Source organism: Pristiophorus japonicus, chromosome 25 (genome assembly GCF_044704955.1).
Source record: "Pristiophorus japonicus isolate sPriJap1 chromosome 25, sPriJap1.hap1, whole genome shotgun sequence".
NCBI classification, from domain to species: Eukaryota; Metazoa; Chordata; class Chondrichthyes; family Pristiophoridae; genus Pristiophorus; species Pristiophorus japonicus.
Window position 1 is genome coordinate 29,256,878 of NC_092001.1, and position 143,467 is coordinate 29,400,344.

Below are 143,467 nucleotides of genomic sequence, written 5' to 3' on the forward strand. Positions count from 1 at the left end.
GGTGCCTTAGCCTTTATCAATCGGTGCCTTGGCCTTTATCAGCCAGTGCCTTGGCCTTTATCAACAGGTGCATTGGCCTTTATCAACCGGTGCCTTGGCCTTTATCAACTGGTGCCTTGGCCTTTATCAACCAGTGCCTTGGCTTTTATCAACCGGTGCCTTGGCCTTTATCAATCGGTGTCTTGGTCTTTATTAACCGGTGCCTTCGCCTTTATCAACTGGTGCCTTGGCCTTTATCAACCGGTGCCTTGGCATTTATCAACCGGTGCCTTGGCATTTATCAACCGGTGCCTTGGCCTTTATCAACCAGTGCCTTGGCCTTTATCAACCGGTGCCTTGGCCTTCATCAATCGGTGCCTTGGCCTTTATCAACAGGTGCCTTGGCCATTATCAACCAGTCCCTTGGCCTTTATCAACCAGTGCCTTGGCCTTTATCAACCGGTGCCTTGGCCTTTATCAACTGGTGCCTTGGCCTTTATCAAACGGTGCCTTGGCCTTTATCAACCGGTGCCTTGGCCTTTATCAACTGGTGCCTTGGCCTTTATCAACCGGTGCCATGGCCTTTATCAACTGGTGCCTTGGCCTTTTTGCAACCAATGCCTTGGCCTTTATCAATCGGTGCCTTGGCCATTATCAACCGGTGCCTTGGCATTTATCAATCGGTGCCTTGGCCTTTATCAATCGATGCCTTGGCCTTTATCAACCGGTGCCTTGGCCTTTATCAACCGTTGCCTTGGCCTTTATCAACCGGTGCCTTGGCCTTTATCAACCGGTGCCTTGGCCTTTATCAACCGGTGCCTTGGCCTTTATCAACTGGTGCCTTGGCCTTTATCAACCGGTGCCTTGGCATTTAACAACCAGTGCCTTGGCCTTTATCAACCAGTGCCTTGGCCTTTATCAATCGGTGCCTTGGCATTTATCAACCGGTGCCTTGGCCTTTATCAATCGGTGCCTTGGCCTTTATCAACCGGTGCCTTGGCCTTTATCAACCGGTGCCTTGGCCTTTATCAACCAGTGCCTTGGCCTTTATCAACCGGTGCCTTGGCCTTTTTCAATCGGTGCCTTGGCCTTTATCAACCGGTGCCTTGGCCTTTATCAACCAGTGCCTTGGCATTTATCAACTGGTGCCTTGGCCTTTATCAATCGGTGCCTCAGCCTTTATCAACCGGTGCCTTGGCCTTTATCAACCGGTGCCTTGGAATTTATCAACCAGTGCATTGGCCTTTATCACCCGGTGCCTTGGCCTTTATCAATCGGTGCCTTGGCCTTTATCAACCGGTGCCTTGGCCTTTATCAATCGGTGCCTTGGCCTTCATCAACCGGTGCCTTGGCATTTATCAATCGGTGCCTTGGCCTTTCTCAACCTGTCCCTTGGCCTTTATCAACCGGTGCCTTGGCATTTATCAATCGGTGCTTTGGCCGTTATCAATCGGTGCCTTGGCCTTTATCAATCTGTGCCTTGGCCTTTATCAACCGGTGCCTTGGCCTTTATCAATCGGTGCCTTTGCCATTATCAATCGGTACATTGGCCTTTATCAACGGGTGCCTTGGAATTTAACAACCGGTGCCTTGGCCTTTATCAACCGGTTCTTGGCATTTATCAACCGGTGCCCTGGCCTTTATCAACCGGTGCCTTGGCCTTTATCAACCGGGGCCTTGGCCTTTATCAACCAGTGCCTTGGCCTTTATCAACCGGTGCCTTGGCCTTTATCAACTGGTCCCTTGGCATTTATAAATCGGTGCCTTAGCCTTTATCGTTCGGTGCCTTGGCCTTTATCAACCAGTGCCTTGGCCTTTATCAACAGGTGCCTTGGCCTTTATCAACGAGTGTCTTGGCCTTTATCAACTGGTGCCTTGGCCTTTATCAACTGGTGCCTTGGCCTTTATCAATCGGTGCCTTGGCCTTTATCAATCAGTGCCTTTGCCTTTATCATCTGGTGGCTTGGCCTTTATGAACCGGTGCCTTGGCCTTTATCAACAAGTGCATTGGCCTTTATCAACTGGTGCCTTTGTCTTTATCAACCGGTGCCGATGACTTTATGAACCAGTGCCTTGGCATTTATCAACTGGTGCCTTGGCCTTTATCAATCGATGCCTTGGCATTTATCAACCAGCGCCTTGGCCTTTATCAACTGGTGGCTTGGCCTTTATCAATCGGTGCCTTGGCCTTTATCAACTGGTGCCTTGGCCTTTATCAATCGGTGCCTTGGCATTTATCAACCAGCGCCTTGGCCTTTATCAACTGGTGGCTTGGCCTTTATCAACCGGTGCCTTGGCCTTTATCAACCAGTGCCTTGGCCTTTATCAACCGGTGCCTTGGCCTTTATCAACTGGTGCCTTGGCATTTATAAATCGGTGCCTTCGCCTTTATCGTTCGGTGCCTTGGCCTTTATCAACCAGTGCCTTGGCCTTTATCAACAGGTGCCTTGGCCTTTATCAACGAGTGCCTTGGCCTTTATCAACTGGTGCCTTGGCCTTTATCAACCAGTCCCTTGGCCTTTATCAACCAGTGCTTTGGCCTTTATCAACCAGTGCTTTGGCCTTTATCAACCGGTGCCTTGGCCTTTATCAACCAGTGCCTTGGCCTTTATCAACCGGTGCCTTGGCCTTCATCAATCGGTGCCTTGGCCTTTATCAACAGGTGCCTTGGCCATTATCAACCAGTCCCTTGGCCTTTATCAACCAGTGCCTTGGCCTTTATCAACCGGTGCCTTGGCCTTTATCAACTGGTGCCTTGGCCTTTATCAAACGGTGCCTTGGCCTTTATCAACCGGTGCCTTGGCCTTTATCAACTGGTGCCTTGGCCTTTATCAACCGGTGCCATGGCCTTTATCAACTGGTGCCTTGGCCTTTTTGCAACCAATGCCTTGGCCTTTATCAATCGGTGCCTTGGCCATTATCAACCGGTGCCTTGGCATTTATCAATCGGTGCCTTGGCCTTTATCAATCGATGCCTTGGCCTTTATCAACCGGTGCCTTGGCCTTTATCAACCGTTGCCTTGGCCTTTATCAACCGGTGCCTTGGCCTTTATCAACCGGTGCCTTGGCCTTTATCAACCGGTGCCTTGGCCTTTATCAACTGGTGCCTTGGCCTTTATCAACCGGTGCCTTGGCATTTAACAACCAGTGCCTTGGCCTTTATCAACCAGTGCCTTGGCCTTTATCAATCGGTGCCTTGGCATTTATCAACCGGTGCCTTGGCCTTTATCAATCGGTGCCTTGGCCTTTATCAACCGGTGCCTTGGCCTTTATCAACCGGTGCCTTGGCCTTTATCAACCAGTGCCTTGGCCTTTATCAACCGGTGCCTTGGCCTTTTTCAATCGGTGCCTTGGCCTTTATCAACCGGTGCCTTGGCCTTTATCAACCAGTGCCTTGGCATTTATCAACTGGTGCCTTGGCCTTTATCAATCGGTGCCTCAGCCTTTATCAACCGGTGCCTTGGCCTTTATCAACCGGTGCCTTGGAATTTATCAACCAGTGCATTGGCCTTTATCAACCGGTGCCTTGGCCTTTATCAATCGGTGCCTTGGCCTTTATCAACCGGTGCCTTGGCCTTTATCAATCGGTGCCTTGGCCTTCATCAACCGGTGCCTTGGCATTTATCAATCGGTGCCTTGGCCTTTCTCAACCTGTCCCTTGGCCTTTATCAACCGGTGCCTTGGCCTTTATCAACCGGTGCCTTGGCATTTATCAATCGGTGCTTTGGCCGTTATCAATCGGTGCCTTGGCCTTTATCAATCTGTGCCTTGGCCTTTATCAACCGGTGCCTTGGCCTTTATCAATCGGTGCCTTTGCCATTATCAATCGGTACATTGGCCTTTATCAACGGGTGCCTTGGAATTTAACAACCGGTGCCTTGGCCTTTATCAACCGGTTCTTGGCATTTATCAACCGGTGCCCTGGCCTTTATCAACCGGTGCCTTGGCCTTTATCAACCGGGGCCTTGGCCTTTATCAACCAGTGCCTTGGCCTTTATCAACCGGTGCCTTGGCCTTTATCAACTGGTCCCTTGGCATTTATAAATCGGTGCCTTAGCCTTTATCGTTCGGTGCCTTGGCCTTTATCAACCAGTGCCTTGGCCTTTATCAACAGGTGCCTTGGCCTTTATCAACGAGTGTCTTGGCCTTTATCAACTGGTGCCTTGGCCTTTATCAACTGGTGCCTTGGCCTTTATCAATCGGTGCCTTGGCCTTTATCAATCAGTGCCTTTGCCTTTATCATCTGGTGGCTTGGCCTTTATGAACCGGTGCCTTGGCCTTTATCAACAAGTGCATTGGCCTTTATCAACTGGTGCCTTTGTCTTTATCAACCGGTGCCGATGACTTTATGAACCAGTGCCTTGGCATTTATCAACTGGTGCCTTGGCCTTTATCAATCGATGCCTTGGCATTTATCAACCAGCGCCTTGGCCTTTATCAACTGGTGGCTTGGCCTTTATCAATCGGTGCCTTGGCCTTTATCAACTGGTGCCTTGGCCTTTATCAATCGGTGCCTTGGCATTTATCAACCAGCGCCTTGGCCTTTATCAACTGGTGGCTTGGCCTTTATCAACCGGTGCCTTGGCCTTTATCAACCAGTGCCTTGGCCTTTATCAACCGGTGCCTTGGCCTTTATCAACTGGTGCCTTGGCATTTATAAATCGGTGCCTTCGCCTTTATCGTTCGGTGCCCTGGCCTTTATCAACCAGTGCCTTGGCCTTTATCAACAGGTGCCTTGGCCTTTATCAACGAGTGCCTTGGCCTTTATCAACTGGTGCCTTGGCCTTTATCAACCAGTCCCTTGGCCTTTATCAACCAGTGCTTTGGCCTTTATCAACCAGTGCTTTGGCCTTTATCAACCGGTGCCTTGGCCTTTATCCACCAGTGCCTTGGCCTTTATCAACCGGTGCCTTGGCCTTTATCAATCGGTGCCTTGGCCTTTATCAACCAGTCCCTTGGCCTTTATCAATCGGTGCCTTGGCGTTTATAAATCGGTGCCTTGGCCTTTATCAACAGGTGCCTTGGTCTTTATATACCAGTTCCTTGACTTTTATCAATCGGTGCCTTAGCCTTTATCAATCGGTGCCTTGGCCTTTATCATCAAGTGCCTTGGCCTTTATCATCAGGTGCCTTGGCCTTTATCAACTGGTGCATTGGCCTTTATAAATCGATGCCTTGGCCATTATCAACCAGTGCCTTGGCCTTTATCAACCGGTGCCTTGGTCTTTATCAACCAGTGCCTTGGCATTTATCAACTGGTGCCTTGGCCTTTATCATCCGGTGCCTTGGCCTTTATCAACCAGTGCCTTGGCCTTTATCAATCGGTGCCTTGGCCATTATCAACCGGTGCCTTGGCATTTATCAATCGGTGCCTTGGCCTTTATCAATCGATGCCTTGGCCTTTATCAACCGGTGCCTTGGCCTTTATCAACCGTTGCCTTGGCCTTTATCAACCGGTGCCTTGGCCTTTATCAACCGGTGCCTTGGCCTTTATCAACCGGTGCCTTGGCCTTTATCAACTGGTGCCTTGGCCTTTATCAACCGGTGCCTTGGCATTTAACAACCAGTGCCTTGGCCTTTATCAACCGGTGCCTTGGCCTTTATCAATCGGTGCCTTGGCATTTATCAACCGGTGCCTTGGCCTTTATCAATCGGTGCCTTGGCCTTTATCAACCGGTGCCTTGGCCTTTATCAATCGGTGCCTTGGCCTTCATCAACCGGTGCCTTGGCATTTATCAATCGGTGCCTTGGCATTTCTCAACCTGTCCCTTGGCCTTTATCAACCGGTGCCTTGGCCTTTATCAACCGGTGCCTTGGCATTTATCAATCGGTGCTTTGGCCGTTATCAATCGGTGCCTTGGCCTTTATCAATCTGTGCCTTGGCCTTTATCAACCGGTGCCTTGGCCTTTATCAATCGGTGCCTTTGCCTTTATCAATCGGTACATTGGCCTTTATCAACGGGTGCCTTGGAATTTAACAACCGGTGCCTTGGCCTTTATCAACCGGTTCTTGGCATTTATCAACCGGTGCCCTGGCCTTTATCAACCGGTGCCTTGGCCTTTATCAACCGGGGCCTTGGCCTTTATCAACCAGTGCCTTGGCCTTTATCAACCGGTGCCTTGGCCTTTATCAACTGGTCCCTTGGCATTTATAAATCGGTGCCTTAGCCTTTATCGTTCGGTGCCTTGGCCTTTATCAACCAGTGCCTTGGCCTTTATCAACAGGTGCCTTGGCCTTTATCAACGAGTGTCTTGGCCTTTATCAACTGGTGCCTTGGCCTTTATCAACTGGTGCCTTGGCCTTTATCAATCGGTGCCTTGGCCTTTATCAATCAGTGCCTTTGCCTTTATCATCTGGTGGCTTGGCCTTTATGAACCGGTGCCTTGGCCTTTATCAACAAGTGCATTGGCCTTTATCAACTGGTGCCTTTGTCTTTATCAACCGGTGCCGATGACTTTATGAACCAGTGCCTTGGCCTTTATCAACTGGTGCCTTGGCCTTTATCAATCGGTGCCTTAGCCTTTATCAATCGGTGCCTTGGCCTTTATCAGCCAGTGCCTTGGCCTTTATCAACAGGTGCCTTGGTCTTTATCAACCAGTGCCTTGGCCTTTATCAATCGGTGCCTTAGCCTTTATCAATCGGTGCCTTGGCCTTTATCATCAAGTGCCTTGGCCTTTATCAACAGGCCTTGGCCTTTATCAACTGGTGCATTGGGCTTTATCAATCGGTGCCTTGGCCATTATCAACCAGTGCCTTGGCGTTTATCAATTGGTGGCTTGGCCTTTATCAACCGGTGCCTTGGTCTTTATCAACCAGTGCCTTGGCCTTTATCAACTGGTGCCTTGGCATTTATCAACCGGTGCCTTGGCTTTTATCAACTGGTGTATTGGCCTTTATCAACCAGTGCCTTGGCCTTTATCAACCGGTGCCTTGGCCTTTATCAACTGGTGCCTTGGCCTTTATCAATCGGTGCCTTAGCTTTTATCAATCGGTGCCTTGGCCTTTATCAACCAGTGCCTTGGCCTTTATCAACAGGTGCCTTGGCCTTTATCAACCGGTGCCTTGGCCTTTATCAACTGGTGCCTTGGCCTTTATCAACCAGTGCCTTGGCCTTTATCAACCGGTGCATTGGGCTTTATCAATCGGTGCCTTGGCCATTATCAACCAGTGCCTTGGCGTTTATCAACTGGTGGCTTGGCCTTTATCAACCGGTGCCTTGGTCTTTATCAACCAGTGCCTTGGCCTTTATCAACTGGTGCCTTGGCATTTATCAACCGGTGCCTTGGCCTTTATCAACTGGTGTCTTGGCCTTTATCAACCAGTGCTTTGGCCTTTATCATCCGGTGCCTTGGCCTTTATCAACTGGTGCCTTGGCCTTTATCAATCGGTGACTTAGCCTTTATCAATCGGTGCCTTGGCCTTTATCAACCAGTGCCTTGGCCTTTATCAACAGGTGCCTTGGCCTTTATCAACCGGTGCCTTGGCCTTCATCAACTGGTGCCTAGGCCTTTATCAACCAGTGCCTTGGCCTTTATCAACCGGTGCCTTGGCCTTTATCAATCGGTGCCTTGGCCTTTATTAACCGGTGCCTTGGCCTTTATCAACTGGTGCCTTGGCCTTTATCATCCGGTGCCTTGGCCTTTATCAACCAGTGCCTTGGTATTTAACAACCAGTGCTTTGGCCTTTATCAACCGGTATCTTGGCCTTTATCAATCGGTGCCTTGGCCTTTATTAACCGGTGCCTTGGCCTTTATCAACCGGTGCCTTGGCCTTTATCAATCGGTGCCTTGGCCTTTATCAACCAGTCCCTTGGCCTTCATCAATCGGTGCCTTGGCCTTTATCAATCGGTGCCTTGGCCTTTATCAACTGGTGCCTTGGTCTTTATCAATCGGTGCCGTCGCCTTTATCAATCGGTGCCTTGGTCTTTATCAAGCAGTACCTTGGCCATTATCAACCGGTGCCTTGGCCTTTATTAATCGGTGCCTTGGTCTTTATCAAGCAGTACCTTGGCCATTATCAATCGGTGCCTTGGCATTTATCAATCGGTGCCTTGGCCTTTATCAACTTGTGCCTTGGTCTTTATCAATCGGTGCCTTGGCCTTTATCAACTTGTGCCTTGGTCTTTATCAATCGGTGCCTTGGCCTTTATCAACCAGTGCCTTGGCCTTTATCAACAGGTGCCTTGGCCTTTATCAACCGGTGCCTTGGCCTTTATCAATTGGTGCCTTGGCCTTTATCAAGCAGTACCTTGGCCATTATCAACCGGTGCCTTGGCCTTTATTAATCGGTGCCTTGGTCTTTATCAAGCAGTACCTTGGCCATTATCAATCGGTGCCTTGGCATTTATCAATCGGTGCCTTGGCCTTTATCAACTTGTGCCTTGGTCTTTATCAATCGGTGCCTTGGCCTTTATCAACTTGTGCCTTGGTCTTTATCAATCGGTGCCTTGGCCTTTATCAACCAGTGCCTTGGCCTTTATCAACAGGTGCCTTGGCCTTTATCAACCGGTGCCTTGGCCTTTATCAATTGGTGCCTTGGCCTTTATCAACCGGTGCCTTGGCCTTTATCAACTGGTTCCTTGGCCTTTATCAATCGGTGCCTTAGCCTTTATCAACCAGTGCCTTGGCCTTTATCAACAGGTGCCTTGGCCTTTATCAACCGGTGCCTTGGCCTTTATCAACTGGTGCCTTGGCCTTTATCAACCAGTGCCTTGGCCTTTATCAACCGGTGCCTTGGCCTTTATCAATCGGTGCCTTGGCCTTTATCAATCGGTGCCTTGGCCTTTATCAACTGGTGTCTTGGCCTTTATCAACCGGTGCCTTGGCCTTTATCAACCAGTGCCTTGGCCTTTATCAACCGGTGCCTTGGCCTTTATCAACTGGTGCCTTGGCCTTTATCAATCGGTGCCTTAGCCTTTATCAATCGGTGCCTTGGCCTTTATCAACCAGTGCCTTGGCCTTTATCAATCGGTGCCTTGACCTTTATCAACTGGTGCCTTGGCCTTTATCAATCGGTGCCTTAGCCTTTATCAACCAGTGCCTTGGCCTTTATCAACCGGTGCCTTGGCCTTTATCAACTGGTGCCTTGGCCTTTATCAATCGGTGCCTTAGCCTTTATCAATCGGTGCCTTGGCCTTTATCAACCAGTGCCTTGGCCTTTATCAACAGTTTCCATGGCCTTTATCAACCGGTGCCTTGGCCTTTATCAACTGGTGCCTTGGCCTTTATCAACCAGTGCCTTGGCCTTTATCAACCGGTGCCTTGGCCTTTATCAATCGGTGCCTTGGCCTTTATTAACCGGTGCCTTGGCCTTTATCAACTGGTGCCTTGGCCTTTATCAACCGGTGCCTTGGCCTTTATCAACCAGTGCCTTGGTCTTTATCAACCGGTGCCTTGGCCTTTATCAACTGGTGCCTTGGGCTTTATCAATCGGTGCCTTAGCCTTTATCAATCGGTGCCTTGGCCTTTATCAACCAGTGCCTTGGCCTTTATCAACAGGTGCCTTGGCCTTTATCAACCGGTGCCTTGGCCTTTATCAACTGGTGCCTTGGCCTTTATCAACCAGTGCCTTGGCTTTTATCAACCGGTGCCTTGGCCTTTATCAATCGGTGCCTTGGTCTTTATTAACCGGTGCCTTGGCCTTTATCAACTGGTGCCTTGGCCTTTATCAACCGGTGCCTTGGCATTTAACAACCAGTGCCTTGGCCTTTATCAACTAGTGCCTTGGCCTTTATCAACCGGTGCCTTGGCCTTTATCAACCGGTGCCTAGGCCTTTATCAACCGGTTCTTGGCCTTTATCAAACGGTGCCCTGGCCTTTATCAACCGGTGCCTTGGCCTTTATCAACTGGTGCCTTGGCCTTTATCAACCGGTGCCTTGGTATTTAACAACCAGTGCCTTGGCCTTTATCAACCGGTATCTTGGCCTTTATCAATCGGTGCCTTGGTCTTTATTAACCGGTGCCTTGGCCTTTATCAACCGGTGCCTTGGCCTTTATCAATCGGTGCCTTGGCCTTTATCAACCAGTCCCTTGGCCTTTATCAATCGGTGCCTTGGCCTTTATCAATCGGTTCCTTGGCCTTTATCAACTGGTGCCTTGGTCTTTATCAATCGGTGCCTTGGCCTTTATCAACTGGTGCCTTGGCCTTTATCAACCAGTCCCTTGGCCTTTATCAATCGGTGCCTTGACCTTTAACAACTGGTGCCTTGGTCTTTATCAACCAGTGCCTTGGCCTTTATCAATCGGTGCCGTCGCCTTTATCAATCGGTGCCTTGGTCTTTATCAAGCAGTACCTTGGCCATTATCAATCGGTGCCTTGGCATTTATCAATCGGTGCCTTGGCCTTTATCAACTTGTGCCTTGGTCTTTATCAATCGGTGCCTTGGCCTTTATCAACCGGTGCCTTGGCCTTTATCAACCGGTGCCTTGGCCTTCATCAATCGGTGCCTTGGCCTTTGTCAATCGGTGCCTTGGCCTTTATCAACCGGTGCCTTGGCCTTCATCAAACGGTGCTTTGACCTTTAACAACTGGTGCCTTGGTCTTTATCAACCAGTGCCTTGGCCTTTATCAATCGTTGCCTTAGCCTTTAGCAATCGGTGCCTTGGTCTTTATCAACCAGTAACTTGGCCATTATCAATAGGTGCCATGGCATTTATCAACCGGTGCCTTGGCCTTCATCATCTGGTGCCTTGGCCTTTATCAACCTGTCCCTTGGTCTTTATCAATCGGTGCCTTAGCCTTTATCAACTGGTGCCTTGGCCTTTATCAACCAGTGCCTTGGCCTTTATCAATCGGTGCCGTAGCCTTTATCAATCGGTGCCTTGGCCTTTATCAACTGGTGGCTTGGCCTTTATCAACCGGTTCCTTGGCCTTTATCAACCAGTGCCTTGGCCTTTATCAACCGGTGCCTTGGCCTTTATCAACTGGTGCCTTGGCATTTATATATCGGTGCCTTAGCCTTTATCGTTCGGTGCCTTGGCCTTTATCAACCAGTGCCTTGGCCTTTATCAACAGGTGCCTTGGCCTTTATCAACGAGTGCCTTGGCCTTTATCAACTGGTGCCTTGGCCTTTATCAACCAGTCCCTTGGCCTTTATCAACTAGTGCTTTGGCCTTTATCATCCAGTGCTTTGGCCTTTATAAACCGGTGCCTTGGCCTTTATCCACCAGTGCCTTGGCCTTTATCAACCGGTGCCTTGGCCTTTATCATTCGGTGCCTTGACCTTTATCAATCGGTGCCTAGGGCTTTATCAATCGGTGCCTTGGCCTTTATCAATCGGTGCCTTGGCCTTTATCAACCAGTCCCTTGGCCTTTATCAATCGGTGCCTTGGCCTTTATCAATCGGTGCCTTGTCCTTTATCAACTTGTGCCTTGGCCTTTATCAACCAGTCCCTTGGCATTTATCAATCGGTGCCTTGGCCTTTATCAACAGGTGCCTTGGTCTTTATCAACCAGTGCCATGGCCTTTATCAATCGGTGCCTTAGCCTTTATCAATCGGTGCCTTGGCCTTTATCATCAAGTGCCTTGGCCTTTATCAACAGGCCTTGGCCTTTATCAACTGGTGCATTGGGCTTTATCAATCGGTGCCTTGGCCATTATCAACCAGTGCCTTGGCGTTTATCAACTGGTGGCTTGGACTTTATCAACCGGTGCCTTGGTCTTTATCAACCAGTGCCTTGGCCTTTATCAACTGGTGCCTTGGCATTTATCAACCGGTGCCTTGGCCTTTATCAACCAGTGCCTTGGCTTTGATCAACTGCTGCCTTGGCCTTTATCAATCGGTGCCTTGCCGTTTATCATCCAGTGCCTTGGCCTTTATCAACTGGTGTCTTGGCCTTTATCAACCGGTGCCTTGGCCTTTATCAACCAGTGCCTTGGCCTTTATCAACCGGTGCCTTGGCCTTTATCAACTGGTGCCTTGGCCTTTATCAATCGGTGCCTTAGCCTTTATCAATCGGTGCCTTGGCCTTTATCAACCAGTGCCTTGGCCTTTATCAAAAGGTGCCTTGGCCTTTATCAACCGGTGCCTTGGCCTTTATCAACTGGTGCCTTGGCCTTTATCAACCAGTGCCTTGGCCTTTATCAATCGGTGCCTTGGCCTTTATCAATCGGTGCCTTGGCCTTTATTAACCGGTGCCTTGGCCTTTATCAACTGGTGCCTTGGCCTTTATCAACCGGTGCCTTGGCCTTTATCAACCAGTGCCTTGGCCTTTATCAACCGGTGCCTTGGCCTTTATCAACTGGTGCCTTGGCCTTTATCAATCGGTGCCTTAGCCTTTATCAATCGGTGCCTTGGCCTTTATCAGCCAGTGCCTTGGCCTTTATCAACAGGTGCCTTGGCCTTTATCAACCGGTGCCTTGGCCTTTATCAACTGGTGCCTTGGCCTTTATCAACCAGTGCCTTGGCTTTTATCAACCGGTGCCTTGGCCTTTATCAATCGGTGCCTTGGTCTTTATTAACCGGTGCCTTCGCCTTTATCAACTGGTGCCTTGGCCTTTATCAACCGGTGCCTTGGCATTTATCAACCGGTGCCATGGCATTTATCAACCGGTGCCTTGGCCTTTATCAACCAGTGCCTTGGCCTTTATCAACCGGTGCCTTGGCCTTCATCAATCGGTGCCTTGGCCTTTATCAACAGGTGCCTTGGCCATTATCAACCAGTCCCTTGGCCTTTATCAACCAGTGCCTTGGCCTTTATCAACCGGTGCCTTGGCCTTTATCAACTGGTGCCTTGGCCTTTATCAAACGGTGCCTTGGCCTTTATCAACCGGTGCCTTGGCCTTTATCAACTGGTGTCTTGGCCTTTATCAACCGGTGCCATGGCCTTTATCAACTGGTGCCTTGGCCTTTTTGCAACCAGTGCCTTGGCCTTTATCAATCGGTGCCTTGGCCATTATCAACCGGTGCCTTGGCATTTATCAATCGGTGCCTTGGCCTTTATCAATCGATGCCTTGGCCTTTATCAACCGGTGCCTTGGCCTTTATCAACCGTTGCCTTGGCCTTTATCAACCGGTGCCTTGGCCTTTATCAACCGGTGCCTTGGCCTTTATCAACCGGTGCCTTGGCCTTTATCAACTGGTGCCTTGGCTTTATCAACCGGTGCCTTGGCATTTAACAACCAGTGCCTTGGCCTTTATCAACCGGTGCCTTGGCCTTTATCAATCGGTGCCTTGGCATTTATCAACCGGTGCCTTGGCCTTTATCAATCGGTGCCTTGGCCTTTATCAACCGGTGCCTTGGCCTTTATCAACCGGTGCCTTGGCCTTTATCAACCAGTGCCTTGGCCTTTATCAACCGGTGCCTTGGCCTTTTTCAATCGGTGCCTTGGCCTTTATCAACCGGTGCCTTGGCCTTTATCAACCAGTGCCTTGGCATTTATCAACTGGTGCCTTGGCCTTTATCAATCGGTGCCTCAGCCTTTATCAACTGGTGCCTTGGCCTTTATCAACCGGTGCCTTGGAATTTATCAACCAGTGCATTGGCCTTTATCAACCGGTGCCTTGGCCTTTATCAATCGGTGCCTTGGCCTTTATCAACCGGTGCCTTGGCCTTTATCAATCGGTGCCTTGGCCTTCATCAACCGGTGCCTTGGCATTTATCAATCGGTGCCTTGGCCTTTCTCAACCTGTCCCTTGGCCTTTATCAACCGGTGCCTTGGCCTTTATCAACCGGTGCCTTGGCATTTATCAATCGGTGCTTTGGCCGTTATCAATCGGTGCCTTGGCCTTTATCAATCTGTGCCTTGGCCTTTATCAACCGGTGCCTTGGCCTTTATCAATCGGTGCCTTTGCCATTATCAATCGGTACATTGGCCTTTATCAACGGGTGCCTTGGAATTTAACAACCGGTGCCTTGGCCTTTATCAACCGGTTCTTGGCATTTATCAACCGGTGCCCTGGCCTTTATCAACCGGTGCCTTGGCCTTTATCAACCGGGGCCTTGGCCTTTATCAACCAGTGCCTTGGCCTTTATCAACCGGTGCCTTGGCCTTTATCAACTGGTCCCTTGGCATTTATAAATCGGTGCCTTAGCCTTTATCGTTCGGTGCCTTGGCCTTTATCAACCAGTGCCTTGGCCTTTATCAACAGGTGCCTTGGCCTTTATCAACGAGTGTCTTGGCCTTTATCAACTGGTGCCTTGGCCTTTATCAACTGGTGCCTTGGCCTTTATCAATCGGTGCCTTGGCCTTTATCAATCAGTGCCTTTGCCTTTATCATCTGGTGGCTTGGCCTTTATGAACCGGTGCCTTGGCCTTTATCAACAAGTGCATTGGCCTTTATCAACTGGTGCCTTTGTCTTTATCAACCGGTGCCGATGACTTTATGAACCAGTGCCTTGGCATTTATCAACTGGTGCCTTGGCCTTTATCAATCGATGCCTTGGCATTTATCAACCAGCGCCTTGGCCTTTATCAACTGGTGGCTTGGCCTTTATCAATCGGTGCCTTGGCCTTTATCAACTGGTGCCTTGGCCTTTATCAATCGGTGCCTTGGCATTTATCAACCAGCGCCTTGGCCTTTATCAACTGGTGGCTTGGCCTTTATCAACCGGTGCCTTGGCCTTTATCAACCAGTGCCTTGGCCTTTATCAACCGGTGCCTTGGCCTTTATCAACTGGTGCCTTGGCATTTATAAATCGGTGCTTTCGCCTTTATCGTTCGGTGCCATGGCCTTTAATAACCAGTGCCTTGGCCTTTATCAACAGGTGCCTTGGCCTTTATCAACGAGTGCCTTGGCCTTTATCAACTGGTGCCTTGGCCTTTATCAACCAGTCCCTTGGCCTTTATCAACCAGTGCTTTGGCCTTTATCAACCAGTGCTTTGGCCTTTATCAACCGGTGCCTTGGCCTTTATCCACCAGTGCCTTGGCCTTTATCAACCGGTGCCTTGGCCTTTATCAATCGGTGCCTTGACCTTTATCAATCGGTGCCTAGGGCTTTATCAATCGGTGCCTAGGGCTTTATCAATCGGTGCCTTGGCCTTTATCAATCGGTGCCTTGGCCTTTATCAACCAGTCCCTTGGCCTTTATCAATCGGTGCCTTGGCGTTTATAAATCGGTGCCTTGGCCTTTATCAACAGGTGCCTTGGTCTTTATATACCAGTTCCTTGGCTTTTATCAATCGGTGCCTTAGCCTTTATCAACCGGTGCCTTGGCCTTTATCAACTGGTGCCTTGGCCTTTATCAACCAGTGCCTTGGCTTTTATCAACCGGTGCCTTGGCCTTTATCAATCGGTGCCTTGGTCTTTATTAACCGGTGCCTTCGCCTTTATCAACTGGTGCCTTGGCCTTTATCAACCGGTGCCTTGGCATTTATCAACCGGTGCCATGGCATTTATCAACCGGTGCCTTGGCCTTTATCAACCAGTGCCTTGGCCTTTATCAACCGGTGCCTTGGCCTTCATCAATCGGTGCCTTGGCCTTTATCAACAGGTGCCTTGGCCATTATCAACCAGTCCCTTGGCCTTTATCAACCAGTGCCTTGGCCTTTATCAACCGGTGCCTTGGCCTTTATCAACTGGTGCCTTGGCCTTTATCAAACGGTGCCTTGGCCTTTATCAACCGGTGCCTTGGCCTTTATCAACTGGTGTCTTGGCCTTTATCAACCGGTGCCATGGCCTTTATCAACTGGTGCCTTGGCCTTTTTGCAACCAGTGCCTTGGCCTTTATCAATCGGTGCCTTGGCCATTATCAACCGGTGCCTTGGCATTTATCAATCGGTGCCTTGGCCTTTATCAATCGATGCCTTGGCCTTTATCAACCGGTGCCTTGGCCTTTATCAACCGTTGCCTTGGCCTTTATCAACCGGTGCCTTGGCCTTTATCAACCGGTGCCTTGGCCTTTATCAACCGGTGCCTTGGCCTTTATCAACTGGTGCCTTGGCTTTATCAACCGGTGCCTTGGCATTTAACAACCAGTGCCTTGGCCTTTATCAACCGGTGCCTTGGCCTTTATCAATCGGTGCCTTGGCATTTATCAACCGGTGCCTTGGCCTTTATCAATCGGTGCCTTGGCCTTTATCAACCGGTGCCTTGGCCTTTATCAACCGGTGCCTTGGCCTTTATCAACCAGTGCCTTGGCCTTTATCAACCGGTGCCTTGGCCTTTTTCAATCGGTGCCTTGGCCTTTATCAACCGGTGCCTTGGCCTTTATCAACCAGTGCCTTGGCATTTATCAACTGGTGCCTTGGCCTTTATCAATCGGTGCCTCAGCCTTTATCAACTGGTGCCTTGGCCTTTATCAACCGGTGCCTTGGAATTTATCAACCAGTGCATTGGCCTTTATCAACCGGTGCCTTGGCCTTTATCAATCGGTGCCTTGGCCTTTATCAACCAGTGCCTTGGCCTTTATCAACCGGTGCCTTGGCCTTTATCAATCGGTGCCTTTGCCATTATCAATCGGTACATTGGCCTTTATCAACGGGTGCCTTGGAATTTAGCAACCGGTGCCTTGGCCTTTATCAACCGGTTCTTGGCATTTATCAACCGGTGCCCTGGCCTTTATCAACCGGTGCCTTGGCCTTTATCAACCGGGGCCTTGGCCTTTATCAACCAGTGCCTTGGCCTTTATCAACCGGTGCCTTGGCCTTTATCAACTGGTCCCTTGGCATTTATAAATCGGTGCCTTAGCCTTTATCGTTCGGTGCCTTGGCCTTTATCAACCAGTGCCTTGGCCTTTATCAACAGGTGCCTTGGCCTTTATCAACGAGTGTCTTGGCCTTTATCAACTGGTGCCTTGGCCTTTATCAACTGGTGCCTTGGCCTTTATCAATCGGTGCCTTGGCCTTTATCAATCAGTGCCTTTGCCTTTATCATCTGGTGGCTTGGCCTTTATGAACCGGTGCCTTGGCCTTTATCAACAAGTGCATTGGCCTTTATCAACTGGTGCCTTTGTCTTTATCAACCGGTGCCGATGACTTTATGAACCAGTGCCTTGGCATTTATCAACTGGTGCCTTGGCCTTTATCAATCGATGCCTTGGCATTTATCAACCAGCGCCTTGGCCTTTATCAACTGGTGGCTTGGCCTTTATCAATCGGTGCCTTGGCCTTTATCAACTGGTGCCTTGGCCTTTATCAATCGGTGCCTTGGCATTTATCAACCAGCGCCTTGGCCTTTATCAACTGGTGGCTTGGCCTTTATCAACCGGTGCCTTGGCCTTTATCAACCAGTGCCTTGGCCTTTATCAACCGGTGCCTTGGCCTTTATCAACTGGTGCCTTGGCATTTATAAATCGGTGCTTTCGCCTTTATCGTTCGGTGCCATGGCCTTTAATAACCAGTGCCTTGGCCTTTATCAACAGGTGCCTTGGCCTTTATCAACGAGTGCCTTGGCCTTTATCAACTGGTGCCTTGGCCTTTATCAACCAGTCCCTTGGCCTTTATCAACCAGTGCTTTGGCCTTTATCAACCAGTGCTTTGGCCTTTATCAACCGGTGCCTTGGCCTTTATCCACCAGTGCCTTGGCCTTTATCAACCGGTGCCTTGGCCTTTATCAATCGGTGCCTTGACCTTTATCAATCGGTGCCTAGGGCTTTATCAATCGGTGCCTAGGGCTTTATCAATCGGTGCCTTGGCCTTTATCAATCGGTGCCTTGGCCTTTATCAACCAGTCCCTTGGCCTTTATCAATCGGTGCCTTGGCGTTTATAAATCGGTGCCTTGGCCTTTATCAACAGGTGCCTTGGTCTTTATATACCAGTTCCTTGGCTTTTATCAATCGGTGCCTTAGCCTTTATCAATCGGTGCCTTGGCCTTTATCATCAAGTGCCTTGGCCTTTATCAACAGGTGCCTTGGCCTTTATCAACTGGTGCATTGGCCTTTATAAATCGATGCCTTGGCCATTATCAACCAGTGCCTTGGCCTTTATCAACCGGTGCCTTGGTCTTTATCAACCAGTGCCTTGGCATTTATCAACTGGTGCCTTGGCCTTTATCAACCGGTGCCTTGGCCTTTATCAACCAGTGCCTTGGCCTTTATCAATCGGTGCCTTGGCCATTATCAACCGGTGCCTTGGCATTTATCAATCGGTGCCTTGGCCTTTATCAATCGATGCCTTGGCCTTTATCAACCGGTGCCTTGGCCTTTATCAACCGTTGCCTTGGCCTTTATCAACCGGTGCCTTGGCCTTTATCAACCGGTGCCTTGGTCTTTATCAACCGGTGCCTTGGCCTTTATCAACTGGTGCCTTGGCCTTTATCAACCGGTGCCTTGGCATTTAACAACCAGTGCCTTGGCCTTTATCAACCGGTGCCTTGGCCTTTATCAATCGGTGCCTTGGCATTTATCAACCGGTGCCTTGGCCTTTATCAATCGGTGCCTTGGCCTTTATCAACCGGTGCCTTGGCCTTTATCAACCGGTGCCTTGGCCTTTATCAACCAGTGCCTTGGCCTTTATCAACCGGTGCCTTGGCCTTTTTCAATCGGTGCCTTGGCCTTTATCAACCGGTGCCTTGGCCTTTATCAACCAGTGCCTTGGCATTTATCAACTGGTGCCTTGGCCTTTATCAATCGGTGCCTTAGCCTTTATCAACCGGTGCCTTGGCCTTTATCAACCGGTGCCTTGGAATTTATCAACCAGTGCATTGGCCTTTATCAACCGGTGCCTTGGCCTTTATCAATCGGTGCCTTGGCCTTTATCAACCGGTGCCTTGGCCTTTATCAATCGGTGCCTTGGCCTTCATCAACCGGTGCCTTGGCATTTATCAATCGGTGCCTTGGCCTTTCTCAACCAGTCCCTTGGCCTTTATCAACCGGTGCCTTGGCCTTTATCAACCGGTGCCTTGGCATTTATCAATCGGTGCTTTGGCCGTTATCAATCGGTGCCTTGGCCTTTATCAATCTGTGCCTTGGCCTTTATCAACCGGTGCCTTGGCCTTTATCAATCGGTGCCTTTGCCTTTATCAATCGGTACATTGGCCTTTATCAAAGGGTGCCTTGGAATTTAACAACCGGTGCCTTGGCCTTTATCAACCGGTTCTTGGCATTTATCAACCGGTGCCCTGGCCTTTATCAACCGGTGCCTTGGCCTTTATCAACCGGGGCCTTGGCCTTTATCAACCAGTGCCTTGGCCTTTATCAACCGGTGCCTTGGCCTTTATCAACTGGTCCCTTGGCATTTATAAATCGGTGCCTTAGCCTTTATCGTTCGGTGCCTTGGCCTTTATCAACCAGTGCCTTGGCCTTTATCAACAGGTGCATTGGCCTTTATCAACGAGTGTCTTGGCCTTTATCAACTGGTGCCTTGGCCTTTATCAACTGGTGCCTTGGCCTTTATCAATCGGTGCCTTGGCCTTTATCAATCAGTGCCTTTGCCTTTATCATCTGGTGGCTTGGCCTTTATGAACCGGTGCCTTGGCCTTTATCAACAAGTGCATTGGCCTTTATCAACTGGTGCCTTTGTCTTTATCAACCGGTGCCGATGACTTTATGAACCAGTGCCTTGGCCTTTATCAACTGGTGCCTTGGCCTTTATCAATCGATGCCTTGGCATTTATCAACCAGCGCCTTGGCCTTTATCAACTGGTGGCTTGGCCTTTATCAATCGGTGCCTTGGCCTTTATCAACTGGTGCCTTGGCCATTATCAATCGGTGCCTTGGCATTTATCAACCAGCGCCTTGGCCTTTATCAACTGGTGGCTTGGCCTTTATCAACCGGTGCCTTGGCCTTTATCAACCAGTGCCTTGGCCTTTATCAACCGGTGCCTTGGCCTTTATCAACTGGTGCCTTGGCATTTATAAATCGGTGCCTTCGCCTTTATCGTTCGGTGCCTTGGCCTTTATCAACCAGTGCCTTGGCCTTTATCAACAGGTGCCTTGGCCTTTATCAACGAGTGCCTTGGCCTTTATCAACTGGTGCCTTGGCCTTTATCAACCAGTCCCTTGGCCTTTATCAACCAGTGCTTTGGCCTTTATCAACCAGTGCTTTGGCCTTTATCAACCGGTGCCTTGGCCTTTATCCACCAGTGCCTTGGCCTTTATCAACCGGTGCCTTGGCCTTTATCAATCGGTGCCTTGACCTTTATCAATCGGTGCCTAGGGCTTTATCAATCGGTGCCTAGGGCTTTATCAATCGGTGCCTTGGCCTTTATCAATCGGTGCCTTGGCCTTTATCAACCAGTCCCTTGGCCTTTATCAATCGGTGCCTTGGCGTTTATAAATCGGTGCCTTGGCCTTTATCAACAGGTGCCTTGGTCTTTATATACCAGTTCCTTGGCTTTTATCAATCGGTGCCTTAGCCTTTATCAATCGGTGCCTTGGCCTTTATCATCAAGTGCCTTGGCCTTTATCAACAGGTGCCTTGGCCTTTATCAACTGGTGCATTGGCCTTTATAAATCGATGCCTTGGCCATTATCAACCAGTGCCTTGGCCTTTATCAACCGGTGCCTTGGTCTTTATCAACCAGTGCCTTGGCATTTATCAACTGGTGCCTTGGCCTTTATCAACCGGTGCCTTGGCCTTTATCAACCAGTGCCTTGGCCTTGATCAACTGGTGCCTTGACCTTTATCAATCGGTGCCTTGGCGTTTATCATCCAGTGCCTTGGGCTTTATAAACTGGTGGCTTGGCCTTTATCAACCGGTGCCTTGGCCTTTATCAACCAGTGCCTTGGCCTTTATCAACCGGTGCCTTGGCCTTTATCAACTGGTGCCTTGGTCTTTATCAATCGGTGCCTTAGTCTTTATCAATCGGTGCCTTGGCCTTTATCAACCAGTGCCTTGGCCTTTATCAACAGGTGCCTTGGCCTTTATCAACCGGTGCCTTGGCCTTTATCAATCGGTGCCTTGGCCTTTATCAACCAGTGCCTTGGCCTTTATCAACCGGTGCCTTGGACTTTATCAATCGGTGCCTTGGCCTTTATTAACCGGTGCCTTGGCCTTTATCAACTGGTGCCTTGGCCTTTATCAACCGGTGCCTTGGCATTTAACAACCAGTGCCTTGGCCTTTATCAACCGATGCCTTGGCCTTTATCAATCGGTGCCTTGGCCTTTATCAACCGGTGCCTTGGCCTTTATCAAACGGTGCCTTGGCCTTTATCAACCAGTGGCTTGGCCTTTATCAACCAGTGCCTTGGCCTTCATCAATCGGTGCCTTTGCCTTTATCAACAGGTGCCTTGGCCATTATCAACCAGTCCCTTGGCCTTTATCAACCAGTGCCTTGGCCTTTATCAACCGGTGCCTTGGCCTTTATCAACTGGTGCCTTGGCCTTTATCAAACGGTGCCTTGGCCTTTATCAACTGGTGCCTTGCCCTTTATCAACTGGTGCCTTGGCCTTTATCAATCAGTGCCTTGGCCTTTATCAACCGGTGCCTTGGCCTTTATCAACTGGTGCCTTGGCCTTTATCAAACGGTGCCTTGGCCTTTATCAACTGGTGCCTTGCCCTTTATCAACTGGTGCCTTGGCCTTTATCAATCGGTGCCTTAGCCTTTATCAATCGGTGCCTTGGCCTTTATCAACCAGTGCCTTGGCCTTTATCAACAGGTGCCTTGGCCTTTATCAACTGGTGCCTTGGAATTTATCAACTGGTGCCTTGGCCTTTATCAACCTGTGCCTTGGCCTTTATCAAACGGTGCCTTGGCCTTTATCAATCGGTGCCTAGGCCTTTATCAACCGGTGCCTTGGCATTTATCAACCGGTGCCTTGGCCTTTATCAATCGGTGCCTTGGCTATTATCAACCGGTGCCTTGGCCTTTATCAATCGGTGCCTTGGGCTTTATCAATCGATGCCTTGGCCTTTATCAACCGGTGCCTTGGCCTTTATCAACCGGTGCCTTGGCCTTTATCAACCGGTGCCTTGGCCTTTATCAACCGGTGCCTTGGACTTTATCAACCGGTGCCTTGGCCTTTATCAACTGGTGCCTTGGCCTTTATCAACCGGTGCCTTGGCATTTAACAACCAGTGCCTTGGCCTTTATCAACCGGTGCCTTAGCCTTTATCAATCGGTGCCTTGGCCTTTATCAATCGGTGCCTTGGTCTTCATCAACCAGTGCCTTGGCCATTATCAATCGGTGCCTTGGCATTTATCAATCGGTGCCTTGGCCTTTATCAACTTGTGCCTTGGTCTTTATCAATCAGTGCCTTGGCCTTTATCAACCGGTGCCTTGGCCTTTATGAATCGGTGCCTTGGCCTTTATGAACCAGTGCCTTGGCCTTTATCAACCGGTGCCTTGGCCTTTATCAACCAGTGCCTTGGCCTTTATCAACCGGTGCCTTGGCCTTTATCAATCGGTGCCTTGGCCTTTATCAACCGGTGCCTTGGCCTTTATCAACCAGTGCCTTGGCCTTTATCAACCGGTGCCTTGGCCTTTATCAATCGGTGCCTTGGCCTTTATCAACCGGTGCCTTGGCCTTTATCAACCGGTGCCTTGGCCTTTATCAACCAGTGCCTTGGCCTTTATCAACCGGTGCCTTGGCCTTTATCAATCGGTGCCTTGGCCTTCATCAACCGGTGCCTTGGCCTTTATCAATCGGTGCCTTGGCCTTTATCAACCAGTGCCTTGGCCTTTATCAACCGGTGCCTTGGCCTTTATCAACCGGTGCCTTGGCCTTTATCAACCAGTGCCTTGGCCTTTATCAACAGGTGCCTTGGCATTTATCAATCGGTGCCTTGGCCTTTATCAACCGGTGCCTTAGCCTTTATCAATCGGTGCCTTGGCCTTTATCAACCGGTGCCTTGGCCTTTATCAATCGGTGCCTTGGCCTTCATCAACCGGTGCATTGGCATTTATCAATCGGTGCCTTGGCCTTTATCCACCTGTCCCTTGGCCTTTATCAACCGGTGCCTTGGCCTTTATCAACCGGTGCCTTGGCCTTTATCAATCGGTGCTTTGGCCGTTATCAATCGGTGCCTTGGCCTTTATCAATCGGTGCCTTGGCCTTTATCAACCGGTGCCTTGGCCTTTATCAATCGGTGCCTTGGCCTTTATCAATCGGTAACTTGGCCTTTATCAACCGGTCCCTTGGCCTTTATCAACCGGTGCCTTGGCCTTTATCAACCGGTTCTTGTCCTTTATCAACCGGTTCCCTGGCCTTTATCAACCGGTGCCTTGGCCTTTATCAACCGGTGCCTTGGCCTTTATCAACCAGTGCCTTGGCCTTTATCAACCAGTGCCTTGGCCTTTATCAACCGGTGCCTTGGCCTTTATCAATCGGTGCCTTGGCCTTTATAAACTGGTGCCTTGGACTTTATCAATCGGTGCCTTGGCCTTTATCAACCGGTGCCTTGGCCTTTATCAATCGGTGCCTTGGCCTTTATCAACTGGTGCCTTGGCATTTATAAATCGGTGCCTTAGCCTTTATCGTTCGGTGCCTTGGCCTTTATCAACCAGTGCCTTGACCTTTATCAATCGGTGCCTTGGCGTTTATCATCCAGTGCCTTGGGCTTTATAAACTGGTGGCTTGGCCTTTATCAACCGGTGCCTTGGCCTTTATCAACCAGTGCCTTGGCCTTTATCAACCGGTGCCTTGGCCTTTATCAACTGGTGCCTTGGTCTTTATCAATCGGTGCCTTAGTCTTTATCAATCGGTGCCTTGGCCTTTATCAACCAGTGCCTTGGCCTTTATCAACAGGTGCCTTGGCCTTTATCAACCGGTGCCTTGGCCTTTATCAATCGGTGCCTTGGCCTTTATCAACCAGTGCCTTGGCCTTTATCAACCGGTGCCTTGGAATTTATCAATCGGTGCCTTGGCCTTTATTAACTGGTGCCTTGGCCTTTATCAACTGGTGCCTTGGCCTTTATCAACCGGTGCCTTGGCATTTAACAACCAGTGCCTTGGCCTTTATCAACCGATGCCTTGGCCTTTATCAATCGGTGCCTTGGCCTTTATCAACCGGTGCCTTGGCCTTTATCAACCGGTGCCTTGGCCTTTATCAACCAGTGGCTTGGCCTTTATCAACCAGTGCCTTGGCCTTCATCAATCGGTGCCTTTGCCTTTATCAACAGGTGCCTTGGCCATTATCAACCAGTCCCTTGGCCTTTATCAACCAGTGCCTTGGCCTTTATCAACCGGTGCCTTGGCCTTTATCAACTGGTGCCTTGGCCTTTATCAAACGGTGCCTTGGCCTTTATCAACTGGTGCCTTGCCCTTTATCAACTGGTGCCTTGGCCTTTATCAATCAGTGCCTTGGCCTTTATCAACCGGTGCCTTGGCCTTTATCAACTGGTGCCTTGGCCTTTATCAAACGGTGCCTTGGCCTTTATCAACTGGTGCCTTGCCCTTTATCAACTGGTGCCTTGGCCTTTATCAATCGGTGCCTTAGCCTTTATCAATCGGTGCCTTGGCCTTTATCAACCAGTGCCTTGGCCTTTATCAACAGGTGCCTTGGCCTTTATCAACTGGTGCCTTGGAATTTATCAACTGGTGCCTTGGCCTTTATCAACCTGTGCCTTGGCCTTTATCAAACGGTGCCTTGGCCTTTATCAATCGGTGCCTAGGCCTTTATCAACCGGTGCCTTGGCATTTATCAACCGGTGCCTTGGCCTTTATCAATCGGTGCCTTGGCTATTATCAACCGGTGCCTTGGCCTTTATCAATCGGTGCCTTGGGCTTTATCAATCGATGCCTTGGCCTTTATCAACCGGTGTCTTGGCCTTTATCAACCGGTGCCTTGGCCTTTATCAACCGGTGCCTTGGCCTTTATCAACCGGTGCCTTGGACTTTATCAACCGGTGCCTTGGCCTTTATCAACTGGTGCCTTGGCCTTTATCAACCGGTGCCTTGGCATTTAACAACCAGTGCCTTGGCCTTTATCAACCGGTGCCTTAGCCTTTATCAATCGGTGCCTTGGCCTTTATCAATCGGTGCCTTGGTCTTCATCAACCAGTGCCTTGGCCATTATCAATCGGTGCCTTGGCATTTATCAATCGGTGCCTTGGCCTTTATCAACTTGTGCCTTGGTCTTTATCAATCAGTGCCTTGGCCTTTATCAACCGGTGCCTTGGCCTTTATCAACCGGTGCCTTGGCCTTTATCAACCGGTGCCTTGGCCTTTATCAACCAGTGCCTTGGCCTTTATCAACCGGTGCCTTGGCCTTTATCAATCGGTGCCTTGGCCTTTATCAACCGGTGCCTTGGCCTTTATCAACCGGTGCCTTGGCCTTTATCAACCAGTGCCTTGGCCTTTATCAACCGGTGCCTTGGCCTTTATCAATCGGTGCCTTGGCCTTCATCAACCGGTGCCTTGGCCTTTATCAATCGGTGCCTTGGCCTTTATCAACCAGTGCCTTGGCCTTTATCAACCGGTGCCTTGGCCTTTATCAACCGGTGCCTTGGCCTTTATCAACCAGTGCCTTGGCCTTTATCAACAGGTGCCTTGGCATTTATCAATCGGTGCCTTGGCCTTTATCAACCGGTGCCTTAGCCTTTATCAATCGGTGCCTTGGCCTTTATCAACCGGTGCCTTGGCCTTTATCAATCGGTGCCTTGGCCTTCATCAACCGGTGCATTGGCATTTATCAATCGGTGCCTTGGCCTTTATCCACCTGTCCCTTGGCCTTTATCAACCGGTGCCTTGGCCTTTATCAACCGGTGCCTTGGCCTTTATCAATCGGTGCTTTGGCCGTTATCAATCGGTGCCTTGGCCTTTATCAATCGGTGCCTTGGCCTTTATCAACCGGTGCCTTGGCCTTTATCAATCGGTGCCTTGGCCTTTATCAATCGGTAACTTGGCCTTTATCAACCGGTCCCTTGGCCTTTATCAACCGGTGCCTTGGCCTTTATCAACCGGTTCTTGTCCTTTATCAACCGGTGCCCTGGCCTTTATCAACCGGTGCCTTGGCCTTTATCAACCGGTGCCTTGGCCTTTATCAACCAGTGCCTTGGCCTTTATCAACCAGTTCCTTGGCCTTTATCAACCGGTGCCTTGGCCTTTATCAATCGGTGCCTTGGCCTTTATAAACTGGTGCCTTGGCCTTTATCAATCGGTGCCTTGGCCTTTATCAACCGGTGCCTTGGCCTTTATCAATCGGTCCCTTGGCCTTTATCAACCGGTGCCTTGGCCTTTATCAACTGGTGCCTTGGCATTTATAAATCGGTGCCTTAGCCTTTATCGTTCGGTGCCTTGGCCTTTATCAACCAGTGCCTTGGCCTTTATCAACAGGTGCCTTGGCCTTTATCAACGAGTGCCTTGGCCTTTATCAACTGGTGCCTTGGCCTTTATCAATCGGTGCCTTGGCCTTTATCAATCAGTGCCTTTGCCTTTATCATCTGGTGGCTTGGCCTTTATGAACCGGTGCCTTGGCCTTTATCAACAAGTGCATTGGCCTTTATCAACTGGTGCCTTTGTCTTTATCAACCGGTGCCTTGGACTTTATCAACCAGTGCCTTGGCCTTTATCAACTGGTGCCTTGGCCTTTATCAATCGGTGCCTTGGCATTTATCAACCAGCGCCTTGGCCTTTATCAACTGGTGGCTTGGCCTTTATCAACCGGTGCCTTGGCCTTTATCAACTGGTGCCTTGGCCTTTATCAATCGGTGCCTTGGCATTTATCAACCAGCGCCTTGGCCTTTATCAACTGGTGCCTTGGCCTTTATCAATCGGTGCCTTGGCATTTATCAACCAGCGCCTTGGCCTTTATCAACTGGTGGCTTGGCCTTTATCAACCGGTGCCTTGGCCTTTATCAACCAGTGCCTTGGCCTTTATCAACCGGTGCCTTGGCCTTTATCAACTGGTGCCTTTGCATTTATAAATCGGTGCCTTAGCCTTTGTCGTTCGGTGCCTTGGCCTTTATCAACCAGTGCCTTGGCCTTTATCAACAGGTGCCTTGGCCTTTATCAACGAGTGCCTTGGCATTTATCAACAGGTGCCTTGGCCTTTATCAACCAGTCCCTTGGCCTTTATCAACCAGTGCTTTGGCCTTTATCAACCAGTGCTTTGGCCTTTATCAACCGGTGCCTTTGCCTTTATCCACCAGTGCCTTGGCATTTATCAACCGGTGCCTTGGCCTTTATCAATCGGTGCCTTGACCTTTATCAATCGGTGCCTAGGGCTTTATCAATCGGTGCCTTGGCCTATATCAACCGGTGCCTTGGCCTTTATCAACTGGTGCCTTGGCCTTTATCAACCGGTGCCTTGGCATTTAACAACCAGTGCCTTGGCCTTTATCAACCGGTGCCTTAGCCTTTATCAATCGGTGCCTTGGCCTTTATCAATCGGTGCCTTGGTCTTCATCAACCAGTGCCTTGGCCATTATCAATCGGTGCCTTGGCATTTATCAATCGGTGCCTTGGCCTTTATCAACTTGTGCCTTGGTCTTTATCAATCAGTGCCTTGGCCTTTATCAACCGGTGCCTTGGCCTTTATGAATCGGTGCCTTGGCCTTTATGAACCAGTGCCTTGGCCTTTATCAACCGGTGCCTTGGCCTTTATCAACCAGTGCCTTGGCCTTTATCAACCGGTGCCTTGGCCTTTTTCAATCGGTGCCTTGGCCTTTATCAACCGGTGCCTTGGCCTTTATCAAGCAGTGCCTTGGCCTTTATCAACCGGTGCCTTGGCCTTTATCAATCGGTGCCTTGGCCTTTATCAACCGGTGCCTTGGCCTTTATCAACCGGTGCCTTGGCCTTTATCAACCAGTGCCTTGGCCTTTATCAACCGGTGCCTTGGCCTTTATCAATCGGTGCCTTGGCCTTCATCAACGAGTGCCTTGGCCTTTATCAACTGGTGCCTTGGCCTTTATCAATCGGTGCCTTGGCCTTTATCAATCAGTGCCTTTGCCTTTATCATCTGGTGGCTTGGCCTTTATGAACCGGTGCCTTGGCCTTTATCAACCAGTGCCTTGGCCTTTATCAACCAGTGCCTTGGCCTTTATCAACCGGTGCCTTGGCCTTTATCAATCGGTGCCTTGGCCTTTATCAACCGGTGCCTTGGCCTTTATCAACCGGTGCCTTGGCCTTTAACAACCAGTGCCTTGGCCTTTATCAACAGGTGCCTTGGCCTTTATCAACGAGTGCCTTGGCCTTTATCAACTGGTGCCTTGGCCTTTATCAATCGGTGCCTTGGCCTTTATCAATCAGTGCCTTTGCCTTTATCATCTGGTGGCTTGGCCTTTATGAACCGGTGCCTTGGCCTTTATCAACAAGTGCATTGGCCTTTATCAACTGGTGCCTTTGTCTTTATCAACCGGTGCCTTGGACTTTATCAACCAGTGCCTTGGCCTTTATCAACTGGTGCCTTGGCCTTTATCAATCGGTGCCTTGGCATTTATCAACCAGCGCATTGGCTTTTATCAACTGGTGGCTTGGCCTTTATCAACCGGTGCCTTGGCCTTTATCAACCAGTGCCTTGGCCTTTATCAACCGGTGCCTTGGCCTTTATCAACTGGTGCCTTTGCATTTATAAATCGGTGCCTTAGCCTTTGTCGTTCGGTGCCTTGGCCTTTATCAACCAGTGCCTTGGCCTTTATCAACAGGTGCCTTGGCCTTTATCAACGAGTGCCTTGGCATTTATCAACTGGTGCCTTGGCCTTTATCAACCAGTCCCTTGGCCTTTATCAACCAGTGCTTTGGCCTTTATCAACCAGTGCTTTGGCCTTTATCAACCGGTGCCTTTGCCTTTATCCACCAGTGCCTTGGCATTTATCAACCGGTGCCTTGGCCTTTATCAATCGGTGCCTTGACCTTTATCAATCGGTGCCTAGGGCTTTATCAATCGGTGCCTTGGCCTTTATCAATCGGTGCCTTGGCCTTTATCAACCAGTCCCTTGGCCTTTATCAATCGGTGCCTTGGCCTTTATCAATCGGTGCCTTGGCCTTTATCAACTTGTGCCATGGCCTTTATCAACCAGTCCCTTGGCATTTATCAATCGGTGCCTTGGCCTTTATCAATCGGTGCCTTGGTGTTTATAAATCCGTGCCTTGGCCTTTATCAACAGGTGCCTTGGTCTTTATATACCAGTTCCTTGGCTTTTATCAATCGGTGCCTTAGCCTTTATCAATCGGTGCCTTGGCCTTTATCATCAAGTGCCTTGGCCTTTATCAACAGGTGCCTTGGCCTTTATCAACTGGTGCATTGGCCTTTATAAATCGATGCCTTGGCCATTATCAACCAGTGCCTTGGCCTTTATCAACCGGTGCCTTGGTCTTTATCAACCAGTGCCTTGGCATTTATCAACTGGTGCCTTGGCCTTTATCAACCGGTGCCTTGGCCTTTATCAACCAGTGCCTTGGCCTTGATCAACTGGTGCCTTGACCTTTATCAATCGGTGCCTTGGCGTTTATCATCCAGTGCCTTGGGCTTTATAAACTGGTGGCTTGGCCTTTATCAACCGGTGCCTTGGCCTTTATCAACCAGTGCCTTGGCCTTTATCAACCGGTGCCTTGGCCTTTATCAACTGGTGCCTTGGTCTTTATCAATCGGTGCCTTAGTCTTTATCAATCGGTGCCTTGGCCTTTATCAACCAGTGCCTTGGCCTTTATCAACAGGTGCCTTGGCCTTTATCAACCGGTGCCTTGGCCTTTATCAACAGGTGCCTTGGCCTTTATCAACCAGTGCCTTGGCCTTTATCAACCGGTGCCTTGGACTTTATCAATCGGTGCCTTGGCCTTTATTAACCGGTGCCTTGGCATTTATCAACTGGTGCCTTGGCCTTTATCAACCGGTGCCTTGGCATTTAACAACCAGTGCCTTGGCCTTTATCAACCGATGCCTTGGCCTTTATCAATCGGTGCCTTGGCCTTTATCAACCGGTGCCTTGGCCTTTATCAACCGGTGCCTTGGCCTTTATCAACCAGTGGCTTGGCCTTTATCAACCAGTGCCTTGGCCTTCATCAATCGGTGCCTTTGCCTTTATCAACAGGTGCCTTGGCCATTATCAACCAGTCCCTTGGCCTTTATCAACCAGTGCCTTGGCCTTTATCAACCGGTGCCTTGGCATTTATCAACTGGTGCCTTGGCCTTTATCAAACGGTGCCTTGGCCTTTATCAACTGGTGCCTTGCTCTTTATCAACTGGTGCCTTGGCCTTTATCAATCAGTGCCTTGGCCTTTATCAACCGGTGCCTTGGCCTTTATCAACTGGTGCCTTGGCCTTTATCAAACGGTGCCTTGGCCTTTATCAACTGGTGCCTTGCCCTTTATCAACTGGTGCCTTGGCCTTAATCAATCGGTGCCTTAGCCTTTATCAATCGGTGCCTTGGCCTTTATCAACCAGTGCCTTGGCCTTTATCAACAGGTGCATTGGCCTTTATCAACTGGTGCCTTGGAATTTATCAACTGGTGCCTTGGCCTTTATCAACCTGTGCCTTGGCCTTTATCAAACGGTGCCTTGGCCTTTATCAATCGGTGCCTAGGCCTTTATCAACCGGTGCCTTGGCATTTATCAACCGGTGCCTTGGCCTTTATCAATCGGTGCCTTGGCTATTATCAACCGGTGCCTTGGCCTTTATCAATCGGTGCCTTGGGCTTTATCAATCGATGCCTTGGCCTTTATCAACCGGTGCCTTGGCCTTTATCAACCGGTGCCTTGGCCTTTATCAACCGGTGCCTTGGCCTTTATCAACCGGTGCCTTGGACTTTATCAACCGGTGCCTTGGCCTTTATCAACTGGTGCCTTGGCCTTTATCAACCAGTGCCTTGGCCTTTATCAATCGGTGCCTTGGCCTTTATCAATCGGTGCCTTGGTCTTCATCAACCAGTGCCTTGGCCATTATCAATCGGTGCCTTGGCATTTATCAATCGGTGCCTTGGCCTTTATCAACTTGTGCCTTGGTCTTCATCAATCAGTGCCTTGGCCTTTATCAACCGGTGCCTTGGCCTTTATGAATCGGTGCCTTGGCCTTTATGAACCAGTGCCTTGGCCTTTATCAACCGGTGCCTTGGCCTTTATCAACCAGTGCCTTGGCCTTTATCAACCGGTGCCTTGGCCTTTATCAATCGGTGCCTTGGCCTTTATCAACCGGTGCCTTGGCCTTTATCAACCAGTGCCTTGGCCTTTATCAACCGGTGCCTTGGCCTTTATCAATCGGTGCCTTGGCCTTTATCAACCGGTGCCTTGGCCTTTATCAACCGGTGCCTTGGCCTTTATCAACCAGTGCCTTGGCCTTTATCAACCGGTGCCTTGGCCTTTATCAATCGGTGCCTTGGCCTTCATCAACCGGTGCCTTGGCCTTTATCAATCGGTGCCTTGGCCTTTATCAACCAGTGCCTTGGCCTTTATCAACCGGTGCCTTGGCCTTTATCAACCGGTGCCTTGGCCTTTATCAACCAGTGCCTTGGCCGTTATCAACAGGTGCCTTGGCATTTATCAATCGGTGCCTTGGCCTTTATCAACCGGTGCCTTAGCCTTTATCAATCGGTGCCTTGGCCTTTATCCACCGGTGCCTTGGCCTTTATCAATCGGTGCCTTGGCCTTCATCAACCGGTGCATTGGCATTTATCAATCGGTGCCTTGGCCTTTATCCACCTGTCCCTTGGCCTTTATCAACCGGTGCCTTGGCCTGTATCAACCGGTGCCTTGGCCTTTATCAATCGGTGCTTTGGCCGTTATCAATCGGTGCCTTGGCCTTTATCAATCGGTGCCTTGGCCTTTATCAACCGGTGCCTTGGCCTTTATCAATCGGTGCCTTGGCCTTTATCAATCGGTAACTTGGCCTTTATCAACCGGTCCCTTGGCCTTTATCAACCGGTGCCTTGGCCTTTATCAACTGGTGCCTTGGCATTTATAAATCGGTGCCTTAGCCTTTATCGTTCGGTGCCTTGGCCTTTATCAACCAGTGCCTTGGCCTTTATCAACAGGTGCCTTGGCCTTTATCAACGAGTGCCTTGGCCTTTATCAACTGGTGCCTTGGCCTTTATCAATCGGTGCCTTGGCCTTTATCAATCAGTGCCTTTGCCTTTATCATCTGGTGGCTTGGCCTTTATGAACCGGTGCCTTGGCCTTTATCAACAAGTGCATTGGCCTTTATCAACTGGTGCCTTTGTCTTTATCAACCGGTGCCTTGGACTTTATCAACCAGTGCCTTGGCCTTTATCAACTGGTGCCTTGGCCTTTATCAATCGGTGCCTTGGCATTTATCAACCAGCGCCTTGGCCTTTATCAACTGGTGGCTTGGCCTTTATCAACCGGTGCCTTGGCCTTTATCAACCAGTGCCTTGGCCTTTATCAACCGGTGCCTTGGCCTTTATCAACTGGTGCCTTTGCATTTATAAATCGGTGCCTTAGCCTTTGTCGTTCGGTGCCTTGGCCTTTATCAACCAGTGCCTTGGCCTTTATCAACAGGTGCCTTGGCCTTTATCAACGAGTGCCTTGGCATTTATCAACTGGTGCCTTGGCCTTTATCAACCAGTCCCTTGGCCTTTATCAACCAGTGCTTTGGCCTTTATCAACCAGTGCTTTGGCCTTTATCAACCGGTGCCTTTGCCTTTATCCACCAGTGCCTTGGCATTTATCAACCGGTGCCTTGGCCTTTATCAATCGGTGCCTTGACCTTTATCAATCGGTGCCTAGGGCTTTATCAATCGGTGCCTTGGCCTTTATCAATCGGTGCCTTGGCCTTTATCAACCAGTCCCTTGGCCTTTATCAATCGGTGCCTTGGCCTTTATCAATCGGTGCCTTGGCCTTTATCAACTTGTGCCATGGCCTTTATCAACCAGTCCCTTGGCATTTATCAATCGGTGCCTTGGCCTTTATCAACAGGTGCCTTGGTCTTTATATACCAGTTCCTTGGCTTTTATCAATCGGTGCCTTAGCCTTTATCAATCGGTGCCTTAGCCTTTATCATCAAGTGCCTTGGCCTTTATCAAAAGGTGCCTTGGCCTTTATCAACTGGTGCATTGGCCTTTATCAATCGGTGCCTTGGCCATTATCAACCAGTGCCTTGGCCTTTATCAACCGGTGCCTTGGTCTTTATCAACCAGTGCCTTGGCATTTATCAACTGGTGCCTTGGCCTTTATCAACCGGTGCCTTGGCCTTTATCAACCAGTGCCTTGGCCTTGATCAACTGGTGCCTTGGCATTTATCAATCGGTGCCTTGGCGTTTATCATCCAGTGGCTTGGCCTTTATCAACTGGTGGCTTGGCCTTTATCAACCGGTGCCTTGGCCTTTATCAACCAGTGCCTTGGCCTTTATCAACCGGTGCCTTGGCCATTATCAACTGGTGCCTTGGCCTTTATCAATCGGTGCCATGGACTTTATCAATCGGTGCCTTGGCCTTTATCAACCTGTGCCATGGCCTTTATCAACAGGTGCCTTGGCCTTTATCAACTGGTGCCTTGGCCTTTATCAATCGGTGCCATGGACTTTATCAACCGGTGCCTTGGCCTTTATCAACCAGTGCCTTGGCCTTTATCAACTGGTGCCTTGGCCTTTATCAACCAGTGCCTTGGCCTTTATCAACCGGTGTCTTGGCCTTTATCAATCGGTGCCTTGGCCTTTATTAACCAGTGCCTTGGCCTTTATCAACTGGTGCCTTGGCCTTTATCAACCGGTGCCTTGGCATTTAACAACCAGTGCCTTGGCCTTTATCAACCGATGCCTTGGCCTTTATCAATCGGTGCCTTGGCCTTTATCAACCGGTGCCTTGGCCTTTATCAACCGGTGCCTTGGCCTTCATCAATCGGTGCCTTTGCCTTTATCAACAGGTGCCTTGGCCATTATCAACCAGTCCCTTGGCCTATATCAACCACTGCCTTGGCCTTTATCAACCGGTGCCTTGGCCTTTATCAACTGGTGCCTTGGCCTTTATCAAACGGTGCCTTGGCCTTTATCAACCGGTGCCTTGGCTTTTATCAACTGGTGCCTTGGCCTTTATCAACCGGTGCCATGGCCTTTATCAACTGGTGCCTTGGCCTTTTTGCAACCAGTGCCTTGGCCTTTATCAATCTGTGCCTTAGCGTTTATCAATCGGTGGCTTGGCCTTTATCAACCAGTGCTTTGGCCTTTACCAACTGGTGCCTCGGCCTTTATCAACTGGTTCCTTGGCCTTTATCAATCGGTGCCTTGGCCTTTATCAATCAGTGCCTTTGCCTTTATCAACTGGTGGATTGGCTTTTATCAGCTGGTGCCTTGGCATTTATAAATCGGTGCCTTCGCCTTTATCGTTCGGTGCCTTGGCCTTTATCAATCAGTGCCTTTGCCTTTATCATCTGGTGGCTTGGCCTTTATGAACTGGTGCCTTGGCCTTTATCAACAAGTGCATTGGCCTTTATCAACTGGTGCCTTTGTCTTTATCAACCGGTGCCTTGGACTTTATCAACCAGTGCCTTGGCCTTTATCAACTGGTGCCTTGGCCTTTATCAATCGAAGTCTTGGCATTTATCAACCAGCGCCTTGGCCTTTATCAACTGGTGGCTTGGCCTTTATCAATCGGTGCCTTAGCCTTTATTATCCAGTGCCTTGGCCTTTATCAACTGGTGCCTTTGTCTTTATCAACCGGTGCCTTGGACTTTATCAACCAGTGCCTTGGCCTTGATCAACAAGTGCATTGGCCTTTATCAACTGGTGCCTTTGTCTTTATCAACCGGTGCCTTGGACTTTATCAACCAGTGCCTTGGCCTTTATCAACTGGTGCCTTGGCCTTTATCAATCGAAGTCTTGGCATTTATCAACCAGCGCCTTGGCCTTTATCAACTGGTGGCTTGGCCTTTATCAATCGGTGCCTTAGCCTTTATTATCCAGTGCCTTGGCCTTTATCAACTGGTGCCTTTGTCTTTATCAACCGGTGCCTTGGACTTTATCAACCAGTGCCTTGGCCTTTATCAACTGGTGCCTTGGCCTTTATCAATCGGTGCCTTGGCATTTATCAACCAGCGCCTTGGCCTTTATCAACTGGTGGCTTGGCCTTTATCAACCGGTGCCTTGGCCTTTATCAACCAGTGCCTTGGCCTTTATCAACAGGTGCCTTGGCCTTTATCAACGAGTGCCTTGGCCTTTATCAACTGGTGCCTTGGCCTTTATCAACTGGTCCCTTGGCATTTATAAATCGGTGCCTTAGCCTTTATCGTTCGGTGCCTTGGCCTTTATCAACCAGTGCCTTGGCCTTTATCAACAGGTGCCTTGGCCTTTATCAACGAGTGTCTTGGCCTTTATCAACTGGTGCCTTGGCCTTTATCAACTGGTGCCTTGGCCTTTATCAATCGGTGCCTTGGCCTTTATCAATCAGTGCCTTTGCCTTTATCATCTGGTGGCTTGGCCTTTATGAACCGGTGCCTTGGCCTTTATCAACAAGTGCATTGGCCTTTATCAACTGGTGCCTTTGTCTTTATCAACCGGTGCCTTGGACTTTATGAACCAGTGCCTTGGCCTTTATCAACTGGTGCCTTGGCCTTTATCAATCGATGCCTTGGCATTTATCAACCAGCGCCTTGGCCTTTATCAACTGGTGGCTTGGCCTTTATCAATCGGTGCCTTGGCCTTTATCATCCAGTGCCTTGGCCTTTATCAACTGGTGCCTTTGTCTTTATCAACCTGTGCCTTGGACTTTATCAACCAGTGCCTTGGCCTTTATCAACTGGTGCCTTGGCCTTTATCAATCGGTGCCTTGGCATTTATCAACCAGCGCCTTGGCCTTTATCAACTGGTGGCTTGGCCTTTATCAACCGGTGCCTTGGCCTTTATCAACCAGTGCCTTGGCCTTTATCAACCGGTGCCTTGGCCTTTATCAACTGGTGCCTTGGCATTTATAAATCGGTGCCTTCGCCTTTATCGTTCGGTGCCTTGGCCTTTATCAACCAGTACCTTGGCCTTTATCAACAGGTGCCTTGGCCTTTATCAACCGGTGCCTTGGCCTTTATCAACCGGTGCCTTGGCCTTTATCAATCGGTGCCTTGGCCTTTATTAACCGGTGCCTTGGCTTTTATCAACTGGTGCCTTGGCCTTTATCAACCGGTGCCTTGGCCTTTATCAACCAGTGCCTTGGTATTTAACAACCAGTGCCTTGGCCTTTATCAACCGGTATCTTGGCCTTTATCAATCGGTGCCTTGGCCTTTATTAACCGGTGCCTTGGCCTTTATCAACCGGTGCCTTGGCCTTTATCAATCGGTGCCTTGGCCTTTATCAACCAGTCCCTTGGCCTTTATCAATCGGTGCCTTGGCCTTTATCAATCGGTGCCTTGGCCTTTATCAACTGGTGCCTTGGTCTTTATCAATCGGTGCCTTGGCCTTTATCAACTGGTGCCTTGGCCTTTATCAACCAGTCCCTTGGCCTTTATCAATCGGTGCCTTGACCTTTAACAACTGGTGCCTTCGTCTTTATCAACCAGTGCCTTGGCCTTTATCAATCGGTGCCGTCGCGTTTATCAATCGGTGCCTTGGTCTTTATCAAGCAGTACCTTGGCCATTATCAATCGGTGCCTTGGCATTTATCAATCGCTGCCTTGGCCTTTATCAACTTGTGCCTTGGTCCTTATCAATCGGTGCCTTGGCCTTTATCAACTTGTGCCTTGGTCTTTATCAATCGGTGCCTTGGCCTTTATCAACCAGTGCCTTGGCCTTTATCAACAGGTGCCTTGGCCTTTATCAACCGGTGCCTTGGCCTTTATCAACTGGTGCCTTGGCCTTTATCAACCGGTGCCTTGGCCTTTATCAACTGGTTCCTTGGCCTTTATCAATCGGTGCCTTAGCCTTTATCAATCGGTGCCTTGGCCTTTATCAACCAGTGCCTTGGCCTTTATCAACAGGTGCCTTGGCCTTTATCAACCGGTGCCTTGGCCTTTATCAACTGGTGCCTTGGCCTTTATCAACCAGTGCCTTGGCCTTTATCAACCGGTGCCTTGGCCTTTATCAATCGGTGCCTTGGCCTTTATTAACCGGTGCCTTGGCCTTTATCAACTGGTGTCTTGGCCTTTATCAACCGGTGCCTTGGCCTTTATCAACCAGTGCCTTGGCCTTTATCAACCGGTGCCTTGGCCTTTATCAACTGGTGCCTTGGCCTTTATCAATCGGTGCCTTAGCCTTTATCAATCGGTGCCTTGGCCTTTATCAACCAGTGCCTTGGCCTTTATCAATCGGTGCCTTGATCTTTATCAACTGGTGCCTTGGCCTTTATCAATCGGTGCCTTAGCCTTTATCAACCAGTGCCTTGGCCTTTATCAACCGGTGCCTTGGCCTTTATCAACTGGTGCCTTGGCCTTTATCAATCGGTGCATTAGCCTTTATCAATCGGTGCCTTGGCCTTTATCAACCAGTGCCTTGGCCTTTATCAACAGGTGCCATGGCCTTTATCAACCGGTGCCTTGGCCTTTATCAACTGGTGCCTTGGCCTTTATCAACCAGTGCCTTGGCCTTTATCAACCGGTGCCTTGGCCTTTATCAACCAGTGCCTTGGCCTTTATCAACCAGTGCCTTGGCCTTTATCAACCGGTGCCTTGGCCTTTATCAATCGGTGCCTTGGCCTTTATAAACTGGTGCCTTGGACTTTATCAATCGGTGCCTTGGCCTTTATCAACCGGTGCCTTGGCCTTTATCAATCGGTGCCTTGGCCTTTATCAACTGGTGCCTTGGCATTTATAAATCGGTGCCTTAGCCTTTATCGTTCGGTGCCTTGGCCTTTATCAACCAGTGCCTTGACCTTTATCAATCGGTGCCTTGGCGTTTATCATCCAGTGCCTTGGGCATTATAAACTGGTGGCTTGGCCTTTATCAACCGGTGCCTTGGCCTTTATCAACCAGTGCCTTGGCCTTTATCAACCGGTGCCTTGGCCTTTATCAACTGGTGCCTTGGTCTTTATCAATCGGTGCCTTAGTCTTTATCAATCGGTGCCTTGGCCTTTATCAACCAGTGCCTTGGCCTTTATCAACAGGTGCCTTGGCCTTTATCAACCGGTGCCTTGGCCTTTATCAATCGGTGCCTTGGCCTTTATCAACCAGTGCCTTGGCCTTTATCAACCGGTGCCTTGGAATTTATCAATCGGTGCCTTGGCCTTTATTAACCGGTGCCTTGGCCTTTATCAACTGGTGCCTTGGCCTTTATCAACCGGTGCCTTGGCATTTAACAACCAGTGCCTTGGCCTTTATCAACCGATGCCTTGGCCTTTATCAATCGGTGCCTTGGCCTTTATCAACCGGTGCCTTGGCCTTTATCAACCGGTGCCTTGGCCTTTATCAACCAGTGGCTTGGCCTTTATCAACCAGTGCCTTGGCCTTCATCAATCGGTGCCTTTGCCTTTATCAACAGGTGCCTTGGCCATTATCAACCAGTCCCTTGGCCTTTATCAACCAGTGCCTTGGCCTTTATCAACCGGTGCCTTGGCCTTTATCAACTGGTGCCTTGGCCTTTATCAAACGGTGCCTTGGCCTTTATCAACTGGTGCCTTGCCCTTTATCAACTGGTGCCTTGGCCTTTATCAATCAGTGCCTTGGCCTTTATCAACCGGTGCCTTGGCCTTTATCAACTGGTGCCTTGGCCTTTATCAAACGGTGCCTTGGCCTTTATCAACTGGTGCCTTGCCCTTTATCAACTGGTGCCTTGGCCTTTATCAATCGGTGCCTTAGCCTTTATCAATCGGTGCCTTGGCCTTTATCAACCAGTGCCTTGGCCTTTATCAACAGGTGCCTTGGCCTTTATCAACTGGTGCCTTGGAATTTATCAACTGGTGCCTTGGCCTTTATCAACCTGTGCCTTGGCCTTTATCAAACGGTGCCTTGGCCTTTATCAATCGGTGCCTAGGCCTTTATCAACCGGTGCCTTGGCATTTATCAACCGGTGCCTTGGCCTTTATCAATCGGTGCCTTGGCTATTATCAACCGGTGCCTTGGCCTTTATCAATCGGTGCCTTGGGCTTTATCAATCGATGCCTTGGCCTTTATCAACCGGTGCCTTGGCCTTTATCAACCGGTGCCTTGGCCTTTATCAACCGGTGCCTTGGCCTTTATCAACCGGTGCCTTGGACTTTATCAACCGGTGCCTTGGCCTTTATCAACTGGTGCCTTGGCCTTTATCAACCGGTGCCTTGGCATTTAACAACCAGTGCCTTGGCCTTTATCAACCGGTGCCTTAGCCTTTATCAATCGGTGCCTTGGCCTTTATCAATCGGTGCCTTGGTCTTCATCAACCAGTGCCTTGGCCATTATCAATCGGTGCCTTGGCATTTATCAATCGGTGCCTTGGCCTTTATCAACTTGTGCCTTGGTCTTTATCAATCAGTGCCTTGGCCTTTATCAACCGGTGCCTTGGCCTTTATGAATCGGTGCCTTGGCCTTTATGAACCAGTGCCTTGGCCTTTATCAACCGGTGCCTTGGCCTTTATCAACCAGTGCCTTGGCCTTTATCAACCGGTGCCTTGGCCTTTATCAATCGGTGCCTTGGCCTTTATCAACCGGTGCCTTGGCCTTTATCAACCAGTGCCTTGGCCTTTATCAACCGGTGCCTTGGCCTTTATCAATCGGTGCCTTGGCCTTTATCAACCGGTGCCTTGGCCTTTATCAACCGGTGCCTTGGCCTTTATCAACCAGTGCCTTGGCCTTTATCAACCGGTGCCTTGGCCTTTATCAATCGGTGCCTTGGCCTTCATCAACCGGTGCCTTGGCCTTTATCAATCGGTGCCTTGGCCTTTATCAACCAGTGCCTTGGCCTTTATCAACCGGTGCCTTGGCCTTTATCAACCGGTGCCTTGGCCTTTATCAACCAGTGCCTTGGCCTTTATCAACAGGTGCCTTGGCATTTATCAATCGGTGCCTTGGCCTTTATCAACCGGTGCCTTAGCCTTTATCAATCGGTGCCTTGGCCTTTATCAACCGGTGCCTTGGCCTTTATCAATCGGTGCCTTGGCCTTCATCAACCGGTGCATTGGCATTTATCAATCGGTGCCTTGGCCTTTATCCACCTGTCCCTTGGCCTTTATCAACCGGTGCCTTGGCCTTTATCAACCGGTGCCTTGGCCTTTATCAATCGGTGCTTTGGCCGTTATCAATCGGTGCCTTGGCCTTTATCAATCGGTGCCTTGGCCTTTATCAACCGGTGCCTTGGCCTTTATCAATCGGTGCCTTGGCCTTTATCAATCGGTAACTTGGCCTTTATCAACCGGTCCCTTGGCCTTTATCAACCGGTGCCTTGGCCTTTATCAACCGGTTCTTGTCCTTTATCAACCGGTGCCCTGGCCTTTATCAACCGGTGCCTTGGCCTTTATCAACCGGTGCCTTGGCCTTTATCAACCAGTGCCTTGGCCTTTATCAACCAGTGCCTTGGCCTTTATCAACCGGTGCCTTGGCCTTTATCAATCGGTGCCTTGGCCTTTATAAACTGGTGCCTTGGCCTTTATCAATCGGTGCCTTGGCCTTTATCAACCGGTGCCTTGGCCTTTATCAATCGGTCCCTTGGCCTTTATCAACCGGTGCCTTGGCCTTTATCAACTGGTGCCTTGGCATTTATAAATCGGTGCCTTAGCCTTTATCGTTCGGTGCCTTGGCCTTTATCAACCAGTGCCTTGGCCTTTATCAACAGGTGCCTTGGCCTTTATCAACGAGTGCCTTGGCCTTTATCAACTGGTGCCTTGGCCTTTATCAATCGGTGCCTTGGCCTTTATCAATCAGTGCCTTTGCCTTTATCATCTGGTGGCTTGGCCTTTATGAACCGGTGCCTTGGCCTTTATCAACAAGTGCATTGGCCTTTATCAACTGGTGCCTTTGTCTTTATCAACCGGTGCCTTGGACTTTATCAACCAGTGCCTTGGCCTTTATCAACTGGTGCCTTGGCCTTTATCAATCGGTGCCTTGGCATTTATCAACCAGCGCCTTGGCCTTTATCAACTGGTGGCTTGGCCTTTATCAACCGGTGCCTTGGCCTTTATCAACTGGTGCCTTGGCCTTTATCAATCGGTGCCTTGACATTTATCAACCAGCGCCTTGGCCTTTATCAACTGGTGCCTTGGCCTTTATCAATCGGTGCCTTGGCATTTATCAACCAGCGCCTTGGCCTTTATCAACTGGTGGCTTGGCCTTTATCAACCGGTGCCTTGGCCTTTATCAACCAGTGCCTTGGCCTTTATCAACCGGTGCCTTGGCCTTTATCAACTGGTGCCTTTGCATTTATAAATCGGTGCCTTAGCCTTTGTCGTTCGGTGCCTTGGCCTTTATCAACCAGTGCCTTGGCCTTTATCAACAGGTGCCTTGGCCTTTATCAACGAGTGCCTTGGCATTTATCAACAGGTGCCTTGGCCTTTATCAACCAGTCCCTTGGCCTTTATCAACCAGTGCTTTGGCCTTTATCAACCAGTGCTTTGGCCTTTATCAACCGGTGCCTTTGCCTTTATCCACCAGTGCCTTGGCATTTATCAACCGGTGCCTTGGCCTTTATTAATCGGTGCCTTGACCTTTATCAATCGGTGCCTAGGGCTTTATCAATCGGTGCCTTGGCCTTTATCAACCGGTGCCTTGGCCTTTATCAACTGGTGCCTTGGCCTTTATCAACCGGTGCCTTGGCATTTAACAACCAGTGCCTTGGCCTTTATCAACCGGTGCCTTAGCCTTTATCAATCGGTGCCTTGGCCTTTATCAATCGGTGCCTTGGTCTTCATCAACCAGTGCCTTGGCCATTATCAATCGGTGCCTTGGCATTTATCAATCGGTGCCTTGGCCTTTATCAACTTGTGCCTTGGTCTTTATCAATCAGTGCCTTGGCCTTTATCAACCGGTGCCTTGGCCTTTATGAATCGGTGCCTTGGCCTTTATGAACCAGTGCCTTGGCCTTTATCAACCGGTGCCTTGGCCTTTATCAACCAGTGCCTTGGCCTTTATCAACCGGTGCCTTGGCCTTTTTCAATCGGTGCCTTGGCCTTTATCAACCGGTGCCTTGGCCTTTATCAACCAGTGCCTTGGCCTTTATCAACCGGTGCCTTGGCCTTTATCAATCGGTGCCTTGGCCTTTATCAACCGGTGCCTTGGCCTTTATCAACCGGTGCCTTGGCCTTTATCAACCAGTGCCTTGGCCTTTATCAACCGGTGCCTTGGCCTTTATCAATCGGTGCCTTGGCCTTCATCAACGAGTGCCTTGGCCTTTATCAACTGGTGCCTTGGCCTTTATCAATCGGTGCCTTGGCCTTTATCAATCAGTGCCTTTGCCTTTATCATCTGGTGGCTTGGCATTTATGAACCGGTGCCTTGGCCTTTATCAACCAGTGCCTTGGCCTTTATCAACCAGTGCCTTGGCCTTTATCAACCGGTGCCTTGGCCTTTATCAATCGGTGCCTTGGCCTTTATCAACCGGTGCCTTGGCCTTTATCAACCGGTGCCTTGGCCTTTATCAACCAGTGCCTTGGCCTTTATCAACAGGTGCCTTGGCCTTTATCAACGAGTGCCTTGGCCTTTATCAACTGGTGCCTTGGCCTTTATCAATCGGTGCCTTGGCCTTTATCAATCAGTGCCTTTGCCTTTATCATCTGGTGGCTTGGCCTTTATGAACCGGTGCCTTGGCCTTTATCAACAAGTGCATTGGCCTTTATCAACTGGTGCCTTTGTCTTTATCAACCGGTGCCTTGGACTTTATCAACCAGTGCCTTGGCCTTTATCAACTGGTGCCTTGGCCTTTATCAATCGGTGCCTTGGCATTTATCAACCAGCGCCTTGGCTTTTATCAACTGGTGGCTTGGCCTTTATCAACCGGTGCCTTGGCCTTTATCAACCAGTGCCTTGGCCTTTATCAACCGGTGCCTTGGCCTTTATCAACTGGTGCCTTTGCATTTATAAATCGGTGCCTTAGCCTTTGTCGTTCGGTGCCTTGGCCTTTATCAACCAGTGCCTTGGCCTTTATCAACAGGTGCCTTGGCCTTTATCAACGAGTGCCTTGGCATTTATCAACTGGTGCCTTGGCCTTTATCAACCAGTCCCTTGGCCTTTATTAACCAGTGCTTTGGCCTTTATCAACCAGTGCTTTGGCCTTTATCAACCGGTGCCTTTGCCTTTATCCACCAGTGCCTTGGCATTTATCAACCGGTGCCTTGGCCTTTATCAATCGGTGCCTTGACCTTTATCAATCGGTGCCTAGGGCTTTATCAATCGGTGCCTTGGCCTTTATCAATCGGTGCCTTGGCCTTTATCAACCAGTCCCTTGGCCTTTATCAATCGGTGCCTTGGCCTTTATCAATCGGTGCCTTGGCCTTTATCAACTTGTGCCATGGCCTTTATCAACCAGTCCCTTGGCATTTATCAATCGGTGCCTTGGCCTTTATCAATCGGTGCCTTGGTGTTTATAAATCCGTGCCTTGGCCTTTATCAACAGGTGCCTTGGTCTTTATATACCAGTTCCTTGGCTTTTATCAATCGGTGCCTTAGCCTTTATCAATCGGTGCCTTGGCCTTTATCATCAAGTGCCTTGGCCTTTATCAACAGGTGCCTTGGCCTTTATCAACTGGTGCATTGGCCTTTATAAATCGATGCCTTGGCCATTATCAACCAGTGCCTTGGCCTTTATCAACCGGTGCCTTGGTCTTTATCAACCAGTGCCTTGGCATTTATCAACTGGTGCCTTGGCCTTTATCAACCGGTGCCTTGGCCTTTATCAACCAGTGCCTTGGCCTTGATCAACTGGTGCCTTGACCTTTATCAATCGGTGCCTTGGCGTTTATCATCCAGTGCCTTGGGCTTTATAAACTGGTGGCTTGGCCTTTATCAACCGGTGCCTTGGCCTTTATCAACCAGTGCCTTGGCCTTTATCAACCGGTGCCTTGGCCTTTATCAACTGGTGCCTTGGTCTTTATCAATCGGTGCCTTAGTCTTTATCAATCGGTGCCTTGGCCTTTATCAACCAGTGCCTTGGCCTTTATCAACAGGTGCCTTGGCCTTTATCAACCGGTGCCTTGGCCTTTATCAACAGGTGCCTTGGCCTTTATCAACCAGTGCCTTGGCCTTTATCAACCGGTGCCTTGGACTTTATCAATCGGTGCCTTGGCCTTTATTAACCGGTGCCTTGGCCTTTATCAACTGGTGCCTTGGCCTTTATCAACCGGTGCCTTGGCATTTAACAACCAGTGCCTTGGCCTTTATCAACCGATGCCTTGGCCTTTATCAATCGGTGCCTTGGCCTTTATCAACCGGTGCCTTGGCCTTTATCAACCGGTGCCTTGGCCTTTATCAACCAGTGGCTTGGCCTTTATCAACCAGTGCCTTGGCCTTCATCAATCGGTGCCTTTGCCTTTATCAACAGGTGCCTTGGCCATTATCAACCAGTCCCTTGGCCTTTATCAACCAGTGCCTTGGCCTTTATCAACCGGTGCCTTGGCATTTATCAACTGGTGCCTTGGCCTTTATCAAACGGTGCCTTGGCCTTTATCAACTGGTGCCTTGCTCTTTATCAACTGGTGCCTTGGCCTTTATCAATCAGTGCCTTGGCCTTTATCAACCGGTGCCTTGGCCTTTATCAACTGGTGCCTTGGCCTTTATCAAACGGTGCCTTGGCCTTTATCAACTGGTGCCTTGCCCTTTATCAACTGGTGCCTTGGCCTTTATCAATCGGTGCCTTAGCCTTTATCAATCGGTGCCTTGGCCTTTATCAACCAGTGCCTTGGCCTTTATCAACAGGTGCATTGGCCTTTATCAACTGGTGCCTTGGAATTTATCAACTGGTGCCTTGGCCTTTATCAACCTGTGCCTTGGCCTTTATCAAACGGTGCCTTGGCCTTTATCAATCGGTGCCTAGGCCTTTATCAACCGGTGCCTTGGCATTTATCAACCGGTGCCTTGGCCTTTATCAATCGGTGCCTTGGCTATTATCAACCGGTGCCTTGGCCTTTATCAATCGGTGCCTTGGGCTTTATCAATCGATGCCTTGGCCTTTATCAACCGGTGCCTTGGCCTTTATCAACCGGTGCCTTGGCCTTTATCAACCGGTGCCTTGGCCTTTATCAACCGGTGCCTTGGACTTTATCAACCGGTGCCTTGGCCTTTATCAACTGGTGCCTTGGCCTTTATCAACCAGTGCCTTGGCCTTTATCAATCGGTGCCTTGGCCTTTATCAATCGGTGCCTTGGTCTTCATCAACCAGTGCCTTGGCCATTATCAATCGGTGCCTTGGCATTTATCAATCGGTGCCTTGGCCTTTATCAACTTGTGCCTTGGTCTTCATCAATCAGTGCCTTGGCCTTTATCAACCGGTGCCTTGGCCTTTATGAATCGGTGCCTTGGCCTTTATGAACCAGTGCCTTGGCCTTTATCAACCGGTGCCTTGGCCTTTATCAACCAGTGCCTTGGCCTTTATCAACCGGTGCCTTGGCCTTTATCAATCGGTGCCTTGGCCTTTATCAACCGGTGCCTTGGCCTTTATCAACCAGTGCCTTGGCCTTTATCAACCGGTGCCTTGGCCTTTATCAATCGGTGCCTTGGCCTTTATCAACCGGTGCCTTGGCCTTTATCAACCGGTGCCTTGGCCTTTATCAACCAGTGCCTTGGCCTTTATCAACCGGTGCCTTGGCCTTTATCAATCGGTGCCTTGGCCTTCATCAACCGGTGCCTTGGCCTTTATCAATCGGTGCCTTGGCCTTTATCAACCAGTGCCTTGGCCTTTATCAACCGGTGCCTTGGCCTTTATCAACCGGTGCCTTGGCCTTTATCAACCAGTGCCTTGGCCGTTATCAACAGGTGCCTTGGCATTTATCAATCGGTGCCTTGGCCTTTATCAACCGGTGCCTTAGCCTTTATCAATCGGTGCCTTGGCCTTTATCCACCGGTGCCTTGGCCTTTATCAATCGGTGCCTTGGCCTTCATCAACCGGTGCATTGGCATTTATCAATCGGTGCCTTGGCCTTTATCCACCTGTCCCTTGGCCTTTATCAACCGGTGCCTTGGCCTGTATCAACCGGTGCCTTGGCCTTTATCAATCGGTGCTTTGGCCGTTATCAATCGGTGCCTTGGCCTTTATCAATCGGTGCCTTGGCCTTTATCAACCGGTGCCTTGGCCTTTATCAATCGGTGCCTTGGCCTTTATCAATCGGTAACTTGGCCTTTATCAACCGGTCCCTTGGCCTTTATCAACCGGTGCCTTGGCCTTTATCAACTGGTGCCTTGGCATTTATAAATCGGTGCCTTAGCCTTTATCGTTCGGTGCCTTGGCCTTTATCAACCAGTGCCTTGGCCTTTATCAACAGGTGCCTTGGCCTTTATCAACGAGTGCCTTGGCCTTTATCAACTGGTGCCTTGGCCTTTATCAATCGGTGCCTTGGCCTTTATCAATCAGTGCCTTTGCCTTTATCATCTGGTGGCTTGGCCTTTATGAACCGGTGCCTTGGCCTTTATCAACAAGTGCATTGGCCTTTATCAACTGGTGCCTTTGTCTTTATCAACCGGTGCCTTGGACTTTATCAACCAGTGCCTTGGCCTTTATCAACTGGTGCCTTGGCCTTTATCAATCGGTGCCTTGGCATTTATCAACCAGCGCCTTGGCCTTTATCAACTGGTGGCTTGGCCTTTATCAACCGGTGCCTTGGCCTTTATCAACCAGTGCCTTGGCCTTTATCAACCGGTGCCTTGGCCTTTATCAACTGGTGCCTTTGCATTTATAAATCGGTGCCTTAGCCTTTGTCGTTCGGTGCCTTGGCCTTTATCAACCAGTGCCTTGGCCTTTATCAACAGGTGCCTTGGCCTTTATCAACGAGTGCCTTGGCATTTATCAACTGGTGCCTTGGCCTTTATCAACCAGTCCCTTGGCCTTTATCAACCAGTGCTTTGGCCTTTATCAACCAGTGCTTTGGCCTTTATCAACCGGTGCCTTTGCCTTTATCCACCAGTGCCTTGGCATTTATCAACCGGTGCCTTGGCCTTTATCAATCGGTGCCTTGACCTTTATCAATCGGTGCCTAGGGCTTTATCAATCGGTGCCTTGGCCTTTATCAATCGGTGCCTTGGCCTTTATCAACCAGTCCCTTGGCCTTTATCAATCGGTGCCTTGGCCTTTATCAATCGGTGCCTTGGCCTTTATCAACTTGTGCCATGGCCTTTATCAACCAGTCCCTTGGCATTTATCAATCGGTGCCTTGGCCTTTATCAACAGGTGCCTTGGTCTTTATATACCAGTTCCTTGGCTTTTATCAATCGGTGCCTTAGCCTTTATCAATCGGTGCCTTAGCCTTTATCATCAAGTGCCTTGGCCTTTATCAACAGGTGCCTTGGCCTTTATCAACTGGTGCATTGGCCTTTATCAATCGGTGCCTTGGCCATTATCAACCAGTGCCTTGGCCTTTATCAACCGGTGCCTTGGTCTTTATCAACCAGTGCCTTGGCATTTATCAACTGGTGCCTTGGCCTTTATCAACCGGTGCCTTGGCCTTTATCAACCAGTGCCTTGGCCTTGATCAACTGGTGCCTTGGCATTTATCAATCGGTGCCTTGGCGTTTATCATCCAGTGGCTTGGCCTTTATCAACTGGTGGCTTGGCCTTTATCAACCGGTGCCTTGGCCTTTATCAACCAGTGCCTTGGCCTTTATCAACCGGTGCCTTGGCCATTATCAACTGGTGCCTTGGCCTTTATCAATCGGTGCCATGGACTTTATCAATCGGTGCCTTGGCCTTTATTAACCTGTGCCATGGCCTTTATCAACAGGTGCCTTGGCCTTTATCAACTGGTGCCTTGGCCTTTATCAATCGGTGCCATGGACTTTATCAACCGGTGCCTTGGCCTTTATCAACCAGTGCCTTGGCCTTTATCAACTGGTGCCTTGGCCTTTATCAACCAGTGCCTTGGCCTTTATCAACCGGTGTCTTGGCCTTTATCAATCGGTGCCTTGGCCTTTATTAACCAGTGCCTTGGCCTTTATCAACTGGTGCCTTGGCCTTTATCAACCGGTGCCTTGGCATTTAACAACCAGTGCCTTGGCCTTTATCAACCGATGCCTTGGCCTTTATCAATCGGTGCCTTGGCCTTTATCAACCGGTGCCTTGGCCTTTATCAACCGGTGCCTTGGCCTTCATCAATCGGTGCCTTTGCCTTTATCAACAGGTGCCTTGGCCATTATCAACCAGTCCCTTGGCCTATATCAACCACTGCCTTGGCCTTTATCAACCGGTGCCTTGGCCTTTATCAACTGGTGCCTTGGCCTTTATCAAACGGTGCCTTGGCCTTTATCAACCGGTGCCTTGGCTTTTATCAACTGGTGCCTTGGCCTTTATCAACCGGTGCCATGGCCTTTATCAACTGGTGCCTTGGCCTTTTTGCAACCAGTGCCTTGGCCTTTATCAATCTGTGCCTTAGCGTTTATCAATCGGTGGCTTGGCCTTTATCAACCAGTGCTTTGGCCTTTACCAACTGGTGCCTCGGCCTTTATCAACTGGTTCCTTGGCCTTTATCAATCGGTGCCTTGGCCTTTATCAATCAGTGCCTTTGCCTTTATCAACTGGTGGATTGGCTTTTATCAGCTGGTGCCTTGGCATTTATAAATCGGTGCCTTCGCCTTTATCGTTCGGTGCCTTGGCCTTTATCAATCAGTGCCTTTGCCTTTATCATCTGGTGGCTTGGCCTTTATGAACTGGTGCCTTGGCCTTTATCAACAAGTGCATTGGCCTTTATCAACTGGTGCCTTTGTCTTTATCAACCGGTGCCTTGGACTTTATCAACCAGTGCCTTGGCCTTTATCAACTGGTGCCTTGGCCTTTATCAATCGAAGTCTTGGCATTTATCAACCAGCGCCTTGGCCTTTATCAACTGGTGGCTTGGCCTTTATCAATCGGTGCCTTAGCCTTTATTATCCAGTGCCTTGGCCTTTATCAACTGGTGCCTTTGTCTTTATCAACCGGTGCCTTGGACTTTATCAACCAGTGCCTTGGCCTTGATCAACAAGTGCATTGGCCTTTATCAACTGGTGCCTTTGTCTTTATCAACCGGTGCCTTGGACTTTATCAACCAGTGCCTTGGCCTTTATCAACTGGTGCCTTGGCCTTTATCAATCGAAGTCTTGGCATTTATCAACCAGCGCCTTGGCCTTTATCAACTGGTGGCTTGGCCTTTATCAATCGGTGCCTTAGCCTTTATTATCCAGTGCCTTGGCCTTTATCAACTGGTGCCTTTGTCTTTATCAACCGGTGCCTTGGACTTTATCAACCAGTGCCTTGGCCTTTATCAACTGGTGCCTTGGCCTTTATCAATCGGTGCCTTGGCATTTATCAACCAGCGCCTTGGCCTTTATCAACTGGTGGCTTGGCCTTTATCAACCGGTGCCTTGGCCTTTATCAACCAGTGCCTTGGCCTTTATCAACAGGTGCCTTGGCCTTTATCAACGAGTGCCTTGGCCTTTATCAACTGGTGCCTTGGCCTTTATCAACTGGTCCCTTGGCATTTATAAATCGGTGCCTTAGCCTTTATCGTTCGGTGCCTTGGCCTTTATCAACCAGTGCCTTGGCCTTTATCAACAGGTGCCTTGGCCTTTATCAACGAGTGTCTTGGCCTTTATCAACTGGTGCCTTGGCCTTTATCAACTGGTGCCTTGGCCTTTATCAATCGGTGCCTTGGCCTTTATCAATCAGTGCCTTTGCCTTTATCATCTGGTGGCTTGGCCTTTATGAACCGGTGCCTTGGCCTTTATCAACAAGTGCATTGGCCTTTATCAACTGGTGCCTTTGTCTTTATCAACCGGTGCCTTGGACTTTATGAACCAGTGCCTTGGCCTTTATCAACTGGTGCCTTAGCCTTTATCAATCGATGCCTTGGCATTTATCAACCAGCGCCTTGGCCTTTATCAACTGGTGGCTTGGCCTTTATCAATCGGTGCCTTGGCCTTTATCATCCAGTGCCTTGGCCTTTATCAACTGGTGCCTTTGTCTTTATCAACCTGTGCCTTGGACTTTATCAACCAGTGCCTTGGCCTTTATCAACTGGTGCCTTGGCCTTTATCAATCGGTGCCTTGGCATTTATCAACCAGCGCCTTGGCCTTTATCAACTGGTGGCTTGGCCTTTATCAACCGGTGCCTTGGCCTTTATCAACCAGTGCCTTGGCCTTTATCAACCGGTGCCTTGGCCTTTATCAACTGGTGCCTTGGCATTTATAAATCGGTGCCTTCGCCTTTATCGTTCGGTGCCTTGGCCTTTATCAACCAGTACCTTGGCCTTTATCAACAGGTGCCTTGGCCTTTATCAACCGGTGCCTTGGCCTTGATCAACCGGTGCCTTGGCCTTTATCAATCGGTGCCTTGGCCTTTATTAACCGGTGCCTTGGCTTTTATCAACTGGTGCCTTGGCCTTTATCAACCGGTGCCTTGGCCTTTATCAACCAGTGCCTTGGTATTTAACAACCAGTGCCTTGGCCTTTATCAACCGGTATCTTGGCCTTTATCAATCGGTGCCTTGGCCTTTATTAACCGGTGCCTTGGCCTTTATCAACCGGTGCCTTGGCCTTTATCAATCGGTGCCTTGGCCTTTATCAACCAGTCCCTTGGCCTTTATCAATCGGTGCCTTGGCCTTTATCAATCGGTGCCTTGGCCTTTATCAACTGGTGCCTTGGTCTTTATCAATCGGTGCCTTGGCCTTTATCAACTGGTGCCTTGGCCTTTATCAACCAGTCCCTTGGCCTTTATCAATCGGTGCCTTGACCTTTAACAACCGATGCCTTCGTCTTTATCAACCAGTGCCTTGGCCTTTATCAATCGGTGCCGTCGCGTTTATCAATCGGTGCCTTGGTCTTTATCAAGCAGTACCTTGGCCATTATCAATCGGTGCCTTGGCATTTATCAATCGCTGCCTTGGCCTTTATCAACTTGTGCCTTGGTCTTTATCAATCGGTGCCTTGGCCTTTATCAACTTGTGCCTTGGTCTTTATCAATCGGTGCTTTGGCCTTTATCAACCAGTGCCTTGGCCTTTATCAACAGGTGCCTTGGCCTTTATCAACCGGTGCCTTGGCCTTTATCAACTGGTGCCTTGGCCTTTATCAACCGGTGCCTTGGCCTTTATCAACTGGTTCCTTGGCCTTTATCAATCGGTGCCTTAGCCTTTATCAATCGGTGCCTTGGCCTTTATCAACCAGTGCCTTGGCCTTTATCAACAGGTGCCTTGGCCTTTATCAACCGGTGCCTTGGCCTTTATCAACTGGTGCCTTGGCCTTTATCAACCAGTGCCTTGGCCTTTATCAACCGGTGCCTTGGCCTTTATCAATCGGTGCCTTGGCCTTTATTAACCGGTGCCTTGGCCTTTATCAACTGGTGTCTTGGCCTTTATCAACCGGTGCCTTGGCCTTTATCAACCAGTGCCTTGGCCTTTATCAACCGGTGCCTTGGCCTTTATCAACTGGTGCCTTGGCCTTTATCAATCGGTGCCTTAGCCTTTATCAATCGGTGCCTTGGCCTTTATCAACCAGTGCCTTGGCCTTTATCAATCGGTGCCTTGATCTTTATCAACTGGTGCCTTGGCCTTTATCAATCGGTGCCTTAGCCTTTATCAACCAGTGCCTTGGCCTTTATCAACCGGTGCCTTGGCCTTTATCAACTGGTGCCTTGGCCTTTATCAATCGGTGCATTAGCCTTTATCAATCGGTGCCTTGGCCTTTATCAACCAGTGCCTTGGCCTTTATCAACAGGTGCCATGGCCTTTATCAACCGGTGCCTTGGCCTTTATCAACTGGTGCCTTGGCCTTTATCAACCAGTGCCTTGGCCTTTATCAACCGGTGCCTTGGCCTTTATCAATCGGTGCCTTGGCCTTTATTAACCGGTGCCTTGGCCTTTATCAACTGGTGCCTTGGCCTTTATCAACCGGTGCCTTGGCCTTTATCAACCAGTGCCTTGGTCTTTATCAACCGGTGCCTTGGCCTTTATCAACTGGTGCCTTGGCCTTTATCAATCGGTGCCTTAGCCTTTATCAATCAGTGCCTTGGCCTTTATCAACCAGTGCCTTGGCCTTTATCAACAGGTGCCTTGGCCTTTATTAACCGGTGCCTTGGCCTTTATCAACTGGTGCCTTGGCCTTTATCAACCGGTGCCTTGGCATTTAACAACCAGTGCCTTGGCATTTATCAACTAGTGCCTTGGCCTTTATCAACCGGTGCCTTGGCCTTTATCAACCGGTGCCTTGGCCTTTATCAACCGGTTCTTGGCCTTTATCAAACGGTGCCCTGGCCTTTATGAACCGGTGCCTTGGCCTTTATCAACTGGTGCCTTGGCCTTTATCAACCGGTGCCTTGGTATTTAACAACCAGTGCCTTGGCCTTTATCAACCGGTATCTTGGCCTTTATCAATCGGTGCCTTGGCCTTTATTAACCGGTGCCTTGGCCTTTATCAACCGGTGCCTTGGCCTTTATCAATCGGTGCCTTGGCCTTTATCAACTGGTGCCTTGGTCTTTATCAATCGGTGCCTTGGCCTTTATCAACTGGTGCCTTGGCCTTTATCAACCAGTCCCTTGGCCTTTATCAATCGGTGCCTTGACCTTTAACAACTGGTGCCTTGGTCTTTATCAACCAGTGCCTTGGCCTTTATCAATCGGTGCAGTCGCCTTTATCAATCGGTGCCTTGGTCTTTATCAAGCAGTACCTTGGCCATTATCAATCGGTGCCTTGGCATTTATCAATCGGTGCCTTGGCATTTATCAACTTGTGCCTTGGCCTTTATCAACTGGTGCCTTTGTCTTTATCAACCTGTGCCTTGGACTTTATCAACCAGTGCCTTGGCCTTTATCAACTGGTGCCTTGGCCTTTATCAATCGGTGCCTTGGCATTTATCAACCAGCGCCTTGGCCTTTATCAACTGGTGGCTTGGCCTTTATCAACCGGTGCCTTGGCCTTTATCAACCAGTGCCTTGGCCTTTATCAACCGGTGCCTTGGCCTTTATCAACTGGTGCCTTGGCATTTATAAATCGGTGCCTTCGCCTTTATCGTTCGGTGCCTTGGCCTTTATCAACCAGTACCTTGGCCTTTATCAACAGGTGCCTTGGCCTTTATCAACCGGTGCCTTGGCCTTTATCAACCGGTGCCTTGGCCTTTATCAATCGGTGCCTTGGCCTTTATTAACCGGTGCCTTGGCTTTTATCAACTGGTGCCTTGGCCTTTATCAACCGGTGCCTTGGCCTTTATCAACCAGTGCCTTGGTATTTAACAACCAGTGCCTTGGCCTTTATCAACCGGTATCTTGGCCTTTATCAATCGGTGCCTTGGCCTTTATTAACCGGTGCCTTGGCCTTTATCAACCGGTGCCTTGGCCTTTATCAATCGGTGCCTTGGCCTTTATCAACCAGTCCCTTGGCCTTTATCAATCGGTGCCTTGGCCTTTATCAATCGGTGCCTTGGCCTTTATCAACTGGTGCCTTGGTCTTTATCAATCGGTGCCTTGGCCTTTATCAACTGGTGCCTTGGCCTTTATCAACCAGTCCCTTGGCCTTTATCAATCGGTGCCTTGACCTTTAACAACTGGTGCCTTCGTCTTTATCAACCAGTGCCTTGGCCTTTATCAATCGGTGCCGTCGCGTTTATCAATCGGTGCCTTGGTCTTTATCAAGCAGTACCTTGGCCATTATCAATCGGTGCCTTGGCATTTATCAATCGCTGCCTTGGCCTTTATCAACTTGTGCCTTGGTCTTTATCAATCGGTGCCTTGGCCTTTATCAACTTGTGCCTTGGTCTTTATCAATCGGTGCTTTGGCCTTTATCAACCAGTGCCTTGGCCTTTATCAACAGGTGCCTTGGCCTTTATCAACCGGTGCCTTGGCCTTTATCAACTGGTGCCTTGGCCTTTATCAACCGGTGCCTTGGCCTTTATCAACTGGTTCCTTGGCCTTTATCAATCGGTGCCTTAGCCTTTATCAATCGGTGCCTTGGCCTTTATCAACCAGTGCCTTGGCCTTTATCAACAGGTGCCTTGGCCTTTATCAACCGGTGCCTTGGCCTTTATCAACTGGTGCCTTGGCCTTTATCAACCAGTGCCTTGGCCTTTATCAACCGGTGCCTTGGCCTTTATCAATCGGTGCCTTGGCCTTTATTAACCGGTGCCTTGGCCTTTATCAACTGGTGTCTTGGCCTTTATCAACCGGTGCCTTGGCCTTTATCAACCAGTGCCTTGGCCTTTATCAACCGGTGCCTTGGCCTTTATCAACTGGTGCCTTGGCCTTTATCAATCGGTGCCTTAGCCTTTATCAATCGGTGCCTTGGCCTTTATCAACCAGTGCCTTGGCCTTTATCAATCGGTGCCTTGATCTTTATCAACTGGTGCCTTGGCCTTTATCAATCGGTGCCTTAGCCTTTATCAACCAGTGCCTTGGCCTTTATCAACCGGTGCCTTGGCCTTTATCAACTGGTGCCTTGGCCTTTATCAATCGGTGCATTAGCCTTTATCAATCGGTGCCTTGGCCTTTATCAACCAGTGCCTTGGCCTTTATCAACAGGTGCCATGGCCTTTATCAACCGGTGCCTTGGCCTTTATCAACTGGTGCCTTGGCCTTTATCAACCAGTGCCTTGGCCTTTATCAACCGGTGCCTTGGCCTTTATCAATCGGTGCCTTGGCCTTTATTAACCGGTGCCTTGGCCTTTATCAACTGGTGCCTTGGCCTTTATCAACCGGTGCCTTGGCCTTTATCAACCAGTGCCTTGGTCTTTATCAACCGGTGCCTTGGCCTTTATCAACTGGTGCCTTGGCCTTTATCAATCGGTGCCTTAGCCTTTATCAATCAGTGCCTTGGCCTTTATCAACCAGTGCCTTGGCCTTTATCAACAGGTGCCTTGGCCTTTATTAACCGGTGCCTTGGCCTTTATCAACTGGTGCCTTGGCCTTTATCAACCGGTGCCTTGGCATTTAACAACCAGTGCCTTGGCATTTATCAACTAGTGCCTTGGCCTTTATCAACCGGTGCCTTGGCCTTTATCAACCGGTGCCTTGGCCTTTATCAACCGGTTCTTGGCCTTTATCAAACGGTGCCCTGGCCTTTATGAACCGGTGCCTTGGCCTTTATCAACTGGTGCCTTGGCCTTTATCAACCGGTGCCTTGGTATTTAACAACCAGTGCCTTGGCCTTTATCAACCGGTATCTTGGCCTTTATCAATCGGTGCCTTGGCCTTTATTAACCGGTGCCTTGGCCTTTATCAACCGGTGCCTTGGCCTTTATCAATCGGTGCCTTGGCCTTTATCAACTGGTGCCTTGGTCTTTATCAATCGGTGCCTTGGCCTTTATCAACTGGTGCCTTGGCCTTTATCAACCAGTCCCTTGGCCTTTATCAATCGGTGCCTTGACCTTTAACAACTGGTGCCTTGGTCTTTATCAACCAGTGCCTTGGCCTTTATCAATCGGTGCAGTCGCCTTTATCAATCGGTGCCTTGGTCTTTATCAAGCAGTACCTTGGCCATTATCAATCGGTGCCTTGGCATTTATCAATCGGTGCCTTGGCATTTATCAACTTGTGCCTTGGCCTTTATCAACCGGTGCCTTGGCCTTCATCAATCGGTGCCTTGGCCTTTGTCAATCGGTGCCTTGGCCTTTATCAACCGGTGCCTTGGCCTTCATCAAACGGTGCCTTGGCCTTTATCAATCGGTGCCTTGGCCTTTATCAATCGGTGCCTTGGCCTTTATCAACTGGTGCCTTGGCCTTTATCAACCTGTCCCTTGGCCTTTATCAATCGGTGCCTTAGCCTTTATCAACTGGTGCCTTGGCCTTTATCAAACGGTGCCCTGGCCTTTATCAACCGGTGCCTTGCCCTTTATCAACCGGTGCCTTGGCCTTTATCAACCGGTGCCTTGTCCTTTATCAACTGGTGCCTTGGCCTTTATCAACCGGTGCCTTGGCCTTTATCAATCGGTGCCTTGGCCTTTATTACCCGGTGCCTTGGCCTTTATCAACCGGTGCCTTGGCCTTTATCAATCGGTGCCTTGGCCTTTATCAACCAGTCCCTTGGCCTTTATCAATTGGTGCCTTGGCCTTTATCAATCAGTGCCTTGGCCTTTATCAACTGGTGCCTTGGCCTTTATCAATCGGTGCCTTGGCCTTTATCAACTGGTGCCTTGGCCTTTATCAACCAGTCCCTTGGCCTTTATCAAGCGGTGCTTTGACCTTTAACAACTGGTGCCTTGGTCTTTATCAACCAGTGCCTTGGCCTTTATCAATCGTTGCCTTAGCCTTTAGCAATCGGTGCCTTGGTCTTTATCAACCAGTACCTTGGCCATTATCAATCGGTGCCATGGCATTTATCAACCGGTGCCTTGGCCTTCATCATCTGGTGCCTTGGCCTTTATCAACCTGTCTCTTGGCCTTTATCAATCGGTGCCTTAGCCTTTATCAACTGGTGCCTTGGCCTTTATCAACCAGTGCCTTGGCCTTTATCAATCGGTGCCGTAGCCTTTATCAATCGGTGCCTTGGCCTTTATCAACTGGTGGCTTGGCCTTTATCAACCGGTTCCTTGGCCTTTATCAACCAGTGCCTTGGCCTTTATCAACCGGTGCCTTGGCCTTTATCAACTGGTGCCTTGGCATTTATAAATCGGTGCCTTAGCCTTTATCGTTCGGTGCCTTGGCCTTTATCAACCAGTGCCTTGGCCTTTATCAACAGGTGCCTTGGCCTTTATCAACGAGTGCCTTGGCCTTTATCAACTGGTGCCTTGGCCTTTCTCAACCAGTCCCTTGGCCTTTATCAACTAGTGCTTTGGCCTTTATCATCCAGTGCTTTGGCCTTTATAAACCGGTGCCTTGGCCTTTATCCACCAGTGCCTTGGCCTTTATCAACCGGTGCCTTGGCCTTTATCAATCGGTGCCTTGACCTTTATCAATCGGTGCCTAGGGCTTTATCAATCGGTGCCTTGGCCTTTATCAATCGGTGCCTTGGCCTTTATCAACCAGTCCCTTGGCCTTTATCAATCGGTGCCTTGGCCTTTATCAATCGGTGCCTTGTCCTTTATCAACTTGTGCCTTGGCCTTTATCAACCAGTCCCTTGGCATTTATCAATCGGTGCCTTGGCCTTTATCAACAGGTGCCTTGGTCTTTATCAACCAGTGCCATGGCCTTTATCAATCGGTGCCTTAGCCTTTATCAATCGGTGCCTTGGCCTTTATCATCAAGTGCCTTGGCCTTTATCAACAGGCCTTGGCCTTTATCAACTGGTGCATTGGGCTTTATCAATCGGTGCCTTGGCCATTATCAACCAGTGCCTTGGCGTTTATCAACTGGTGGCTTGGACTTTATCAACCGGTGCCTTGGTCTTTATCAACCAGTGCCTTGGCCTTTATCAACTGGTGCCTTGGCATTTATCAACCGGTGCCTTGGCCTTTATCAACCAGTGCCTTGGCTTTGATCAACTGGTGCCTTGGCCTTTATCAATCGGTGCCTTGCCGTTTATCATCCAGTGCCTTGGCCTTTATCAACTGGTGTCTTGGCCTTTATCAACCGGTGCCTTGGCCTTTATCAACCAGTGCCTTGGCCTTTATCAACCGGTGCCTTGGCCTTTATCAACTGGTGCCTTGGCCTTTATCAATCGGTGCCTTAGCCTTTATCAATCGGTGCCTTGGCCTTTATCAACCAGTGCCTTGGCCTTTATCAAAGGGTGCCTTGGCCTTTATCAACCGGTGCCTTGGCCTTTATCAACTGGTGCCTTGGCCTTTATCAACCAGTGCCTTGGCCTTTATCAAAGGGTGCCTTGGCCTTTATCAATCGGTGCCTTGGCCTTTATCAATCGGTGCCTTGGCCTTTATTAACCGGTGCCTTGGCCTTTATCAACTGGTGCCTTGGCCTTTATCAACTGGTGCCTTGGCCTTTATCAACCAGTGCCTTGGCTTTTATCAACCGGTGCCTTGGCCTTTATCAATCGGTGCCTTGGTCTTTATTAACCGGTGCCTTGGCCTTTATCAACTGGTGCCTTGGCCTTTATCAACCGGTGCCTTGGCCTTCATCAATCGGTGCCTTGGCCTTTGTCAATCGGTGCCTTGGCCTTTATCAACCGGTGCCTTGGCCTTCATCAAACGGTGCCTTGGCCTTTATCAATCGGTGCCTTGGCCTTTATCAATCGGTGCCTTGGCCTTTATCAACTGGTGCCTTGGCCTTTATCAACCTGTCCCTTGGCCTTTATCAATCGGTGCCTTAGCCTTTATCAACTGGTGCCTTGGCCTTTATCAAACGGTGCCCTGGCCTTTATCAACCGGTGCCTTGCCCTTTATCAACCGGTGCCTTGGCCTTTATCAACCGGTGCCTTGTCCTTTATCAACTGGTACCTTGGCCTTTATCAACCGGTGCCTTGGCCTTTATCAATCGGTGCCTTGGCCTTTATTACCCGGTGCCTTGGCCTTTATCAACCGGTGCCTTGGCCTTTATCAATCGGTGCCTTGGCCTTTATCAACCAGTCCCTTGGCCTTTATCAATTGGTGCCTTGGCCTTTATCAATCGGTGCCTTGGCCTTTATCAACTGGTGCCTTGGCCTTTATCAATCGGTGCCTTGGCCTTTATCAACTGGTGCCTTGGCCTTTATCAACCAGTCCCTTGGCCTTTATCAAGCGGTGCTTTGACCTTTAACAACTGGTGCCTTGGTCCTTATCAACCAGTGCCTTGGCCTTTATCAATCGTTGCCTTAGCCTTTAGCAATCGGTGCCTTGGTCTTTATCAACCAGTACCTTGGCCATTATCAATCGGTGCCATGGCATTTATCAACCGGTGCCTTGGCCTTCATCATCTGGTGCCTTGGCCTTTATCAACCTGTCTCTTGGCCTTTATCAATCGGTGCCTTAGCCTTTATCAACTGGTGCCTTGGCCTTTATCAACCAGTGCCTTGGCCTTTATCAATCGGTGCCGTAGCCTTTATCAATCGGTGCCTTGGCCTTTATCAACTGGTGGCTTGGCCTTTATCAACCGGTTCCTTGGCCTTTATCAACCAGTGCCTTGGCCTTTATCAACCGGTGCCTTGGCCTTTATCAACTGGTGCCTTGGCATTTATAAATCGGTGCCTTAGCCTTTATCGTTCGGTGCCTTGGCCTTTATCAACCAGTGCCTTGGCCTTTATCAACAGGTGCCTTGGCCTTTATCAACGAGTGCCTTGGCCTTTATCAACTGGTGCCTTGGCCTTTCTCAACCAGTCCCTTGGCCTTTATCAACTAGTGCTTTGGCCTTTATCATCCAGTGCTTTGGCCTTTATAAACCGGTGCCTTGGCCTTTATCCACCAGTGCCTTGGCCTTTATCAACCGGTGCCTTGGCCTTTATCAATCGGTGCCTTGACCTTTATCAATCGGTGCCTAGGGCTTTATCAATCGGTGCCTTGGCCTTTATCAATCGGTGCCTTGGCCTTTATCAACCAGTCCCTTGGCCTTTATCAATCGGTGCCTTGGCCTTTATCAATCGGTGCCTTGTCCTTTATCAACTTGTGCCTTGGCCTTTATCAACCAGTCCCTTGGCATTTATCAATCGGTGCCTTGGCCTTTATCAACAGGTGCCTTGGTCTTTATCAACCAGTGCCATGGCCTTTATCAATCGGTGCCTTAGCCTTTATCAATCGGTGCCTTGGCCTTTATCATCAAGTGCCTTGGCCTTTATCAACAGGCCTTGGCCTTTATCAACTGGTGCATTGGGCTTTATCAATCGGTGCCTTGGCCATTATCAACCAGTGCCTTGGCGTTTATCAACTGGTGGCTTGGACTTTATCAACCGGTGCCTTGGTCTTTATCAACCAGTGCCTTGGCCTTTATCAACTGGTGCCTTGGCATTTATCAACCGGTGCCTTGGCCTTTATCAACCAGTGCCTTGGCTTTGATCAACTGGTGCCTTGGCCTTTATCAATCGGTGCCTTGCCGTTTATCATCCAGTGCCTTGGCCTTTATCAACTGGTGTCTTGGCCTTTATCAACCGGTGCCTTGGCCTTTATCAACCAGTGCCTTGGCCTTTATCAACCGGTGCCTTGGCCTTTATCAACTGGTGCCTTGGCCTTTATCAATCGGTGCCTTAGCCTTTATCAATCGGTGCCTTGGCCTTTATCAACCAGTGCCTTGGCCTTTATCAAAAGGTGCCTTGGCCTTTATCAACCGGTGCCTTGGCCTTTATCAACTGGTGCCTTGGCCTTTATCAACCAGTGCCTTGGCCTTTATCAATCGGTGCCTTGGCCTTTATCAATCGGTGCCTTGGCCTTTATTAACCGGTGCCTTGGCCTTAATCAACTGGTGCCTTGGCCTTTATCAACCGGTGCCTTGGCCTTTATCAACCAGTGCCTTGGCCTTTATCAACCGGTGCCTTGGCCTTTATCAACTGGTGCCTTGGCCTTTATCAATCGGTGCCTTAGCCTTTATCAATCGGTGCCTTGGCCTTTATCAGCCAGTGCCTTGGCCTTTATCAACAGGTGCCTTGGCCTTTATCAACCGGTGCCTTGGCCTTTATCAACTGGTGCCTTGGCCTTTATCAACCAGTGCCTTGGCTTTTATCAACCGGTGCCTTGGCCTTTATCAATCGGTGCCTTGGTCTTTATTAACCGGTGCCTTGGCCTTTATCAACTGGTGCCTTGGACTTTATCAACCGGTGCCTTGGCATTTAACAACCAGTGCCTTGGCCTTAATCAACCGATGCCTTGGCCTTTATCAACCGGTGCCTTGGCCTTTATCAACCGGTGCCTTGGCATTTATCAACCGGTGCCTTGGCCTTTATCAACCAGTGCCTTGGCCTTTATCAACCGGTGCCTTGGCCTTCATCAATCGGTGCCTTGGCCTTTATCAATCGATGCCTTGGCCTTTATCAACCGGTGCCTTGGCCTTTATCAACCGGTGCCTTGGCCTTCATCAACCGGTGCCTTGGCATTTATCAATCGGTGCCTTGGCCTTTCTCAACCTGTCCCTTGGCCTTTATCAACCGGTGCCTTAGCCTTTATCAACCGGTGCCTTGGCCTTTATCAATCGGTGCTTTGGCCGTTATCAATCGGTGCCTTGGCCTTTATCAATCGGTGCCTTGGCCTTTATCAACCGGTGCCTTGGCCTTTATCAATCGGTGCCTTTGCCTTTATCAATCGGTACGTTGGCCTTTATCAACGGGTGCCTTGGCCTTTAACAACCGGTGCCTTGGCCTTTATCAACCGGTTCTTGGCATTTATCAACCAGTGCCTTGGCCTTTACCAACCAGCGCCTTGGCATTTATCAACTGGTGGCTTGGCCTTTATCAACCGGTGTTTGGCCTTTATCAACCAGTGCCTTGGCCTTTATCAACCGGTGCCTTGGCCTTTATCAACTGGTCCCTTGGCATTTATAAATCGGTGCCTTAGCCTTTATCGTTCGGTGCCTTGGCCTTTATCAACCAGTGCCTTGGCCTTTATCAACAGGTGCCTTGGCCTTTATCAACGAGTGTCTTGGCCTTTATCAACTGGTGCCTTGGCCTTTATCAACTGGTGCCTTGGCCTTTATCAATCGGTGCCTTGGCCTTTATCAATCAGTGCCTTTGCCTTTATCATCTGGTGGCTTGGCCTTTATCAATCGGTGCCTTGGCCTTTATCAACCAGTCCCTTGGCCTTTATCAATCGGTGCCTTGGCCTTTATCAATCGGTGCCTTGGCCTTTATCAACTGGTGCCTTGGTCTTTATCAATCGGTGCCTTGGCCTTTATCAACTGGTGCCTTGGCTTTTTTCAACCAGTCCCTTGGCCTTTATCAATCGGTGCCTTGACCTTTAACAACTGGTGCCTTGGTCTTTATCAACCAGTGCCTTGGCCTTTATCAATCGTTGCCGTCGCCTTTATCAATCGGTGCCTTGGTCTTTATCAAGCAGTATCTTGGCCATTATCAATCGGTGCCTTGGCATTTATCAATCGCTGCCTTGGCCTTTATCAACTTGTGCCTTGGTCTTTATCAATCGGTGCCTTGGCCTTTATCAACTTGTGCCTTGGTCTTTATCAATCGGTGCCTTGGCCTTTATCAACCAGTGCCTTGGCCTTTATCAACAGGTGCCTTGGCCTTTATCAACCGGTGCCTTGGCCTTTATCAACTGGTGCCTTGGCCTTTATCAACCAGTGCCTTGGCCTTTATCAACCGGTGCCTTGGCCTTTATCAATCGGTGCCTTGGCCTTTATTAACCGGTGTCTTGGCCTTTATCAACTGGTGTCTTGGCCTTTATCAACCGGTGCCTTGGCCTTTATCAACCAGTGCCTTGGCCTTTATCAACCGGTGCCTTGGCCTTTATCAACTGGTGCCTTGGCCTTTATCAATCGGTGCCTTAGCCTTTATCAATCGGTGCCTTGGCCTTTATCAACCAGTGCCTTGGCCTTTATCAATCGGTGCCTTGACCTTTATCAACTGGTGCCTTGGCCTTTATCAATCGGTGCCTTAGCCTTTATCAATCGGTGCCTTGGCCTTTATCAACCAGTGCCTTGGACTTTATCAACAGGTGCCATGGCCTTTATCAACCGGTGCCTTGGCCTTTATCAACTGGTGCCTTGGCCTTTATCAACCAGTGCCTTGGCCTTTATCAACCGGTGCCTTGGCCTTTATCAATCGGTGCCTTGGCCTTTATTAACCGGTGCCTTGGCCTTTATCAACTGGTGCCTTGGCCTTTATCAACCGGTGCCTTGGCCTTTATCAACCAGTGCGTTGGTCTTTATCAACCGGTGCCTTGGCCTTTATCAACTGGTGCCTTGGCCTTTATCAATCGGTGCCTTAGCCTTTATCAATCGGTGCCTTGGCCTTTATCAACCAGTGCCTTGGCCTTTATCAACAGGTGCCTTGGCCTTTATCAACTGGTGCCTTGGCCTTTATCAACCAGTGCCTTGGCTTTTATCAACCGGTGCCTTGGCATTTATCAATCGGTGCCTTGGTCTTTATTAACCGGTGCCTTGGCCTTTATCAACTGGTGCCTTGGCCTTTATCAATCGGTGCCTTGGTCTTTATTAACCGATGCCTTGGCCTTTATCAACTGGTGCCTTGGCCTTTATCAACCAGTGCCTTGGCTTTTATCAACCGGTGCCTTGGTCTTTATTAACCGGTGCCTTGGCCTTTATCAACTGGTGCCTTGGCTTTTATCAACCGGTGCCTTGGCATTTAGCAATCGGTGCCTTGGTCTTTATTAACCGGTGCCTTGGCCTTTATCAACTGGTGCCTTGGCCTTTATCAACCAGTGCCTTGGCTTTTATCAACCGGTGCCTTGGCATTTATCAATCGGTGCCTTGGTCTTTATTAACCGGTGCCTTGGCCTTTATCAACCAGTGCCTTGGCTTTTATCAACCGGTGCCTTGGCCTTTATCAATCGGTGCCTTGGTCTTTATTAACCGGTGCCTTGGCCTTTATCAACTGGTGCCTTGGCCTTTATCAACCGGTGCCTTGGCATTTAACAACCAGTGCCTTGGCATTTATCAACTAGTGCCTTGGCCTTTATCAACCGGTGCCTTGGCCTTTATCAACCGGTGCCTTGGCCTTTATCAACCGATTCTTGGCCTTTATCAAACGGTGCCATGGCCTTTATCAACCGGTGCCTTGGCCTTTATCAACTGGTGCCTTGGCCTTTATCAACCGGTGCCTTGGTATTTAACAACCAGTGCCTTGGCCTTTATCAACCGGTATCTTGGCCTTTATCAATCGGTGCCTTGGCCTTTATTAACCGGTGCCTTGGCCTTTATCATCCGGTGCCTTGGCCTTTATCAATCGGTGCCTTGGCCTTTATCAACCAGTCCCTTGGCCTTTATCAATCGGTGCCTTGGCCTTTATCAATCGGTGCCTTGGCCTTTATCAACTGGTGCCTTGGTCTTTATCAATCGGTGCCTTGACCTTTATCAACTGGTGCCTTGGCCTTTATCAACCAGTCCCTTGGCCTTTATCAATCGGTGCCTTGACCTTTAACAACTGGTGCCGTGGTCTTTATCAACCAGTGCCTTGGCCTTTATCAATCGGTGCAGTCGCCTTTATCAATCGGTGCCTTGGTCTTTATCAAGCAGTACCTTGGCCATTATCAATCGGTGCCTTGGCATTTATCAATCGGTGCCTTGGCCTTTATCAACTTGTGCCTTGGTCTTTATCAATCGGTGCCTTGGCCTTTATCAACCGGTGCCTTGGCCTTTATCAACCGGTGCCTTGGCCTTCATCAATCGGTGCCTTGGCCTTTGTCAATCGGTGCCTTGGCCTTTATCAACCGGTGCCTTGGCCTTCATCAAACGGTGCCTTGGCCTTTATAAATCGGTGCCTTGGCCTTTATCAATCGGTGCCTTGGCCTTTATCAACTGGTGCCTTGGCCTTTATCAACCTGTCCCTTGGCCTTTATTAATCGGTGCCTTAGCCTTTATCAACTGGTGCCATGGCCTTTATCAAACGGTGCCCTGGCCTTTATCAACCGGTGCCTTGCCCTTTATCAACCGGTGCCTTGGCCTTTATCAACCGGTGCCTTGTCCTTTATCAACTGGTGCCTTGGCCTTTATCAACCGGTGCCTTGGCCTTTATCAATCGGTACCTTGGCCTTTATTACCCCGTGCCTTGGCCTTTATCAACCGGTGCCTTGGCCTTTATCAATCGGTGCCTTGGCCTTTATCAACCAGTCCCTTGGCCTTTATCAATTGGTGCCTTGGCCTTTATCAATCGGTGCCTTGGCCTTTATCAACTGGTGCCTTGGCCTTTATCAATCGGTGCCTTGGCCTTTATCAACTGGTGCCTTGGCCTTTATCAACCAGTCCCTTGGCCTTTATCAAGCGGTGCTTTGACCTTTAACAACTGGTGCCTTGGTCTTTATCAACCAGTGCCTTGGCCTTTATCAATCGTTGCCTTAGCCTTTAGCAATCGGTGCCTTGGTCTTTATCAACCAGTACCTTGGCCATTATCAATCGGTGCCATGGCATTTATCAACCGGTGCCTTGGCCTTCATCATCTGGTGCCTTGGCCTTTATCAACCTGTCCCTTGGCCTTTATCAATCGGTGCCTTAGCCTTTATCAACTGGTGCCTTGGCCTTTATCAACCAGTGCCTTGGCCTTTCATCAATCGGTGCCGTAGCCTTTATCAATCGGTGCCTTGGCCTTTATCAACTGGTGGCTTGGCCTTTATCAACCGGTTCCTTGGCCTTTATCAACCAGTGCCTTGGCCTTTATCAACCGGTGCCTTGGCCTTTATCAACTGGTGCCTTGGCATTTATAAATCGGTGCCTTAGCCTTTATCGTTCGGTGCCTTGGCCTTTATCAACCAGTGCCTTGGCCTTTATCAACAGGTGCCTTGGCCTTTATCAACGAGTGCCTTGGCCTTTATCAACTGGTGCCTTGGCCTTTCTCAACCAGTCCCTTGGCCTTTATCAACTAGTGCTTTGGCCTTTATCATCCAGTGCTTTGGCCTTTATCAACCGGTGCCTTGGCCTTTATCCACCAGTGCCTTGGCCTTTATCAACCGGTGCCTTGGCCTTTATCAATCGGTGCCTTGACCTTTATCAATCGGTGCCTAGGGCTTTATCAATCGGTGCCTTGGCCTTTATCAATCGGTGCCTTGGCCTTTATCAACCAGTCCCTTGGCCTTTATCAATCGGTGCCTTGGCCTTTATCAATCGGTGCCTTGTCCTTTATCAACTTGTGCCTTGGCCTTTATCAACCAGTCCCTTGGCATTTATCAATCGGTGCCTTGGCCTTTATCAACAGGTGCCTTGGTCTTTATCAACCAGTGCCATGGCCTTTATCAATCAGTGCCTTAGCCTTTATCAATCGGTGCCTTGGCCTTTATCATCAAGTGCCTTGGCCTTTATCAACAGGCCTTGGCCTTTATCAACTGGTGCATTGGGCTTTATCAATCGGTGCCTTGGCCATTATCAACCAGTGCCTTGGCGTTTATCAACTGGTGGCTTGGACTTTATCAACCGGTGCCTTGGTCTTTATCAACCAGTGCCTTGGCCTTTATCAACTGGTGCCTTGGCATTTATCAACCGGTGCCTTGGCCTTTACCAACCAGTGCCTTGGCTTTGATCAACTGGTGCCTTGGCCTTTATCAATCGGTGCCTTGCCGTTTATCATCCAGTGCCTTGGCCTTTATCAACTGGTGTCTTGGCCTTTATCAACCGGTGCCTTGGCCTTTATCAACCAGTGCCTTGGCCTTTATCAACCGGTGCCTTGGCCTTTATCAACTGGTGCCTTGGCCTTTATCAATCGGTGCCTTAGCCTTTATCAATCGGTGCCTTGGCCTTTATCAACCAGTGCCTTGGCCTTTATCAAAAGGTGCCTTGGCCTTTATCAACCGGTGCCTTGGCCTTTATCAACTGGTGCCTTGGCCTTTATCAACCAGTGCCTTGGCCTTTATCAATCGGTGCCTTGGCCTTTATCAATCGGTGCCTTGGCCTTTATTAACCGGTGCTTTGGCCTTTATCAACTGGTGCCTTGGCCTTTATCAACCGGTGCCTTGGCCTTTATCAACCAGTGCCTTGGCCTTTATCAACCGGTGCCTTGGCCTTTATCAACTGGTGCCTTGGCCTTTATCAATCGGTGCCTTAGCCTTTATCAATCGGTGCCTTGGCCTTTATCAGCCAGTGCCTTGGCCTTTATCAACAGGTGCCTTGGCCTTTATCAACCGGTGCCTTGGCCTTTATCAACTGGTGCCTTGGCCTTTATCAACCAGTGCCTTGGCTTTTATCAACCGGTGCCTTGGCCTTTATCAATCGGTGTCTTGGTCTTTATTAACCGGTGCCTTGGCCTTTATCAACTGGTGCCTTGGCCTTTATCAACCGGAGCCTTGGCATTTAACAACCAGTGCCTTGGCCTTTATCAACCGATGCCTTGGCCTTTATCAACCGGTGCCTTGGCATTTATCAACCGGTGCCTTGGCCTTTATCAACCAGTGCCTTGGCCTTTATCAACCGGTGCCTTGGCCTTCATCAATCGGTGCCTTGGCCTTTATCAACAGGTGCCTTGGCCATTATCAACCAGTCCCTTGGCCTTTATCAACCAGTGCCTTGGCCTTTATCAACCGGTGCCTTGGCCTTTATCAACTGGTGCCTTGGCCTTTATCAAACGGTGCCTTGGCCTTTATCAACCGGTGCCTTGGCCTTTATCAACTGGTGCCTTGGCCTTTATCAACCGGTGCCATGGCCTTTATCAACTGGTGCCTTGGCCTTTTTGCAACCAGTGCCTTGGCCTTTATCAATCGGTGCCTTAGCCATTATCAACCGGTGCCTTGGCATTTATCAATCGGTGCCTTGGCCTTTATCAATCGATGCCTTGGCCTTTATCAACCGGTGCCTTGGCATTTAACAACCAGTGCCTTGGCCTTTATCAACCGGTGCCTTGGCCTTTATCAACTGGTGCCTTGGCCTTTATCAACCGGTGCCTTGGCATTTAACAACCAGTGCCTTGGCCTTTATCAACCGGTGCCTTGGCCTTTATCAATCGGTGCCTTGGCATTTATCAACCGGTGCCTTGGCCTTTATCAATCGGTGCCTTGGCCTTTATCAACCGGTGCCTTGGCCTTTATCAACCGGTGCCTTGGCCTTTATCAACCAGTGCCTTGGCCTTTATCAACCGGTGCCTTGGCCTTTTTCAATCGGTGCCTTGGCCTTTATCAACCGGTGCCTTGGCCTTTATCAACCAGTGCCTTGGCATTTATCAACTGGTGCCTTGGCCTTTATCAACCGGTGCCTTGGCCTTTATCAATCGGTGCCTTAGCCTTTATCAACCGGTGCCTTGGCCTTTATCAACCGGTGCCTTGGAATTTATCAACCAGTGCATTGGCCTTTATCAACCGGTGCCTTGGCCTTTATCAATCGGTGCCTTGGCCTTTATCAACCGGTGCCTTGGCCTTTATCAATCGGTGCCTTGGCCTTCATCAACCGGTGCCTTGGCATTTATCAATCGGTGCCTTGGCCTTTCTCAACCTGTCCCTTGGCCTTTATCAACCGGTGCCTTGGCCTTTATCAACCGGTGCCTTGGCCTTTATCAATCGGTGCTTTGGCCGTTATCAATCGGTGCCTTGGCCTTTATCAATCGGTGCCTTGGCCTTTATCAACCGGTGCCTTGGCCTTTATCAATCGGTGCCTTTGACTTTATCAATCGGTACGTTGGCCTTTATCAACGGGTGCCTTGGCCTTTAACAACCGGTGCCTTGGCCTTTATCAACCGGTTCTTGGCATTTATCAACCGGTGCCCTGGCCTTTATCAACCGGTGCCTTGGCCTTTATCAACCGGGGCCTTGGCCTTTATCAACCAGTGCCTTGGCCTTTATCAACCAGCGCCTTGGCATTTATCAACTGGTGGCTTGGCCTTTATCAACTGGTGTTTGGCCTTTATCAACCAGTGCCTTGGCCTTTATCAACCGGTGCCTTGGCCTTTATCAACTGGTCCCTTGGCATTTATAAATCGGTGCCTTAGCCTTTATCGTTCGGTGCCTTGGCCTTTATCAACCAGTGCCTTGGCCTTTATCAACAGGTGCCTTGGCCTTTATCAACGAGTGTCTTGGCCTTTATCAACTGGTGCCTTGGCCTTTATCAACTGGTGCCTTGGCCTTTATCAATCGGTGCCTTGGCCTTTATCAATCAGTGCCTTTGCCTTTATCATCTGGTGGCTTGGCCTTTATGAACCGGTGCCTTGGCCTTTATCAACAAGTGCATTGGCCTTTATCAACTGGTGCCTTTGTCTTTATCAACCAGTGCCGATGACTTTATGAACCAGTGCCTTGGCCTTTATCAACTGGTGCCTTGGCCTTTATCAATCGATGCCTTGGCATTTATCAACCAGCGCCTTGGCATTTATCAACTGGTGCCTTTGTCTTTATCAACCTGTGCCTTGGACTTTATCAACCAGTGCCTTGGCCTTTATCAACTGGTGCCTTGGCCTTTATCAATCGGTGCCTTGGCATTTATCAACCAGCGCCTTGGCCTTTTCAACTGGTGGCTTGGCCTTTATCAACCAGTGCCTTGGCCTTTATCAACCGGTGCCTTGGCCTTTATCAACTGGTGCCTTGGCATTATAAATCGGTGCCTTCGCCTTTATCGTTCGGTGCCTTGGCCTTTATCAACCAGTGCCTTGGCCTTTATCAACAGGTGCCTTGGCCTTTATCAACGAGTGCCTTGGCCTTTATCAACTGGTGCCTTGGCCTTTATCAACCAGTCCCTTGGCCTTTATCAACCAGTGCTTTGGCCTTTATCAACCAGTGCTTTGGCCTTTATCAACCGGTGCCTTGGCCTTTATCCACCAGTGCCTTGGCCTTTATCAACCGGTGCCTTTGCCTTTATCAATCGGTGCCTTGACCTTTATCAATCGGTGCCTAGGGCTTTATCAATCGCTGCCTGGGGCTTTATCAATCGGTGCCTTGGCCTTTATCAATCGGTGCCTTGGCCTTTATCAACCAGTCCCTTGGCCTTTATCAATCGGTGCCTTGGCGTTTATAAATCGGTGCCTTGGCCTTTATCAACTTGTGCCCTGGCCTTTATCAACCAGTCCCTTGGCATTTATCAATCGGTGCCTTGGCCTTTATCAACAGGTGCCTTGGTCTTTATATACCAGTTCCTTGGCTTTTATCAATCGGTGCCTTAGCCTTTATCAATCGGTGCCTTGGCCTTTATCATCAAGTGCCTTGGCCTTTATCAACAGGTGCCTTGGCCTTTATCAACTGGTGCATTGGCCTTTATAAATCGATGCCTTGGTCATTATCAACCAGTGCCTTGGCCTTTATCAACCGGTGCCTTGGTCTTTATCAACCAGTGCCTTGGCATTTATCAACTGGTGCCTTGGCCTTTATCAACCGGTGCCTTGGCCTTTATCAACCAGTGCCTTGGCCTTGATCAACTGGTGCCTTGACCTTTATCAATCGGTGCCTTGGCGTTTATCATCCAGTGCCTTGGGCTTTATAAACTGGTGGCTTGGCCTTTATCAACCGGTGCCTTGGCCTTTATCAACCAGTGCCTTGGCCTTTATCAACCGGTGCCTTGGCCTTTATCAACTGGTGCCTTGGTCTTTATCAATCGGTGCCTTAGTCTTTATCAATCGGTGCCTTGGCCTTTATCAACCGGTGCCTTGGCCTTTATCAATCGGTGCCTTGGCCTTTATCAACCGGTGCCTTGGCCTTTATCAATCGGTGCCTTGGCCTTTATCAACCGGTGCCTTGGCCTTTATCAACCGGTGCCTTGGCCTTTATCAACCAGTGGCTTGTCCTTTATCAACCAGTGCCTTGGCCTTCATCAATCGGTGCCTTGGCCTTTATCAACAGGTGCCTTGGCCATTATCAACCAGTCCCTTGGCCTTTATCAACCAGTGCCTTGGCCTTTATCAACCGGTGCCTTGGCCTTTATCAACTGGTGCCTTGGCCTTTATCAAACGGTGCCTTGGCCTTTATCAACTGGTGCCTTGCCCTTTATCAACTGGTGCCTTGGCCTTTATCAATCAGTGCCTTGGACTTTATCAACCGGTGCCTTGGCCTTTATCAACTGGTGCCTTGGCCTTTATCAAACGGTGCCTTGGCCTTTATCAACTGGTGCCTTGCCCTTTATCAACTGGTGCCTTGGCCTTTATCAATCGGTGCCTTAGCCTTTATCAATCGGTGCCTTGGCCTTTATCAACCAGTGCCTTGGCCTTTATCAACAGGTGCCTTGGCCTTTATCAACCAGTGCCTTGGACTTTATCAACAGGTGCCTTGGCCTTTATCAACTGGTGCCTTGGAATTTATCAACTGGTGCCTTGGCCTTTATCAACCTGTGCCTTGGCCTTTATCAAACGGTGCCTTGGCCTTTATCAATCGGTGCCTAGGCCTTTATCAACCGGTGCCTTGACATTTATCAACTGGTGCCTTGGCCTTTATCAACCTGTGCCTTGGCCTTTATCAAACGGTGCCTTGGCCTTTATCAATCGGTGCCTAGGCCTTTATCAACCGGTGCCTTGGCATTTATCAACCGGTGCCTTGGCCTTTATCAATCGGTGCCTTGGCTATTATCAACCGGTGCCTTGGCCTTTATCAATCGGTGCCTTGGGCTTTATCAATCGATGCCTTGGCCTTTATCAACCGGTGCCTTGGCCTTTATCAACCGGTGCCTTGGCCTTTATCAACCGGTGCCTTGGCCTTTATCAACCGGTGCCTTGGACTTTATCAACCGGTGCCTTGGCCTTTATCAACTGGTGCCTTGGCCTTTATCAACCGGTGCCTTGGCATTTAACAACCAGTGCCTTGGCCTTTATCAACCGGTGCCTTGGCCTTTATCAATCGGTGCCTTGGCCTTTATCAATCGGTGCCTTGGTCTTCATCAACCAGTGCCTTGGCCATTATCAATCGGTGCCTTGGCATTTATCAATCGGTGCCTTGGCCTTTATCAACTTGTGCCTTGGTCTTTATCAATCAGTGCCTTGGCCTTTATCAACCGGTGCCTTGGCCTTTATGAATCGGTGCCTTGGCCTTTATGAACCAGTGCCTTGGCCTTTATCAACCGGTGCCTTGGCCTTTATCAACCAGTGCCTTGGCCTTTATCAACCGGTGCCTTGGCCTTTATCAATCGGTGCCTTGGCCTTTATCAACCGGTGCCTTGGCCTTTATCAACCAGTGCCTTGGCCTTTATCAACCGGTGCCTTGGCCTTTATCAATCGGTGCCTTGGCCTTTATCAACCGGTGCCTTGGCCTTTATCAACCGGTGCCTTGGCCTTTATCAACCAGTGCCTTGGCCTTTATCAACCGGTGCCTTGGCCTTTATCAATCGGTGCCTTGGCCTTTATCAACCGGTGCCTTGGCCTTTATCAATCGGTGCCTTGACCTTCATCAACCGGTGCCTTGGCATTTATCAATCGGTGCCTTGGCCTTTATCCACCTGTCCCTTGGCCTTTATCAACCGGTGCCTTGGCCTTTATCAACCGGTGCCTTGGCCTTTATCAATCGGTGCTTTGGCCGTTATCAATCGGTGCCTTGGCCTTTATCAATCGGTGCCTTGGCCTTTATCAACCGGTGCCTTGGCCTTTATCAATCGGTGCCTTGGCCTTTATCAATCGGTAACTTGGCCTTTATCAACCGGTCCCTTGGCCTTTATCAACCGGTGCCTTGGCCTTTATCAACCGGTTCTTGTCCTTTATCAACCGGTGCCCTGGCCTTTATCAACCGGTGCCTTGGCCTTTATCAACCGGTGCCTTGGCCTTTATCAACCGGTGCCTTGGCCTTTATCAACCAGTGCCTTGGCCTTTATCAACCGGTGCCTTGGCCTTTATCAACTGGTGCCTTACATTTATAAATCGGTGCCTTAGCCTTTATCGTTCGGTGCCTTGGCCTTTATCAACCAGTGCCTTGGCCTTTATCAACTGGTGCCTTGGCCTTTATCAATCGGTGCCTTGGCCTTTATCAATCAGTGCCTTTGCCTTTATCATCTGGTGGCTTGGCCTTTATGAACCGGTGCCTTGGCCTTTATCAACAAGTGCATTGGCCTTTATCAACTGGTGCCTTTGTCTTTATCAACCGGTGCCTTGGACTTTATCAACCAGTGCCTTGGCCTTTATCAACTGGTGCCTTGGCCTTTATCAATCGGTGCCTTGGCATTTATCAACCAGCGCCTTGGCCTTTATCAACTGGTGGCTTGGCCTTTATCAACCGGTGCCTTGGCCTTCATCAACCAGTGCCTTGGCCTTTATCAACCGGTGCCTTGGCCTTTATCAACTGGTGCCTTTGCATTTATAAATCGGTGCCTTAGCCTTTGTCGTTCGGTGCCTTGGCCTTTATCAACTAGTGCCTTGGCCTTTATCAACAGGTGCCTTGGCCTTTATCAACGAGTGCCTTGGCATTTATCAACTGGTGCCTTGGCCTTTATCAACCAGTCCCTTGGCCTTTATCAACCAGTGCTTTGGCCTTTATCAACCAGTGCTTTGGCCTTTATCAACCGGTGCCTTTGCCTTTATCCACCAGTGCCTTGGCCTTTATCAACCGGTGCCTTGGCCTTTATCAATCGGTGCCTTGACCTTTATCAATCGGTGCCTAGGGCTTTATCAATCGGTGCCTTGGCCTTTATCAATCGGTGCCTTGGCCTTTATCAACCAGTCCCTTGGCCTTTATCAATCGGTGCCTTGGCCTTTATCAATCGGTGCCTTGGCCTTTATCAACTTGTGCCATGGCCTTTATCAACCAGTCCCTTGGCATTTATCAATCGGTGCCTTGGCCTTTATCAACAGGTGCCTTGGTCTTTATATACCAGTTCCTTGGCTTTTATCAATCGGTGCCTTTACTTTTATCAATCGGTGCCTCAGCCTTTATCATCAAGTGCCTTGGCCTTTATCAACAGGTGCCTTGGCCTTTATCAACTGGTGCATTGGCCTTTATCTATCGGTGCCTTGGCCATTATCAACCAGTGCCTTGGCCTTTATCAACCGGTGCCTTGGTCTTTATCAACCAGTGCCTTGGCATTTATCAACAGGTGCCTTGGCCTTTATCAACCGGTGCCTTGGCCTTTATCAACCAGTGCCTTGGCATTGATCAACTGGTGCCTTGGCATTTATCAATCGGTGCCTTGGCGTTTATCATCCAGTGGCTTGGCCTTTATCAACTGGTGGCTTGGCCTTTATCAACCGGTGCCTTGGCCTTTATCAACCAGTGCCTTGGCCTTTATCAACCGGTGCCTTGGCCTTTATCAACTGGTGCCTTGGCCTTTATCAATCGGTGCCATGGACTTTATCAATCGGTGCCTTGGCCTTTATCAACCTGTGCCTTGGCCTTTATCAACAGGTGCCTTGGCCTTTATCAACCGGTGCCTTGGCCTTTATCAACTGGTGCCTTGGCCTTTATCAACCAGTGCCTTGGCCTTTATCAACCGGTGCCTTGGCCTTTATCAATCGGTGCCTTGGCCTTTATTATCCAGTGCCTTGGCCTTTATCAACTGGTGCCTTGGCCTTTATCAACCGGTGCCTTGGCATTTAACAACCAGTGCCTTGGCCTTTATCAACCGATGCCTTGGCCTTTATCAATCGGTGCCTTAGCCTTTATCAACCGGTGCCTTGGCCTTTATCAACCGGTGCCTTGGCCTTTATCAACAAGTGCCTTGGCCTTTATCAACCGGTGCCTTGGCCTGCATCAATCGGTGCCTTTGCCTTTATCAACAGGTGCCTTGGCCATTATCAACCAATCCCTTGGCCTATATCAACCAGTGCCTTGGCCTTTATCAACCGGTGCCTTGGCCTTTATCAACCGGTGCCTTGGCCTTTATCAAACGGTGCCTTGGCCTTTATCAACCGGTGCCTTGGCTTTTATCAACTGGTGCCTTGGCCTTTATCAACCGGTGCCATGGCCTTTATCAACTGGTGCCTTGGCCTTTTTGCCACCAGTGACTTGGCCTTTATCAATCGGTGCCTTGGCCTTTATCAATCAGTGCCTTTGCCTTTATCAACTGGTGGATTGGCTTTTATCAACTGGTGCCTTGGCATTTATAAATCGGTGCCTTAGCCTTTATCGTTCGGTGCCTTGGCCTTTATCAACCAGTGCCTTGGCCTTTATCAACAGGTGCCTTGGCCTTTATCAACGAGTGCCTTGGCCTTTATCAACTGGTGCCTTGGCCTTTATCAACTGGTGCCTTGGCCTTTATCAATCGGTGCCTTGGCCTTTATCAATCAGTGCCTTTGCCTTTATCATCTGGTGGCTTGGCCTTTATGAACTGGTGCCTTGGCCTTTATCAACAAGTGCATTGGCCTTTATCAACTGGTGCCTTTGTCTTTATCAACCGGTGCCTTGGACTTTATCAACCAGTGCCTTGGCCTTTATCAACTGGTGCCTTGGCCTTTATCAATCGGTGTCTTGGCATTTATCAACCAGCGCCTTGGCCTTTATCAACTGGTGGCTTGGCCTTTAGCAATCGGTGCCTTAGCCTTTATTATCCAGTGCCTTGGCCTTTATCAACTGGTGCCTTTGTCTTTATCAACCGGTGCCTTGGACTTTATCAACCAGTGCCTTGGCCTTTATCAACTGGTGCCTTGGCCTTTATCAATCGGTGCCTTGGCATTTATCAACCAGCGCCTTGGCCTTTATCAACTGGTGGCTTGGCATTTATCAACCGGTGCCTTGGCCTTTATCAAACAGTGCCTTGGCCTTGATCAACCGGTGCCTTGGCCTTTATCAACTGGTGCCTTGACATTTATCAACTGGTGCCTTGGCCTTTATCAAACGGTGCCTTGGCCTTTATCAACTGGTGCCTTGCCCTTTATCAACTGGTGCCTTGGCCTTTATCAATCGGTGCCTTAGCCTTTATCAATCGGTGCCTTGGCCTTTATCAACCAGTGCCTTGGCCTTTATCAACAGGTGCCTTGGCCTTTATCAACCAGTGCCTTGGACTTTATCAACAGGTGCCTTGGCCTTTATCAACCTGTGCCTTGGCCTTTATCAAACGGTGCCTTGGCCTTTATCAATCGGTGCCTAGGCCTTTATCAACCGGTGCCTTGGCATTTATCAACTGGTGCCTTGGCCTTTATCAACCTGTGCCTTGGCCTTTATCAAACGGTGCCTTGGCCTTTATCAATCGGTGCCTAGGCCTTTATCAACCGGTGCCTTGGCATTTATCAACCGGTGCCTTGGCCTTTATCAATCGGTGCCTTGGCTATTATCAACCGGTGCCTTGGCCTTTATCAATCGGTGCCTTGGGCTTTATCAATCGATGCCTTGGCCTTTATCAACCGGTGCCTTGGCCTTTATCAACCGGTGCCTTGGCCTTTATCAACCGGTGCCTTGGCCTTTATCAACCGGTGCCTTGGACTTTATCAACCGGTGCCTTGGCCTTTATCAACTGGTGCCTTGGCCTTTATCAACCGGTGCCTTGGCATTTAACAACCAGTGCCTTGGCCTTTATCAACCGGTGCCTTGGCCTTTATCAATCGGTGCCTTGGCCTTTATCAATCGGTGCCTTGGTCTTCATCAACCAGTGCCTTGGCCATTATCAATCGGTGCCTTGGCATTTATCAATCGGTGCCTTGGCCTTTATCAACTTGTGCCTTGGTCTTTATCAATCAGTGCCTTGGCCTTTATCAACCGGTGCCTTGGCCTTTATGAATCGGTGCCTTGGCCTTTATGAACCAGTGCCTTGGCCTTTATCAACCGGTGCCTTGGCCTTTATCAACCAGTGCCTTGGCCTTTATCAACCGGTGCCTTGGCCTTTATCAATCGGTGCCTTGGCCTTTATCAACCGGTGCCTTGGCCTTTATCAACCAGTGCCTTGGCCTTTATCAACCGGTGCCTTGGCCTTTATCAATCGGTGCCTTGGCCTTTATCAACCGGTACCTTGGCCTTTATCAACCGGTGCCTTGGCCTTTATCAACCAGTGCCTTGGCCTTTATCAACCGGTGCCTTGGCCTTTATCAATCGGTGCCTTGGCCTTTATCAACCGGTGCCTTGGCCTTTATCAATCGGTGCCTTGACCTTCATCAACCGGTGCCTTGGCATTTATCAATCGGTGCCTTGGCCTTTATCCACCTGTCCCTTGGCCTTTATCAACCGGTGCCTTGGCCTTTATCAACCGGTGCCTTGGCCTTTATCAATCGGTGCTTTGGCCGTTATCAATCGGTGCCTTGGCCTTTATCAATCGGTGCCTTGGCCTTTATCAACCGGTGCCTTGGCCTTTATCAATCGGTGCCTTGGCCTTTATCAATCGGTAACTTGGCCTTTATCAACCGGTCCCTTGGCATTTATCAACCGGTGCCTTGGCCTTTATCAACCGGTTCTTGTCCTTTATCAACCGGTGCCCTGGCCTTTATCAACCGGTGCCTTGGCCTTTATCAACCGGTGCCTTGGCCTTTATCAACCGGTGCCTTGGCCTTTATCAACCAGTGCCTTGGCCTTTATCAACCGGTGCCTTGGCCTTTATCAACTGGTGCCTTACATTTATAAATCGGTGCCTTAGCCTTTATCGTTCGGTGCCTTGGCCTTTATCAACCAGTGCCTTGGCCTTTATCAACAGGTGCCTTGGCCTTTATCAACTGGTGCCTTACATTTATAAATCGGTGCCTTAGCCTTTATCGTTCGGTGCCTTGGCCTTTATCAACGAGTGCCTTGGCCTTTATCAACTGGTGCCTTGGCCTTTATCAATCGGTGCCTTGGCCTTTATCAATCAGTGCCTTTGCCTTTATCATCTGGTGGCTTGGCCTTTATGAACCGGTGCCTTGGCCTTTATCAACAAGTGCATTGGCCTTTATCAACTGGTGCCTTTGTCTTTATCAACCGGTGCCTTGGACTTTATCAACCAGTGCCTTGGCCTTTATCAACTGGTGCCTTGGCCTTTATCAATCGGTGCCTTGGCATTTATCAACCAGCGCCTTGGCCTTTATCAACTGGTGGCTTGGCCTTTATCAACCGGTGCCTTGGCCTTTATCAACCAGTGCCTTGGCCTTTATCAACCGGTGCCTTGGCCTTTATCAACTGGTGCCTTTGCATTTATAAATCGGTGCCTTAGCCTTTGTCGTTCGGTGCCTTGGCCTTTATCAACCAGTGCCTTGGCCTTTATCAACAGGTGCCTTGGCCTTTATCAACGAGTGCCTTGGCATTTATCAACTGGTGCCTTGGCCTTTATCAACCAGTCCCTTGGCCTTTATCAACCAGTGCTTTGGCCTTTATCAACCAGTGCTTTGGCCTTTATCAACCGGTGCCTTTGCCTTTATCCACCAGTGCCTTGGCCTTTATCAACCGGTGCCTTGGCCTTTATCAATCGGTGCCTTGACCTTTATCAATCGGTGCCTAGGGCTTTATCAATCGGTGCCTTGGCCTTTATCAATCGGTGCCTTGGCCTTTATCAACCAGTCCCTTGGCCTTTATCAATCGGTGCCTTGGCCTTTATCAATCGGTGCCTTGGCCTTTATCAACTTGTGCCATGGCCTTTATCAACCAGTCCCTTGGCATTTATCAATCGGTGCCTTGGCCTTTATCAACAGGTGCCTTGGTCTTTATATACCAGTTCCTTGGCTTTTATCAATCGGTGCCTTAGCTTTTATCAATCGGTGCCTCAGCCTTTATCATCAAGTGCCTTGGCCTTTATCAACAGGTGCCTTGGCCTTTATCAACTGGTGCATTGGCATTTATCTATCGGTGCCTTGGCCATTATCAACCAGTGCCTTGGCCTTTATCAACCGGTGCCTTGGTCTTTATCAACCAGTGCCTTGGCATTTATCAACCGGTGCCTTGGCCTTTATCAACCAGTGCCTTGGCATTGATCAACTGGTGCCTTGGCATTTATCAATCGGTGCCTTGGCGTTTATCATCCAGTGGCTTGGCCTTTATCAACTGGTGGCTTGGCCTTTATCAACCGGTGCCTTGGCCTTTATCAACCAGTGCCTTGGCCTTTATCAACCGGTGCCTTGGCCTTTATCAACTGGTGCCTTGGCCTTTATCAATCGGTGCCATGGACTTTATCAATCGGTGCCTTGGCCTTTATCAACCTGTGCCTTGGCCTTTATCAACAGGTGCCTTGGCCTTTATCAACCGGTGCCTTGGCCTTTATCAACTGGTGCCTTGGCCGTTATCAACCAGTGCCTTGGCCTTTATCAACCGGTGCCTTGGCCTTTATCAATCGGTGCCTTGGCCTTTATTATCCAGTGCCTTGGCCTTTATCAACTGGTGCCTTGGCCTTTATCAACCGGTGCCTTGGCATTTAACAACCAGTGCCTTGGCCTTTATCAACCGATGCCTTGGCCTTTATCAATCGGTGCCTTAGCCTTTATCAACCGGTGCCTTGGCCTCTATCAACCGGTGCCTTGGCCTTTATCAACAAGTGCCTTGGCCTTTATCAACCGGTGCCTTGGCCTGCATCAATCGGTGCCTTTGCCTTTATCAACTGGTGGCTTGGCCTTTATCAACCGGTGCCTTGGCCTTTATCAACCAGTGCCTTGGCCTTTATCAACCGGTGCCTTGGCCTTTATCAATCGGTGCCTTGGCCTTTATTATCCAGTGCCTTGGCCTTTATCAACTGGTGCCTTGGCCTTTATCAACCGGTGCCTTGGCATTTAACAACCAGTGCCTTGGCCTTTATCAACCGATGCCTTGGCCTTTATCAATCGGTGCCTTAGCCTTTATCAACCGGTGCCTTGGCCTTTATCAACCGGTGCCTTGGCCTTTATCAACAAGTGCCTTGGCCTTTATCAACCGGTGCCTTGGCCTGCATCAATCGGTGCCTTTGCCTTTATCAACTGGTGGCTTGGCCTTTATCAACCGGTGCCTTGGCCTTTATCAACCAGTGCCTTGGCCTTTATCAACCGGTGCCTTGGCCTTTATCAACCAGTGCCTTGACATTTATCAACTGGTGCCTTGGCCTTTATCAAACGGTGCCTTGGCCTTTATCAACTGGTGCCTTGCCCTTTATCAACTGGTGCCTTGGCCTTTATCAATCGGTGCCTTAGCCTTTATCAATCGGTGCCTTGGCCTTTATCAACCAGTGCCTTGGCCTTTATCAACAGGTGCCTTGGCCTTTATCAACCAGTGCCTTGGACTTTATCAACAGGTGCCTTGGCCTTTATCAACTGGTGCCTTGGAATTTATCAACTGGTGCCTTGGCCTTTATCAACCTGTGCCTTGGCCTTTATCAAACGGTGCCTTGGCCTTTATCAATCGGTGCCTAGGCCTTTATCAACCGGTGCCTTGGCATTTATCAACTGGTACCTTGGCCTTTATCAACCTGTGCCTTGGCCTTTATCAAACGGTGCCTTGGCCTTTATCAATCGGTGCCTAGGCCTTTATCAACCGGTGCCTTGGCATTTATCAACCGGTGCCTTGGCCTTTATCAATCGGTGCCTTGGCTATTATCAACCGGTGCCTTGGCCTTTATCAATCGGTGCCTTGGGCTTTATCAATCGATGCCTTGGCCTTTATCAACCGGTGCCTTGGCCTTTTTCAACCGGTGCCTTGGCATTTATCAACTGGTGCCTTGGCCTTTATCAACCTGTGCCTTGGCCTTTATCAAACGGTGCCTTGGCCTTTATCAATCGGTGCCTAGGCCTTTATCAAGCGGTGCCTTGGCATTTATCAACCGGTGCCTTGGCCTTTATCAATCGGTGCCTTGGCTATTATCAACCGGTGCCTTGGCCTTTATCAATCGGTGCCTTGGGCTTTATCAATCGATGCCTTGGCCTTTATCAACCGGTGCCTTGGCCTTTATCAACCGGTGCCTTGGCCTTTATCAACCGGTGCCTTGGCCTTTATCAACCGGTGCCTTGGACTTTATCAACCGGTGCCTTGGCCTTTATCAACTGGTGCCTTGGCCTTTATCAACCGGTGCCTTGGCATTTGACAACCAGTGCCTTGGCCTTTATCAACCGGTGCCTTGGCCTTTATCAATCGGTGCCTTGGCCTTTATCAATCGGTGCCTTGGTCTTCATCAACCAGTGCCTTGGCCATTATCAATCGGTGCCTTGGCATTTATCAATCGGTGCCTTGGCCTTTATCAACTTGTGCCTTGGTCTTTATCAATCAGTGCCTTGGCCTTTATCAACCGGTGCCTTGGCCTTTATGAATCGGTGCCTTGGCCTTTATGAACCAGTGCCTTGGCCTTTATCAACCGGTGCCTTGGCCTTTATCAACCAGTGCCTTGGCCTTTATCAACCGGTGCCTTGGCCTTTATCAATCGGTGCCTTGGCCTTTATCAACCGGTGCCTTGGCCTTTATCAACCAGTGCCTTGGCCTTTATCAACCGGTGCCTTGGCCTTTATCAATCGGTGCCTTGGCCTTTATCAACCGGTGCCTTGGCCTTTATCAACCGGTGCCTTGGCCTTTATCAACCAGTGCCTTGGCCTTTATCAACCGGTGCCTTGGCCTTTATCAATCGGTGCCTTGGCCTTTATCAACCGGTGCCTTGGCCTTTATCAATCGGTGCCTTGACCTTCATCAACCGGTGCCTTGGCATTTATCAATCGGTGCCTTGGCCTTTATCCACCTGTCCCTTGGCCTTTATCAACCGGTGCCTTGGCCTTTATCAACCGGTGCCTTGGCCTTTATCAATCGGTGCTTTGGCCGTTATCAATCGGTGCCTTGGCCTTTATCAATCGGTGCCTTGGCCTTTATCAACCGGTGCCTTGGCCTTTATCAATCGGTGCCTTGGCCTTTATCAATCGGTAACTTGGCCTTTATCAACCGGTCCCTTGGCCTTTATCAACCGGTGCCTTGGCCTTTATCAACCGGTTCTTGTCCTTTATCAACCGGTGCCCTGGCCTTTATCAACCGGTGCCTTGGCCTTTATCAACCGGTGCCTTGGCCTTTATCAACCGGTGCCTTGGCCTTTATCAACCAGTGCCTTGGCCTTTATCAACCGGTGCCTTGGCCTTTATCAACTGGTGCCTTACATTTATAAATCGGTGCCTTAGCCTTTATCGTTCGGTGCCTTGGCCTTTATCAACCAGTGCCTTGGCCTTTATCAACAGGTGCCTTGGCCTTTATCAACGAGTGCCTTGGCCTTTATCAACTGGTGCCTTGGCCTTTATCAATCGGTGCCTTGGCCTTTATCAATCAGTGCCTTTGCCTTTATCATCTGGTGGCTTGGCCTTTATGAACCGGTGCCTTGGCCTTTATCAACAAGTGCATTGGCCTTTATCAACTGGTGCCTTTGTCTTTATCAACCGGTGCCTTGGACTTTATCAACCAGTGCCTTGGCCTTTATCAACTGGTGCCTTGGCCTTTATCAATCGGTGCCTTGGCATTTATCAACCAGCGCCTTGGCCTTTATCAACTGGTGGCTTGGCCTTTATCAACCGGTGCCTTGGCCTTTATCAACCAGTGCCTTGGCCTTTATCAACCGGTGCCTTGGCCTTTATCAACTGGTGCCTTTGCATTTATAAATCGGTGCCTTAGCCTTTGTCGTTCGGTGCCTTGGCCTTTATCAACCAGTGCCTTGGCCTTTATCAACAGGTGCCTTGGCCTTTATCAACGAGTGCCTTGGCATTTATCAACTGGTGCCTTGGCCTTTATCAACCAGTCCCTTGGCCTTTATCAACCAGTGCTTTGGCCTTTATCAACCAGTGCTTTGGCCTTTATCAACCGGTGCCTTTGCCTTTATCCACCAGTGCCTTGGCCTTTATCAACCGGTGCCTTGGCCTTTATCAATCGGTGCCTTGACCTTTATCAATCGGTGCCTAGGGCTTTATCAATCGGTGCCTTGGCCTTTATCAATCGGTGCCTTGGCCTTTATCAACCAGTCCCTTGGCCTTTATCAATCGGTGCCTTGGCCTTTATCAATCGGTGCCTTGGCCTTTATCAACTTGTGCCATGGCCTTTATCAACCAGTCCCTTGGCATTTATCAATCGGTGCCTTGGCCTTTATCAACAGGTGCCTTGGTCTTTTTTTACCAGTTCCTTGGCTTTTATCAATCGGTGCCTTAGCTTTTATCAATCGGTGCCTCAGCCTTTATCATCAAGTGCCTTGGCCTTTATCAACAGGTGCCTTGGCCTTTATCAACTGGTGCATTGGCATTTATCTATCGGTGCCTTGGCCATTATCAACCAGTGCCTTGGCCTTTATCAACCGGTGCCTTGGTCTTTATCAACCAGTGCCTTGGCATTTATCAACTGGTGCCTTGGCCTTTATCAACCGGTGCCTTGGCCTTTATCAACCAGTGCCTTGGCATTGATCAACTGGTGCCTTGGCATTTATCAATCGGTGCCTTGGCGTTTATCATCCAGTGGCTTGGCCTTTATCAACTGGTGGCTTGGCCTTTATCAACCGGTGCCTTGGCCTTTATCAACCAGTGCCTTGGCCTTTATCAACCGGTGCCTTGGCCTTTATCAACTGGTGCCTTGGCCTTTATCAATCGGTGCCATGGACTTTATCAATCGGTGCCTTGGCCTTTATCAACCTGTGCCTTGGCCTTTATCAACAGGTGCCTTGGCCTTTATCAACCGGTGCCTTGGCCTTTATCAACTGGTGCCTTGGCCTTTATCAACCAGTGCCTTGGCCTTTATCAACCGGTGCCTTGGCCTTTATCAATCGGTGCCTTGGCCTTTATTATCCAGTGCCTTGGCCTTTATCAACTGGTTCCTTGGCCTTTATCAACCGGTGCCTTGGCATTTAACAACCAGTGCCTTGGCCTTTATCAACCGATGCCTTGGCCTTTATCAATCGGTGCCTTAGCCTTTATCAACCGGTGCCTTGGCCTTTATCAACCGGTGCCTTGGCCTTTATCAACAAGTGCCTTGGCCTTTATCAACCGGTGCCTTGGCCTGCATCAATCGGTGCCTTTGCCTTTATCAACAGGTGCCTTGGCCATTATCAACCAATCCCTTGGCCTATATCAACCAGTGCCTTGGCCTTTATCAACCGGTGCCTTGGCCTTTATCAACCGGTGCCTTGGCCTTTATCAAACGGTGCCTTGGCCTTTATCAACCGGTGCCTTGGCTTTTATCAACTGGTGCCTTGGCCTTTATCAACCGGTGCCATGGCCTTTATCAACTGGTGCCTTGGCCTTTTTGCAACCAGTGCCTTGGCCTTTATCAATCGGTGCCTTGGCCTTTATCAATCAGTGCCTTTGCCTTTATCAACTGGTGGATTGGCTTTTATCAACTGGTGCCTTGGCATTTATAAATCGGTGCCTTAGCCTTTATTGTTCGGTGCCTTGGACTTTATCAACCAGTGCCTTGGCCTTTATCAACAGGTGCCTTGGCCTTTATCAACGAGTGCCTTGGCCTTTATCAACTGGTGCCTTGGCCTTTATCAACTGGTGCCTTGGCCTTTATCAATCGGTGCCTTGGCCTTTATCAATCAGTGCCTTTGCCTTTATCATCTGGTGGCTTGGCCTTTATGAACTGGTGCCTTGGCCTTTATCAACAAGTGCATTGGCCTTTATCAACTGGTGCCTTTGTCTTTATCAACCGGTGCCTTGGACTTTATCAACCAGTGCCTTGGCCTTTATCAACTGGTGCCTTGGCCTTTATCAATCGGTGTCTTGGCATTTATCAACCAGCGCCTTGGGCTTTATCAACTGGTGGCTTGGCCTTTAGCAATCGGTGCCTTAGCCTTTATTATCCAGTGCCTTGGCCTTTATCAACTGGTGCCTTTGTCTTTATCAACCGGTGCCTTGGACTTTATCAACCAGTGCCTTGGCCTTTATCAACTGGTGCCTTGGCCTTTATCAATCGGTGCCTTGGCATTTATCAACCAGCGCCTTGGCCTTTATCAACTGGTGGCTTGGCCTTTATCAACCGGTGCCTTGGCCTTTATCAACCAGTGCCTTGGCCTTTATCAACCGGTGCCTTGGCCTTTATCAACTGGTGCCTTGACATTTATAAATCGGTGCCTTCGCCTTTATCGTTCGGTTCCTTGGCCTTTATCAACCAGTGCCTTGGCCTTTATCAACAGGTGCCATGGCCTTTATCAACGAGTGCCTTGGCCTTTATCAACTGGTGCCTTGGCCTTTATCAACTGGTCACTTGGCATTTATAAATCGGTGCCTTAGCCTTTATCGTTCGGTGCCTTGGCCTTTATCAACCAGTGCCTTGGCCTTTATCAACAGGTGCCTTGGCCTTTATCAACGAGTGTCTTGGCCTTTATCAACTGGTGCCTTGGCAATTATCAACTGGTGCCTTGGCCTTTATCAATCGGTGCCTTGGCCTTTATCAATCAGTGCCTTTGCCTTTATCATCTGGTGGCTTGGCCTTTATGAACCGGTGCCTTGGCCTTTATCAACAAGTGCATTGGCCTTTATCAACTGGTGCCTTTGTCTTTATCAACCGGTGCCTTGGACTTTATGAACCAGTTCCTTGGCCTTTATCAACTGGTGCCTTGGCCTTTATCAATCGATGCCTTGGCATTTATCAACCAGCGCCTTGGCCTTTATCAACTGGTGGCTTGGCCTTTATCAATCGGTGCCTTGGCCTTTATCATCCAGTGCCTTGGCCTTTATCAACTGGTGCCTTTGTCTTTATCAATCTGTGCCTTGGACTTTATCAACCAGTGCGTTGGCCTTTATCAACTGGTGCCTTGGCCTTTATCAATCGGTGCCTTGGCATTTATCAATCAGCGCCTTGGCCTTTATCAACTGGTGGCTTGGCCTTTATCAACCGATGCCTTGGCCTTTATCAACCAGTGCCTTGGCCTTTATCAACCGGTGCCTTGGCCTTTATCAACTGGTGCCTTGGCATTTATAAATCGGTGCCTTCGCCTTTATCGTTCGGTGCCTTGGCCTTTATCAACCAGTGCCTTGGCCTTTATCAACGAGTGCCTTGGCCTTTATCAACTGGTGCCTTGGCCTTTATCAACCAGTCCCTTGGCCTTTATCAACCAGTGCTTTGGCCTTTATCAACCAGTGCTTTGGCCTTTATCAACTGGTGCCTTGGCCTTTATCAACCGGTGCCTTGGCCTTTATCACCCAGTGCCTTGGCATTGATCAACTGGTGCCTTGGCATTTATCAATCGGTGCCTTGGCGTTTATCATCCAGTGGCTTGGCCTTTATCAACTGGTGGCTTGGCCTTTATCAACCGGTGCCTTGGCCTTTATCAACCAGTGCCTTGGCCTTTATCAACCGGTGCCTTGGCCTTTATCAACTGGTGCCTTGGCCTTTATCAATCGGTGCCATGGACTTTATCAATCGGTGCCTTGGCCTTTATCAACCTGTGCCTTGGCCTTTATCAACAGGTGCCTTGGCCTTTATCAACCGGTGCCTTGGCCTTTATCAACTGGTGCCTTGGCCTTTATCAACCAGTGCCTTGGCCTTTATCAACCGGTGCCTTGGCCTTTATCAATCGGTGCCTTGGCCTTTATTATCCAGTGCCTTGGCCTTTATCAACTGGTGCCTTGGCCTTTATCAACCGGTGCCTTGGCATTTAACAACCAGTGCCTTGGCCTTTATCAACCGATGCCTTGGCCTTTATCAATCGGTGCCTTAGCCTTTATCAACCGGTGCCTTGGCCTTTATCAACCGGTGCCTTGGCCTTTATCAACAAGTGCCTTGGCCTTTATCAACCGGTGCCTTGGCCTGCATCAATCGGTGCCTTTGCCTTTATCAACAGGTGCCTTGGCCATTATCAACTAATCCCTTGGCCTATATCAACCAGTGCCTTGGCCTTTATCAACCGGTGCCTTGGCCTTTATCAACCGGTGCCTTGGCCTTTATCAAACGGTGCCTTGGCCTTTATCAACCGGTGCCTTGGCTTTTATCAACTGGTGCCTTGGCCTTTATCAACCGGTGCCATGGCCTTTATCAACTGGTGCCTTGGCCTTTTTGCAACCAGTGCCTTGGCCTTTTTCAATCGGTGCCTTGGCCTTTATCAATCAGTGCCTTTGCCTTTATCAACTGGTGGATTGGCTTTTATCAACTGGTGCCTTGGCATTTATAAATCGTTGCCTTAGCCTTTATCGTTCGGTGCCTTGGCCTTTATCAACCAGTGCCTTGGCCTTTATCAACAGGTGCCTTGGCCTTTATCAACGAGTGCCTTGGCCTTTATCAACTGGTGCCTTGGCCTTTATCAACTGGTGCCTTGGCCTTTATCAATCGGTGCCTTGGCCTTTATCAATCAGTGCCTTTGCCTTTATCATCTGGTGGCTTGGCCTTTATGAACTGGTGCCTTGGCCTTTATCAACAAGTGCATTGGCCTTTATCAACTGGTGCCTTTGTCTTTATCAACCGGTGCCTTGGACTTTATCAACCAGTGCCTTGGCCTTTATCAACTGGTGCCTTGGCCTTTATCAATCGGTGTCTTGGCATTTATCAACCAGCGCCTTGGCCTTTATCAACTGGTGGCTTGGCCTTTAGCAATCGGTGCCATAGCCTTTATTATCCAGTGCCTTGGCCTTTATCAACTGGTGCCTTTGTCTTTATCAACCGGTGCCTTGGACTTTATCAACCAGTGCCTTGGCCTTTATCAACTGGTGCCTTGGCCTTTATCAATCGGTGCCTTGGCATTTATCAACCAGCGCCTTGGCCTTTATCAACTGGTGGCTTGGCCTTTATCAACCGGTGCCTTGGCCTTTATCAACCAGTGCCTTGGCCTTTATCAACCGGTGCCTTGGCCTTTATCAACTGGTGCCTTGACATTTATAAATCGGTGCCTTCGCCTTTATCGTTCGGTTCCTTGGCCTTTATCAACCAGTGCCTTGGCCTTTATCAACAGGTGCCATGGCCTTTATCAACGAGTGCCTTGGCCTTTATCAACTGGTGCCTTGGCCTTTATCAACTGGTCCCTTGGCATTTATAAATCGGTGCCTTAGCCTTTATCGTTCGGTGCCTTGGCCTTTATCAACCAGTGCCTTGGCCTTTATCAACAGGTGCCTTGGCCTTTATCAACGAGTGTCTTGGCCTTTATCAACTGGTGCCTTGGCAATTATCAACTGGTGCCTTGGCCTTTATCAATCGGTGCCTTGGCCTTTATCAATCAGTGCCTTTGCCTTTATCATCTGGTGGCTTGGCCTTTATGAACCGGTGCCTTGGCCTTTATCAACAAGTGCATTGGCCTTTATCAACTGGTGCCTTTGTCTTTATCAACCGGTGCCTTGGACTTTATGAACCAGTTCCTTGGCCTTTATCAACTGGTGCCTTGGCCTTTATCAATCGATGCCTTGGCATTTATCAACCAGCGCCTTGGCCTTTATCAACTGGTGGCTTGGCCTTTATCAATCGGTGCCTTGGCCTTTATCATCCAGTGCCTTGGCCTTTATCAACTGGTGCCTTTGTCTTTATCAATCTGTGCCTTGGACTTTATCAACCAGTGCGTTGGCCTTTATCAACTGGTGCCTTGGCCTTTATCAATCGGTGCCTTGGCATTTATCAACCAGCGCCTTGGCCTTTATCAACTGGTGGCTTGGCCTTTATCAACCGGTGCCTTGGCCTTTATCAACCAGTGCCTTGGCCTTTATCAACCGGTGCCTTGGCCTTTATCAACTGGTGCCTTGGCATTTATAAATCGGTGCCTTCGCCTTTATCGTTCGGTGCCTTGGCCTTTATCAACCAGTGCCTTGGCCTTTATCAACGAGTGCCTTGGCCTTTATCAACGGGTGCCTTGGCCTTTATCAACCAGTCCCTTGGCCTTCATCAATCGGTGCCTTGGCCTTTATCAACGGGTGCCTTGGCCTTTATCAACCAGTCCCTTGGCCTTCATCAATCGGTGCCTTGGCCTTTATCAACTGGTGCCTTGGCCTTTATCAACCGGTGCCTTGGCATTTAACAACCAGTGCCTTGGCCTTTATCAACCGATGCCTTGGCCTTTATCAATCGGTGCCTTGGCCTTTATCAACCGGTGCCTTGGCCTTTATCAACCGGTGCCTTGGCCTTTATCAACCAGTGGCTTGGCCTTTATCAACCAGTGCCTTGGCCTTCATCAATCGGTGCCTTGGCCTTTATCAACAGGTGCCTTGGCCATTATCAACCAGTCCCTTGGCCTTTATCAACCAGTGCCTTGGCCTTTATCAACCGGTGCCTTGGCCTTTATCAACTGGTGCCTTGGCCTTTATCAAACGGTGCCTTGGCCTTTATCAACTGGTGCCTTGCCCTTTATCAACTGGTGCCTTGGCCTTTATCAATCAGTGCCCTGGCCTTTATCAACCGGTGCCTTGGCATTTATCAACTGGTGCCTTGGCCTTTATCAAACGGTGCCTTGGCCTTTATCAACTGGTGCCTTGCCCTTTATCAACTGGTGCCTTGGCCTTTATCAATCGGTGCCTTAGCCTTTATCAATCGGTGCCTTGGCCTTTATCAACCAGTGCCTTGGCCTTTATCAACAGGTGCCTTGGCCTTTATCAACTGGTGCCTTGCAATTTATCAACTGGTGCCTTGGCCTTTATCAACCTGTGCCTTGGCCTTTATCAAACGGTGCCTTGGCCTTTATCAATCGGTGCCTAGGCCTTTATCAACCGGTGCCTTGGCATTTATCAACCGGTTCCTTGGCCTTTATCAATCGGTGCCTTGGCTATTATCAACCGGTGCCTTGGCCTTTATCAATCGGTGCCTTGGGCTTTATCAATCGATGCCTTGGCCTTTATCAACCGGTGCCTTGGCCTTTATCAACCGGTGCCTTGGCCTTTATCAACCGGTGCCTTGGCCTTTATCAACCGGTGCCTTGGACTTTATCAACCGGTGCCTTGGCCTTTATCAACTGGTGCCTTGGCCTTTATCAACCGGTGCCTTGGCATTTAACAACCAGTGCCTTGGCCTTTATCAACCGGTGCCTTGGCCTTTATCAATCGGTGCCTCGGCCTTTATCCATCGGTGCCTTGGTCTTCATCAACCAGTGCCTTGGCCATTATCAATCGGTGCCTTGGCATTTATCAATCGGTGCCTTGGCCTTTATCAACTTGTGCCTTGGTCTTTATCAATCAGTGCCTTGGCCTTTATCAACCGGTGCCTTGGCCTTTATGAATCGGTGCCTTGGCCTTTATGAACCAGTGCCTTGGCCTTTATCAACCGGTGCCTTGGCCTTTATCAACCAGTGCCTTGGCCTTTATCAACCGGTGCCTTGGCCTTTATCAATCGGTGCCTTCGCCTTTATCAACTGGTGCCTTGGCCTTTATCAACCAGTGCCTTGGCCTTTATCAACCGGTGCTTTGGCCTTTATCAACCGGTGCCTTGGCCTTTATCAACCGGTGCCTTGGCCTTTATCAACCAGTGCCTTGGCCTTTAGCAACCGGTGCCTTGGCCTTTATCAATCGGTGCCTTGGCCTTTATCAACCGGTGCCTTGGCCTTTATCAATCGGTGCCTTGGCCTTCATCAACCGGTGCCTTGGCATTTATCAATCGGTGCCTTGGCCTTTATCCACCTGTCCCTTGGCCTTTATCAACCGGTGCCTTGGCCTTTATCAACCGGTGCCTTGGCCTTTATCAATCGGTGCTTTGGCCGTTATCATTCGGTGCCTTGGCCTTTATCAATCGGTGCCTTGGCCTTTATCAACCGGTGCCTTGGCCTTTATCAATCGGTGCCTTGGCCTTTATCAATCGGTAACTTAGCCTTTATCAACCGGTGCCTTGGCCTTTATCAACCGGTGCCTTGGCCTTTATCAACCGGTTCTTGTCCTTTATCAACCGGTGCCCTGGCCTTTATCAACCGGTGCCTTGGCCTTTATCAACCGGTGCCTTGGCCTTTATCAACCAGTGCCTTGGCCTTTATCAACCAGTGCCTTGGCCTTTATCAACCGGTGCCTTGGCCTTTATCAATCGGTGCCTTGGCCTTTATAAACTGGTGCCTTGGCCTTTATCAATCGGTCCCTTGGTCTTTATCAACCAGCGCCTTGGCCTTTATCAACCAGTGCCTTGGCCTTTATCAACCGGTGCCTTGGCCTTTATCAACTGGTGCCTTGGCATTTATAAATCGCTGCCTTAGCCTTTATCATTCGGTGCCTTGGCCTTTATCAACCAGTGCCTTGGCCTTTATCAACAGGTGCCTTGGCCTTTATCAACGAGTGCCTTGGCCTTTATCAACTGGTGCCTTGGCCTTTATCAATCGGTGCCTTGGCCTTTATCAATCATTGCCTTTGCCTTTATCATCTGGTGGCTTGGCCTTTATGAACCCGTGCCTTGGCCTTTATCAACAAGTGCATTGGCCTTTATCAACTGGTGCCTTTGTCTTTATCAACCGGTGCCTTTGACTTTATCAACCAGTGCCTTGGCCTTTATCAACTGGTGCCTTGGGCTTTATCAATCGATGCCTTGGCCTTTATCAACCGGTGCCTTGGACTTTGTCAACCGGTGCCTTGGCCTTTATCTACCAGTGCCTTGGCCTTTATAAACCTGTGCCTTGGCCTTTATCAACCGGTGCCTTGGACTTTATCAACCAGTGCCTTGGTCTTTTTCAACTGGTGCCTTGGCTTTTATCAATCGGTGCCTTGGCATTTATCAACCAGCGCCTTGGCCTTTATCAACTGGTGGCTTGGCCTTTATCAACCGGTGCCTTGGCCTTTATCAACCAGTGCCTTGGCCTTTATCAACCGGTGCCTTGGCATTTAACAACCAGTGCCTTGGCCTTTATCAACCGGTGCCTTGGCCTTTATCAACCGGTGCCTTGGCCTTTATCCATCGGTGCCTTGGTCTTCATCAACCAGTGCCTTGGCCATTATCAATCGGTGCCTTGGCATTTATCAATCGGTGCCTTGGCCTTTATCAACTTGTGCCTTGGTCTTTATCAATCAGTGCCTTGGCCTTTAGCAACCGGTGCCTTGGCCTTTATGAATCGGTGCCTTGGCCTTTATGAACCAGTGCCTTGGCCTTTATCAACCGGTGCCTTGGCCTTTATCAACCAGTGCCTTGGCCTTTATCAACCGGTGCCTTGGCCTTTATCAATCGGTGCCTTGGCCTTTATCAACCGGTGCCTTGGCCTTTATCAACCAGTGCCTTGGCCTTTATCAACCGGTGCCTTGGCCTTTATCAACCGGTGCCTTGGCCTTTATCAACCGGTGCCTTGGCCTTTATCAACCAGTGCCTTGGCCTTTAGCAACCGGTGCCTTGGCCATTATCAATCGGTGCCTTGGCCTTTATCAACCGGTGCCTTGGCCTTTATCAATCGGTGCCTTGGCCTTCATCAACCGGTGCCTTGGCATTTATCAATCGGTGCCTTGGCCTTTATCCACCTGTCCCTTGGCCTTTATCAACCGGTGCCTTGGCCTTTATCAACCGGTGCCTTGGCCTTTATCAATCGGTGCTTTGGCCGTTATCATTCGGTGCCTTGGCCTTTATCAATCGGTGCCTTGGCCTTTATCAACCGGTGCCTTGGCCTTTATCAATCGGTGCCTTGGCCTTTATCAATCGGTAACTTGGCCTTTATCAACCGGTGCCTTGGCCTTTATCAACCGGTGCCTTGGCCTTTATCAACCGGTTCTTGTCCTTTATCAACCGGTGCCCTGGCCTTTATCAACCGGTGCCTTGGCCTTTATCAACCGGTGCCTTGGCCTTTATCAACCAGTGCCTTGGCCTTTATCAACCAGTGCCTTGGCCTTTATCAACCGGTGCCTTGGCCTTTATCAATCGGTGCCTTGGCCTTTATAAACTGGTGCCTTGGCCTTTATCAATCGGTCCCTTGGTCTTTATCAACCAGCGCCTTGGCCTTTATCAACCAGTGCCTTGGCCTTTATCAACCGGTGCCTTGGCCTTTATCAACTGGTGCGTTGGCATTTATAAATCGCTGCCTTCGCCTTTATCGTTCGGTGCCTTGGCCTTTATCAACCAGTGCCTTGGCCTTTATCAACAGGTGCCTTGGCCTTTATCAACGAGTGCCTTGGCCTTTATCAACTGGTGCCTTGGCCTTTATCAATCGGTGCCTTGGCCGTTATCAATCATTGCCTTTGCCTTTATCATCTGGTGGCTTGGCCTTTATGAACCGGTGCCTTGGCCTTTATCAACAAGTGCATTGGCCTTTATCAACTGGTGCCTTTGTATTTATCAACCGGTGCCTTTGACTTGATCAACCAGTGCCTTGGCCTTTATCAACTGGTGCCTTGGGCTTTATCAATCGATGCCTTGGCCTTTATTAACCGGTGCCTTGGACTTTGTCAACCGGTGCCTTGGCCTTTATCTACCAGTGCCTTGGCCTTTATAAACCTGTGCCTTGGCCTTTATCAACCGGTGCCTTGGACTTTATCAACCAGTGCCTTGGCCTTTATCAACTGGTGCCTTGGCCTTTATCAATCGGTGCCTTGGCATTTATCAACCAGCGCCTTGGCCTTTATCAACTGGTGGCTTGGCCTTTACCAACCGGTGCCTTGGCCTTTATCAACCAGTGCCTTGGCCTTTATCAACCGGTGCCTTGGCCTTTATCAACTGGTGCCTTTGCATTTATAAATCGGTGCCTTAGCCTTTGTCGTTCGGTGCCTTGGCCTTTATCAACGAGTGCCTTGGCATTTATCAACTGGTGCCTTGGCCTTTATCAACCAGTCCCTTGGCCTTTATCAACCAGTGCTTTGGCCTTTATCAACCAGTGCTTTGGCCTTTATCAACCGGTGCCTTTGCCTTTATCCACCAGTGCCTTGGCCTTTATCAACCGGTGCCTTGGCCTTTATCAATCGGTGCCTTGACCTTTATCAATCGGTGCCTAGGGCTTTATCAATCGGTGCCTTGGCCTTTATCAATCGGTGCCTTGGCCTTTATCAACCAGTCCCTTGGCCTTTATCAATCGGTGCCTTGGCCTTTATCAATCGGTGCCTTGGCCTTTATCAACTTGTGCCATGGCCTTTATCAACCAGTCCCTTGGTATTTATCAATCGGTGCCTTGGCCTTTATCAACAGGTGCCTTGGTCTTTATATACCAGTTCCTTGGCTTTTATCAATCGGTGCCTTAGCCTTTATCATCAAGTGCCTTGGCCTTTATCAACAGGTGCCTTGGCCTTGATCAACTGGTGCCTTGGCATTTATCAATCGGTGCCTTGGCCTTTATCAACGAGTGCCTTGGCATTTATCAACTGGTGCCTTGGCCTTTATCAACCAGTCCCTTGGCCTTTATCAACCAGTGCTTTGGCCTTTATCAACCAGTGCTTTGGCCTTTATCAACCGGTGCCTTTGCCTTTATCCACCAGTGCCTTGGCCTTTATCAATCGGTGCCTTGGCCTTTATCAACCAGTCCCTTGGCCTTTATCAATCGGTGCCTTGGCCTTTATCAATCGGTGCCTTGGCCTTTATCAACTTGTGCCATGGCCTTTATCAACCAGTCCCTTGGTATTTATCAATCGGTGCCTTGGCCTTTATCAACAGGTGCCTTGGTCTTTATATACCAGTTCCTTGGCTTTTATCAATCGGTGCCTTAGCCTTTATCATCAAGTGCCTTGGCCTTTATCAACAGGTGCCTTGGCCTTGATCAACTGGTGCCTTGGCATTTATCAATCGGTGCCTTGGCCTTTATCAACGAGTGCCTTGGCATTTATCCACTGGTGCCTTGGCCTTTATCAACCAGTCCCTTGGCCTTTATCAACCAGTGCTTTGGCCTTTATCAACCAGTGCTTTGGCCTTTATCAACCGGTGCCTTTGCCTTTATCCACCAGTGCCTTGGCCTTTATCAACCGGTGCCTTGGCCTTTATCAATCGGTGCCTTGACCTTTATCAATCGGTGCCTAGGGCTTTATCAATCGGTGCCTTGGCCTTTATCAATCGGTGCCTTGGCCTTTATCAACCAGTCCCTTGGCCTTTATCAATCGGTGCCTTGGCCTTTATCAATCGGTGCCTTGGCCTTTATCAACTTGTGCCATGGCCTTTATCAACCAGTCCCTTGGTATTTATCAATCGGTGCCTTGGCCTTTATCAACAGGTGCCTTGGTCTTTATATACCAGTTCCTTGGCTTTTATCAATCGGTGCCTTAGCCTTTATCATCAAGTGCCTTGGCCTTTATCAACAGGTGCCTTGGCCTTTATCAACTGGTGCATTGGCCTTTATCAATCGGTGCCTTGGCCATTATCAACCAGTGCCTTGGCCTTTATCAACCGGTGCCTTGGTCTTTATCAACCAGTGCCTTGGCATTTATCAACTGGTGCCTTGGCCTTTATCAACCGGTGCCTTGGCCTTTATCAACCAGTGCCTTGGCCTTGATCAACTGGTGCCTTGGCATTTATCAATCGGTGCCTTGGCGTTTATCATCCAGTGGCTTGGCCTTTATCAACTGGTGGCTTGGCCTTTATCAACCGGTGCCTTGGCCTTTATCAACCAGTGCCTTGGCCTTTATCAACCGGTGCCTTGGCCTTTATCAACTGGTGCCTTGGCCTTTATCAATCGGTGCCATGGACTTTATCAATCGGTGCCTTGGCCTTTATCAACCTGTGCCTTGGCCTTTATCAACAGGTGCCTTGGCATTTAACAACCAGTGCCTTGGCCTTTATCAACCAATGCCTTGGCCTTTATCAATCGGTGCCTTGGCCTTTATCAACCGGTGCCTTGGCCATTATCAACCGGTGCCTTGGCCTTTATCAACAAGTGCCTTGGCCTTTATCAACCGGTGCCTTGGCCTTCATCAATCGGTGCCTTTGCCTTTATCAACAGGTGCCTTGGCCATTATCAACCAGTCCCTTGGCCTATATCAACCAGTGCCTTGGCCTTTATCAACCGGTGCCTTGGCCTTTATCAACTGGTGCCTTGGCCTTTATCAAACGGTGCCTTGGCCTTTATCAACCGGTGCCTTGGCTTTTATCAACTGGTGCCTTGGCCTTTATCAACCGGTGCCATGGCCTTTATCAACTGGTGCCTTGGCCTTTTTGAAACCAGTGCCTTGGCCTTTATCAACTGGTGCCTCGGCCTTTATCAACTGGTTCCTTGGCCTTTATCAATCGGTGCCTTGGCCTTTATCAATCAGTGCCTTTGCCTTTATCAACTGGTGGATTGGCTTTTATCAACTGGTGCCTTGGCATTTATAAATCGGTGCCTTAGCCTTTATCGTTCGGAGCCTTGGCCTTTATCAACCAGTGCCTTGGCCTTTATCAACAGGTGCCTTGGCCTTTATGAACGAGTGCCTTGGCCTTTATCAACTGGTGCCTTGGCCTTTATCAACTGGTGCCTTGGCCTTTATCAATCGGTGCCTTGGCCTTTATCAATCAGTGCCTTTGCCTTTATCATCTGGTGGCTTGGCCTTTATGAACTGGTGCCTTGGCCTTTATCAACAAGTGCATTGGCCTTTATCAACTGGTGCCTTTGTCTTTATCAACCGGTGCCTTGGACTTTATCAACCAGTGCCTTGGCCTTTATCAACTGGTGCCTTGGCCTTTATCAATCGGTGTCTTGGCATTTATCAACCAGCGCCTTGGCCTTTATCAACTGGTGGCTTGGCCTTTATCAATCGGTGCCTTAGCCTTTATTATCCAGTGCCTTGGCCTTTATCAACTGGTGCCTTTGTCTTTATCAACCGGTGCCTTGGACTTTATCAACCAGTGCCTTGGCCTTTATCAACTGGTGCCTTGGCCTTTATCAATCGGTGTCTTGGAATTTATCAACCACCGCCTTGGCCTTTATCAACTGGTGGCTTGGCCTTTATCAACCGGTGCCTTGGCCTTTATCAACCAGTGCCTTGGCCTTTATCAACCGGTGCCTTGGCCTTTATCAACTGGTGCCTTGGCATTTATAAATCGGTGCCTTCGCCTTTATCGTTCGGTTCCTTGGCCTTTATCAACCAGTGCCTTGGCCTTTATCAACAGGTGCCTTGGCCTTTATCAACGAGTGCCTTGGCCTTTATCAACTGGTGCCTTGGCCTTTATCAACCAGTCCCTTGGCCTTTATCAACCAGTGCTTTGGCCATTATCAACCAGTGCTTTGGCCTTTATCAACCGGTGCCTTGGCCTTTATCCACCAGTGCCTTGGCCTTTATCAACTGGTGCCTTGGCCTTTATCAATCGGTGCCTTGACCTTTATCAATCGGTGCCTAGGGCTTTATCAATCGGTGCCTTGGCCTTTATCAATCGGTGCCTTGGCCTTTATCAACCAGTCCCTTGGCCTTTATCAATCGGTGCCTTGGCCTTTGTCAATCGGTGCCTTGGCCTTTATCAACTTGTGCCTTGGTCTTTATCAACCAGTCCCTTGGCATTTATCAATCGGTGCCTTGGCCTTTATCAACAGGTGCCTTGGTCTTTATATACCAGTTCCTTGGCTTTTATCAATCGGTGCCTTAGCCTTTATCAATCGGTGCCTTGGCCTTTATCATCAAGTGCCTTGGCCTTTATCAACAGGTGCCTTGGCCTTTATCAACTGGTGCATTGGCCTTTATCAATCGGTGCCTTGGCCATTATCAACCAGTGCCTTGGCCTTTATCAACCGGTGCCTTGGTCTTTATCAACCAGTGCCTTGGCATTTATCAACTGGTGCCTTGGCCTTTATCAACCGGTGCCTCGGCCTTTATCAACCAGTGCCTTGGCCTTGATCAACTGGTGCCTTGACCTTTATCCATCGGTGCCTTGGCCATTATCAACCACTGCCTTGGCCTTTATCAACCGGTGCAATGGTCTTTATCAACCAGTGCTTTGGCCTTTATCAACCAGTGCTTTGGCTTTTATCAATCGGTGCCTTGGCCTTTATCAATCGGTGCCATGACCTTTATCGATCGGTGCCTAGGGCTTTATCAATCGGTGCCTTGGCCTTTATCAATCGGTGCCATGGCCTTTATCAACCAGTCCCTTGGCCTTTATCAACCGGTGCCTTGGCCTTTATCAACCAGTGCCTTGGCCTTTATCAACCGGTGCCTTGGCCTTTATCAACTGGTGCCTTGGCCTTTATCAATCGGTGCCTTAGCCTTTATCAATCGGTGCCTTGGCCTTTATCAACCAGTGCATTGGCCTTTATCAACAGGTGCCTTGGCCTTTATCAACTGGTGCCTTGGAATTTATCAACTGGTGCCTTGGCCTTTATCAACCTGTGCCTTGGCCTTTATCAAACGGTGCCTTGGCCTTTATCAATCGGTGCCTAGGCCTTTATCAACCGGTGCCTTGGCATTTATCAACCGGTGCCTTGGCCTTTATCAATCGGTGCCTTGGCTATTATCAACCGGTGCCTTGGCCTTTATCAATCGGTGCCTTGGGCTTTATCAATCGATGCATTGGCCTTTATCAACCGGTGCCTTGGCCTTTATCAACCGGTGCCTTGGCCTTTATCAACCGGTGCCTTGGCCTTTATCAACCGGTGCCTTGGACTTTATCAACCGGTGCCTTGGCCTTTATCAACTGGTGCCTTGGCCTTTATAAACCGGTGCCTTGGCATTTAACAACCAGTGCCTTGGCCTTTATCAACCGGTGCCTTGGCCTTTATCAATCGGTGCCTTGGCCTTTATCCATCGGTGCTTTGGTCTTCATCAACCAGTGCCTTGGCCATTATCAATCGGTGCCTTGGCATTTATCAATCGGTGCCTTGGCCTTTATCAACTTGTGCCTTGGTCTTTATCAATCAGTGCCTTGGCCTTTATCAACCGGTGCCTTGGCCTTTATGAATCGGTGCCTTGGCCTTTATGAACCAGTGCCTTGGCCTTTATCAACCGGTGCCTTGGCCTTTATCAACCAGTGCCTTGGCCTTTATCAACCGGTGCCTTGGCCTTTATCAATCGGTGCCTTGGCCTTTATCAACCGGTGCCTTGGCCTTTATCAACCGGTGCCTTGGCCTTTATCAACCAGTGCCTTGGCCTTTATCAACCGGTGCCTTGGCCTTCATCAATCGGTGCCTTGGCCTTTATCAACAGGTGCCTTGGCCATTATCAACCAGTCCCTTGGCCTTTATCAACCAGTGCCTTGGCCTTTATCAACCGGTGCCTTGGCCTTTATCAACTGGTGCCTTGGCCTTTATCAAACGGTGCCTTGGCCTTTATCAACCGGTGCCTTGGCCTTTATCAACTGGTGCCTTGGCATTTATCAACCGGTGCCATGGCCTTTATCAAGTGGTGCCTTGGCCTTTTTGCAACCAGTGTCTTGGCCTTTATCAATCTGTGCCTTAGCCTTTATCAATCGGTGGCTTGGCCTTTATCAACCAGTGCTTTGGCCTTTATCAACTGGTGCCTTGGCCTTTATCAACCGGTGCCATGGCCTTTATCAACTGGTGCCTTGGCCTTTTTGCAACCAGTGCCTTGGCTTTTATCAGTCTGTGCCTTAGCCTTTATCAATCGGTGGCTTGGCCTTTATCAACCAGTGCTTTGGCCTTTATCAACTGGTGCCTTGGCATTCATCAATCGGTGCCTTGGCCTTTATCAACAGGAGCCTTGGCCATTATCAACCAGTCCCTTGGCCTTTATCTACCAGTGCTTTGGCCTTTATCAACCGGTGCCTTGGCCTTTATCAACTGGTGCCTTGGCCTTTATCAAACGGTGCCTTGGCCTTTATCAACCGGTGCCTTGGCCTTTATCAACTGGTGCCTTGGCCTTTATTAACCAGTGCCTTGGCCTTTATCAACCGGTGCCTTGGCCTTCATCAATCGGTGCCTTGGCCTTTATCAACAGGTGCCTTGGCCATTATCAACCAGTCCCTTGGCCTTTATCAACCGGTGCCTCGGCCTTGATCAACTGGTGCCTTGGCCTTTACAAATCGGTGCCTTGGCGTTTATCATACAGTGCCTTGGCCTTTATCAACTGGTGGCTTGGCCTTTATCAACCGGTGCCTTGGCATTTATCAACCAGTGCCTTGGCCTTTATCAACCGGTGCCTTGGCCTTTATCAACTGGTGCCTTGGCCTTTATCAATCGGTGCCTTAGCCTTTATCAATCGGTGCCTTGGCCTTTATCAACCAGTGCCTTGGCCTTTATCAACAGGTGCCTTGGCCTTTATCAACCGGTGCCTTGGCCTTTATCAAGTGGTGCCTTGGCCTTTATCAACCAGTGCCTTGGCCTTTATCAACCGGTGCCTTGGCCTTTATCAATCGGTGCCTTGGCCTTTATTAACCGGTGCCTTGGCCTTTATCAACTGGTGCCTTGGCCTTTATGAACCGGTGCCTTGGCATTTAACAACCAGTGCCTTGGCCTTTATCAACCGATGCCTTGGCTTTATCAATCGGTGCCTTGGCCTTTATCAACCGGTGCCTTGGCCTTTATCAACCAGTGCCTTGGCCTTTATCAACCAGTGCCTTGACCTTTATCAACCGGTGCCTTGGCCTTTATCAACTGGTGCCTTGGCCTTTTTGCAACCAGTGCCTTGGCCTTTATAAATCTGTGCCTTAGCCTTTATCAATCGGTGGCTTGGCTTTTATCAACTGGTGCCTTGGCCTTTATCAACCGGTGCCATGGCCTTTATCAACTGGTGCCTTGGCCTTTTTGCAACCAGTGCCTTGGCCTTTATCAATCTGTGCCTTAGCCTTTATCAATCGGTGGCTTGGCCTTTATCAACCAGTGCTTTGGCCTTTTTCAATCGGTGCCTTGGCCTTTATCAATCAGTGCCTTTGCCTTTATCAACTGGTGGATTGGCCTTTATCAACCAGTGCCTTGGCCTTTATCAACACGTGCATTTGCCTTTATCAATCGGTGCCTTGGCCTTTATCAACAGGTGCCTTGGCCTTCATCAACCAGTGCCTTGGCCTTTATCAACTGGTGGCTTGGCCTTTATCAACCGGTGCCTTGGCCTTTATCAACCAGTGCCTTAGCCTTTATCAACCGGTGCCTTGGCCTTTATCAACTGGTGCCTTGGCCTTTATCAATCGGTGCCTTAGCCTTTATCAATCGGTGCCTTGGCCTTTATCAACCAGTGCCTTGGCCTTTATAAACAGGTGCCTTGGCCTTTATCAACTGGTGCCTTGGCCTTTATCAACTGGTGCCTTGGCCTTTATCAACCGGTGCCTTGGCCTTTATCAAACGGTGCCTTGGCCTTTATCAATCGGTGCCTTGGCCTTTATCAACCGGTGCCTTGGCCTTTATCAACCGGTGCCTTGGCCTTCATCAATCGGTGCCTTGGCCATTATCAACCGGTGCCTTGGCCTTTATCAATCGGTGCCTTGGACTTTATCAATCGATGCCTTGGCATTTATCAACCGGTGCTTTGGCCTTTATCAACCGGTGCCTTGGCCTTTATCAACCGGTGCCTTGGCCTTTATCAACCGGTGCCTTGGCCTTTATCAACCGGTGCCTTGGCCTTGATCAACTGGTGCCTTGGCCTTTATCAACCGGTGCCTTGGCATTTAACAACCAGTGCCTTGGCCTTCATCAACCGGTGCCTTGGCCTTGATCAACTGGTGCCTTGGCCTTTATCAATCGGTGCCTTGGCGTTTATCATCCAGTGCCTTGGCCTTTATCAACTGGTGGCTTGGCCTTTATCAACCGGTGCCTTGGCCTTTATCAATCGGTGCCTTGGCCTTTATCAACCTGTGCCTTGGCCTTTATCAACCGGTGCCTTGGCCTTTATCAACCAGTGCCTTGGCCTTTATCAACAGGTGCCTTGGCCTTTATCAATCGGTGCCTTGGCCTTTATCAACCGGTGCCTTGGCCTTTATCAACCGGTGCCTTGGCCTTTATCAACCGGTGCCTTGGCCTTTATCAACCGGTGCCTTGGCCTTTATCAACCTTTGCCTTGGCCTTTATCAATCGGTGCCTTGGCCTTTTTCAATCGGTGCCTTGGCCTTTATCAACCGGTGCCTTGGCCTTTATCAACCGGTGTCTTGGCCTTTATCAACCAGTGCCTTGGCCTTTATCAACCGGTGCCTTGGCCTTTATCAATCGGTGCCTTGGCCTTTATCAACCGGTGCCTTGGCCTTTATCAATCGGTGCTTTGGCCTTCATCAACCGGTGCCTTGGCATTTATCAATCGGTGCCTTGGCCTTTATCAACCTGTCCCTGGGCATTTATCAGCCGGTGCCTTGGCCTTTATCAACCGGTGCCTTGGCCTTTATCAATCGGTGCTTTGGCCGTTATCAATCGGTGCCTTGGCCTTTATCAACCGGTGCCTTGGCCTTTATCAGTCGGTGCCTTGGCCTTTATCAACCGGTGCCTTGGCCTTTATCAACCAGTGCCTTGGCCTTTATCAGCCGGTGCCTTGGCCTTTATCAACCAGTGCCTTGGCCTTTATCAACCAGTGCCTTGGCCTTTATCAACCGGTGCCTTGGCCTTTATCAATCGGTGCCTTCGCCTTTATCAACCGGTGCCTTGGCCTTTATCAACCAGTGCCTTGGCCTTTATCAACCGGTGCCTTGGCCTTTATCAACCGGTGCCTTGGCCTTTATCAACCGGTGCCTTGGCCTTTATCAACCAGTGCCTTGGCCTTTAGCAACCGGTGCCTTGGCCTTTATCAATCGGTGCCTTGGCCTTTATCAACCGGTGCCTTGGCCTTTATCAATCGGTGCCTTGGCCTTCATCAACCGGTGCCTTGGCATTTATCAATCGGTGCCTTGGCCTTTATCCACCTGTCCCTTGGCCTTTATCAACCGGTGCCTTGGCCTTTATCAACCGGTGCCTTGGCCTTTATCAATCGGTGCTTTGGCCGTTATCATTCGGTGCCTTGGCCTTTATCAATCGGTGCCTTGGCCTTTATCAACCGGTGCCTTGGCCTTTATCAATCGGTGCCTTGGCCTTTATCAATCGGTAACTTGGCCTTTATCAACCGGTGCCTTGGCATTTATCAACCGGTGCCTTGGCCTTTATCAACCGGTTCTTGTCCTTTATCAACCGGTGCCCTGGCCTTTATCAACCGGTGCCTTGGCCTTTATCAACCGGTGCCTTGGCCTTTATCAACCAGTGCCTTGGCCTTTATCAACCAGTGCCTTGGCCTTTATCAACCGGTGCCTTGGCCTTTATCAATCGGTGCCTTGGCCTTTATAAACTGGTGCCTTGGCCTTTATCAATCGGTCCCTTGGTCTTTATCAACCAGCGCCTTGGCCTTTATCAACCAGTGCCTTGGCCTTTATCAACCGGTGCCTTGGCCTTTATCAACTGGTGCCTTGGCATTTATAAATCGCTGCCTTAGCCTTTATCGTTCGGTGCCTTGGCCTTTATCAACCAGTGCCTTGGCCTTTATCAACAGGTGCCTTGGCCTTTATCAACGAGTGCCTTGGCCTTTATCAACTGGTGCCTTGGCCTTTATCAATCGGTGCCTTGGCCTTTATCAATCATTGCCTTTGCCTTTATCATCTGGTGGCTTGGCCTTTATGAACCGGTGCCTTGGCCTTTATCAACAAGTGCATTGGCCTTTATCAACTGGTGCCTTTGTCTTTATCAACCGGTGCCTTTGACTTTATCAACCAGTGCCTTGGCCTTTATCAACTGGTGCCTTGGGCTTTATCAATCGATGCCTTGGCCTTTATCAACCGGTGCCTTGGACTTTGTCAACCGGTGCCTTGGCCTTTATCTACCAGTGCCTTGGCCTTTATAAACCTGTGCCTTGGCCTTTATCAACCGGTGCCTTGGACTTTATCAACCAGTGCCTTAGTCTTTTTCAACTGGTGCCTTGGCTTTTATCAATCGGTGCCTTGGCATTTATCAACCAGCGCCTTGGCCTTTATCAACTGGTGGCTTGGCCTTTATCAACCGGTGCCTTGGCCTTTATCAACCAGTGCCTTGGCCTTTATCAACCGGTGCCTTGGCATTTAACAACCAGTGCCTTGGCCTTTATCAACCGGTGCCTTGGCCTTTATCAATCGGTGCCTTGGCCTTTATCCATCGGTGCCTTGGTCTTCATCAACCAGTGCCTTGGCCATTATCAATCGGTGCCTTGGCATTTATCAATCGGTGCCTTGGCCTTTATCAACTTGTGCCTTGGTCTTTATCAATCAGTGCCTTGGCCTTTAGCAACCGGTGCCTTGGCCTTTATGAATCGGTGCCTTGGCCTTTATGAACCAGTGCCTTGGCCTTTATCAACCGGTGCCTTGGCCTTTATCAACCAGTGCCTTGGCCTTTATCAACCGGTGCCTTGGCCTTTATCAATCGGTGCCTTGGCCTTTATCAACCGGTGCCTTGGCCTTTATCAACCAGTGCCTTGGCCTTTATCAACCGGTGCCTTGGCCTTTATCAACCGGTGCCTTGGCCTTTATCAACCGGTGCCTTGGCCTTTATCAACCAGTGCCTTGGCCTTTAGCAACCGGTGCCTTGGCCATTATCAATCGGTGCCTTGGCCTTTATCAACCGGTGCCTTGGCCTTTATCAATCGGTGCCTTGGCCTTCATCAACCGGTGCCTTGGCATTTATCAATCGGTGCCTTGGCCTTTATCCACCTGTCCCTTGGCCTTTATCAACCGGTGCCTTGGCCTTTATCAACCGGTGCCTTGGCCTTTATCAATCGGTGCTTTGGCCGTTATCATTCGGTGCCTTGGCCTTTATCAATCGGTGCCTTGGCCTTTATCAACCGGTGCCTTGGCCTTTATCAATCGGTGCCTTGGCCTTTATCAATCGGTAACTTGGCCTTTATCAACCGGTGCCTTGGCCTTTATCAACCGGTGCCTTGGCCTTTATCAACCGGTTCTTGTCCTTTATCAACCGGTGCCCTGGCCTTTATCAACCGGTGCCTTGGCCTTTATCAACCGGTGCCTTGGCCTTTATCAACCAGTGCCTTGGCCTTTATCAACCAGTGCCTTGGCCTTTATCAACCAGTGCCTTGGCCTTTATCAATCGGTGCTTTGGCCTTTATAAACTGGTGCCTTGGCCTTTATCAATCGGTCCCTTGGTCTTTATCAACCAGCGCCTTGGCCTTTATCAACCAGTGCCTTGGCCTTTATCAACCGGTGCCTTGGCCTTTATCAACTGGTGCGTTGGCATTTATAAATCGCTGCCTTCGCCTTTATCGTTCGGTGCCTTGGCCTCTATCAACCAGTGCCTTGGCCTTTATCAACAGGTGCCTTGGCCTTTATCAACGAGTGCCTTGGCCTTTATCAACTGGTGCCTTGGCCTTTATCAATCGGTGCCTTGGCCGTTATCAATCATTGCCTTTGCCTTTATCATCTGGTGGCTTGGCCTTTATGAACCGGTGCCTTGGCCTTTATCAACAAGTGCATTGGCCTTTATCAACTGGTGCCTTTGTATTTATCAACCGGTGCCTTTGACTTGATCAACCAGTGCCTTGGCCTTTATCAACTGGTGCCTTGGGCTTTATCAATCGATGCCTTGGCCTTTATCAACCGGTGCCTTGGACTTTGTCAACCGGTGCCTTGGCCTTTATCTACCAGTGCCTTGGCCTTTATAAACCTGTGCCTTGGCCTTTATCAACCGGTGCCTTGGACTTTATCAACCAGTGCCTTGGCCTTTATCAACTGGTGCCTTGGCCTTTATCAATCGGTGCCTTGGCATTTATCAACCAGCGCCTTGGCCTTTATCAACTGGTGGCTTGGCCTTTATCAACCGATGCCTTGGCCTTTATCAACCAGTGCATTGGCCTTTATCAACCGGTGCCTTGGCCTTTATCAACTGGTGCCTTTGCATTTATAAATCGGTGCCTTAGCCTTTGTCGTTCGGTGCCTTGGCCTTTATCAACGAGTGCCTTGGCATTTATCAACTGGTGCCTTGGCCTTTATCAACCAGTCCCTTGGCCTTTATCAACCAGTGCTTTGGCCTTTATCAACCAGTGCTTTGGCCTTTATCAACCGGTGCCTTTGCCTTTATCCACCAGTGCCTTGGCCTTTATCAACCGGTGCCTTGGCCTTTATCAATCGGTGCCTTGACCTTTATCAATCGGTGCCTAGGGCTTTATCAATCGGTGCCTTGGCATTTATCAATCGGTGCCTTGGCCTTTATCAACCAGTCCCTTGGCCTTTATCAATCGGTGCCTTGGCCTTTATCAATCGGTGCCTTGGCCTTTATCAACTTGTGCCATGGCCTTTATCAACCAGTCCCTTGGTATTTATCAATCGGTGCCTTGGCCTTTATCAACAGGTGCCTTGGTCTTTATATACCAGTTCCTTGGCTTTTATCAATCGGTGCCTTAGCCTTTATCATCAAGTGCCTTGGCCTTTATCAACAGGTGCCTTGGCCTTGATCAACTGGTGCCTTGGCATTTATCAATCGGTGCCTTGGCCTTTATCAACGAGTGCCTTGGCATTTATCAACTGGTGCCTTGGCCTTTATCAACCAGTCCCTTGGCCTTTATCAACCAGTGCTTTGGCCTTTATCAACCAGTGCTTTGGCCTTTATCAACCGGTGCCTTTGCCTTTATCCACCAGTGCCTTGGCCTTTATCAATCGGTGCCTTGGCCTTTATCAACCAGTCCCTTGGCCTTTATCAATCGGTGCCTTGGCCTTTATCAATCGGTGCCTTGGCCTTTATCAACTTGTGCCATGGCCTTTATCAACCAGTCCCTTGGTATTTATCAATCGGTGCCTTGGCCTTTATCAACAGGTGCCTTGGTCTTTATATACCAGTTCCTTGGCTTTTATCAATCGGTGCCTTAGCCTTTATCATCAAGTGCCTTGGCCTTTATCAACAGGTGCCTTGGCCTTGATCAACTGGTGCCTTGGCATTTATCAATCGGTGCCTTGGCCTTTATCAACGAGTGCCTTGGCATTTATCAACTGGTGCCTTGGCCTTTATCAACCAGTCCCTTGGCCTTTATCAACCAGTGCTTTGGCCTTTATCAACCAGTGCTTTGGCCTTTATCAACCGGTGCCTTTGCCTTTATCCACCAGTGCCTTGGCCTTTATCAACCGGTGCCTTGGCCTTTATCAATCGGTGCCTTGACCTTTATCAATCGGTGCCTAGGGCTTTATCAATCGGTGCCTTGGCCTTTATCAATCGGTGCCTTGGCCTTTATCAACCAGTCCCTTGGCCTTTATCAATCGGTGCCTTGGCCTTTATCAATCGGTGCCTTGGCCTTTATCAACTTGTGCCATGGCCTTTATCAACCAGTCCCTTGGTATTTATCAATCGGTGCCTTGGCCTTTATCAACAGGTGCCTTGGTCTTTATATACCAGTTCCTTGGCTTTTATCAATCGGTGCCTTAGCCTTTATCATCAAGTGCCTTGGCCTTTATCAACAGGTGCCTTGGCCTTTATCAACTGGTGCATTGGCCTTTATCAATCGGTGCCTTGGCCATTATCAACCAGTGCCTTGGCCTTTATCACCCGGTGCCTTGGTCTTTATCAACCAGTGCCTTGGCATTTATCAACTGGTGCCTTGGCCTTTATCAACCGGTGCCTTGGCCTTTATCAACCAGTGCCTTGGCCTTGATCAACTGGTGCCTTGGCATTTATCAATCGGTGCCTTGGCGTTTATCATCCAGTGGCTTGGCCTTTATCAACTGGTGGCTTGGCCTTTATCAACCGGTGCCTTGGCCTTTATCAACCAGTGCCTTGGCCTTTATCAACCGGTGCCTTGGCCTTTATCAACTGGTGCCTTGGCCTTTATCAATCGGTGCCATGGACTTTATCAATCGGTGCCTTGGCCTTTATCAACCTGTGCCTTGGCCTTTATCAACAGGTGCCTTGGCATTTAACAACCAGTGCCTTGGCCTTTATCAACCAATGCCTTGGCCTTTACCAATCGGTGCCTTGGCCTTTATCAACCGGTGCCTTGGCCATTATCAACCGGTGCCTTGGCCTTTATCAACAAGTGCCTTGGCCTTTATCAACCGGTGCCTTGGCCTTCATCAATCGGTGCCTTTGCCTTTATCAACAGGTGCCTTGGCCATTATCAACCAGTCCCTTGGCCTATATCAACCAGTGCCTTGGCCTTTATCAACCGGTGCCTTGGCCTTTATCAACTGGTGCCTTGGCCTTTATCAAACGGTGCCTTGGCCTTTATCAACCGGTGCCTTGGCTTTTATCAACTGGTGCCTTGGCCTTTATCAACCGGTGCCATGGCCTTTATCAACTGGTGCCTTGGCCTTTTTGCAACCAGTGCCTTGGCCTTTATCAACTGGTGCCTCGGCCTTTATCAACTGGTTCCTTGGCCTTTATCAATCGGTGCCTTGGCCTTTATCAATCAGTGCCTTTGCCTTTATCAACTGGTGGATTGGCTTTTATCAACTGGTGCCTTGGCATTTATAAATCGGTGCCTTAGCCTTTATCGTTCGGAGCCTTGGCCTTTATCAACCAGTGCCTTGGCCTTTATCAACAGGTGCCTTGGCCTTTATGAACGAGTGCCTTGGCCTTTATCAACTGGTGCCTTGGCCTTTATCAACTGGTGCCTTGGCCTTTATCAATCGGTGCCTTGGCCTTTATCAATCAGTGCCTTTGCCTTTATCATCTGGTGGCTTGGCCTTTATGAACTGGTGCCTTGGCCTTTATCAACAAGTGCATTGGCCTTTATCAACTGGTGCCTTTGTCTTTATCAACCGGTGCCTTGGACTTTATCAACCAGTGCCTTGGCCTTTATCAACTGGTGCCTTGGCCTTTATCAATCGGTGTCTTGGCATTTATCAACCAGCGCCTTGGCCTTTATCAACTGGTGGCTTGGCCTTTATCAATCGGTGCCTTAGCCTTTATTATCCAGTGCCTTGGCCTTTATCAACTGGTGCCTTTGTCTTTATCAACCGGTGCCTTGGACTTTATCAACCAGTGCCTTGGCCTTTATCAACTGGTGCCTTGGCCTTTATCAATCGGTGTCTTGGAATTTATCAACCACCGCCTTGGCCTTTATCAACTGGTGGCTTGGCCTTTATCAACCGGTGCCTTGGCCTTTATCAACCAGTGCCTTGGCCTTTATCAACCGGTGCCTTGGCCTTTATCAACTGGTGCGTTGGCATTTATAAATCGCTGCCTTCGCCTTTATCGTTCGGTGCCTTGGCCTTTATCAACCAGTGCCTTGGCCTTTATCAACAGGTGCCTTGGCCTTTATCAACGAGTGCCTTGGCCTTTATCAACTGGTGCCTTGGCCTTTATCAATCGGTGCCTTGGCCGTTATCAATCATTGCCTTTGCCTTTATCATCTGGTGGCTTGGCCTTTATGAACCGGTGCCTTGGCCTTTATCAACAAGTGCATTGGCCTTTATCAACTGGTGCCTTTGTATTTATCAACCGGTGCCTTTGACTTGATCAACCAGTGCCTTGGCCTTTATCAACTGGTGCCTTGGGCTTTATCAATCGATGCCTTGGCCTTTATCAACCGGTGCCTTGGACTTTGTCAACCGGTGCCTTGGCCTTTATCTACCAGTGCCTTGGCCTTTATAAACCTGTGCCTTGGCCTTTATCAACCGGTGCCTTGGACTTTATCAACCAGTGCCTTGGCCTTTATCAACTGGTGCCTTGGCCTTTATCAATCGGTGCCTTGGCATTTATCAACCAGCGCCTTGGCCTTTATCAACTGGTGGCTTGGCCTTTATCAACCGATGCCTTGGCCTTTATCAACCAGTGCATTGGCCTTTATCAACCGGTGCCTTGGCCTTTATCAACTGGTGCCTTTGCATTTATAAATCGGTGCCTTAGCCTTTGTCGTTCGGTGCCTTGGCCTTTATCAACGAGTGCCTTGGCATTTATCAACTGGTGCCTTGGCCTTTATCAACCAGTCCCTTGGCCTTTATCAACCAGTGCTTTGGCCTTTATCAACCAGTGCTTTGGCCTTTATCAACCGGTGCCTTTGCCTTTATCCACCAGTGCCTTGGCCTTTATCAACCGGTGCCTTGGCCTTTATCAATCGGTGCCTTGACCTTTATCAATCGGTGCCTAGGGCTTTATCAATCGGTGCCTTGGCCTTTATCAATCGGTGCCTTGGCCTTTATCAACCAGTCCCTTGGCCTTTATCAATCGGTGCCTTGGCCTTTATCAATCGGTGCCTTGGCCTTTATCAACTTGTGCCATGGCCTTTATCAACCAGTCCCTTGGTATTTATCAATCGGTGCCTTGGCCTTTATCAACAGGTGCCTTGGTCTTTATATACCAGTTCCTTGGCTTTTATCAATCGGTGCCTTAGCCTTTATCATCAAGTGCCTTGGCCTTTATCAACAGGTGCCTTGGCCTTGATCAACTGGTGCCTTGGCATTTATCAATCGGTGCCTTGGCCTTTATCAACGAGTGCCTTGGCATTTATCAACTGGTGCCTTGGCCTTTATCAACCAGTCCCTTGGCCTTTATCAACCAGTGCTTTGGCCTTTATCAACCAGTGCTTTGGCCTTTATCAACCGGTGCCTTTGCCTTTATCCACCAGTGCCTTGGCCTTTATCAATCGGTGCCTTGGCCTTTATCAACCAGTCCCTTGGCCTTTATCAATCGGTGCCTTGGCCTTTATCAATCGGTGCCTTGGCCTTTATCAACTTGTGCCATGGCCTTTATCAACCAGTCCCTTGGTATTTATCAATCGGTGCCTTGGCCTTTATCAACAGGTGCCTTGGTCTTTATATACCAGTTCCTTGGCTTTTATCAATCGGTGCCTTAGCCTTTATCATCAAGTGCCTTGGCCTTTATCAACAGGTGCCTTGGCCTTGATCAACTGGTGCCTTGGCATTTATCAATCGGTGCCTTGGCCTTTATCAACGAGTGCCTTGGCATTTATCAACTGGTGCCTTGGCCTTTATCAACCAGTCCCTTGGCCTTTATCAACCAGTGCTTTGGCCTTTATCAACCAGTGCTTTGGCCTTTATCAACCGGTGCCTTTGCCTTTATCCACCAGTGCCTTGGCCTTTATCAACCGGTGCCTTGGCCTTTATCAATCGGTGCCTTGACCTTTATCAATCGGTGCCTAGGGCTTTATCAATCGGTGCCTTGGCCTTTATCAATCGGTGCCTTGGCCTTTATCAACCAGTCCCTTGGCCTTTATCAATCGGTGCCTTGGCCTTTATCAATCGGTGCCTTGGCCTTTATCAACTTGTGCCATGGCCTTTATCAACCAGTCCCTTGGTATTTATCAATCGGTGCCTTGGCCTTTATCAACAGGTGCCTTGGTCTTTATATACCAGTTCCTTGGCTTTTATCAATCGGTGCCTTAGCCTTTATCATCAAGTGCCTTGGCCTTTATCAACAGGTGCCTTGGCCTTTATCAACTGGTGCATTGGCCTTTATCAATCGGTGCCTTGGCCATTATCAACCAGTGCCTTGGCCTTTATCAACCGGTGCCTTGGTCTTTATCAACCAGTGCCTTGGCATTTATCAACTGGTGCCTTGGCCTTTATCAACCGGTGCCTTGGCCTTTATCAACCAGTGCCTTGGCCTTGATCAACTGGTGCCTTGGCATTTATCAATCGGTGCCTTGGCGTTTATCATCCAGTGGCTTGGCCTTTATCAACTGGTGGCTTGGCCTTTATCAACCGGTGCCTTGGCCTTTATCAACCAGTGCCTTGGCCTTTATCAACCGGTGCCTTGGCCTTTATCAACTGGTGCCTTGGCCTTTATCAATCGGTGCCATGGACTTTATCAATCGGTGCCTTGGCCTTTATCAACCTGTGCCTTGGCCTTTATCAACAGGTGCCTTGGCATTTAACAACCAGTGCCTTGGCCTTTATCAACCAATGCCTTGGCCTTTATCAATCGGTGCCTTGGCCTTTATCAACCGGTGCCTTGGCCATTATCAACCGGTGCCTTGGCCTTTATCAACAAGTGCCTTGGCCTTTATCAACCGGTGCCTTGGCCTTCATCAATCGGTGCCTTTGCCTTTATCAACAGGTGCCTTGGCCATTATCAACCAGTCCCTTGGCCTATATCAACCAGTGCCTTGGCCTTTATCAACCGGTGCCTTGGCCTTTATCAACTGGTGCCTTGGCCTTTATCAAACGGTGCCTTGGCCTTTATCAACCGGTGCCTTGGCTTTTATCAACTGGTGCCTTGGCCTTTATCAACCGGTGCCATGGCCTTTATCAACTGGTGCCTTGGCCTTTTTGCAACCAGTGCCTTGGCCTTTATCAACTGGTGCCTCGGCCTTTATCAACTGGTTCCTTGGCCTTTATCAATCGGTGCCTTGGCCTTTATCAATCAGTGCCTTTGCCTTTATCAACTGGTGGATTGGCTTTTATCAACTGGTGCCTTGGCATTTATAAATCGGTGCCTTAGCCTTTATCGTTCGGAGCCTTGGCCTTTATCAACCAGTGCCTTGGCCTTTATCAACAGGTGCCTTGGCCTTTATGAACGAGTGCCTTGGCCTTTATCAACTGGTGCCTTGGCCTTTATCAACTGGTGCCTTGGCCTTTATCAATCGGTGCCTTGGCCTTTATCAATCAGTGCCTTTGCCTTTATCATCTGGTGGCTTGGCCTTTATGAACTGGTGCCTTGGCCTTTATCAACAAGTGCATTGGCCTTTATCAACTGGTGCCTTTGTCTTTATCAACCGGTGCCTTGGACTTTATCAACCAGTGCCTTGGCCTTTATCAACTGGTGCCTTGGCCTTTATCAATCGGTGTCTTGGCATTTATCAACCAGCGCCTTGGCCTTTATCAACTGGTGGCTTGGCCTTTATCAATCGGTGCCTTAGCCTTTATTATCCAGTGCCTTGGCCTTTATCAACTGGTGCCTTTGTCTTTATCAACCGGTGCCTTGGACTTTATCAACCAGTGCCTTGGCCTTTATCAACTGGTGCCTTGGCCTTTATCAATCGGTGTCTTGGAATTTATCAACCACCGCCTTGGCCTTTATCAACTGGTGGCTTGGCCTTTATCAACCGGTGCCTTGGCCTTTATCAACCAGTGCCTTGGCCTTTATCAACCGGTGCCTTGGCCTTTATCAACTGGTGCCTTGGCATTTATAAATCGGTGCCTTCGCCTTTATCGTTCGGTTCCTTGGCCTTTATCAACCAGTGCCTTGGCCTTTATCAACAGGTGCCTTGGCCTTTATCAACGAGTGCCTTGGCCTTTATCAACTGGTGCCTTGGCCTTTATCAACCAGTCCCTTGGCCTTTATCAACCAGTGCTTTGGCCATTATCAACCAGTGCTTTGGCCTTTATCAACCGGTGCCTTGGCCTTTATCCACCAGTGCCTTGGCCTTTATCAACTGGTGCCTTGGCCTTTATCAATCGGTGCCTTGACCTTTATCAATCGGTGCCCAGGGCTTTATCAATCGGTGCCTTGGCCTTTATCAATCGGTGCCTTGGCCTTTATCAACCAGTCCCTTGGCCTTTATCAATCGGTGCCTTGGCCTTTGTCAATCGGTGCCTTGGCCTTTATCAACTTGTGCCTTGGTCTTTATCAACCAGTCCCTTGGCATTTATCAATCGGTGCCTTGGCCTTTATCAACAGGTGCCTTGGTCTTTATATACCAGTTCCTTGGCTTTTATCAATCGGTGCCTTAGCCTTTATCAATCGGTGCCTTGGCCTTTATCATCAAGTGCCTTGGCCTTTATCAACAGGTGCCTTGGCCTTTATCAACTGGTGCATTGGCCTTTATCAATCGGTGCCTTGGCCATTATCAACCAGTGCCTTGGCCTTTATCAACCGGTGCCTTGGTCTTTATCAACCAGTGCCTTGGCATTTATCAACTGGTGCCTTGGCCTTTATCAACCGGTGCCTCGGCCTTTATCAACCAGTGCCTTGGCCTTGATCAACTGGTGCCTTGACCTTTATCCATCGGTGCCTTGGCCATTATCAACCAGTGCCTTGGCCTTTATCAACCGGTGCAATGGTCTTTATCAACCAGTGCTTTGGCCTTTATCAACCAGTGCTTTGGCTTTTATCAATCGGTGCCTTGGCCTTTATCAATCGGTGCCATGACATTTATCGATCGGTGCCTAGGGCTTTATCAATCGGTGCCTTGGCCTTTATCAATCGGTGCCATGGCCTTTATCAACCAGTCCCTTGGCCTTTATCAACCGGTGCCTTGGCCTTTATCAACCAGTGCCTTGGCCTTTATCAACCGGTGCCTTGGCCTTTATCAACTGGTGCCTTCGCCTTTATCAATCGGTGCCTTAGCCTTTATCAATCGGTGCCTTGGCCTTTATCAACCAGTGCATTGGCCTTTATCAACAGGTGCCTTGGCCTTTATCAACTGGTGCCTTGGAATTTATCAACTGGTGCCTTGGCCTTTATCAACCTGTGCCTTGGCCTTTATCAAACGGTGCCTTGGCCTTTATCAATCGGTGCCTAGGCCTATATCAACCGGTGCCTTGGCATTTATCAACCGGTGCCTTGGCCTTTATCAATCGGTGCCTTGGCTATTATCAACCGGTGCCTTGGCCTTTATCAATCGGTGCCTTGGGCTTTATCAATCGATGCCTTGGCCTTTATCAACCGGTGCCTTGGCCTTTATCAACCGGTGCCTTGGCCTTTATCAACCGGTGCCTTGGCCTTTATCAACCGGTGCCTTGGACTTTATCAACCGGTGCCTTGGCCTTTATCAACTGGTGCCTTGGCCTTTATAAACCGGTGCCTTGGCATTTAACAACCAGTGCCTTGGCCTTTATCAACCGGTGCCTTGGCCTTTATCAATCGGTGCCTTGGCCTTTATCCATCGGTGCTTTGGTCTTCATCAACCAGTGCCTTGGCCATTATCAATCGGTGCCTTGGCATTTATCAATCGGTGCCTTGGCCTTTATCAACTTGTGCCTTGGTCTTTATCAATCAGTGCCTTGGCCTTTATCAACCGGTGCCTTGGCCTTTATGAATCGGTGCCTTGGCCTTTATGAACCAGTGCCTTGGCCTTTATCAACCGGTGCCTTGGCCTTTATCAACCAGTGCCTTGGCCTTTATCAACCGGTGCCTTGGCCTTTATCAATCGGTGCCTTGGCCTTTATCAACCGGTGCCTTGGCCTTTATCAACCGGTGCCTTGGCCTTTATCAACCAGTGCCTTGGCCTTTATCAACCGGTGCCTTGGCCTTCATCAATCGGTGCCTTGGCCTTTATCAACAGGTGCCTTGGCCATTATCAACCAGTCCCTTGGCCTTTATCGACCAGTGCCTTGGCCTTTATCAACCGGTGCCTTGGCCTTTATCAACTGGTGCCTTGGCCTTTATCAAACGGTGCCTTGGCCTTTAACAACCGGTGCCTTGGCCTTTATCAACTGGTGCCTTGGCATTTATCAACCGGTGCCATGGCCTTTATCAAGTGGTGCCTTGGCCTTTTTGCAACCAGTGCCTTGGCCTTTATCAATCTGTGCCTTAGCCTTTATCAATCGGTGGCTTGGCCTTTATCAACCAGTGCTTTGGCCTTTATCAACTGGTGCCTTGGCCTTTATCAACCGGTGCCATGGCCTTTATCAACTGGTGCCTTGGCCTTTTTGCAACCAGTGCCTTGGCTTTTATCAGTCTGTGCCTTAGCCTTTATCAATCGGTGGCTTGGCCTTTATCAACCAGTGCTTTGGCCTTTATCAACTGGTGCCTTGGCATTCATCAATCGGTGCCTTGGCCTTTATCAACAGGAGCCTTGGCCATTATCAACCAGTCCCTTGGCCTTTATCTACCAGTGCTTTGGCCTTTATCAACCGGTGCCTTGGCCTTTATCAACTGGTGCCTTGGCCTTTATCAAACGGTGCCTTGGCCTTTATCAACCGGTGCCTTGGCCTTTATCAACTGGTGCCTTGGCCTTTATTAACCAATGCCTTGGCCTTTATCAACCGGTGCCTTGGCCTTCATCAATCGGTGCCTTGGCCTTTATCAACAGGTGCCTTGGCCATTATCAACCAGTCCCTTGGCCTTTATCAACCTGTGCCTTGGCCTTTATCAACCGGTGCCTCGGCCTTGATCAACTGGTGCCTTGGCCTTTACAAATCGGTGCCTTGGCGTTTATCATACAGTGCCTTGGCCTTTATCAACTGGTGGCTTGGCCTTTATCAACCGGTGCCTTGGCATTTATCAACCAGTGCCTTGGCCTTTATCAACCGGTGCCTTGGCCTTTATCAACTGGTGCCTTGGCCTTTATCAATCGGTGCCTTAGCCTTTATCAATCGGTGCCTTGGCCTTTATCAACCAGTGCCTTGGCCTTTATCAACAGGTGCCTTGGCCTTTATCAACCGGTGCCTTGGCCTTTATCAAGTGGTGCCTTGGCCTTTATCAACCAGTGCCTTGGCCTTTATCAACCGGTGCCTTGGCCTTTATCAATCGGTGCCTTGGCCTTTATTAACCGGTGCCTTGGCCTTTATCAACTGGTGCCTTGGCCTTTATGAACCGGTGCCTTGGCATTTAACAACCAGTGCCTTGGCCTTTATCAACCGATGCCTTGGCTTTATCAATCGGTGCCTTGGCCTTTATCAACCGGTGCCTTGGCCTTTATCAACCAGTGCCTTGGCCTTTATCAACCAGTGCCTTGACCTTTATCAACCGGTGCCTTGGCCTTTATCAACTGGTGCCTTGGCCTTTTTGCAACCAGTGCCTTGGCCTTTATCAATCTGTGCCTTAGCCTTTATCAATCGGTGGCTTGGCTTTTATCAACTGGTGCCTTGGCCTTTATCAACCGGTGCCATGGCCTTTATCAACTGGTGCCTTGGCCTTTTTGCAACCAGTGCCTTGGCCTTTATCAATCTGTGCCTTAGCCTTTATCAATCGGTGGCTTGGCCTTTATCAACCAGTGCTTTGGCCTTTTTCAATCGGTGCCTTGGCCTTTATCAATCAGTGCCTTTGCCTTTATCAACTGCTGGATTGGCCTTTATCAACCGGTGCCTTGGCCTTTATCAACAAGTGCATTTGCCTTTATCAATCGGTGCCTTGGCCTTTATCAACAGGTGCCTTGGCCTTCATCAACCAGTGCCTTGGCCTTTATCAACTGGTGGCTTGGCCTTTATCAACCGGTGCCTTGGCCTTTATCAACCAGTGCCTTAGCCTTTATCAACCGGTGCCTTGGCCTTTATCAACTGGTGCCTTGGCCTTTATCAATCGGTGCCTTAGCCTTTATCAATCGGTGCCTTGGCCTTTATCAACCAGTGCCTTGGCCTTTATAAACAGGTGCCTTGGCCTTTATCAACTGGTGCCTTGGCCTTTATCAACTGGTGCCTTGGCCTTTATCAACCGGTGCCTTGGCCTTTATCAAACGGTGCCTTGGCCTTTATCAATCGGTGCCTTGGCCTTTATCAACCGGTGCCTTGGCCTTTATCAACCGGTGCCTTGGCCTTCATCAATCGGTGCCTTGGACTTTATCAATCGATGCCTTGGCATTTATCAACCGGTGCTTTGGCCTTTATCAACCGGTGCCTTGGCCTTTATCAACCGGTGCCTTGGCCTTTATCAACCGGTGCCTTGGCCTTTATCAACCGGTGCCTTGGCCTTGATCAACTGGTGCCTTGGCCTTCATCAACCGGTGCCTTGGCCTTGATCAACTGGTGCCTTGGCCTTTATCAATCGGTGCCTTGGCGTTTATCATCCAGTGCCTTGGCCTTTATCAACTGGTGGCTTGGCCTTTATCAACCGGTGCCTTGGCCTTTATCAATCGGTGCCTTGGCCTTTATCAACCTGTGCCTTGGCCTTTATCAATCGGTGCCTTGGCCTTTATCAACCGGTGCCTTGGCCTTTATCAACCGGTGCCTTGGCCTTCATCAATCGGTGCCTTGGACTTTATCAATCGATGCCTTGGCATTTATCAACCGGTGCTTTGGCCTTTATCAACCGGTGCCTTGGCCTTTATCAACCGGTGCCTTGGCCTTTATCAACCGGTGCCTTGGCCTTTATCAACCGGTGCCTTGGCCTTGATCAACTGGTGCCTTGGCCTTCATCAACCGGTGCCTTGGCCTTGATCAACTGGTGCCTTGGCCTTTATCAATCGGTGCCTTGGCGTTTATCATCCAGTGCCTTGGCCTTTATCAACTGGTGGCTTGGCCTTTATCAACCGGTGCCTTGGCCTTTATCAATCGGTGCCTTGGCCTTTATCAACCTGTGCCTTGGCCTTTATCAACCGGTGCCTTGGCCTTTATCAACCAGTGCCTTGGCCTTTATCAACAGGTGCCTTGGCCTTTATCAATCGGTGCCTTGGCCTTTATCAACCGGTGCCTTGGCCTTTATCAACCGGTGCCTTGGCCTTTATCAACCGGTGCCTTGGCCTTTATCAACCAGTGCCTTGGCCTTTATCAACAGGTGCCTTGGCCTTTATCAACCGGTGCCTTGGCCTTTATCAACCGGTGCCTTGGCCTTTATCAACCTTTGCCTTGGCCTTTATCAATCGGTGCCTTGGCCTTTTTCAATCGGTGCCTTGGCCTTTATCAACCGGTGCCTTGGCCTTTATCAACCGGTGTCTTGGCCTTTATCAACCAGTGCCTTGGCCTTTATCAACCGGTACCTTGGCCTTTATCAATCGGTGCCTTGGCCTTTATCAACCAGTGCCTTGGCCTTTATCAACCGGTGCCTTGGCCTTCATCAATCGGTGCCTTGGCCTTTATCAACAGGTGCCTTGGCCATTATCAACCAGTCCCTTGGCCTTTATCAACCAGTGCCTTGGACTTTATCAACCGGTGCCTTGGCCTTGATCAACTGGTGCCTTGGCCTTTATCAATCGGTGCCTTGGCGTTTATCATCCAGTCCCTTGGCCTTTATCAACTGGTGGCTTGGCCTTTATCAACCGGTGCCTTGGCCTTTATCAACCAGTGCCTTGGCCTTTATCAACCGGTGCCTTGGCCTTTAACAACTGGTGCCTTGGCATTTATCAATCGGTGCCTTAGCATTTATCAATCGGTGCCTTTGCCTTTATCAACCAGTGCCTTGGCCTTTATCAACAGGTGCCTTGGCCTTTATCAACCGGTGCCTTGGCCTTTATCAACTGGTGCCTTGGCCTTTATCAACCTGTGCCTTGGCCTTTATCAACCGGTGCCTTCGCCTTTATCCACCAGTGCCTTGGCCTTTATCAACCGGTGACTTGGCCTTTATCAAGCGGTGCCTTGACCTTTATCAATCGGTGCCTAAGGCTTTATCAATCGGTGCCTTGGCCTTTATCAATCGGTGCCTTGGCCTTTATCAACCAGTCCCTTGGCATTTATAAATCGGTGCCTTGGCCTTTATCAACAGGTGCCTTGGTCTTTATCAACCAGTGCCTTGGCCTTTCTCAATCGGTGCCTTAGCCTTTATCAATCGGTGCCTTGGCCTTTATCATCAAGTGCCTTGGCCTTTATCAACAGGTGCCTTGGCCTTTATCAATCGGTGCCTTGGCCATTATCAACCAGTGCCTTGGCCTTTACCAACTGTTGGCTTGGCCTTTATCAACCGGTGCCTTGGTCTTTATCAACCAGTGCCTTGGCCTTTATCAACTTGTGCCTTGGCATTTAACAACCAGTGCCTTGGCCTGTATCAACCGATGCCTTGGCCTTTATCAATCGGTGCCTTGGCCTTTATCAACCGGTGCCTTGGCCTTTATCAACCGGTGCCTTGGCCTTTATCAACCAGTGCCTTGGCCTTTATCAACCGGTGCCTTGGGCTTCATCAATCGGTGCCTTGGCCTTTATCAACAGGTGCCTTGGCCATTATCAACAAGTCCCTTGGCCTTTATCAACCAGTGCCTTGGCCTTTATCAACCGGTGCCTTGGCCTTTATCAACTGGTGCCTTGGCCTTTATCAAACGGTGCCTTGGACTTTATCAACCGGTGCCTTGGCCTTTTTCAACTGGTGCCGTGGCCTTTATCAACCGGTGCCATGGCCTTTATCAACTGGTGCCTTGGCCTTTTTCAACTGGTGCCTTGGCCTTTATCAACCGGTGCCTTGGCCTTTTTCAACTGGTGCCTTGGCCTTTATCAACCGGTGCCTTGGCCTTTATCAACAGGTGCCTTGGTCTTTATCAACCAGTGCCTTGGCCTTTATCAATCGGTGCCTTAGCCTTTATCAATCGGTGCCTTGGCCTTTATCATCAAGTGCCTTGGCCTTTATCAACAGGTGCCTTGGCCTTTATCAACTGGTGCATTGGCCTTTATCAATCGGTGCCTTGGCTATTATCAACCAGTGCCTTGGCCTTTATCAACTGGTGGCTTGGCCTTTATCAACCGGTGCCTTGGTCTTTATCAACCAGTGCCTTGGCCTTTATCAACTTGTGCCTTGGCCTTTATCAACCGGTGCCTTGGCCTTTATCAACCAGTGCATTGGCCTTGATCAACTGGTGCCTTGGCCTTTATCAATCGGTGCCTTAGCGTTTATCATCCAGTGCCTTGGCCTTTATCAACTGGTGGCTTGGCCTATATCAACCGGTGCCTTGGCCTTTATCAACCAGTGCCTTGGCCTTTATCAACCGGTGCCTTGGCCTTTATCATCAAGTGCCTTGGCCTTTATAAACAGGTGCCTTGGCCTTTATCAACTGGTGCATTGGCCTTCATCAATCGGTGCCTTGGCCATTATCAACCAGTGCCTTGGCCTTTATCAATCGGTGCCTTGGCCTTTATAAACCGGTGCCTTGGCCTTTATCAACTGGTGCCTTGGCCTTTATCAACCGGTGCCTTGGCATTTAACAACCAGTGCCTTGGCCTTTATCAACAGATGACTTGGCCTTTATCACTCGGTGCCTTGGCCTTTATCAACTGGTGCCTTGACCTTTATCAACCGGTGCCTTGGCCTTTATCAACCAGTGCCTTGGCCTTTATCAACCGGTGCCTTGGCCTTCATCAATCGGTGCCTTGGCCTTTATCAACAGGTGCCTTGGCCATTATCAACCAGTCCCTTGGCCTTTATCAACCAGTGTGTTGGCCTTTATCAACCGGTGCCTTGGCCTTGATCAACTGGTGCCTTGGCCTTTATCAATCGGTGCCTTGGCGTTTATCATCCAGTGCCTTGGCCTTTATCAACTGGTGGCTTGGCCTTTATCAACCGGTGCCTTGGCCTTTATCAACCAGTGCCTTGGCCTTTATCAAACGGTGCCTTGGCCTTTATCAACTGGTGCCTTGGCCTTTATCAATCGGTGCCTTAGCCTTTATCAATCGGTGCCTTGGCTTTATCAACCAGTGCCTTGGCCTTTATCAACAGGTGCCTTGGCCTTTATCAACCGGTGCCTTGGCCTTTATCAACTGGTGCCTTGGCCTTTATCAACCAGTGCCTTGGCCTTTATCAACCGGTGCCTTGGCCTTTATCAATCGGTGGCTTGGCCTTTATCAACCGGTGCCTTGGCCTTTATCAACCAGTACCTTAGCCTTTATCAACTTGTGCCTTGGCCTTTATCAACTGCTGCCTTGGCCTTTATCAACTGGTGCCTTGGCCTTTATCAACCGGAGCCATGGCCTTTATCAACAGGTGCCTTGGCCTTTTTGCAACCAGTGCCTTGGCCTTTATCAATCTGTGCCTTAGCCTTTATCAATCGGTGCTTGGTCTTTATCAACCAGTGCTTTGGCCTTTATCAACAGGTGCCTTGGCCTTTATCAACTGGTGCCTTGGCCTTTATCAACCGGTGCCTTGGCCTTTATCAAACGGTGCCTTGGCCTTTATCAATCGGTGCCTTGGCCTTTATCAACCGGTGCCTTGGCCTTTATCAACCGGTGCCTTGGCATTTATCAATCGGTGCCTTGGCCATTATCAACCGGTGCCTTGGCCTTTATCAATCGGTTCCTTGGCATTTATCCATCGATGCCTTGGCCTTTATCAACCGGTGCCTTGGCCTTTATCAACCGGTGCCTTGGCCTTTATCAACCGGTGCCTTGGCCTTTATCAACTGGTGCCTTGGCCTATATCAACCGGTGCCTTGGCCTTTATCAACTGGTGCCTTGGCCTATATCAACCGGTGCCTTGGCATTTAACAACCAGTGCCTTGGCCTTTATCAACCAGTGCCTTGGCCTTTATCAACCGATGCCTTGGCCTTTATCAACCAGTGCCTTGGCCTTTATCAACCGGTGCCTTGGCCTTTATCAATCGGTGCCTTGGCCTTTATCAACCAGTGCCTTGGCCTTTATCAACCGGTGCCTTGGCCTTTATCAATCGGTGCCTTGGCCTTTATCAACCGGTGCCTTGGCCTTTATCAACCGGTGCCTTGGCCTTTATCAACCAGTGCCTTGGCCTTTATCAACCGGTGCCTTGGCCTTTATAAATCGGTGCCTTGGCCTTTATCAACCGGTGCCTTGGCATTTATCAATCGGTGTTTGGCCTTCATCAACCGGTGCCTTGGCATTTATCAATCGGTGCCTTGGCCTTTATCAACCTGTCCCTTGGCATTTATCAATCGGTGCCTTAGCCTTTATCAACCTGTCCCTTGGCATTTATCATCCGGTGCCTTGACCTTTATCAACCGGAGCCTTGGCCTTTAACAATCGGTGCTTTGGCCGTTATCAATTGGTGCATTGGCCTTTATAAATCGGTGCCTTGGCCTTTATCAACCAGTGCCTTGGCCTTTATCAATCGGTGCCTTGGCCTTTATCAATTGGTACCTTGGCCTTTATCAACCGGTGCCTTGGCGTTTATCAACCGGTGCTTGGCCTTTATCAACCAGTGCCTTGGCCTTTATCAACCGGTGCCTCGGCCTTTATTAACCGGTGCCTTGGCCTTTATCAATCGGTGCCTTGGCCTTTATCAACCAGCGCCTTGGCCTTTATCAACTGGTGGCTTGGCCTTTATCAACCGGTGCCTTGGCATTTATCAACCAGCGCCTTGGCCTTTATAAACTGGTGCCTTGGCCTTTATCAATCGGTGCCTTGGCCTTTATCAACCAGCGCCTTGGCCTTTATAAACTGGTGCCTTGGCCTTTATCAATCGGTGCCTTGGCCTTTATCAACCAGCGCCTTGGCCTTTATCAACTGGTGGCTTGGCCTTTATCAACCGTTGCCTTGGCCTTTATCAACCAGTGCATTGGCCTTTATCAACCGGTGCCTTGGCCTCAATCAACCAGTGCCTTGGCCTTTATCAATCGGTGCCTTGGCCTTTATCAATCGGTACCTTGGCCTTTATCAACCGGTGCCTTGGCCTTTATCAACCGGTGCCTTGGCCTTTATCAACCGGTTCTTGGCCTTTATCAACCGGTGCCCTGGCCTTTATCAACCGGTGCCTTGGCCTTTATCAACCGGTGCCTTGGCCTTTATCAACCAGTGCCTTGGCCTTTATCAACCAGTGCCTCGGCCTTTATCAACCGGTGCCTTGGCCTTTATCAATCGGTGCCTTGGCCTTTATCAACTGGTGCCTTGGCCTTTATCAATCGGTGCCTTGGCCTTTATCAACCAGCGCCTTGGCCTTTATCAACTGGTGGCTTGGCATTTATCAACCGGTGCCTTGGCCTTTATCAACCAGTGCCTTGGCCTTTATCAACCGGTGCCTTGGCCTTAATCAACTGGTGCCTTGGCATTTATAAATCGGTGCCTTAGCCTTTATCGTTCGGTGCCTTGGCCTTTATCAACGAGTGCCTTGGCCTTTATCAACTGGTGCCTTGGCCTTTATCAACCAGTCCCTTGGCCTTTATCAACCAGTGCTTTGGCCTTTATCAACCGGTGCCTTGGCCTTTATCCACCAGTGCCTTGGCCTTTATCAACCGGTGCCTTGGCCTTTATCAATCGGTGCCTTGACTTTTATCAATCGGTGCCGAGGGCTTAATCAATCGGTGCCTTGGCCTTTATCAATCGGTGCCTTGGCCTTTATCAACCAGTCCCTTGGCATTTATCAATCGGTGCCTTGGCCTTTAGCAACAGGTGCCTTGGTCTTTATCAACCAGTGCCTTGGCCTTTATCAATCGGTGCCTTAACCTTTATCAATCGGTGCCTTGGCCTTTATCATCAAGTGCCTTGGCCTTTATCAACAGGTGCCTTGGCCTTTATCAACTGGTGCATTGGCCTTTATCAATCGGTGCCTTGGCCATTATCAACCAGTGCCTTGGCCTTTATCAACTGGTGGCTTGGCCTTTATCAACCGGTGCCTTGGTCTTTATGAACCAGTGCCTTGGCCTTTATCAACTGGTGCCTTGGCCTTTATCAACCGGTGCCTTGGCCTTTATCAACCAGTGCCTTGGCCTTGATCAACTGGTGCCTTGGCCTTTATCAACCGATGCCTTGGCCTTTATCAACCGGTGCCTTGGCCTTTATCAACCGGTGCCTTGGCATTTAACAACCAGTGCCTTGGCCTTTATCAACCGGTGCCTTGGCCTTTATCAATCGGTGCCTTGGCATTTATCAATCGGTGCCTTGCCCTATATCAACCAGTGCCTTGGCCTTTATCAACCGGTGCCTTGGCCTTTATCAACCAGTGCCTTGGCCTTTATCAACCAGTGCCTTGGCCTTTATCAATCGGTGCCTTGGCCTTTATCAACCGGTGCCTTGGCCTTTATCAACCAGTGCCTTGGCCTTTATCAATCGGTGCCTTGGCCTTTATAAACCGGTGCCTTGGCCTTTATCAACCAGTGCCTTGGCCTTTATCAACCGATGCCTTGGCCTTTATCAATCGGTGCCTTGGCCTTTATCAACCGGTGCCTTGGCCTTTATCAACCGGTGCCTTGGCCTTTATCAACCAGTGCCTTGGCCTTTATCAACCGGTGCCTTGGCCTTTATCAATCGGTGCCTTGTCCTTTTTCAACCAGTGCCTTGGCCTTTATCAATCGGTGCCTTGGCCTACATCAACCGGTGCCTTGGCATTTATCAATCGGTGCCTTGGCCTTTATCAACCTGTCCCTTGGCCTTTATCAACCGGTGCCTTGGCCTTTATCAACCGGTGCCTTGGCCTTTATCAATCGGTGCTTTGGCCGTTATCAATCGGTGCCTTGGCCTTTATCAACCAGTGCCTTGGCCTTTATCAACCGGTGCCTTGGCCTTTATCAACTGGTGCCTTGGCCTTTATCAATCGGTGCCTTGGCGTTTATCATCCAGTGCCTTGGCCTTTATCAACTGGTGGCTTGGCCTTTATCAACCGGTGCCTTGGCCTTTATCAACCGGTGCCTTGGCCTTTATCAACTGGTGCCTTGGCCTTTATCAATCGGTGCCTTAGCCTTTATCAATCGGTGCCTTGGCCTTTATCAACCAGTGCCTTGGCCTTTATCAACAGGTGCCTTGGCCTTTATCAACCGGTGCCTTGGCCTTTATCAACCAGCGCCTTGGCCTTTTCAACTGGTGCCTTGGCCTTTATCAACCGGTGCCTTGGCATTTAACAACCAGGGCCTTGGCCTTTATCAACCGATGCCTTGACCTTTATCAACTGGTGGCTTGGCCTTTATCAACCGGTGCCTTGGCCTTTATCAATCAGTGCCTTGGCCTTTATCAACCGGTGCCTTGGCCTTTATCAACTGGTGCCTTGGCCTTTATCAATCGGTGCCTTAGCCTTTATCAATCGGTGCCTTGGCCTTTATCAACCAGTGCCTTGGCCTTTATCAACAGGTGCCTTGGCCTTTATCAACCGGTGCCTTGGCCTTTATCAACTGGTGCCTTGGCCTTTATCAACCAGTGCCTTCGCCTTTATCAACCGGTGCCTTGGCCTTTATCAACTGGTGCCTTGGCCTTTATCAACCGGTGCCTTGGCATTTAACAACCAGGGCCTTGGCCTTTATCAACCGATGCCTTGGCCTTTATCAATCGGTGCCTTGGCCTTTATCAACCGGTGCCTTGGTCTTTATCAACCGGTGCCTTGGCCTTTATCAACCGGTGCCTTGGCCTTTATCAATCGGTGCCTTGGCCTTTATTAACCGGTGCCTTGGCCTTTATCAACTGGTGCCTTGGCCTTTATCAACCGGTGCCTTGGCATTTAACAACCAATGCCTTGGCCTTCATCAACCGATGCCTTGGCCTTTATCAATCGGTGCCTTGGCCTTTATCAACCGGTGCCTTGGCCTTTATCAACCGGTGCCTTGGCCTTTATCAACCAGTGCCTTGGCCTTTATCAACCGGTGCCTTGGCCTTCAGCAATCGGTGCCTTGGCCTTTATCAACAGGTGCCTTGGCCATTATCAACCAGTCCCTTGGCCTTTATCAACCAGTGCCTTGGCATTTATCAACCGGTGCCTTGGCCTTTATCAACTGGTGCCTTGGCCTTTATCAAACGGTGCCTTGGCCTTTATCAATCGGTGCCTTGGCCTTTATCAACTGGTGCCTTGGCCTTTATCAACTGGTGCCTTGGCCTTTTTGCAACCAGTGCCTTGGCCTTTATCAATCTGTGCCTTAGCCTTTATCAATCGGTGGCTTGGCCTTTATCAACCAGTGCTTTGGCCTTTATCAACTGGTGCCTTGGCCTTTATCAACTGGTGCCTTGGCCTTTATCAATCGGTGCCTTGGCCTTTATCAATCAGTGCCTTTGCCTTTATCAACTGGTGGATTGGCATTTATCAACCGGTGCCTTGGCCTTTATCAACAAGTGCATTGGCCTTTATCAATCGGCGCCTTGGCCTTTATCAACCGGTGCCTTGGCCTTTATCAACCAGTGCCTTGGCCTTTATCAACTGGTGGCTTGGCCTTTATCAACCGGTGCCTTGGCCTTTACCAACCAGTACCTTAGCCTTTATCAACTTGTGCCTTGGCCTTTATCAAGTGCTGCCTTGGCCTTTATCAATCGGTGCCTTAGCCTTTATCAATCGGTGCCTTGGCCTTTATCAACCAGTGCTTTGGCCTTTATCAACAGGTGCCTTGGCCTTTATCAACTGGTGCCTTGGCCTTTATCAACCGGTGCCTTGGCCTTTATCAAACGGTGCCTTGGCCTTTATCAATCGGTGCCTTGGCCTTTATCAACCGGTGCCTTGGCCTTTATCAACCGGTGCCTTGGCATTTATCAATCGGTGTCTTGGCCATTATCAACCGGTGCCTTGGCCTTTATCAATCGGTTCCTTGGCCTTTATCAATCGATGCCTTGGCCTTTATCAACCGGTGCCTTGGCCTTTATCAACCGGTGCCTTGGCCTTTATCAACCGGTGCCTTGGCCTTTATTAACCGGTGCCTTGGCCTATATCAACCGGTGCCTTGGCCTTTATCAACTGGTGCCTTGGCCTATATCAACCGGTGCCTTGGCATTTAACAACCAGTGCCTTGGCCTTTATCAACCAGTGCCTTGGCCTTTATCAACCGGTGCCTTGGCCTTTATCAACCAGTGCCTTGGCCTTTATCAACCGGTGCCTTGGCCTTTATCAATCGGTGCCTTGGCCTTTATCAACCGGTGCCTTGGCCTTTATCAACCAGTGCCTTGGACTTTATCAACCGGTGCCTTGGCCTTTATCAATCGGTGCCTTGGCCTTTATCAACTGGTGCCTTGGCCTTTATCAACCGGTGCCTTGGCCTTTATCAACCAGTGCCTTGGCCTTTATCAACCGGTGCCTTGGCCTTTATCAATCGGTGCCTTGGCCTTTATCAACCGTTACCTTGGCCTTTATCAATCGGTGCCTTGGCCTTCATCAACCGGTGCCTTGGCATTTATCAATCGGTGCCTTGGCCTTTATCAACCTGTCCCTTGGCATTTATCATCCGGTGCCTTGGCCTTTATCAACCTGTCCCTTGGCCTTTATCAACCGGTGCCTTGGCCTTTATCAACCGGTGCCTTGGCATTTATCAACCAGTGCCTTGGCCTTGATCAACTGGTGCCTTGGCCTTTATCAATCGGTGCCTTGGCGTTTATCATCCAGTGCATTGGCCTTTATCAACTGGTGGTTTGGCCTTTATCAACCGGTGCCTTGGCCTTTATCAACCAGTGCCTTGGCCTTTATCAACCGGTGCCTTGGCCTTTATCAACTGGTGCCTTGGCCTTTTTCAATCGGTGCCTTGGCATTTAACAACCAGGGCCTTGGCCTATATCAACCGATGCTTTGGCCTTTATCAATCGGTGCCTTGGCCTTTATCAACCGGTGCCTTGGCCTTTATAAACCGGTGCCTTGGCCTTTATCAACCGGTGCCTTGGCCTTTATCAATCGGTGCCTTGGCCTTTATTAACCGGTGCCTTGGCATTTATCAACTGGTGCCTTGGCCTTTATCAACCGGTGCCTTGGCATTTAACAACCAATGCCTTGGCCTTTATCAACCGATGCCTTGGCCTTTATCAATCGGTGCCTTGGCCTTTATCAACTGGTGGCTTGGCCTTTATCAACGGGTGCCTTGGTCTTTATCAACCAGTGCCTTGGCCTTTATCAACCGGTGCCTTGGCATTTATCAACTGGTGGCTTGGCCTTTATCAACCGGTGCCTTGGCCTTTATCAACCAGTACCTTAGCCTTTATCAACTTGTGCCTTGGCCTTTATCAACTGCTGCCTTTGCCTTTATCAATCGGTGCCTTAGCCTTTATCAATCGGTGCCTTGGCCTTTATCAACCAGTGCCTTGGCCTTTATCAACAGGTGCCTTGCCCTTTATCAACTCGTGCCTTGGCCTTTATCAACCGGTGCCTTGGCCTTTATCAAACGGTGCCTTGGCCTTTATCAATCGGTGCCTTGGCCTTTATCAACCGGTGCCTTGGCCTTTATCAACCGGTGCCTTGGCATTTATCAATCGGTGCCTTGGCCATTATCAACCGGTGCCTTGGCCTTTATCAATCGGTTCCTTGGCCTTTATCAATCGATGCCTTGGCCTTTATCAACCGGTGCCTTGGCCTTTATCAACCGGTGCCTTGGCCTTTATCAACCGGTGCCTTGGCCTTTATCAACTGGTGCCTTGGCCTATATCAACCGGTGCCTTGGCCTTTATCAACTGGTGCCTTGGCCTATATCAACCGGTGCCTTGGCATTTAACAACCAGTGCCTTGGCCTTTATCAACCAGTGCCTTGGCCTTTATCAACCGGTGCCTTGGCCTTTATCAACCGGTGCCTTGGCCTTTATCAATCGGTGCCTTGGCCTTTATCAACCGGTGCCTTGGCCTTTATCAACCGGTGCCTTGGCCTTTATCAACCGGTGCCTTGGCCTTTATCAATCGGTGCCTTGGCCTTTATCAACTGGTGCCTTGGCCTTTATCAACCGGTGCCTTGGCCTTATCAACCAGTGCCTTGGCCTTTATCAACCGGTGCCTTGGCCTTTATCAATCGGTGCCTTGGCCTTTATCAACCGGTGCCTTGGCCTTTATCAACCAGTGCCTTGGCCTTTATCAACCGGTGCCTTGGCCTTTATCAACCAGTGCCTTGGCCTTTATCAACCGGTGCCTTGGCCTTTATCAATCGGTGCCTTGGCCTTTATCAACCGGTGCCTTGGCCTTTATCAACCGGTGCCTTGGCATTTATCAATCGGTGCCTTGGCCATTATCAACCGGTGCCTTGGCCTTTATCAATCGGTTCCTTGGCCTTTATCAATCGATGCCTTGGCCTTTATCAACCGGTGCCTTGGCCTTTATCAACCGGTGCCTTGGCCTTTATCAACCGGTGCCTTGGCCTTTATCAACTGGTGCCTTGGCCTATATCAACCGGTGCCTTGGCCTTTATCAACTGGTGCCTTGGCCTATATCAACCGGTGCCTTGGCATTTAACAACCAGTGCCTTGGCCTTTATCAACCAGTGCCTTGGCCTTTATCAACCGGTGCCTTGGCCTTTATCAACCGGTGCCTTGGCCTTTATCAATCGGTGCCTTGGCCTTTATCAACCGGTGCCTTGGCCTTTATCAACCGGTGCCTTGGCCTTTATCAACCGGTGCCTTGGCCTTTATCAATCGGTGCCTTGGCCTTTATCAACTGGTGCCTTGGCCTTTATCAACCGGTGCCTTGGCCTTATCAACCAGTGCCTTGGCCTTTATCAACCGGTGCCTTGGCCTTTATCAATCGGTGCCTTGGCCTTTATCAACCGGTGCCTTGGCCTTTATCAACCAGTGCCTTGGCCTTTATCAACCGGTGCCTTGGCCTTTATCAACCAGTGCCTTGGCCTTTATCAACCGGTGCCTTGGCCTTTATCAATCGGTGCCTTGGCCTTTATCAACCGGTGCCTTGGCCTTTATCAACCAGTGCCTTGGACTTTATCAACCGGTGCCTTGGCCTTTATCAATCGGTGCCTTGGCCTTTATCAACTGGTGCCTTGGCCTTTATCAACCGGTGCCTTGGCCTTTATCAACCAGTGCCTTGGCCTTTATCAACCGGTGCCTTGGCCTTTATCAATCGGTGCCTTGGCCTTTATCAACCGTTACCTTGGCCTTTATCAATCGGTGCCTTGGCCTTCATCAACCGGTGCCTTGGCATTTATCAATCGGTGCCTTGGCCTTTATCAACCTGTCCCTTGGCATTTATCATCCGGTGCCTTGGCCTTTATCAACCTGTCCCTTGGCCTTTATCAACCGGTGCCTTGGCCTTTATCAACCGGTGCCTTGGCATTTATCAACCAGTGCCTTGGCCTTGATCAACTGGTGCCTTGGCCTTTATCAATCGGTGCCTTGGCGTTTATCATCCAGTGCATTGGCCTTTATCAACTGGTGGTTTGGCCTTTATCAACCGGTGCCTTGGCCTTTATCAACCAGTGCCTTGGCCTTTATCAACCGGTGCCTTGGCCTTTATCAACTGGTGCCTTGGCCTTTTTCAATCGGTGCCTTGGCATTTAACAACCAGGGCCTTGGCCTATATCAACCGATGCTTTGGCCTTTATCAATCGGTGCCTTGGCCTTTATCAACCGGTGCCTTGGCCTTTATCAACCGGTGCCTTGGCCTTTATCAACCGGTGCCTTGGCCTTTATCAATCGGTGCCTTGGCCTTTATTAACCGGTGCCTTGGCATTTATCAACTGGTGCCTTGGCCTTTATCAACCGGTGCCTTGGCATTTAACAACCAATGCCTTGGCCTTTATCAACCGATGCCTTGGCCTTTATCAATCGGTGCCTTGGCCTTTATCAACTGGTGGCTTGGCCTTTATCAACGGGTGCCTTGGTCTTTATCAACCAGTGCCTTGGCCTTTATCAACCGGTGCCTTGGCATTTATCAACTGGTGGCTTGGCCTTTATCAACCGGTGCCTTGGCCTTTATCAACCAGTACCTTAGCCTTTATCAACTTGTGCCTTGGCCTTTATCAACTGCTGCCTTTGCCTTTATCAATCGGTGCCTTAGCCTTTATCAATCGGTGCCTTGGCCTTTATCAACCAGTGCCTTGGCCTTTATCAACAGGTGCCTTGCCCTTTATCAACTCGTGCCTTGGCCTTTATCAACCGGTGCCTTGGCCTTTATCAAACGGTGCCTTGGCCTTTATCAATCGGTGCCTTGGCCTTTATCAACCGGTGCCTTGGCCTTTATCAACCGGTGCCTTGGCATTTATCAATCGGTGCCTTGGCCATTATCAACCGGTGCCTTGGCCTTTATCAATCGGTTCCTTGGCCTTTATCAATCGATGCCTTGGCCTTTATCAACCGGTGCCTTGGCCTTTATCAACCGGTGCCTTGGCCTTTATCAACCGGTGCCTTGGCCTTTATCAACTGGTGCCTTGGCCTATATCAACCGGTGCCTTGGCCTTTATCAACTGGTGCCTTGGCCTATATCAACCGGTGCCTTGGCATTTAACAACCAGTGCCTTGGCCTTTATCAACCAGTGCCTTGGCCTTTATCAACCGGTGCCTTGGCCTTTATCAACCGGTGCCTTGGCCTTTATCAATCGGTGCCTTGGCCTTTATCAACCGGTGCCTTGGCCTTTATCAACCGGTGCCTTGGCCTTTATCAACCGGTGCCTTGGCCTTTATCAATCGGTGCCTTGGCCTTTATCAACTGGTGCCTTGGCCTTTATCAACCGGTGCCTTGGCCTTATCAACCAGTGCCTTGGCCTTTATCAACCGGTGCCTTGGCCTTTATCAATCGGTGCCTTGGCCTTTATCAACCGGTGCCTTGGCCTTTATCAATCGGTGCCTTGGCCTTCATCAACCGGTGCCTTGGCATTTAACAACCAGTGCCTTGGCCTTTATCAACCAGTGCCTTGGCCTTTATCAACCGGTGCCTTGGCCTTTATCAACCGGTGCCTTGGCCTTTATCAATCGGTGCCTTGGCCTTTATCAACCGGTGCCTTGGCCTTTATCAACCAGTGCCTTGGCCTTTATCAACCGGTGCCTTGGCCTTTATCAATCGGTGCCTTGGCCTTTATCAACTGGTGCCTTGGCCTTTATCAACCGGTGCCTTGGCCTTATCAACCAGTGCCTTGGCCTTTATCAACCGGTGCCTTGGCCTTTATCAATCGGTGCCTTGGCCTTTATCAACCGGTGCCTTGGCCTTTATCAATCGGTGCCTTGGCCTTCATCAACCGGTGCCTTGGCATTTATCAATCGGTGCCTTGGCCTTTATCAACCTGTCCCTTGGCATTTATCATCCGGTGCCTTGGCCTTTATCACCCTGTCCCTTGGCATTTATCATCCGGTGCCTTGACCTTTATCAACCGGTGCCTTGGCCTTACCAATCGGTGCCTTGGCCTTTATCAACCAGTGCCTTGGCCTTTATCAATCGGTGCATTGGCCTTTATCAATTGGTACCTTGGCCTTTTTCAACCGGTGCCTTGGCCTTTATCAACCGGTGCCTCGGCCTTTATCAACCGGTGCCTTGGCCTTTATCAATCGGTCCTTGGCCTTTATCAACTGGTGCCTTGGCCTTTATCAATCGATGCCTTGGCCTTTATCAACCAGCGCCTTGGCCTTTATCAACTGATGGCTTGGCCTTTATCAACTGGTGCCTTGGCCTTTATCAACCAGTGCCTTGGCCTTTAACAACCGGTGCCTTGGCCTTAATCAACTAGTGCCTTTGCATTTATAAATCGGTGCCTTAGCCTTTATCGTTCGGTGCCTTGGCCTTTATCAACCAGTGCCTTGGCCTTTATCAACCGGTGCCTTGGCCTTTATCAACCGGTGCCTTGGCCTTTATCAACCAGTGCCTTGGTCTTTATCAACCGGTGCCTTGGGCTTCATCAATCGGTGCCTTGGCCTTTATCAACAGGTGCCTTGGCCATTATCAACAAGTCCCTTGGCCTTTATCAACCAGTGCCTTGGCCTTTATCAACCGGTGACTTGGCCTTTATCAACTGGTGCCTTGGCCTTTATCAAACGGTGCCTTGGCCTTTATCAACCGGTGCCTTGGCCTTTATCAACTGGTGCCTAGGCCTTTATCAACCGGTGCCATGGCCTTTATCAACTGGTGCCTTGGCCTTTATCAACAGGTGCCTTGGTCTTTATCAACCAGTGCCTTGGCCTTTATCAATCGGTGCCTTAGCCTTTATCAATCGGTGCCTTGGCCTTTATCATCAAGTGCCTTGGCCTTTATCAACACGTGTCTTGGCCTTTATCAACTGGTGCATTGGCCTTTATCAATCGGTGCCTTGGCCATTATCAACCAGTGCCTTGGCCTTTATCAACTGGTGGCTTGGCCTTTATCAACGGGTGCCTTGGTCTTTATCAACCAGTGCCTTGGCCTTTATCAACCGGTGCCTTGGCATTTATCAACTGGTGGCTTGGCCTTTATCAACCGGTGCCTTGGCCTTTATCAACCAGTACCTTAGCCTTTATCAACTTGTGCCTTGGCCTTTATCAACTGCTGCCTTTGCCTTTATCAATCGGTGCCTTAGCCTTTATCAATCGGTGCCTTGGCCTTTATCAACCAGTGCCTTGGCCTTTATCAACAGGTGCCTTGGCCTTTATCAACTCGTGCCTTGGCCTTTATCAACCGGTGCCTTGGCCTTTATCAAACGGTGCCTTGGCCTTTATCAATCGGTGCCTTGGCCTTTATCAACCGGTGCCTTGGCCTTTATCAACCGGTGCCTTGGCATTTATCAATCGGTGCCTTGGCCATTATCAACCGGTGCCTTGGCCTTTATCAATCGGTTCCTTGGCCTTTATCAATCGATGCCTTGGCCTTTATCAACCGGTGCCTTGGCCTTTATCAACCGGTGCCTTGGCCTTTATCAACCGGTGCCTTGGCCTTTATCAACTGGTGCCTTGGCCTATATCAACCGGTGCCTTGGCCTTTATCAACTGGTGCCTTGGCCTATATCAACCGGTGCCTTGGCATTTAACAACCAGTGCCTTGGCCTTTATCAACCAGTGCCTTGGCCTTTATCAACCGGTGCCTTGGCCTTTATCAACCGGTGCCTTGGCCTTTATCAATCGGTGCCTTGGCCTTTATCAACCGGTGCCTTGGCCTTTATCAACCAGTGCCTTGGCCTTTATCAACCGGTGCCTTGGCCTTTATCAATCGGTGCCTTGGCCTTTATCAACCGGTGCCTTGGCCTTTATCAATCGGTGCCTTGGCCTTTATCAACCGGTGCCTTGGCCTTTATCAATCGGTGCATTGGCCTTCATCAACCGGTGCCTTGGCATTTATCAATCGGTGCCTTGGCCTTTATCAACCTGTCCCTTGGCATTTATCATCCGGTGCCTTGGCCTTTATCACCCTGTCCCTTGGCATTTATCATCCGGTGCCTTGACCTTTATCAACCGGTGCCTTGGCCTTACCAATCGGTGCCTTGGCCTTTATCAACCAGTGCCTTGGCCTTTATCAATCGGTGCATTGGCCTTTATCAATTGGTACCTTGGCCTTTTTCAACCGGTGCCTTGGCCTTTATCAACCGGTGCCTCGGCCTTTATCAACTGGTGGCTTGGCCTTTATCAACTGGTGCCTTGGCCTTTATCAACAGGTGCCTTGGTCTTTATCAACCAGTGCCTTGGCCTTTATCAATCGGTGCCTTAGCCTTTATCAATCGGTGCCTTGGCCTTTATCATCAAGTGCCTTGGCCTTTATCAACACGTGCCTTGGCCTTTATCAACTGGTGCATTGGCCTTTATCAATCGGTGCCTTGGCCATTATCAACCAGTGCCTTGGCCTTTATCAACTGGTGGCTTGGCCTTTATCAACGGGTGCCTTGGTATTTATCAACCAGTGCCTTGGCCTTTATCAACCGGTGCCTTGGCATTTATCAACTGGTGGCTTGGCCTTTATCAACCGGTGCCTTGGCCTTTATCAACCAGTACCTTAGCCTTTATCAACTTGTGCCTTGGCCTTTATCAACTGCTGCCTTTGCCTTTATCAATCGGTGCCTTAGCCTTTATCAATCGGTGCCTTGGCCTTTATCAACCAGTGCCTTGGCCTTTATCAACAGGTGCCTTGGCCTTTATCAACTCGTGCCTTGGCCTTTATCAACCGGTGCCTTGGCCTTTATCAAACGGTGCCTTGGCCTTTATCAATCGGTGCCTTGGCCTTTATCAACCGGTGCCTTGGCCTTTATCAACCGGTGCCTTGGCATTTATCAATCGGTGCCTTGGCCATTATCAACCGGTGCCTTGGCCTTTATCAATCGGTTCCTTGGCCTTTATCAATCGATGCCTTGGCCTTTATCAACCGGTGCCTTGGCCTTTATCAACCGGTGCCTTGGCCTTTATCAACCGGTGCCTTGGCCTTTGTCAACTGGTGCCTTGGCCTATATCAACCGGTGCCTTGGCCTTTATCAACTGGTGCCTTGGCCTATATCAACCGGTGCCTTGGCATTTAACAACCAGTGCCTTGGCCTTTATCAACCAGTGCCTTGGCCTTTATCAACCGGTGCCTTGGCCTTTATCAACCGGTGCCTTGGCCTTTATCAATCGGTGCCTTGGCCTTTATCAACCGGTGCCTTGGCCTTTATCAACCAGTGCCTTGGCCTTTATCAACCGGTGCCTTGGCCTTTATCAATCGGTGCCTTGGCCTTTATCAACTGGTGCCTTGGCCTTTATCAACCGGTGCCTTGGCCTTATCAACCAGTGCCTTGGCCTTTATCAACCGGTGCCTTGGCCTTTATCAATCGGTGCCTTGGCCTTTATCAACCGGTGCCTTGGCCTTTATCAATCGGTGCCTTGGCCTTCATCAACCGGTGCCTTGGCATTTATCAATCGGTGCCTTGGCCTTTATCAACCTGTCCCTTGGCATTTATCATCCGGTGCCTTGGCCTTTATCACCCTGTCCCTTGGCATTTATCATCCGGTGCCTTGACCTTTATCAACCGGTGCCTTGGCCTTACCAATCGGTGCCTTGGCCTTTATCAACCAGTGCCTTGGCCTTTATCAATCGGTGCATTGGCCTTTATCAATTGGTACCTTGGCCTTTTTCAACCGGTGCCTTGGCCTTTATCAACCGGTGCCTCGGCCTTTATCAACCGGTGCCTTGGCCTTTATCAATCGGTCCTTGGCCTTTATCAACTGGTGCCTTGGCCTTTATCAATCGGTGCCTTGGCCTTTATCAACCAGCGCCTTGGCCTTTATCAACTGATGGCTTGGCCTTTATCAACTGGTGCCTTGGCCTTTATCAACCAGTGCCTTGGCCTTTAACAACCGGTGCCTTGGCCTTAATCAACTAGTGCCTTTGCATTTATAAATCGGTTCCTTAGCCTTTATCGTTCGGTGCCTTGGCCTTTATCAACCAGTGCCTTGGCCTTTATCAACCGGTGCCTTGGCCTTTATCAACCGGTGCCTTGGCCTTTATCAACCAGTGCCTTGGTCTTTATCAACCGGTGCCTTGGGCTTCATCAATCGGTGCCTTGGCCTTTATCAACAGGTGCCTTGGCCATTATCAACAAGTCCCTTGGCCTTTATCAACCAGTGCCTTGGCCTTTATCAACCGGTGACTTGGCCTTTATCAACTGGTGCCTTGGCCTTTATCAAACGGTGCCTTGGCCTTTATCAACCGGTGCCTTGGCCTTTATCAACTGGTGCCTAGGCCTTTATCAACCGGTGCCATGGCCTTTATCAACTGGTGCCTTGGCCTTTATCAACAGGTGCCTTGGTCTTTATCAACCAGTGCCTTGGCCTTTATCAATCGGTGCCTTAGCCTTTATCAATCGGTGCCTTGGCCTTTATCATCAAGTGCCTTGGCCTTTATCAACACGTGCCTTGGCCTTTATCAACTGGTGCATTGGTCTTTATCAATCGGTGCCTTGGCCATTATCAACCAGTGCCTTGGCCTTTATCAACTGGTGGCTTGGCCTTTATCAACGGGTGCCTTGGTCTTTATCAACCAGTGCCTTGGCCTTTATCAACCGGTGCCTTGGCATTTATCAACTGGTGGCTTGGCCTTTATCAATCGGTGCCTTAGCCTTTATCAATCGGTGCCTTGGCCTTTATCAACCAGTGCCTTGGCCTTTATCAACAGGTGCCTTGGCCTTTATCAACTCGTGCCTTGGCCTTTATCAACCGGTGCCTTGGCCTTTATCAAACGGTGCCTTGGCCTTTATCAATCGGTGCCTTGGCCTTTATCAACCGGTGCCTTGGCCTTTATCAACCGGTGCCTTGGCATTTATCAATCGGTGCCTTGGCCATTATCAACCGGTGCCTTGGCCTTTATCAATCGGTTCCTTGGCCTTTATCAATCGATGCCTTGGCCTTTATCAACCGGTGCCTTGGCCTTTATCAACCGGTGCCTTGGCCTTTATCAACCGGTGCCTTGGCCTTTATCAACTGGTGCCTTGGCCTATATCAACCGGTGCCTTGGCCTTTATCAACTGGTGCCTTGGCCTATATCAACCGGTGCCTTGGCATTTAACAACCAGTGCCTTGGCCTTTATCAACCAGTGCCTTGGCCTTTATCAACCGGTGCCTTGGCCTTTATCAACCGGTGCCTTGGCCTTTATCAATCGGTGCCTTGGCCTTTATCAACCGGTGCCTTGGCCTTTATCAACCAGTGCCTTGGCCTTTATCAACCGGTGCCTTGGCCTTTATCAATCGGTGCCTTGGCCTTTATCAACCGGTGCCTTGGCCTTTATCAATCGGTGCCTTGGCCTTTATCAACCGGTGCCTTGGCCTTTATCAATCGGTGCCTTGGCCTTCATCAACCGGTGCCTTGGCATTTATCAATCGGTGCCTTGGCCTTTATCAACCTGTCCCTTGGCATTTATCATCCGGTGCCTTGGCCTTTATCACCCTGTCCCTTGGCATTTATCATCCGGTGCCTTGACCTTTATCAACCGGTGCCTTGGCCTTACCAATCGGTGCCTTGGCCTTTATCAACCAGTGCCTTGGCCTTTATCAATCGGTGCATTGGCCTTTATCAACTGCTGCCTTTGCCTTTATCAATCGGTGCCTTAGCCTTTATCAATCGGTGCCTTGGCCTTTATCAACCAGTGCCTTGGCCTTTATCAACAGGTGCCTTGGCCTTTATCAACTCGTGCCTTGGCCTTTATCAACCGGTGCCTTGGCCTTTATCAAACGGTGCCTTGGCCTTTATCAATCGGTGCCTTGGCCTTTATCAACCGGTGCCTTGGCCTTTATCAACCGGTGCCTTGGCATTTATCAATCGGTGCCTTGGCCATTATCAACCGGTGCCTTGGCCTTTATCAATCGGTTCCTTGGCCTTTATCAATCGATGCCTTGGCCTTTATCAACCGGTGCCTTGGCCTTTATCAACCGGTGCCTTGGCCTTTATCAACCGGTGCCTTGGCCTTTATCAACTGGTGCCTTGGCCTATATCAACCGGTGCCTTGGCCTTTATCAACTGGTGCCTTGGCCTATATCAACCGGTGCCTTGGCATTTAACAACCAGTGCCTTGGCCTTTATCAACCAGTGCCTTGGCCTTTATCAACCGGTGCCTTGGCCTTTATCAACCGGTGCCTTGGCCTTTATCAATCGGTGCCTTGGCCTTTATCAACCGGTGCCTTGGCCTTTATCAACCAGTGCCTTGGCCTTTATCAACCGGTGCCTTGGCCTTTATAAATCGGTGCCTTGGCCTTTATCAACCGGTGCCTTGGCCTTTATCAATCGGTGCCTTGGCCTTTATCAACCGGTGCCTTGGCCTTTATCAATCGGTGCATTGGCCTTCATCAACCGGTGCCTTGGCATTTATCAATCGGTGCCTTGGCCTTTATCAACCTGTCCCTTGGCATTTATCATCCGGTGCCTTGGCCTTTATCACCCTGTCCCTTGGCATTTATCATCCGGTGCCTTGACCTTTATCAACCGGTGCCTTGGCCTTACCAATCGGTGCCTTGGCCTTTATCAACCAGTGCCTTGGCCTTTATCAATCGGTGCATTGGCCTTTATCAATTGGTACCTTGGCCTTTTTCAACCGGTGCCTTGGCCTTTATCAACCGGTGCCTCGGCCTTTATCAACTGGTGGCTTGGCCTTTATCAACTGGTGCCTTGGCCTTTATCAACAGGTGCCTTGGTCTTTATCAACCAGTGCCTTGGCCTTTATCAATCGGTGCCTTAGCCTTTATCAATCGGTGCCTTGGCCTTTATCATCAAGTGCCTTGGCCTTTATCAACACGTGCCTTGGCCTTTATCAACTGGTGCATTGGCCTTTATCAATCGGTGCCTTGGCCATTATCAACCAGTGCCTTGGCCTTTATCAACTGGTGGCTTGGCCTTTATCAACGGGTGCCTTGGTATTTATCAACCAGTGCCTTGGCCTTTATCAACCGGTGCCTTGGCCTTTATCAACCAGTACCTTAGCCTTTATCAACTTGTGCCTTGGCCTTTATCAACTGCTGCCTTTGCCTTTATCAATCGGTGCCTTAGCCTTTATCAATCGGTGCCTTGGCCTTTATCAACCAGTGCCTTGGCCTTTATCAACAGGTGCCTTGGCCTTTATCAACTCGTGCCTTGGCCTTTATCAACCGGTGCCTTGGCCTTTATCAAACGGTGCCTTGGCCTTTATCAATCGGTGCCTTGGCCTTTATCAACCGGTGCCTTGGCCTTTATCAACCGGTGCCTTGGCATTTATCAATCGGTGCCTTGGCCATTATCAACCGGTGCCTTGGCCTTTATCAATCGGTTCCTTGGCCTTTATCAATCGATGCCTTGGCCTTTATCAACCGGTGCCTTGGCCTTTATCAACCGGTGCCTTGGCCTTTATCAACCGGTGCCTTGGCCTTTGTCAACTGGTGCCTTGGCCTATATCAACCGGTGCCTTGGCCTTTATCAACTGGTGCCTTGGCCTATATCAACCGGTGCCTTGGCATTTAACAACCAGTGCCTTGGCCTTTATCAACCAGTGCCTTGGCCTTTATCAACCGGTGCCTTGGCCTTTATCAACCGGTGCCTTGGCCTTTATCAATCGGTGCCTTGGCCTTTATCAACCGGTGCCTTGGCCTTTATCAACCAGTGCCTTGGCCTTTATCAACCGGTGCCTTGGCCTTTATCAATCGGTGCCTTGGCCTTTATCAACTGGTGCCTTGGCCTTTATCAACCGGTGCCTTGGCCTTATCAACCAGTGCCTTGGCCTTTATCAACCGGTGCCTTGGCCTTTATCAATCGGTGCCTTGGCCTTTATCAACCGGTGCCTTGGCCTTTATCAATCGGTGCCTTGGCCTTCATCAACCGGTGCCTTGGCATTTATCAATCGGTGCCTTGGCCTTTATCAACCTGTCCCTTGGCATTTATCATCCGGTGCCTTGGCCTTTATCACCCTGTCCCTTGGCATTTATCATCCGGTGCCTTGACCTTTATCAACGGGTGCCTTGGCCTTACCAATCGGTGCCTTGGCCTTTATCAACCAGTGCCTTGGCCTTTATCAATCGGTGCATTGGCCTTTATCAATTGGTACCTTGGCCTTTTTCAACCGGTGCCTTGGCCTTTATCAACCGGTGCCTCGGCCTTTATCAACCGGTGCCTTGGCCTTTATCAATCGGTCCTTGGCCTTTATCAACTGGTGCCTTGGCCTTTATCAATCGGTGCCTTGGCCTTTATCAACCAGCGCCTTGGCCTTTATCAACTGATGGCTTGGCCTTTATCAACTGGTGCCTTGGCCTTTATCAACCAGTGCCTTGGCCTTTAACAACCGGTGCCTTGGCCTTAATCAACTAGTGCCTTTGCATTTATAAATCGGTGCCTTAGCCTTTATCGTTCGGTGCCTTGGCCTTTATCAACCAGTGCCTTGGCCTTTATCAACCGGTGCCTTGGCCTTTATCAACCGGTGCCTTGGCCTTTATCAACCAGTGCCTTGGTCTTTATCAACCGGTGCCTTGGGCTTCATCAATCGGTGCCTTGGCCTTTATCAACAGGTGCCTTGGCCATTATCAACAAGTCCCTTGGCCTTTATCAACCAGTGCCTTGGCCTTTATCAACCGGTGACTTGGCCTTTATCAACTGGTGCCTTGGCCTTTATCAAACGGTGCCTTGGCCTTTATCAACCGGTGCCTTGGCCTTTATCAACTGGTGCCTAGGCCTTTATCAACCGGTGCCATGGCCTTTATCAACTGGTGCCTTGGCCTTTATCAACAGGTGCCTTGGTCTTTATCAACCAGTGCCTTGGCCTTTATCAATCGGTGCCTTAGCCTTTATCAATCGGTGCCTTGGCCTTTATCATCAAGTGCCTTGGCCTTTATCAACACGTGCCTTGGCCTTTATCAACTGGTGCATTGGCCTTTATCAATCGGTGCCTTGGCCATTATCAACCAGTGCCTTGGCCTTTATCAACTGGTGGCTTGGCCTTTATCAACGGGTGCCTTGGTCTTTATCAACCAGTGCCTTGGCCTTTATCAACCGGTGCCTTGGCATTTATCAACTGGTGGCTTGGCCTTTATCAATCGGTGCCTTAGCCTTTATCAATCGGTGCCTTGGCCTTTATCAACCAGTGCCTTGGCCTTTATCAACAGGTGCCTTGGCCTTTATCAACTCGTGCCTTGGCCTTTATCAACCGGTGCCTTGGCCTTTATCAAACGGTGCCTTGGCCTTTATCAATCGGTGCCTTGGCCTTTATCAACCGGTGCCTTGGCCTTTATCAACCGGTGCCTTGGCATTTATCAATCGGTGCCTTGGCCATTATCAACCGGTGCCTTGGCCTTTATCAATCGGTTCCTTGGCCTTTATCAATCGATGCCTTGGCCTTTATCAACCGGTGCCTTGGCCTTTATCAACCGGTGCCTTGGCCTTTATCAACCGGTGCCTTGGCCTTTATCAACTGGTGCCTTGGCCTATATCAACCGGTGCCTTGGCCTTTATCAACTGGTGCCTTGGCCTATATCAACCGGTGCCTTGGCATTTAACAACCAGTGCCTTGGCCTTTATCAACCAGTGCCTTGGCCTTTATCAACCGGTGCCTTGGCCTTTATCAACCGGTGCCTTGGCCTTTATCAATCGGTGCCTTGGCCTTTATCAACCGGTGCCTTGGCCTTTATCAACCAGTGCCTTGGCCTTTATCAACCGGTGCCTTGGCCTTTATCAATCGGTGCCTTGGCCTTTATCAACCGGTGCCTTGGCCTTTATCAATCGGTGCCTTGGCCTTTATCAACCGGTGCCTTGGCCTTTATCAATCGGTGCCTTGGCCTTCATCAACCGGTGCCTTGGCATTTATCAATCGGTGCCTTGGCCTTTATCAACCTGTCCCTTGGCATTTATCATCCGGTGCCTTGGCCTTTATCACCCTGTCCCTTGGCATTTATCATCCGGTGCCTTGACCTTTATCAACCGGTGCCTTGGCCTTACCAATCGGTGCCTTGGCCTTTATCAACCAGTGCCTTGGCCTTTATCAATCGGTGCATTGGCCTTTATCAATTGGTACCTTGGCCTTTTTCAACCGGTGCCTTGGCCTTTATCAACCGGTGCCTCGGCCTTTATCAACCGGTGCCTTGGCCTTTATCAATCGGTCCTTGGCCTTTATCAACTGGTGCCTTGGCCTTTATCAACCAGTGCCTTTGCATTTATAAATCGGTGCCTTAGCCTTTATCGTTCGGTGCCTTGGCCTTTATCAACCAGTGCCTTGGCCTTTATCAATCGGTGCCTTGGCCTTTATCAATCGGTACCTTGGCCTTTATCAACCGGTGCCTTGGCCTTTATCAACCGGTGCCTTGGCCTTTATCAACTGGTTCTTGGCCTTTATCAACCGGTGCCCTGGCCTTTATCAACCGGTGCCTTGGCCTTTATCAACCGGTGCCTTGGCCTTTATCAACCAGTGCCTTGGCCTTTATCAACCAGTGCCTCGGCCTTTATCAACCGGTGCCTTGGCCTTTATCAATCGGTGCCTTGGCCTTTATCAACTGGTGCCTTGGCCTTTATCAATCGGTGCCTTGGCCTTTATCAACCAGCGCCTTGGCCTTTATCAACTGGTGGCTTGGCCTTTATCAACCGGTGCCTTGGCCTTTATCAACCAGTGCCTTGGCCTTTATCAACCGGTGCCTTGGCCTTAATCAACTGGTGCCTTGGCATTTATAAATCGGTGCCTTAGCCTTTATCGTTCGGTGCCTTGGCCTTTATCAACGAGTGCCTTGGCCTTTATCAACTGGTGCCTTGGCCTTTATCAACCAGTCCCTTGGCCTTTATCAACCAGTGCTTTGGCCTTTATCAACCGGTGCCTTGGCCTTTATCCACCAGTGCCTTGGCCTTTATCAACCGGTGCCTTGGCCTTTATCAATCGGTGCCTTGACTTTTATCAATCGGTGCCTAGGGCTTTATCAATCGGTGCCTTGGCCTTTATCAATCGGTGCCTTGGCCTTTATCAACCAGTCCCTTGGCATTTATCAATCGGTGCCTTGGCCTTTATGAACAGGTGCCTTGGTCTTTATCAACCAGTGCCTTGGCCTTTATCAATCGGTGCCTTAGCCTTTATCAATCGGTGCCTTGGCCTTTATCATCAAGTGCCTTGGCCTTTATCAACAGGTGCCTTGGCCTTTATCAACTGGTGCATTGGCCTTTATCAATCGGTGCCTTGGCCATTATCAACCAGTGCCTTGGCCTTTATCAACTGGTGGCTTGGCCTTTATCAACCGGTGCCTTGGTCTTTATGAACCAGTGCCTTGGCCTTTATCAACTGGTGCCTTGGCCTTTATCAACCGGTGCCTTGGCCTTTATCAACCAGTGCCTTGGCCTTGATCAACTGGTGCCTTGGCTTTATCAACCGATGCCTTGGCCTTTATCAACCGGTGCCTTGGCCTTTATCAACCGGTGCCTTGGCATTTAACAACCAGTGCCTTGGCCTTTATCAACCGGTGCCTTGGCCTTTATCAATCGGTGCCTTGGCATTGATCAATCGGTGCCTTGCCCTATATCAACCAGTGCCTTGGCCTTTATCAACCGGTGCCTTGGCCTTTATCAACCGCTGCCTTGGCCTTTATCAATCGGTGCCTTGGCCTTTATCAACCGGTGCCTTGGCCTTTATCAACCAGTGCCTTGGCCTTTATCAACCAGTGCCTTGGCCTTTATCAACCGGTGCCTTGGCCTTTATCAATCGGTGCCTTGGCCTTTATCAACCGGTGCCTTGGCCTTTATCAACCAGTGCCTTGGCCTTTATCAACCGGTGCCTTGGCCTTTATCAATCGGTGCCTTGTCCTTTATCAACCGGTGCCTTGGCCTTTATCAATCGGTGCCTTGGCCTACATCAACCGGTGCCTTGGCATTTATCAATCGGAGCCTTGGCCTTTATCAACCTGTCCCTTGGCCTTTATCAACCGGTGCCTTGGCCTTTATCAACCGGTGCCTTGGCCTTTATCAATCGGTGCTTTGGCCGTTATCAATCGGTGCCTTGGCCTTTATCAACCAGTGCCTTGGCCTTGATCAACTGGTGCCTTGGCCTTTATCAATCGGTGCCTTGGCGTTTATCATCCAGTGCCTTGGCCTTTATCGACTGGTGGCTTGGCCTTTATCAACCGGTGCCTTGGCCTTTATCAACCAGTGCCTTGGCCTTTATCAACCGGTGCCTTGGCCTTTATCAACTGGTGCCTTGGACTTTATCAATTGGTGCCTTAGCCTTTATCAATCGGTGCCTTCGCCTTTATCAACCAGTGCCTTGGCTTTTATCAACAGGTGCCTTGGCCTTTATCAACCGGTGCCTTGGCCTTTATCAACTGGTGCCATTGCCTTTATCAACCAGTGCCTTGGCCTTTATCAACCGGTGCCTTGGCCTTTATCAATCGGTGCCTTGGCCTTTATTAACCAGGGCCTTGGCCTTTATCAACTGGTGCCTTGGCCTTTATCAACCGGTGCCTTGGCATTTAACAACCAGGGCCTTGGCCTTTATCAACCGATGCCTTGGCCTTTATCAATCGGTGCCTTGGCCTTTATCAACCGGTGCCTTGGCCTTTATCAACCGGTGCCTTGGCCTTTATCAACCAGTGCCTTGGTCTTTATCAACCGGTGCC